Below are 144,179 nucleotides of genomic sequence, written 5' to 3' on the forward strand. Positions count from 1 at the left end.
ATTTGATTATAACAACTATCCAATAATAATAGACAACTTCATAAGATTTGAGGATATGTTTTTTTTTTAAATTAGAAAAGCATGCTATTCATAAATCATGAATAATATTATTCAATTCTGGCCAAAAAATAATATTATTCAATTCTCTAAGATATATCCCATGAATGATTGCATAATAAAGTATCAATAAATTTACTACTCATGAAGCAGTTAAGTTTACTTTGATAGTAAATAGTACATGAATATTTGTGCGAGTTAAAACTTTTGGGTAATTCAGCCCGAAAAGATTTTGCGTGTGTGTGTGAATCCATTAATACAATGAAGATGTTAATTATTTTCCCCTTAATTTGGTTCTCTCTAACTTGATCCTAAATTAACCACAAATGGCCAATCACGGTCTCATCTATCAAACGCCATGAGCGAAACTAAAGCAAAGACCTGAAAAAGCATGAGATTTCTCTATCACCCGCACCACAGACTCTTCCTTATCAGACAAAATTTATGAGATGAATAACAATGATAATAATACAATATATGCAAGTGATATTTTTCATTCATCATTACATTTTTTTTGCGTTGTTTCATTGTGTTATGCAATACTAAACCATGTGTGTCCTTCTTTAGTATATCAGTGACTTACGAAAAAGTGAATGAAACTTGAGGGAAATGAATGCCCTTGCTGTAAATGTTGTGTGGGATTTTCACTTATTCTGCAGAGTCAATTTTGATTGGTTCTTGACTTCTTTCGCTTCAATATCAACTGGGAAAGCTAAGTTTGAGTCACACGAACGTAGAGTAAAAGAGTGGTAGCTAGCAAGCTAGCTAGTTAGCTTTAGAGAGTTTGAGGGAAATGACCCACGGAGAGAGGGAAATACATAGATGGCTGACGCGGCAGCAACATCGAGTTGCTATATAATATTAAGATACCTATGAGAATGACATTACAACAACCTAGCTTGCCCTAAAACAACCAAACTATACTTCTTTAATTTCTTTGCCCCCCATTTTCACTTGTCTTTTTAAACCTTTTTCTCACTTTTGTACTTGTTTTCACTCTAATTTTGTGAAAATACTGTTTGATATTAAACACAGACACTTACTTTTAACAAAAATTCTACCATTAATTTATCATATCATAAGAAATCAATCCCTTCGCTAGATCCACTTTTATTACCAATACTTACCCTTCGTTCCTCTTTTCTTTAAAGCTGCAAACTTAGGCCAAATCTCATTATCACATGCAAGTTGCAGTTGCACAAATTTTCAAACCTGCAATGATATTAGAACTCATATTCTTACTAAAAGATGGGCCAAATCCATTTTAATCTTTTAGGATTAGTTTGAAAGGAGGAAAAAATAAAAAGAAAGTAAAAATGAGAGAGAATTAGGAGGAAAATTTTTTTAACATAATTAAAGGAGTTCTCTCTCCTAATTTTTTTCTATCCATTTTTTTTCTCTATTTAAACAAAGGGTTAATGTTATTTCACTTATATCATGAATCAAAAGAGAGGCAATGCTTGTCATTTTAGATCCTAGGCTCACATTGCATGGGCAATCCAAGGGAAAGAAATTGACAAGTGGAGAATTAATCTTTCAACAATGTCGACTTATTCTATCATTAGAAAGAAGAAAAAAAAGGGAAACAAAATTCACCAGGTATTGGATTTTTTTATCCATTGATTGGGAACATGAATTGGAATTAGACTATCGGGGGAGATAGGTTAGTTTTATCCTATTGAAAACTACCATTTTCCCACCAGTTATTTTTTTTCATGTTATTTTATTGTCTTTTCATTTCTATTAGAATATTTCATTATGAATTTCTCATAAAATTCGAAAAAAATATTGAAAAGAAAAAATTATTATATTCTCTCTATATTTAAATAAACTTCACAATAATTAAACAGATCTGAGAGTAAAATTCTATTTTCAATTATTTTTCTCTTTGTTTTTACTCATATTTGGTTCCGTAAACCCAACCAAACATAAGTTAAGTAAAAAAATATCAGATATTTAATTAAGAAATTGCTTAATGTATGTTTGTGATGCACATATATATACATATATCCAAATCTCTCAACTTTCACTGGCCAAGAAATCAGCTATAACACAGCTGTAATTTCTTTGCCAATCAATACAGACATTTCAAAAATCAAGGTTACATTTAACAGACATCAAACATCGAGTGTTCTCCCAAAAAAAAAAAGTTCAACATTAAACATATAACACAATATTTTTTTAAATTAAAGATGAGTGTTTTAATTCAATATTTCGTGTCAATACTAGCTCTGGCGTCTGTATCAATATATTTATGGTGTCATAGTACTTCTACGTTTATTATCTCAAAGAAGAAAATGAATTGCAGAGCCCAGACAATAAGTTATGTGGATTGATATCGATGTTTAATTTGAAGAACGTACAAAATACGTTAAAGATAATATCATAGAAACTTGCAGTAGTTATTCCTTTTTTTTAAAAAAAAAAAAGGTTTACGCGCTTGATGTTTCTCTTGATTAATTGAGATGTAAAAAAATAACAATAATATTGAACCACTTTTAGGAATAATTCGTTGTCATTTGTGGTTAGGTTTACGTTGAAGGCGAAATTATGGTTGAGTTAAAAAAAAAGTGTGTATAAAAGGAATATATATTCAAATTGTTAGAAGTGAGAAACATAAAAGAGAATAAATGGGCGAGAATAGCAAAATAACGTCACATCTCAATTTAAGATTTTATGACTGAAATTTATGAGTCATCAATTTTTATTATGACTCAATTGAACTTACAATTGAATAAACATAACATAAAGTAATTTTTTTAAAAAAATGTAAATGACAAAGGTTTATAATTTCAAATACATAATTAATTATAGTTAGAACTTAGAATAGCGATTATTTGAATTAGATTAAAGTCTATAACTCTCTATGAGTTTTTAAATTAATCATGTAATTTTATACAGTATCTTTTCAATCTTTTAATTTTAATATCATTAATTTTATTATAAAAATTTATATTAAAATTTTAAATATTGATAAAAAATTCTTAAATATTGATATATTAAGTTTAATTTTTTTAATAACAATGATGGGTATAAAAAAATTATATGAAACAAACAATATTAGAATTAAAAAATTAAAAATATTTTATAAAGTTAAATAATAAAATTAAAATTTTATATAAAATTAGAGAATAAAAATATGCTTTAAATTTTGAATTATTGATAATCAATTAGTTGTTCAATGAAGAATTAATATTTGATGTAGCCATCCCTTGTGATGTGCTACACTAACCAATCAGAATTCGTCAATGGGCCCATGAATGAGGTAGAACTATTGAAAAGTACATAATTTTCATCCCAAATGAGAAAGATATTATTTTGCTTACCAAAGAAAGATATTATTTTAAAAAATAAGTTTGTGTGTGTGGGGTCTTCAATTCTTTGGTGACCTCGTAAGGGAATCTTTTCTGCACAAGAAATAATTAACGGATATTTACATGAGAGATAATATTTATACATGTCATGTAAAGCTATTAATTACTTGGTAAAATTAGTAGCTTTAACTTTTTAAACACTCGAGACGTATCCATTCACAAGTTTAAATAAGTGAAGATTTATGACTCGTAGTTTTACTGTCATCGTCACATTGATGAATCATGAGTTATTATATATATACATATATATTAGTGCAAAAACGAAACGAAATTAATTAATTATACATAAAAAAGCAGAATAAAAAAGGGTGACAATATCATATATATGGTTGAATGAAAGAGTTGGAGAGATGAGATGAGCACATGACACTCTGTGGTGGGTGTCCCAAGTTCTCTTCCCCATCTGAAAATAACAATTCAGAATTGAATAGACAGTGACTGACGATAGTGATATTCACCTTTGTTTCACTTCATCAAATATATTATTCATTGCAACACTTACTCAGTCCATGATTTTAACTTTCGTATTGGTATATAAGTTACAAGGTCTGTACAGAATCCGAGAGAGAAGACGTATTATACAAAGCTTCTAAATGGTAGGACTTGTTAGGATTTTTTATTTGGTCCAATAAAGCTCAGGTAAATTGGACTGGATTCAAATATTCTTCAAAGCCAAAACATGTCTCCAAATTCAAAAAATGTTTACAACGATGCTTATAAATTGTTTATCAATAATTAAGAATTAATTTCACAAGTTATGATTGAAATCCTTACCAACAAAACCCAACATTTGTTGGTTGTTAGAATATATATATATATATATATATATATATATTATTAGGAAAATGACAAATCAATCACACCCACATAGGTAAATGGTAAAAAAAGGACCGCAATATGAGATAATTATTTTAAAGTCCCAAAAAATTTAACTAACATTAATCTTTTAACAAAACAACAGCCATAATATGCTCAAAGGTAAATAACAATTTCAGAATAATAAATTACTTCTTTCATTAAGCCAGTGATTAAAATAATGTAGGAAATAATTGTTTCCATTTCTCACTCACTTAGTTAATGAAAAGTAGTCATTTGCCACTGAGAATGAAATGGAAGTAGCTAATTAGTCTTTTTTTTTTTTTACATTATTTTATTCACATGCTTAATGAAACTATTCATTCACTACTCTAAAAATTAAATTGTAATTTTACCTTCAAGATTTATTTATCATACTCCATAGATTAAGAGTGACGGGAATTTATTTTATGCTGACATGAATGCAGAAATAATGATGGGAACCTGAAATTATAGCTGGAACCACAAATTTTTGTGCTCAGAAAATAGCATTGAATTTGAGTGGGGGGGCTCCATTGATAGGGACTCATAAGAGGATATGTTACGTTAGAAAGATGATGACCTGGCCTATCATAATTAAGAAAAGTGAAAAAAAAAAATTGATATAATCTCAGAAGTTGGAGCTGATGGATGCATGCATGATGGCACCTGATCTGCGGAATCTTGAATGGCTTGTTTGATAGCTAGTTTCAAAATTTAACTCATCGTCAGAATCTGGAATCTCAGATTCAAAGAGGATGCACAGAATAAAGACAACAGGTACATCACTGCATGAGATCAACACTTCAATTCTGAATGCCACAACTGAAAGCATATACAGGTTTTTATATGTTTTTTAATATATACAAGGGATATAAGAACATATATAAGCTTGATGCAAAAATTATTGGGTGAGAATGATATGATGATTAGCTGGCACAGTTATAATAACTTTATTATGATTATAATGTTCAGCATAATATAATCAAAACACTTTTTTTCCATGAATTATGCAGGCTGAAAAATAAGTTAAACTTTGATTATATTTTTTTTAAACAAGTCACCTTGATTATGGTGCTTATAAGATTGTTATGTAAATCATCTTTCTAGAAAAAATTGATATTCCTTTTTTAAGTTTATAAAAAGATGGATCATTAATTATTTTCTTTTAATTTTATTCTTTCACGATTTTTTATTAATAGGCTAAGAGTTTTGTTGAAAATATTTTTAAAGATAATGCTTTAATGGAAATAGAATGATATATTTTTCTTTAAAAAAAATTACTGATCACCTTAAATCTGGTAAAAAAAATGTACAAATAATTTATATATAGGATTATTAGAGTATTTTACGTCGATCGAAACAATCCAATGTGACAACAAAAATGACCACTGTGAAAGTGTCAAACTGAATCATGAAACAATCCAATGTAACAACAAAAAATGTCTCTCTCCCACAACCTCAAAATTCCCTCCCTTTATAGAAATGATATCCCACTTGGGTTAAGTGAATATAATTAAGAAAACTATCAAGCAGGGCGGGTTTAGGGGAAAAGCACCATGTCACAAAATGTTAAAATTAACTGTGGCACCCTTATTATTATGTAATTTTGCATTTTGACCCTCACACAATTGTTTTTGGATCCGTCCTGCTATCAAGTGGGTATGACACGAATTGCTACGATACCTTAAATTAAAAAATAAGAAGAAGAAAACTGTCACATAAAACATGGGTAGACATGAACAAACAAGTTTAGTACTGTATGAATGAAACGCCTTTGTTAATTACTTGTGGGTCAGACAAAATCAAATAAATATATTCAACCCCATTTGGAAACCCAGCCATGATAAGATGACAAAGGCAACTACATATGGTTTCCTCTGTTCTACTTTAATTTAGTCGGGCTGCACCGTCCTTTATTTCAGTAATATAGACATCTAATATTTTAAATATAAAAAACATACAAACAACTGATTGATCAATTTAATTTTTTTTTTTTAAAGGCTTACATATATCGATCATATAAAACTGAAAGGAATACCGAGTAAACAATTTCGTAAGCATGAATAAATGATGCTTAACTAAGATTCCTTGCAAAATATGGACAACTGGCCAAGTTGGCTAAACAAATGTTGGCAAATAATAAATAATAATAATTAATAACTAAGAGGCTAAAACTTGAAATCCTAGCATAGGATGCTTGGTGGCTTCGATGGGTGCAAGTCGAGCCAGAGTTGGGCCCTGACCCGTGGCCCACTTCTGCAATATTCGAACTTATTAAAGTGGGCCCCAGAAGCTCTGGTCAAGGTGAAATCGGTGGCCCACTCCACCATTTCAGGCCCATTAAAATGAAACTAGCTTCCATGACACAGTAAAAGTGGCTGTTGCTTGTAGTATTATTTGGGCAAGTACATTGATGAGCACAGTTAGCTTAGCTATTTGGGTAAAACTTCCAAATTTGTAGTGGGCCCGACTAGGCCTGGCCCAGGGCCGAGCCTGTTAATTGAGATGCTTTGTTTGCTTCTTCTTTTTTTTCTGTGGGTCCCGCGTGGTCCCCACCTTGTTCTGGACCGTTCAATGTGCCTGATCTTAATGCTCCGTCATTACGTCACTTAAGTGGGATTAGTTGTTTGACCTAATTACAAGTTCGTGATTATTACGGAACTACCACTGTTACTTGCATTAGCAATTCCAGGCTATCATCATTGTTTTGATTTTGAACCTCCCCACGCCTTGAGCATTTTTATATAGCCTTTTATTTTTTTTAATAGATTTAAGTTGTCAGTGAAATTTACATTATTCTTTAACTTTGAGATAATTTCAACACAGATAATATGAAATTCACTAGTATATGTGTTTCCCTAATTAATTAAATAATCTTGACTTCATGAGCCAAAAATAAAAAAAGGCTTGACTTCTATTTAAAAAATAGTTGGTTTAATATGTGCAACTCAGTCACTCGCATACCAATGGTTCAAATCCTAGAACTTCACATTTGTAGAGGGGCAATGTTGATAAGAAAACTTGTTATGTTCTTTTAGTAAATCATTTGCTGTTTATAGCCAAAGTCTCAATTGATTCAGATAAAAATGAGTTGGGACCTTTCAGGCAAAAACTCTACGACCAAATATTACTATATTTTTCATACTCAAAATTGAAATATCTGATCAAACTAGTATGGCATACTTATTCGTTGAACTAAGCTCTTGGGGACTGAGAAGAATTGCTGTTGGCAATAAATTTGGCTTCCGTTTCACACGTTTCGTTTGATTTAATATTATGTAATATATTTATTTTCTTTCGATTTTACCATCACCATTTTCATCTATCACGAACAACAGCTCAAAGTGAAACTGGAAAGGAACAATGACAAACCTGTGACAGTTTTTAACTTTTTATGTAAGAAAATAAAACGTGGGCCCCGGATAAGCAGGAATCAAACACGTGGTAGGTGGTGAGAGGTTACGTACACAGATAGCGACACGATAGTATCCACGTGGAGTGTGGGGTCTTGATTTGATGCGTTTTGACGTCATCCAAACTCGATACACACAAGCCCAAGCTCCCCAATCCCATAAAAAATCCACATGGATTTTTGTTTTCTTTTAATGTGATTAATCGAACTGGACATTTTGTTATCCTCACTTGATCTTTTTCATTCGTGTCTGTTTGGCAAATACACTCATTTATTTATTGACACTTATTGTTTATTTATTTATTTATTTTTTATATCTGCACCAAGTGAACAGTTATGCTTCGTTCTCATTCATTATCCCATGCTTCATTTTTTATGAATATAAAATTTATGTATTCTAAATTCAACATAACTTTACTCCATTACATCATTTAGTCAAATGAAACAATCTGTAATTTCGAGGGTTGAATATACTTTTGAAATAATGGAAGGATAATAATGAAACCGCAGATTATATATATATATATATTGTGTTTCTATCCCATATTATGATATTGTGCATATAAGTATACCACATATATATGTATAGAGAAAAACTACTCCGTTCTGATTGTCTCCTTAAACTTAATATTATAAAGATCGAATTTCATTTTAACTCTCTCTAAGACTAACATATTAGTATTGTATATAATATAGCTTCTGCTTCTACTTGCGATTTTCACTTTTCAAAGGAACAATAAACAAAATCGGGAGAAATGCAAAGAAAATGAACCTCAAATTCACATGAAATTCAAAACGTGGGACCGGGCCTCCAAACAAAAGAAAATTCTATATATACACGTCCAATCCTCTCCCTGACGCTTATGTCCAAGCCTCCAATGGCCGTGGATTTCTAATTTCGGCAAGCTCGCCGGCATATCCCCATTCTGCCACCGGCCATGGCCAAGGGTCGCAAATTGACTATAAGCCAAAGCGAACGCTTCTTGGGAAGCTACGCCAACTCTTACGCCCAGGGGTTCAACGCCTCAGACGGATCCGAGCTCGGAGAAGCCGACGTCTGGTCAGCGGCTGATGACGCCGGCGAGAGCGCAGCGAACGCTCCTCCCAGAGACTGGGAACCACGGGTAGCCTCAGAGAATAACGGGAGCAGCTCCATGAGAAGCAGGCGTGGGATCCTATCCCGTCACTTCGGCGGTTTGTCTCTATCGTTTGAAGACTCGACGGAGGAGGATAATGCGACGACGTCGTCGATGATTGTGCATCAATATCGGGGGAATGACAGCGTGGCATCGCAGCACGGCCACCACATGGCGACGTCGGCGCCGGTGAACGTCCCGGATTGGAGTAAGATACTGCGAGTCAATTCGGTGGAGTCCATGCAAGGGGCGGACGACATTTCCGATGATGAGAACGAATCCGAGATGGTCCCACCACACGAGTACTTGGCTCGTGAGTACGCACGGAGCCGGAAGACGGCGGCAAACTCGGTGTTCGAGGGAGTCGGACGAACGTTGAAGGGGCGGGACTTGAGGCGGGTTCGTGATGCAGTGTGGAGTCAAACCGGGTTCGATGGCTAGCGATGGACTGTTCAGACCGTTTGGAGGTAGTTAACTTATGTGTTAGTCAAATTCAGTGATTTGAGTCAGAAATAGTTTTTTTTCCCCCTTCCCTTTTTGGCCTTCTTCTCCTTCTTCTTCCTTTTTTGGCCTTCTGCGTGGGTGAGTTTTGTGGGCAATGATTGAGCTGAGTTGACTCAGTTGAATCAAACTCAGCATCGACTGAGCCTGAATTCATAAACTGGAAATGGCAATTGTATTATTCTCATTAATTAAAAAGTGTATTCCAATTGGCGTGAGTTAAGTTTCTTTTTTATTTATGGTTATTTTTTTATTGTAATATGAAGCAGGAAATAGATATTGGTTTCATGGTTTAGTGTTTGATATTTGTTATTTTCAACTCCTTATTATGTTAAGGTGGTGGATGACTAGAGTAATTTTTATCTATCTACAAATTATTTGTGTATCATCTTGATATACAAACTCTTATTATAAAACCCTTATTATAAAATATAAGAAAAATAATAATAAAATTTATTTAAATTATATAAATGACATTTTGATTCTTTAAAATGTCATAATTCTTTTAAAATTTTTAAGTATTTCTCTGTCATTAAAAAATTTATATAAATAATCAAATTACTCTTAATTCAAATATCAATTATCATTTATAAGTTTTGTTTTAAGATTCATTATTTTTCTTTTTAAAATTATAAAAATTCAATTACAATTTAAAAATTTATATTTGAAATCTTGATATTACTCAAGTGTTGTAAATATTAATTATTATTCATAAATTTTAATTTAAAATTTATAGCTTTCTTTTTATCATCATAAAAATTCAATAACAATTCGCAAATTTAAATTAAAGACAAGTTGGCCATTTATATTTATTTCTTAATAACAAAAAAGTCTCTAGATATTTTAAAAAAATTATAACATTTTAAAATATTAAAATATTATTTATATAATTTAAAAATATTTTATTACTATTTTTTCTTTTTTATAAGTAAAATATTTGTTATTTTTATTTGCATGCGCGCTGTGCCCGAGCATGCGACTGTCTCTTTTGTCAAGGGTAAAATTATTTATATATATATATATATATACGGATCTATTTAGCCGCTTTTCTTTTTGGCCAATAATGCATTGGCTATTAAAATTTATAACATGTCCTATTCACAACTTACAGGTCATTATCCGTACATTTTATTCCGCAAACGCATGCAAGACAATGTATTAAATTCCCCACCCAATTTGTAACTAAACGATTAGATTTTAGATATAATGGTTTTTTTAAAAAAGTAATTGTTTCGTGCTCACTGAGATATTATTAAAATTTTGATATTCTTTGTTTTCTACAGTTTTTTTTAAAATTTTAATACTATCTCATATTATAAGGGGCCCTTTTTTATCACTTATTTTTTTAAAAAAATATTTTGCGATTTTTTACAATTTTTTAAAATAATTATAACTAAAAAACAGATTTTTTGATTATTTGAAAAAGCTACTTAAAGTAGCTTCTGCAAATATCATAAAATAACAAATCAAACATAAAATAGAATAACTAACTAATAAAATAGAATAATAAAATAATAAAATAGATATAAAGGAAGACATTATAAAATTTAAAAATAATTAATTAATAATTATTTTTTATTATTGTAATCAAACATAAAATAATTAATGTCTGCTTTTTATAAAATATCTATAAAATACTCCCTCCATTCAAAAATATAAGGTATTTTTAACCGAATCTCACTCTTAATAAAATAGTTACATACTTTTTAACTAAACCTATCTTTTTATATTTATCCCTATTAAACACCCTATAATAAATATTAAGTCATTATCAATAAGAGTACTTTTCGAAAAAAGGCAATGATTACACTCAGAAAAACTAAAAATATTTTATATTTTTTAACATTTAATTCCTCAAAAAATGCTTTATATTTTTTAAGGAAAGGAGTAAATCTTTCTTTATAAAATATCTAAACTATATAAAAATTACTTATTTTTAAACCTTAAATAAATGAGCTCAAAATTGAACAATTTCAACAAATATTATCAATTTGGGATTTAAAGCATAATATAATCAGATGATATCTGACTTTTCAAAAGTTTATACTTTCTTCTCAACGTAATCATAATAAATCATTTCAAATCACCCCTTCCGAAAAATATATTTATGTGCATGAATTATATGAATAAAAATAGAAAATTATTATGGGAGAAATGAAATCAAAGGGGTGATAAAGATTGATAGAGACAAATATAAAAGAAATAAAGGATTGAAAGCTCTTAGTTTGGGTGGTTGGCATGGAAGTGATGAGAATCGCATCAATTATCCTTGCTTGGTTGCTCATGGCACTGCAGTTACCAATGAATAAAGATACACACAGAGTTCGTGAATTAAAGAAAAATAAAATAATTTAATCATTTATTTTCCGTAATTTTAACTCAATTAGATCTCTATAATTTTGGTTACAATTAACTCCTTATAATTTTAGTTATTTAAAACATTATAATGTAGAGACCAATATTTTAAATTAGTAGAACTATAGGAGTTGAGTTGTAAAAATAAAGATTTACAAATTGAGTTTTAATTGAATCAAAGGTTGGTGATTAAATTATAACATGTTAAAATTATAGAGGTGAAATGACTAATTTTTTTATAATAATTAGTAATAGAGTGGTTGAGTCGTGGAAGTTAAAGATTCCATTGAAATAATGAAAGTATTTTGTTGTAACAAAACTTTTGACTTTGTTGATGAGTGAAGGAATGAATAAATGGAAGATCTGATTTGTTTCTAGTGTGGTTGACATACGGACTCATCCATCTAGTGGACGAGAAGCTCTCTCAGATATACCTTTAACAACAGTTTTAATTTTGATTTCCTTACTTCTATACTTTGACATATAGTTTTAATTTTCTAAGATCTATTGTTTTCATGTTCATCTTAGGAATAAGATTAAAAAATAAGTTATTTTTAAATAATTTAGAGATTTTAATAAAAAAATACTCTTCCATTTAAAAATATAAGGTATTTTTTAAGGAGTTAGATGTTCCAAAATGTGAGGCATTTTTAATCTTTTAAAATGTAATTATTGCTTCTTTTTTTAAAAGTATCCTTATTAATAGTGATTTTATATTTATTATAGAGTGTTTAATAAGAATAAATATAAAAAATATGGTTAGTTTGAAAATAAGTAATTACTTTATTGAGAAATGATATTTAATTAAAAATATTTTATATTTTTAAATGAAGGAAGTAGTATTTATTTTGTAGGTATTTTATTTTTTTGGTCAAATTTTGTAGACATTTATAAGAATCAAACAAGTATACTGATTTATGTACTTTCAGGTATTTGGCAATGATTTTCGAGCCACCGGGGTAGAAATATTATGTATTCTTATATTACCCGAGGCTTTCCGTGGACCATGGCCATGTATTAAAACAATGCAAATATTTATGAAGGCGTCACAAAAATTTAAAATAAATAAATAATAAATCAATTTTATGTTATTTAAAATATTGTCAACAATAATTTAATCTGTGAGTTCACGTTCCTTTTCAGTTTTGAGAGTTCAACTAATTTTTATGAAATTCCACAAGGGTGAGAAAAATCCAATAAACAAGCCAATCCCTTTAATTTCCATTTATCATTATTTTAATAACATGAATGCATAATCTCTTGACAGCAGAATTATATATGAAACCAATTAATATTAAAAATGTTAAGGATTTTTCTATACTTGAAGGACTAGTAGCGATTGCTTAACTTGATGATGATTCTTTGATTCTTCATATTGTCTGGTAAATTGAAAATTTGTGTCCTTAAATTCCAAATTGAGTGGACAAAAACACAGTGAGGTCCACATTCCAGTGAGGGACACAATGCTTTTAATGGAATAACAGAACGCTGGTGGCGTGGAATTGACAATATTATTTCTCTAATTTTCAATATCAATATTAATATAGAATAAAAAATTTTCAGGGATTCCTACTTTTTACAGTTCTTAAATAATACAATTTTCAGAAAATTAATCATTACATCCATATATTTTAAATCGATTATAAGTTTATAATTTAATCATTGAAATTTAACTTGTACAGCTCATTACAAGTTTTGCATGGAAAAAAAAAAATCTATTATTTCAATTTTTCATACAAAGTACATTTCATGGGTTTTTTTTTGTCTAAATTTAAAACCCTATGCATTTTTCATGTGATATTCATATAAAAAATAAGATCAACAGGCATTAGTTCTAATGAAGTGTGCTATGGTTATTTAAGCACAATGTCTTGAGTTTTGGTTTATATAAATATGGAAAATGCCTTTTGAAAGAACTACCCTCAATTGAACTTTATAACGTTTGAATTTAACCCAATCAAATAACCATATTTAAATAACGATCAAATTGTATGGAAGAAATATTTTTTTCTATAAAATCTTAAGTTTGAATTTTTGGTATAATCATATTTTTTATGATAAATTTTGTTCAAATTGAAACAGATAAGTAGGCCAACAACAGGAGTAGGGAAACATTGAAAGGCTTAAAAAATGGGCAATGGGGGAACCTTTTTCATGAAAATGACAATAACTCTTTTATGCGTTGGACTCACATGCCCAAGTTGCCTTCCCTCCATTGATTTCTCTCCTAACAACTTTAGTAGATACACTTGTGCTACACTCGTCACAATCATCTCCTCCAAAACAATTAAATGAAAAATACAGTCAATACATTATTATTATTTTTTAATACGTGCCAACAGATAATCTCGTAGAGAGAAGTTAAGTCAAATATCGACTAATAAGGATTCGACACCCTGGGGATTAGTTATCAAAAATTAAAACATCAAGATTGTTATTTGAAACTTGATGAACAAATCAATTTGCACATTTGTTGGATTATGTAAATATATGGTTGAAAGTGGTCATCTAATCCTTTATGGATAGGCATCTAATATTCTTTATAGTTTTATTGAGAATGGTTAAGGTTAAGGTCATGCAGAATAAACATTAAAGGCTCAAGAGAGTCAGAATAAATATTTACATTGGAGAACTTAAGGTTGAGACCCTTGAGAATGCCTAAAAGTTTAGTGGCAGCATCGGGATGATAACTAAGGTATTTGATCAAAACTTTTATCCAATTACATTGGTCATTGCAAATGAGACTATAGGTCAATTGGTGAAGACTGAGTCATTAATGTCCAACCTAACCTAGCCAAGTTTGAGTGAAATCCATTTAGCTAGAGATATGTTATGATTCAAATGTATGTTTCCAAGTTGAGATTGAAGATTGAGGTCATTAATAATATCTTGGGTGTAAATGAGAATGTCTTTGATGTAATGTCCACCTGACATTATCAATATTCATCCCTTGTCACAACAAATAATGATAGTTAGGAGTTATAGATTACTCATAAGCTCACGATAAAATACAAAAGGTTAAAATTAATAATTCTTTAAAAATAATTTAAAATATTTGAGATTTTATAAAAACCCTTTAAATAAGTAGTTTGAGCTCAAACTTAATAATTTATAAAGATATGAGAAGTATGAAAAAGTTTGGGAAGCAAAATATTTGAAAACAGAGCCAAAAATGTCATTTTTGTGCATTCTGGCACATGTGTCTTGGCTTATGATCTATGCGCCATGGCACGTGGTACAAAGAGGCTAATTCATTCTTGATTCCTTCATCTACATTTTGTGTGACTGCATATGTCAAGGGTTAAGTACTCCAAACTTAACACTTTCTTTCCTCTTTCTTTGCAAGATTGGATACTTTGAAGTATAAAGAATAATGTTGGAGGTCTAAATACTAGAAAAACCTATAGAAGAAACCTTTTGCTCACATATGTTGAAAAATTTTAGAAAGAATGATGCAAACCTATTTATTCAGAAGAACACATCCATGTCAGATGTCATGATAGGGACACATGCATCATGGCTTGTTGTACACAAGAATGATTTGTATCACTACATTAACAAATTTGATATGGAGGTGATCTCATGTTTCTTTTCAAGGAAAGAACTTTGATTTTTTCATAAGTGGGCCATTTCCATATTGTAGTCCAAATTTCAGAATTGATATTTCCACCATGATTTTCAATAACTTTGTAGGCTGATTTAATGGAGAAGTTACCATCAAAAGAAGGTCTCCAAACAAGAACATTATTATCTCCACGAGGGAGGTTGAACAAGTAAAATGAAGCTAACCACATCATAATGAAAATAATGATTTATTTTTCTGTATTCCATCCACTTAAAGCTAAGCAAAAATTTGAGACTCTAGCGTAAAGGATGGAATTAGCTTTAGAGGAGGTGTAAGTAACAACATGCTCAAGCAAAGGTGACCACCCATTGTACTAAAGTGTATTTGATCTCCCTTGCTCACTTTCCAACTAACATGAATTTTAAAGGTATCCCAAACTTTACAAATACTAGTATATGTGTAAGAGGAGAGACTTGTTTTGCAAACCAATGGGATAGTAGGTTTATTACATTTATATTTATCATAAAGGATTTGAATCCAAAGATAATTGGGCTTAGTAATAATAGCCCAACTAAGTTTCATAATGAAAGTAATATTTTGCTTTTTGATTTTTTTTTTTGAAACCAAGGCCTCAACATTTCTTCTCCTTAGTAACACAATCTCAAAAAAGAAAGTTTGGTTTTCTAGATCCATTAGAAGAGTCTCAAAAGAAGTCACTAGAAATTCTCTAATTTAGTGAGGACATTGTTTGAGATGAGCATAGTCTGCGTGGTATAGCTAGGAAGGGTTGAAAGAATAGACTTTATGAGGATAAATTTTTCAACATGTTAAGATAATGGCTCTTTCAAGAAGATAAATGAGATTTTTTTTTTTCAATAAGGGGAGCAAAAAATAACTTAGATGCTCTTTCAAGCAAAATGAGAATCCCAAGATATTTGCCAAAATTTTCAGTGAGAGAAATTCCTAAATCATCACTGATGTGCAAAGCTCTATTTATGTTGACATTTTTGGAGCAATAAAACTTTGATTTAGCATTGTTGCTTTTTTGTCTTGAAGCATTGCAAAAGTCAAACAAACACTTTTGAATGATCCCAACTTGGATGAGAGATGCATATGCAAAAAGTAATAAATCATCAGCAAAGAATAGATAAAAAATATGAGGCCCATTAGTTGTTAGACTAATAAGTTTTTAGTCTTTCATATTAATACTACTAAAATGCATTGACTTAAATGTTCAATGCAAAGGATAAAAAAATAAGAAAAGAAAGGATCCCCTTGTCTAATGTTTCAAGTAGGATTGAATTCCTGCAACGATTCTCCATTCCAAAAAGCTTTTATTTGTGCAATAGAGACGACTACCATGATGATCTTCTTGAAATGGATATTTATACCAATAGCTTGTAGAGTGTCCTCGATAAATTTTTAGAAAAGTTTATCAAAAACCTTTTCAAGATTCACTTTGAGAGTTATGAAACCTTTTATTTCCTATTTTAATTCTTATGAAGTGTATAACTTCTTAAACAATGATGATATTGCCACTGCTCTGCCTACCTTGTATGAAATTACATTTGTTGTCCCCAATTATATGATTCATACACATTCTAAGATTATTTAAAAGAATCTTAATGATAATTTTATAGCTCACATTATAGAGAGATATATATAAAATTATTTTTTAAAATATATGTTATTAATCTATTTTATTTTCTTACTACATGATTCTCAATTTTTAGGTGTAAGTTATTTTAAAGTTTTAAAATTAAAAAAATGGAATGTTCTATTTCTAATCAATTCAAGACATTCCAATCAAATGAGGTTGGCTGTATGTTTTTTCCCCTTAATTTCTAAAATTTTTTATTAGTTAAATATATGTATGTATGTAAAAACTAATCTCTTGCAGGATGTAGAGGCAAAAGAAATACCCGTAATGTCAATAAATATTAATTTAATTTTGTAAGGATTTAATTTATAATTTATAAAGCTAAGAGTTTTGATCATGATATGAGAACATTATTTATAAACAATTTGTGAATAATTTTACAAGTGTTTTTTGACTTTGGAAACATGCTCAACCTTGATGAGCTCCTAATCCAATTTAACCAAATACTTTATAATAAAACATGGCTTGAGCTGCCAAAAAAAAATTACCCAAAAGAAAAGATATGCAATAAAGTTTTCCCCCCTTCTTCTTTTGCCGGCCGAAGTAAGAGTTTTGGTCCATCCATTATGAATGCATGTAGAGGTCAATAGTTAGGCTTCCCCAAGTACTAATCATAAAAGGCAAGTGCTTTAGATTTGGGAATCATTTTTTTTTTATTCCCACTTGCATATGAATTGAGGCCCCTTCCCTAATTCTTTTTGTACTTTTACAAACTGTACTTGATCTAACGCTTTCACATTGGGAAATTAAGTACAATTTCTTTTTCTTTTCCTTTTAACTCCTTTACTCTCTTTTTTTGGCTAAAAACTTCTTTAGTCATAATATTACTTGATAGAAGCTCACTGAAAAATATAAAATATACAGCAAAGTGCTATATTCATAAATTGTGAAATGTGTTGCTTATTCTCCAAAATTTATACAATGTATGAAAGACGTAATTTACTGTATAGTAAAAAATAATTAAAAAAATCAAAATTTTCACCGTAAAAAGTTCCCATGAGTAAAATTTCTAAAATTCATTGCTTCAAAACAGGCCTTGTGGAAATATATTACTCCCTCTGTTCAAAAATGTAAAGTATTTTTTAAAAAATTGAATGTTAAAAAGTATAAGATATTTTTAATTTTTTGAAGTGTAACTATTACCTTTCTTTTTTAAGTACTCTAATTGATGAATGACTTTATGTTTATTGTAGAGTGTGTAATAGAGATAAATATAAAAAGATAAAATTAGTTTAAAAATAAATAACTACTTTATTAAAAAATAAAATTTAATTAAAAATATTTTATATGTTTTAATTGAAGAAGTATTTTTGAAAGATAACATATTATTTATTTAAACTTAGAGATGAAGTAAAATGATGCCTTGCCCGGGCTCATCATGGCCCCCTTTTGTGGGCTAATGTAAAGGCCCAGATGTGGTCGAAATGAAAAGCAATATTATCGCGGCCATCTATGATTAATATTAAATATTTTATGAAAATATATTATAATCAATACAATGTGAATGATGCTCCTATTTTTTTATATTATAAAACAAAATTCAACCAGCATTAGTTAGGTATTACAAGATCTACAAACCTAGGGGAACAAGAACTAGAGTAAAAATATAACGATGCTTCTATTTAATTTAATGAATTTACTCCCTAAAGTGCATCTCTCACTTCTGTTTTTTATTCTCTAAATTGTTTTGGCTTTTGCTTTAACTTCTAATATAGTATACAATGCTGAGTAAGTCTGAACTTTAGAAAGTTTATATATTTTCTCTATGGAAGGAAATCCTCGAAAATTGATATCCACATATTTACGTGAGCAAATTCCCATCTTATTATTTTTTATAAAATATAAACTGTTCTATCTCCTTTTTAAAGAGTAAAATTTACGAAATTTACGGATTTTCAACCATAGAGATCCACTCCCTTCTGTGAAAATATTTTATGAACTAACCTTATAACAAAACTCCAAAGATTCTCACGCAAAATGTCAAAACACTGCAGAGAGAAACAGAGAGAGCACCCACGGACCTCTTTTTCTGTACACCAATCTGTGAACTGCACTATCTTCAATTGTTTAGTCCACGCACACTTGTTTTCTAATACAAGAGATCTTTTCAACTCTTTCACACATGTATTTCACTGTCTTATCCTTAACGGACAGAACAATTCTGCAGAAGGGGAAAAAAGAACAGAACAACCTTCATGTACATGAAGGTTTTCATGTCATCGTCAATCAACCTGGATTGTGGATTTTTGCTGTAAACTATGTACATACCTCCCGGCCATTTCTGAATTATTAGAGATGATACAAGGGCTACAACTTCGCTAGACTAAGGGTGTGGCAAGTTGAGGTCTTTGATAATTGTGCGGAAGCTATAAACATGATCACAAGCCACAAGGGATCACTAGATAATTGGTCTTTCATAGTTGCCATGTTACTATGAATTTTTCATAAAAGAGAAGCAAATCAATGTGCTAATGTGCTAACTTGCTAGTTAAGTTTACTCATGTAACCAATTCTTATTTTTGTATTTTTAATCGTCATGGTGGATGATGAAAAGCAACAGCGAATGCATTACTCTACATCTGCAGGGCATAAATTATATAAAATGTTAAAAAAAAAGAATAATAATGTAATGTATATAGGATTTTTTTTTTTAACTCAAATATGTTTCATGTTTCATTTGATTTAGTGGATTCAAAATTATTAGAGCAACGAGGGCAAATTTGTAAAAATCATACCAACGACTTGTTTCCGAGTTGAGGGGTACACTAGCCTACCCTCAACATTGTGCGTCTGCCACTGATGAAAAGGGAATAAATAACACTCAGTTGAATTCATTTAGTGCATACACCATCATGCCGCTTACATTCATGCATCATGATTAACTTGCATCATTAATACATACACCATCATCACCACCACTATAGCCAGTACAAGGAACAAACCTACAAGTAGACAGGAAGAAATTAGAAACAAACACCTTATCCTGCGAATGAACAACCTGACACCAACATTCGCGCATCATCGTTCACTTGCATTATTAATACATACACCGTTATCACTATGGCTAGTACAAGGAGCAAAGCCAGAGGAAGATCAAATGAAACTAAAAGAAACAGACACTTTATTCTGCATAATTTCTTATGCTTTTCTTCCTCACACACACAGAAGAAGAAAGTAGACTACTAGACTTGGAGGCATATATTAAAAGGTACATCAAGGCTCCTCATGGTGCTTGTTGGCAACATTGCATTGCCTTCTGATCTCACCCTTCGAACCAGTGAGAGGGTTGTTTTCAGATAAGAGAGTGACGGCTCTGGCAAAGTGCTTGAAGAAATAGTCCTGGCTTTTGGCCATCTTCTTCACAAAAGGTCTGGTCCTCTTGTCATAGGCTAGCTGGTGATCCACTATCAACAAACCCTTGTTGTCCAGTATGTTCCTGTAATAGTTGTTGTCCAGAATCATGGGTGTCCCTCGGTCGTTCCTCACATACTGTACTGCCTTCGGGTCAGGAATGGCGTCCGGGCACTTCTTGAGCATGTGAGGGATATGGTCTGGGTTCAGTTCTGGGTCTACCTCTGGGTACAAACGGTGCACCAGCTTCACACAGTGGGTTCTCCCTACACTGTGTGCTCCTGTTCAACACAATCATCACTATCACAAACCTTATTTCTTATGTAAATGTGTATGTACGTGACTTCAATTCTGATAATTTAGATCATAAATATCTGTAAAAGTGACAAAAAGAAGTAAAAGTGTTAGATCTAAATTTACTTCACCCCAGATCCTCAACTCTGACGAAGTCATGTGAAGTTCTGGGTCACCATTTATTAAGAGAAGTTAATGTATACACATCTTAATGTTTGCTTTTTTCTATGATTCTAGAATATATATCTCAAATGCAGGACAGTTTTTAATGTACATATATGCCTTAAAGATTATATCAGAACTTATTGTGAATGTTAAAATAGTTTCTGATATGAGATCACAATGAATGAATGAACTTATGCTTTATGTTGGTCTGTACGTAGAAATCTTCAAAATCAAACCAAACTAAAACAGGTAAAAAACAATTTTTTCACTTGCAACAACATCGATTTAGCTTAGATTACTTGGGTGATAACAAGTCAAGGTTTTTGATTTACCCAGAAGTGCAACAACACCAGGGGTGTCAATTCCCATGGCAGAGAATCTCTCAAGAACAACAGGGATGCTTTCATTGTGGTCTGGGAGGTACTGTTCAACCACATCAGCTCTGCTTCTTCTTCCATCTCTTCTTCCCGTTTTAAGTGGAATATAAGGTCCTCCTAGCTGCAACAAACTCATTTCAGAAACATTTACATGTGTAGAACAAGTAATTAAGTAATGAGTGCTACTACTACACTAGGATCCGAACAAATCTGGACTTAATGTCTCTTATAACTGTTCTGCTATGCAAGAACACAGCAAAAATATCAGATTTTGCAGAGGTAAATCTGGGTTTAAACTCATTTCTTGTTATGAGTGGACTGAGAATTGAGAAATTACCGCAACAATGCCGTCTCTAGCAGAGAGAACAAGAATGTCAGCACAGGAAACAACTCCAGGACACTCTCTCTCCACAGCTTCTTTGACGGTCTCAATGTACCTGAAGTTCCTCAAACCAAAGCTTCGGTCTGTTTCCTTCTCAGACAAGGTCCTTCTTGTGGAATCAAGAAGCAGTGAAGCATCACAGCTCTACTCCACAAAAATACCCAGAAACCACATTACTAAAAGATTTTTTTTTAAATAAAAGACAAGAATCATTCTGGGGTCAAGAGTGAAAACCCTAAATGTCATTGGAGAAGAAGGAGGGATGAGAGATGAACCTGAACAGCACAGTCATGGAAGATGTTTCTGAGCCATGAGAAAGCAGTGTTCTTATGGCGCTTGTAGAGAAGTTTGACCTGTTCTCTGATAATGTCTTCGGCTTGAGGGCAAGTTTCCTTGTAGAAGTTCATAACAAGGCCAGGATCTTGTTCATGTTCCTCAGTCTCAGCAAGAACGGGACTGAGTGACACTGATGAAAAGCAAAGCAGAACCAAAAAGAAGATAGCTTTTGGGGCCATTCTATCCAACAGTATCAGCGACCTCCTTGCTTTGCGCTTCGGAGAGGACAACTCTTAAATAACAAACCAACAAGCTGGCTGTGGCAATTAATTGTCACTGAAACGTGTACCGTTTAGGGACGTTTGGGATTTTTTTTTATTCCCAAGTTGGTGACTTTGACACTTCCGATTTATGATTTTCCGTATTAACATTCATGGTAAGCCCGAAAGATGCAGGTATATTTTTTGGGAAAATTTCACGAGATGGCCCTTGACCAAACTTTTCTATGGTTAACACCTCTAAAATTCTGATTCATCAGTCCAATACTATGGGTCTTATTTGGATAAAATTGAAATTAAATTTGTGAGAAAAATCATATAAATCACCTTAATTCCATCGAATAAAAACAATTGTTATAGAAAAAATAAACAAATAATGTGTAAAAACAAAGAATTCATATAGAAAAAATTTACAACGATCGCTAACAATATAATATCATTTTGAATAAAAATAAATAAAGTTAGGCATATAAATAATTTGTGCAGGAAAAATAAATAATTAATATATAAAAAATAAATAATTAATGTGAGTAAAATTTGTAACTCTCACTAACAATAAAACATCACTGTGAATATAAACATGTGAAATTAGACATATGAACAACTTATATAAAAAAAAAGGATAAATATCATATGAAAAATAAACAACTTACATGGGAGCTTGGGGTTCTTTGTATTATTGTCATCAAAAATCTAATTTCAAATTTTGCCCAAATGGGACTCATAGGGGATTAAATTGATGTTTCATAATTTTAAGGGGGTTGACTGTAAATAAATTTGCTCAAGGGAGTTGCGGTGAAATTCCCCCTTTTTTTCTAGTTGGGTGAAAAATATTTTCCAGTTTATATTTATTTTTTTAAAATGTTCCTATCGATAGCTTTATTTTTTTTTTATACATAAAATCAGGGTCTTTGTTTATTTAGTCCAGAAATGACATTAACTGGACAGCCTTTATCCAAATTTTGAGCTTAAAGTGGAAAACCGTTTCTTTTTCTTTTCTTTTCTTTTCTTTTCAGTGAAAAATTCCGAAACCGTTTCTGATGACTGAATATATATCGCCAAATTCAAATTTTAAAAGTTTATAATTTATTTATTTTTTTCAAACTTGGTATACATTAAGGCAAGAAAATTCACGGAGAGAAAAATTATTTCGTTTATTTAAAATATAAAAATAAAATGGCATAGTTTATGTAATTTTTATAATTTATAATTTTCACTCTTCTAATCTATTACTAATTTACTATGTATAAGATAAAAATGCGAGATTAGCTTAAATTTTTTAATTAAAATCCTCTTACTATTTCCCACGTATTAATTTTTATTTTAACCTGCAACTACCCCGTTTAATTTTATCTAAAATCCTCACTTTCAAGTGGGGTAATCCTTTTTGGTTTATTTAAAATAAATTATCTTTCAGGGCAGACGAGGACTAATATTATTACTTGACTCATTGAGGAGCAATAACGACGTTTAATTTGAATAATAGCACAAAATAGAACAAAGAGTTGGATAACAAGTAATCACTAACGTGGAAGCTAACCCCTCCAAAATAGTTGAAGAACTTGTTTTTATTTCGAAATTAATAAAATATCCAAATTTTGATTCATGTCAGTGTGTTTCTACACTGGTGATTAAGGAGCGATCTACGCAACACTCTTTTGCAAGTTCAAATTCAAAATGCATGGAATCTAACAATTATAGTTAAAAAATCCCAATGATACATAATTGTGTTTAAGATAATTCCAGTTAATGGGATATATTAAAATTATTATTGGTGAAGCTGGCGGCCCATCTAATAGTTAGAGTCAATAGTTTTGGTTAAGCTCATAGTTGTTAATTTAAATAAATCTGAAAAAGGTTAAAATTAGATTTGATAAAAATTATACTTTTTCTTTTAATCAGTTTTTTCAAGCTAGTTCACATAAGTATAAAAAACTTCAGCAAAATTTGTTTGGATTTGAACTACCCGAATGGCTGCACATTTTTTTTTTTTTTTTTAAACGGTGGGGAGACGCAAGTGGAGGGGGAATTGCGAGAGGAAGAAGAAAAAGAAAAAAAAAAAATTAAAGAAAGAAGCGGGGCACGAGAAAAGGAGTAAGTTAATTGACAAGATAAAACCTTATCTTTATTTTTTTTTAAAAATGATAATTTTTTTTAAATTATATAAATGACAATCTAATCCCTTAAAATATTATAATTATATATTAATAAATTTTAAAATAAAAAAATTATTTTACTTGTATTGAAAATAACAAGTCCCAGTCACAATTTTTATTTAAAAAATCATAATTTTTGTTATATAAATCTTAAAAGTTAAATAACAAATCACAACTTACCAAATATAATTTTTGTTATTGAAAAATAAGTCTCAATCATAATTTTTGTTTAAGAGGTAACAACTTTTATTATGTGAATCACAAAAGTTGAATATAAAATTACAATTTGTCAAGCGTGATTTTAATTATTAAAAATAAGTTTTTAAAATAACAAACCTTATTCATAACTTTTATTTAAGAAATAATAAATTTTATTTAAAGAATCCAAAAAATACAACTTGTCAGTAAAATGATCTTTTTAATTTAAAATTTATTAACATAGGGGTCCTTAGAAACTTCAATAAAATTATGACATTTCGAGAGATCAGATTATCATTTATACAATTCAAGAAATTTTATTGTCATTTTTTTTAAATACAAATAGTTTTAGAAAATATATTAATTACTAAAATTGAAACAACTTAAAAATATTTAAGATATAAATTAATTAAAAGTGTATTACTTAATAATTTTATATAAAATGAGCAAACTTGGACTTGACTTTCCATGGATAAAAATTGTGGTAGTCATTTTTTTTATTACATATAAATATTCTCATTTTGAAAACAATCATATTTGAGATACGGTCAACGCTAACTAAACGTGAGTACTTCTTTCAATAAAAATTTAAATATTAGTTCATCATGTTATACGAGACTAATCTTTTTTCACTAGATCTAACCTTATTAATTAAGGTCTTGATGATCCATATTGTGAGGTGGTATTTTAAGAACAAATATAAAGACCTTAAGAATTTGGACTTTTGGATCGTTTTCAGCTGAATTATTAATACTAATGCATTTCTTTATTTTTATTTATAAATAAAATTACAAATTTTAAAAATCATTTATCACATTTTTTAATTATTATTTATAAAATTAATGTTTATTTTCACTAAACAAATTTGTTTCATTAATCACAAGAATAGTTTAGTTTAAATTTTTAATTTCAAACATAATTATTATACTGAACCTATTTTCTTGGTAAATTGTATGAAGTGATTATTTTCTATTATATTTAAAAACAAAGTAATACTCATTGTTTTCAAATATAAGAAAAATTATCATGTCTCCCTTTATTTTTTATAAGCAAAATTATAAATTTTAAGAATCATTTATCACATTTTTTAATTATTATTTATAAAATTAATGTTTATTTTCACTAAACAAATTTGTTTCATTAATCACAAGAATAGTTTAGTTTAAATTTTTAATTTCAAACATAATTATTATACTTAACCTATTTTCTTGGTAAATTGTATGAAGTGATTATTTTCTATTATATTTAAAAACAAAGTAATACTCATTGTTTTCAAATATAAGAAAAATTATCATGTCTCCCTTTATTTTTTTATAAGCAAAATTATAAATTTTAAGAAACATTTATTACATTTTTTAAATTATTTTTTATAAATTTAATATTTACTTTCACTTTTCAAGTTTGTTTCATTAATTACAAAAATATTTTAGTTCAAATTTTTTAATTTTAAGTATATTATTGTACTTAATTAATTTTGTTAAACTACATAAATTGATTAATTTTTTAATATTTAAAAAAAAGAAAGGATATATTCTCTCTGTTCAAAAAATGTAAAATATTTTTTAAAAAGTTAAATGTTAAAAAATATAAGACATTTTTAGTCTTTTGATATATAATCATTATCCTTTTTTTAAAAGTATCTTTGTCAGTAATAATTTTTTATTTATTATAAAATATTTAATAAAAATAAATATAAAAAATAAAATTAATTTAAAAGGATATAATTATTTTATTAAAAATAAAATTTAATTAAAAATATTTTATATTTTTAAACCAAGAAAATATTAACTTATTTGAGACAACTTGAACGCTTTACTTTGAAATTTGTACTTTGAACATTAATGGGCCACGAAAGCCTTCTGCTTCGTTGCGCCATTATTGCCGCTTGGTTTTTGTAAACTACAGGCCACTTGCCACCGGCGCTGCACGATGTCCCTGGATTTTTTTAAATTTTAATATAAACAATCTAGATTAATTGTATTTATTTTATATTTATTAAAATAAATATTTATAATTTTTAATAAATATATTTATTACCAATCAGTACATATTTAGTTTAAACAATCCAATTTAATATTTAAATTTTTATAATTTTTATATATTGACTATCAAAATATACTTTAAATAATTTAAATTTAATATTATTTTTTTATAATTTTTATAAATTTTTGTTTTGGTAAATATATAATTAAAAATTAAAATAATTTACTAACTGACACTATTCAAGAAATATTTTCTTAAAAAAAGTACAAGTTAAAATTTAATTTGAATTTTAAACTACAAGTATAGAAACGATTTATATTTTAAACTTATATTTAATACATTTTATGCTCTAAGCAACTAGATTTCAAACAATTCCACCCCACTATTAACTTAAATTTAACACCATTAGCCCCACTCCACCCCTCTCCATGTTAAGTTAATGAGAGGCATTTTAATTAAAAATTTGAAGCTAGTTCCCCCACTGTCCCTATCCCACTGCTTTTATTTTCTCTTTGCTAATAAAATCTTACAGCTGAAAAAAAAACTGATCAAAGTTTGATTGTTTTTAATTTAATTATATTTTATTTTTTAATTAAAATACCCCTTATTAACTTAACATCAAAAAATATACACTTCAGTTAAATACTTCATGATCTTAATTATATACTCCCTTTATTTAAAAATATAAAAAAAATTTAAGGAGTTAGATATTAAAAAATGTAAGGTATTTTTAATCTTTTGAAGTGTAATTATTATTTTTTTAAAAGTATCCTATTGATAATGAATTTATATTTATTGTAGGATATTTAATAAGTATAAATATAAAAAAATATAGTTATTGAGAAGTGAGATTCAATTAAAAATATTTATATTTTTTAAATGGAGGGAGTATATATTTTAACTGCATCAAGCTTTAAATAGAGAATGTTTTGATAAAAAAAATTAAAAATTGATTAAAACCTAATGTAATTTTTTAAATTCATATACTTAAAAAATTCATGCAATTTTTTATTTTTTCACAAAGTTGAGAATAAATATATAAATGCACTTGAATTTTTTATTAAATAAATAATATACATTTTTAGTAAATGTAAGTATATTTAACAATAGCAAAAGTAAACTTTTGATCACTTAATTTTATATGAGATTTCACTGATGTCTATTGATTTTATGAAGTATTTTTTCTATCATCTAATTCTAATATTATTAGTCTCAAATGATATTTTTTACCAATATTTGTTATTTTAAAAAATTAAACTTAACATATTAACATTTGAGAATGTTTTATAAATATTTAAAAGTTTGATATTTTTTGTTAATAAAATTAATGGTATTAGATTTAGAGAACTAAAAAAATATTTTATAGAATTAAAAAAACTAAAATAAAATTTTATAGAAAGTTAAATTATTAAAGATGTAGTCTTGTTATAGAACAATCCAGTCTTCTCTTTTAATATCCATAACTCATTAAAATTTGTCATTTGCTTATGGAATTCGGAGCGTGCATCGCCATGAAGTTCTCTTCCCTCCTTTTTTCTCGGAGATGATGAGTAATTGAAGGTTGCTTATTGGTTTAATCACTTTGATTATTCAATAGTTGTGTCCATTCTATGGATTGCCACTTGAAAAAAAAAAAAACACACACACACTCCAATATTAAAACATGAGATATTAATAATCACTTCATAACTCTAGAAAAGTTATATCTCTTTAAAAAAATTACATTTTTTAATTATACTCTCAGTAAATATTTTATATAAATACTTTAATAACAATAATTATAATTTAAATACTGACTTTTTTTTGAAAAAGTATTAAGTGAAGTAGGAATTTAGTTAGAAAACAATTATAAACATTACCTAATACATTATATTTTGGATTAAATAAAATTTTTAAAAAATACCTATATTATAGTATCGAGAGAGTAGTTAACAAACATTTTTTTTTTTTCGTTGCTTTGTTTTGTTGTCGTTGTTGCTCTTTTGTCTATTTTTTTAATGTTACTATTTACTTATTATTTCATTTCCTTCCCTCTAGGGAAGGGTAACAACTTTGGATTCACTCCCAAGTCTATAGCCATCATGTGAGCTTTTTATATTATGGGAGAATAACAATGACCATTAAAATGATTTAATATAAGGTAAGGATTTGAATATATTGGATATTTGTTAAAACTTGAATTTTCACTTGCCAATTATTAATATTTGCTTGTTACAAGTACTGGCTTGATACTAAATTATTTTAAAGGTCCTTTATTAATATTCTCTCCTATATTTTTCATGAACAACGTGCTTGCATGCCAAAGTTTTAACACTCTCAGACAATGGCAATCAAAAGATTTAAATTTAATGAATGATTTAAGTCCATTTACTTAACAAGTATCTTAATTATATCCATTACATTTTATTTATGATTAAAATATATCAAAATACATTTACTCCAAAAATTCAAAATAATATTCATAATCAAAGCACTTTTCATATATCTCTGTAAGCATTCATTAAACCTAAAATCATGTTTGGGCTCTAGTGAGTCTTGAGACCCAACTCACATGAACCTTTCTTGAATGAAAAAAAAAAAAAAAACCACTCCTCATAGAGGTTGTCTCCTTAAAAAAATTGAGATTTAAACTTTTTTAAAATTACATAATAAAATCTCTTATAGCTATTTGATTGAATTAAACAGTTATTATCATACAAAGTGAGGTACTTATTGATTGAGAGAACTTATTAGCCCCTCATCATATCCAAATCTATGCCCAGACTTATACCTTTTCAATTTTCAAATATAGAAAATTTTTTATTCATGGAGATTGGTTCAAAATATAATACCACTTGTAAAATATCACTAGCAGTAAATTTTTATTTATCACAAATATTCTCGTTAATTGTATTGTTGACAGATGTTACATAAAAAAAAAAATTAAAGATAATTGCAATTGGTTACTTTTAATTGAAGGGTAATCTTAAAAATTAGTGACAGTTTTTACTATTTTAATGATACAAACTACTTTTAACTATTTTTCTTAATTGTTATAAACTAGTGAAGAACATCATATATTTTGTACATAAATAAACACAGCTAAAAAAATTTAAAATTATTTTTATTAAAAGAAGTATTCACATTTAGTGCTTGATACTTTCTTGCATATGATTATCTTTAAGAGAAAAATACTTGTGAGCAATAAAAAAATTAAAAATTAAAAATTAAAATTTCTTTTTAATAGTTGTAAAAATAAAATAACACTAGCATCCCCTTGTATCATTATTCAAGTTAAAAAAATTATGGGTATAATATTTTTCTTGTCACGCCAAGAAGATTTGAATTCTGAACTTCTATTTACACTCCATTTCATCCTAACTCTTCATAAATGGCTAAGGTTAATCTTTTTAATGCAGAACAGATATGTTAATGTGCAATTAATAAAATTTAAAGAAGAGTAGATCATAATTTTAAAAAGAAATCAAATGCATACTATTAAAAAAAAAAACAACTGTAGCGATATATTTATAAGATGTTTAAAAGTTTTAAAATTTGTAAATTTATAAAAGTTAAATCTTTATGTGAAAAATTTCATGGATCATTAGAAGAAATTCTTAAGTAAATTAGATGTGTCATATCATTTGTGACCTATCCCGTTAAAATATTTTAAATAATCTAAATAAAATTTTATGTAATATTATTTTAGTTAATTTTATTCTTATAATAGAATACATATTTAATTTCTACTCTTTTTTTTATTAACATTAATATTATAATCAATTTATATTTAATATTATTTAAAGGTTATATTTTTATTAAATATACCACAAAATTATGTGACACACCTTGTCTATCAAAAAATTTATTGTTGTTTAGTATAAGTTGATTTTTTATTTTTACACTTTCAATTTTTATTATATTATATGTTTGGATTAAATATAAAACGTTGCTTGTCAAAACATTTGAGTATGCCATAAAGCCATATGAGCTAAATTACTGAAGAGTCAGGCTCAATCATTAATCTAAACAAAAGGACCAGCTCCGAACGTAATGGAAAGTCATGGCCAGATAAGCATGTTGAAATCTCACTAGTTGCAAACTCACTATGTGGATTGTTGGTACATAAAGATATGATCTCAAATGATCCTAAATCTCATGGAAATAGCATTATTATGCCTAAGTATCTTGACAGAACAAGTTTGTTGCTAAAAATAGAAAACATTAATTAAAGACCGTATTATGAGTTTTGCAGAATTCATGATTATTTGTAAAAACATTTCAGATTTAAAAAAAAAAACTAACATCACTTTGTCAGTATAAATAAAGCATCAAATCATAGAAGAGGACATGAACAGCACTTAAAAGACTCATATTTTACACTCATAATTTTTAAATTTATTAATTAATTTTTATCTTCAATTCATACTTGTAATTATTTACGTTTCGTAACATTTCAGTAATAATTAAATATTTATTTTATTAAGTCTTGTATACCTTTCATGCTTGGGTAAATTGTGGCTAGGGGACCCATTGGAATATTATATTAAGATTTTCTGTTCATAATTGAGATACTGTCCCTCCGTTTATTAATCGTCATCGCGATCACGACGTCACGCGTCCCCCGAGCTTTGATTTCAAATATAATTTATTTTGTTATAGCTATTTGAGCCGTTATTACCGACCTAATAGGAAGCATGTCTGCAAGTACAACAATAGCACTCCTTGCTATTTCTTAATACGCTATTCATTGCCTTTTAGGGGAAAATGATAAAATAATTCTTAAATATGCAAATGAGAACTAACTGCAAATGTAATAATTATTATTTAGCTTTTAGTAACTTATTTGACATTTTAATTTTTGATAAAATGACATTTATTCTTAATAACTATTAAACATTGAGAAATGATTACTTTAGCTGGGACATTAAAAATGAAATAGAAAAGAACTAGCTTCTTTTTGCAAACTTGTTTATCAATCAATCGAGTGTTAAAAATTAGTGAATTATCACAATGAAATAGTAATTTTTTATTTCATTTTAATCAATAGCTTAACCAAAATAATCATTTTTCAATATAAAATGACTTAAACAGTCACCGTTAACAACATGAGCAAAATTGATCTGTTTTTAAACAAGTAGAGAGAAAATGATCAAAAATAAAGTTCAAGATACTAGATATCTTGAGCTAATGCTTTGAGAACAAAAGGAACATTTAACCTATTATTTTTGCCAAGTTAGATGTCACTTGAATGTATATGGTTAAATAAGATAACTTAATGGTCGCAGTAAATAGTAAGGGTAAAATTGGCATGTTCTTAAACGTTTTTTGGGAGGGGGGCAAAAATGAAATTCAAGATGCCAAGTGTTTCTCAGCCAATACTTTGATGGCAAAAATAATCTATAATTCTAATAGCTTTTTTTTTTTTTTTGGGTTATTAACAATCTCGATTTAAATTTTAACTATGTTTTCTATTATTTTGCTGAGGGTCATAAACATAATTTTGCAAAAAAGTCAAGTAAATTCTAAAAGATTTCAAAATAATTACCTCATTCCATGTTATTCTTTTGTCATTTGTCTATTTTAATTAAATTTATTTGCCATTCTACCTTGATCCAACTTTCAAAGATCAGGCTCCACCCAATACTTCATATCTATGTCCTGGAGGGATAGTAAAAAGGAAATACATCACCTTTTATTATCAATAATATTCTCCTATTGAAAATAATCTTATTCAAAGTAAATCAAATACTAAATATGGACACCTCACTATTTTTTATCCATGTACAATTTCTTCCTTCATTTGATTGCCTTTTTTTTTTGGGCCTAACATTTGATTACCTGTTTGATTTTAATGGCTATACATTTATTACTACTACTGAAACACTCACGAAGATTAGAACATAATTCTTATTTAGGGCAATGATTAAATAAATAATATACTTGGTTAAATATCATAATTACCTATTTTCCATTGTTAAATTAAATAACAATCAAATAGAAAAAATGGAATTGCATGTGAAGAGAGGCGTAAAGGTTTAAAGAGCAAATTATTATAAATGATATGAGCTGTAAATAATGTCCCGTCCTTTTCCACTCATCATTCCCCATTCTTACCCATCTGCAACACTTATCAGTTCAATTAATTCAACTCATTTACTTGTTCCACAGCATTCTGAGGACTTTCATGATTCAGATTAGGCATTTAAAGTGTGAGCTAGCATCAAAGTAGATCAGCAAAGGCTCTAGGTGAAGATGGTATATCTAAAGACTTCTGAATAAGTTGGCTTCCATATATTAATCATATACTCGAATGATAGTCCATTCGCTATCTCTGGGTCTGTCTGCATCTCACATCTGCAACAAGGTGGCGAATGTGTGGAGCATACCATTTAACCCTCTCCACATGTTCTATAGAAACTTCCCAACAATAACCTGTGGAAATCACAGCAGTAAGGTTTCAACAACAGTTCTGTCAAAAACCAGATCTTCAGCGTCAGAAAGTACTACCTTCAGATCTAGCAATTTCATGTATTGACTTCAACACGTGTTCGGTCCACTGGCCTTCCTCTGAGTCCTTCGCATTTCCATGCACATGTAGTACTCCACCTTCTCTCCTGCAGTGTTGATGACATGACAAGTTCAGTTATACTTTTTCTCTTTTGAGGATTGAAGTCCAGTTCCTACTTTGAACTACATTGCCAAACAACCATGCAACTTTCAAACTATATTGCTGTGGAAATATAAATGCCGCAGTTGACACAGGATTGAAAGATTTTCTAAACCTGACAATAGAGTGATACAGGGATGGATCTAGAGTTCAATGGTTGGGGGGCCAAATTGAAAATAAAATTAAGAATGGGGTCCAAAATTAAAAGTCGGTTTCAATATGTTTCATCAAAACTAAAGAAAATCTTAAAACTCATAGACTCTATTAAAAATTTAACAAGTTCCCTATTTTGCCCCTATTATATATATGTATTTTAATAACGTACAATTTCTTACCAATATTTAATTTAAAAAGGGGAAACTTTTGATAAAAATTTAATGACATGATTGACAAGTCAGACCAAAAAAAAAAAAAAATTAGTCTTTCTCTGACTTATAAATAGAACTGGAGAGAGTACCGTGTAGATCTATAGAAAGAAATTGTGTACATAGGCATCTCAATTACCTCAAGGCCCTCACTGCTGTGACCCAACTACACTCACTAGATGGAAGGAGACCCAGACAAACTCTATCAGCAACACCCTGGATGCAAACGATCAATTTGAGTCATTTCCCTGTCCATATATCAATGTCAAAAAATAGATGGACCTGTTCTTCCTTCACGTGCCAATACTTATTGACAGCATGCAGTGACTAAAGAAAAAGTGAAGAACATATTCATGAGTTCACTCAATGCATGTCTCTCTCTCTCTCTTATATATATGTATACATACATACCAAAGAAGGGTTTAATGTTTCCTTTTTACTTTATTTTTTCATACAAACTAGAGAGAAAATTATTATAGTCAACTCAAATTTTCTACAGTTCACTCTCTTTCTCCCTACTATTTAAATTCATCGGAATAGTAACTTTGATGATAATATGTCAAAAATAATAGTACTTACTCTTCTGTTTTTCATTTCTTAGTATTTTTGCTGTATAGTAAAAAAAATTCCTTCAACTATGTCAGAGAAATGACACAGCAAGTTTTTACCAGCATATTGTGTAGAATCATAGAAGTATACATTTGAGTAAATCTCTGTCTAAAAGGGGTACAAAGCAGATTACCAATGTGTTTGGAAGATTGAATAAAGAAAACCTGCAAACTGTCAATGCAGAAGCAGTACTTGTAACACTACACTTTGCGACCCAAAGAATTCCTTTAAACAAGGGTGCAAATTAACATTGATTCCTCTTAAAAATTAACTGACAAGTTAGATGCTTTAGGAAGTCAATATAGATTGATGATTGGTTCAGTAAGTACTAGGTGTTATTTCTTGGATGACTTATTAAGAAACACTACATTATCAAATGAAAATTTCGAATTATATTGAAAAATGTTTAGGAGATAGAGTTAAAATGACCAACAAAAGAAGAAATAAACTTGAGACTATACTTTGGGAGCCAAACTTCGATTATCTCCTTGAAGAATGAGACATCGGTCAGTCACAGAATTCGCTTTCAGATTATGTTGGAGTGCCTCTATGGCATGGGGATTCCACTCACAAGCATATACAAATTTTGCCTTGGCCCTGCTCAAGATCATGCAAAAAGGGAATAACGGGGGGAAAAAAAATAGATTGTCAATTTTAAAGGAAGCTAGCAAAGCATAAATGAAATGATAGCTATCAGCCAAATTTTTGTTGCAATGGACACAGCAAACATTGCCCTACTAGGTGGAGTCAGCTACATGGTTTACATGATGTAACTGTGCTCTATCAACAGCCCAAATATTAAAATAAAATCTCTCTGGGATAAGCCCCATCCTAGATGCCAATCAGAACATATTGAAGGCAGACAAAGGGCGTTCATGCCAGGCAATACAAAATCTTAACATGGGATTGTAATTTAAGATTCACAAAACTGTACAGCCCAGCTTGAAGGAAAGTTACAGGATACCTGACAAGAAATGGCAGCGCAAAGTATCCAATGCCTGCAAACAGATCTACTATAATCTCATCCTGACAATCTAGTTGGGCCATCCGAAGCTTCTCAGAAAGATTTCCCCATGAGAACATGCACTTGCTAGCATCAAAAGAATAGAGTATTCCATTTTCTCGATGGTCAACCCATCCATTATCTCCGACAAGAATCTGCAGCGTGCTATCTCTAGTACCATTTGCTGCAACTGGGCCCTATAATAGCCATCTTAATGGTCATGAATAAACGAATTCACTATAAAGATATTGAAAGCCTGATGTAACACACACTCACATACACTCACACAGATCTGAATGGAGGGAGAGAGTAGAGAGAAACTAGAAATAGGGGGGGAGAAATGAAGAACGGAACAATGGGGGAGCAAGGGAGAGGGAGACAGAACGCAGAGAGAGGGGGAGAGCTTCTGAATATGCCATCACAATATTTCATTCATCAAGTGTGTCCATTACAAGTGCAATTAAGTCTATTTAACAAAACTCTAATGCCTAAATAAGGAAGCCTTAATCACATCTACATATAAAGCTAACTTTCAGATTTCCTCTTATAAAAGAACACAAAAGGAAACCTTAACACCTTGTCCATATAAAGTTAGGCTTTATATTTTCCTTCTTACAAAATATTAAAATAACATAAAGAGAATTTATTTTTTTCTAGAATGTCTCCCATATTTCCTATCAAAGCCTATTGAAGACAACTTAATTTTCAGGTGTAAAATTAACTAAAAATATTAAAAATAAGTGTTTTGGTGATGAAAATTTACTGACAATTCCAAGATTTCATCCCCCTCAGATACCACTGCAAAGCAGATCCATGCATAGAATGTCTATGCGTATGCTTGACAAATGTGAAGCACCCACAAGTTAATCTTTTTTTCAATGGTTCTAAGCTCTAGCCTTCATGGGTATGCGCTGGCACAGGTTCCTCCTATTCCGCCCTCATAATTTTATCAGGGAAAATTAACTTTCATAGCTGACACGATTTTAGTGGTTCTGTTACACCATACATTTGCAGACATCAGCTGATCTCAGAGAACACGGTCTGTGCTTTGGGGATTATGAAGTCTTTCCGCACTTAGAAGGTGAGTTGTTTAAAAGAGGCAAAACATGCAGATATTGAGCTTTATTCATATATTTGTTGATTTGACTTAATTTCTTCATGAAAAATACTTGGTTGCCCGAGCATTCATCAACTATTGAATTAAAAAGTAGAAGCCTCGGCAGAATAAAAGAAAGCATAAATTTATGAATTACTCATAAATATAGTTACCTGGCGAGCGAGTCGATTAGCCTTAAGTGATTCGCTAACAGTGAGCCAAAGCTCTTCTGTGATGGAGTTCCACATTGGATCTTTGAAAGAAGTAGTTGGAAGTACAACAATATCTCCAAGTCGACCCCACCTAGAAAGCTTAATGAAATAAGATGACTAGACAACATAATATCAAAGGGATGCATTATAAACAAAAATAATAAAATAAGCCATCACAAAAGAAAATTAGCAGAAACATAGTGAAACCTTGCTGGCAATTCCTCTAGCAGCCGTGTAGGTAGGCCGTTATGCTCAATCAAAGTCGTTATTGCTTCAGTCATCACTTCCAAAGGAGTTTTTGCAGCTTTTCTGACTTCAGCAACATCATCTTCCTGTACATTTGCACCATATTCATGTAAAAGACTCAAGGCTTTTGGACCAGATAAGTCATTTAACAGGTATCCATTTCCTTTAGATGGCTTGGAGAAGTCGACTTCATTTTTTCCTTCAGTTGTGTCTCCTGAATGAGTCTTCCTTTCGTGAAATATATGAAAAAAATCATTAACTACAGGAAAACAGATATGTAACCCATCCTCCTGTGAGTATGCTTTCCTGCCAAAGTCTAACCATCCAAATTTCTTCAATATATCCTTTCCTAATTTTGCATATCTCTTGTCTAGCTTCAGAGCATAATGTGATGTAGCCATCTGAAATTGGTCATTCGTGACATGTGATTCACCATCAAGACACATGTCACCATGGTCACCTATATCCGGTACACGCTCAAGTTGTGGTTGTTCAAGATTTTGAATCCTAGTCTTATTTTCCCCATCATTTAGATTACTCATATGCTTTGTTTTATTTTTAACATGTACATGATCATCATAAGAAGGCATTAAATGGAGCAAACTAACTTTTGCTGGCTCACTAAATTTGGTTCCAAATGCATAGCAAGATGCACCACCACCAACCATAACAAGGTCATCACCAATGACACAAGCTGTACTGCGCACAAATAAATCTTTGCCAACAGAATTAAGGATTACATGCTTCCATTGACGAAGCTGCAAATCAAGTAAAGCCAACTCTTGAAAATGTTGTCTAATTGGACAACCACCAATAACTCCAAGATAATTTTTATAGGCAAACATTGAGTGGGAAAACCTAGCATGGGGATTCCTTCCAGCTGTCTTTTCCTTCTTCCATTGACCCTTCCGAATATCAAAGCTATACAGATCATCAAGTGCTTTTGTACCATCGTATCCACCAAACATGAAGATCTGAGAACCATGCGCCACCATTGAATGAGAATGACGAGCACATGGCCAGTCCCCTGAAACTGGCACCTTTTTCCAGATTAAGTTGATTGTGTCAAGAATATAAAAGGAGGAAAAGATATTATCATTATCCAGTCCCCCAAATACATAAATATTTGAGCCCACAGCAGCAGCAGCATGACGATGCCTATCCAATATGGAAATTTAGACTTAGATTTTTGTTGAAATGAGTTTACGTAATCAAACAACACAAAAATATATTAGCACATACGCTTTCCAATGAGTTGTGAGAATCTACGCAAATGAATTAAATTTCTGCCACCAGAAGTGAAGGAAAAGATAAACTCTTCTTATTTTCACTTGTTTCAGTTGTGCTTCTCATTCGAGGTTACAAAAGAAGGATGCTAGAGCATTACCTGGGAAGAAAGTCACTACCTCCACATTGCATTAACTTCCAACAATTCTTAGCTGTGTCAAGGACCCAAACTTCACCAAGAATCTTATCAGGGCCAGTACGACCGCCAATCAAGAACATGTAATCTCCAACTAGGGAAGATGTATGGCCTAGGCGTGAAGATAAATCACCAACAGTTCTGATTGTTTGCAGAGTACCAGAATATGGATCAAGCATCAATAAATCATTTCTTTTTGCATGTCTCCCCATGCCTCCAAAGCCGCCAAACACAAATACTTTGTTGTGGCTAGCATAATCCAATGCGCAAGCAGAATGACCCCAAAGGAAAAGCTTTTCCACTGGTTCACCTACAATTTCAATATGGACAATCCGCAGACTAAAACCAGGAAAATCCACAAGCCCTGTCAACAATTGAAGGATTCAGACTTTTGTTTCATACTAAAAGGAACGCTGTCCTGCAATCAGTTACATGTCAAAATGTATGAGTACAGACATTATTATCATTACTAGATACTCTCAGGACCAAATAGCACTGATGTAAACACCCTCTCATCACAGAATAAAATTTCAAGCCACCAGCATAAGCAAAACAGGAATGAGTTCATTATAATCTAGATTGCCCTCTACAATTTTTTTTGAAGACTAAAATACTGGATAAAGGATTATTCATGCTTTTGGCAGCATATATGACAGTATGTACGTATGATTTGGAAGTTTGTATTTCTCACTCCCTTTCATGAAATTACAACGTAACATCTAAACAATGAGAAGAGATCACCAGCCCTTGACTCATTAAACACCCAACAACAGAGCAATAGCTCTTCCTCTTCTCTCCCAACCAATCTACTAACACACCCTGTGAATACTATTCCATTTCACTCTACTGAAAACTCCCCAGCAGAGGCCCATAGTTCTTCTGATTATCTAGATAAGTTAGGGATCATGCAATACATAGTACTAGATATCAGCAATCTACAGTTCTACTCTAGATCATAAGTTGCTTCATTACAACAACAACAACAACAACAACACGAACGTCTATTGTCTATATCATTTAACAAAGTTTTATGTTGGCTGATAAGGACCTAACACAATCTTCCTCTTTTATCTGGATTTAGGACTGACTATTAAATATAGGTAGAGTTATCATAAGTTGCTTCTTTACAGAACGAAAATCATAAATAGCATGTACATCCCTCAAATGCTGAAAACAGTAAATTATATAGATACCTGAAGAGGTTTCACCATTCCTCTTTTCCAACTCATCATCATCTCCAACTTGAACATTATCACAAGCAAGACCTTCTCCCTGCACGGAAACATCAGAAGGATTCCTTGATTCGTTTATAGATATATTATTACTATTATCGGCAGTCATAGATTCTACAAAGCCGTTGGACTGCAACAATCCAAAAAACCTTTCGGTTCTCTTCCTATTCGCTTCCATTTTCTCGTTTGCGACTTCAACAAGGTACCGAACATACTCGGGCGGCACCATAATCTTCTGAGTATCCCCGAGAGGCACCTCTAATCTTATCGAACACCGAATTGCTATAATCACACGCTTGTTAGCATTAGCAATGCCCGACTCTCTGAACCCGCAAGATATGGCCAAAGAAACAAGCGACTGAGCCGAAGAGAGATCTTTGCACTCGACAGCAATGATGAGGGGCTCGAATCTGAAGACAAGTTCAGACGGCTCAGTCGAAACAGAAGATGGAGTTAGCTTGGAGGGGAAAAGGAGGCTGAGGACTGAATCGGGATCGGCAGGGTCGTGGGAGACGAAGAGCCAAGAACCTCCTCTAGCTTTTTTCTTGGGTTTCTGCGCATCAATGGTGGGCTTCAATAAAGGTTGCGAAAGGATAGAAATTCGGCCAGAGCATGAACTGGTAGTGTAGAAACAAGGGTGTTGATTGATGGTGTTCAGGAGAGGGATGATTGGTGCGTCCAACGAGCCTTTTGGTGATTTGTCAGCTTCCACTGAGCTTAGAGAAGCTAATGTTGCTGCCTTCCTCTTCTCAAAGTCCATTGCTTCTCTGTTTCCGGAACCAATTTGTGTTAGCCCACCCATAGACCTCCGAAAGCGGCAAGGGGTTCCAGTGAGCAAGGCAACGAAGGGAGGAAGGGGCAATTCAGTAATTGTATCTAACTAACGAGTTACTGTACGAGTCTATCATGAGTTTATCTTATACCAAATTAGTTGAACTCAAGAGTGTGAAATAGTGAGTGAGATTAACAAATAGTAAATCCTGTCGGCTGTTCCGTCTTCTTAATCTCGCCGGCGTGGCGGCATCGCTGCCCCCGAACCCCTCCCGCCGCCCGTCACCCTCTCGGCTTCTTCCTCTCTCAGTCTCCCCTGTGCTCTCTGTCTTCTCAACCCGATGATCTCGCCGCCGACGTGAAACTCTGTTCTTGAAGGTCAGTTCGTTGACTTCGTTTTCCTTCTCCATTTATCCCTCTCAGTAGTCAGTAGTCAGCAGTCAATCCTTCACCATCGTCGTGTTGGTTTCCACTCTCCATCATTCTTTCAGTCTCTCACCATTTCTGTTCTCCTCGTCAATCTCCCCTTCTCCATTGTCGTGCTGCTTGGCTAGGTGGATGAAATTTGAAGGAAAAATTTGACAAAAAAAAAAACAAAGAAATAATTCGGGTTTAATAACACTACATCTTGTTCATTGAAATTGGCTTGCTGGATGCTTGGTAGAAGATGATGAAGTTAGTTTAGAATAATTTTTCTGATGTAATATTTTTGTTTTTGTAATGGAATTTCCAGTTTTTCAACCCCAGAAAAAAAAAAGGTACTGAAATTGGTTCCAAAAATCTAGGGGTAAAAAAAAAAAAACTCTAATAATGCGTGATTTCTTTTGGGCAACCTCGAGTAAGCCTAAAATCCTGAGTTTTTCGCTAAATGGGCGTCTTACAGCTCCCGGAGTTAGCGGCTCTACTAAAGAACGGATCATAACGCCGTTGGCTTGGAAGATCCTCGCCGTCCATTTTTGCCCCCTAGTTTGTTGCACTCCCTCTGTTTTCTTCCCTCATTTTGTTCGTCTCTTGTGGTCTGTCATTACCCCAATTCTGTAAGTCTCCGTAGATCGTTGTACCTGTAGGAGACTAGAATTCCTCCTCATTGCTTCGTGCATTTCTTCGCTTTTCTGGTTGTATGCAAGGTGTTTGATGAAAGTCCTGATCGAGGATTTCTTAGATGGACACAGCTGGAACTAGAGCTAGAACTAGGAAATCCCAACAAGAAATACTAAAAAATAAAATACAAGAGCCTCACTACCCAGCGCGATCATGAAGCGAACAGACTCCCAAAAAAAACTAAAAAAAAGACACAAGCAACGGACATTTTTAGAAACAATTGACGAGAAAATAGGGAAAAGACAGAAATGGATTGCTCTGTTTCTGTACCAAGTTCACAACTTCTTCAGCTCTGCTCTCATGGCCTGGTCTTTGTCAGTCACCTCAACAAGAACCAAGCTTACCCTACCACAGCAAAGAAATAAACTTTATATGAATATCAAAAGCACCCACAGAAACTACCCCCAAAAATGAAAAAACATAGGCAGTGCTCTCAGTCTCACTCCATCTATCTTCTTCATCTTTTCGCGCTTACAGATCTCAAAAGGTATTATTATTTAATTGAGACGACGTTGTTTTACAGGAGCAGCACAGGAGATGTAGATAAGCCGAGCGCTCTTCTGCCTCTGTATAGACAGTTACGGCGATTTCATTGCTCAGGACAGCTTCAATAGAGTTTCAGCGGACCAACTTTCTTCTAAGGTAAACCTTCCATTCATTTTACTATTTCCAGTCAAGGTTGCCGTTATATTATATTATACTATATTTAATATTTCATCGTCTGGGCTCTCCTTTTTTGCAATTTCCATGATTCTGTAACAGGGTAGATACCGTATATTCGCCGTTACTCTTCCCCTTTTTCATGAACTTAATATTGCGCAGATATTTGGATTTTTGATTTACTGGGTTTGAGCTTTCTATGTTTTCGACCTTTTTATCTAGAAGAAGTCACCTTTTGAGTCGAGCTATACACGTCGGAAAGCATTTCTCAAACCCAAGTGCTGAAGATATCATTTTTAGGACAGTTTGTCTTCATTTGAAACAAAGGAGATGGAGATGCTTAGGGCAACTATCTTCAAAATTAACGAATTCGTTGGTGAATCGAGTTGTTTGTGAGTTCCAGAACTCGGCCCAGTTAGCTTTAGACTTTTACAATTGGGTTGAAGATAAGTTGTTCTCACACTCGTTAGAATCATGTTGTACCATAATCCATGTATTGGTTAAGTCAAGGAGATTTGATGATGCATTGTGTCTTATGCGAAACTTGATTGGTAAAGAGGGTATTTCTCCTTTGGAGATATTGGAAGGACTGACAGATAGCTACCAAAGATGCAGGTCAAGTCTTGATGTTTTTGATTCATTGGTGAGGGCTTGTACTCAGCTTGGGAACACTGAAGGTGCTTATGGTGTGATCAATAAGCTAAGACTCCGAGGCTGCTGGGTTACAATTCATGCTTGGAATAATTTCCTGAATCATGTGTTGGAAGTGAATGGAATGGATAGGTTCTGGGAATTGTATGAGGAGATGGTTTCTTATGGCTATGTAGAAAACGTGAATACCTATAATTTGCTAATATATGCTTTTTCTAAGGAAGGTAGATTGATGGAAGCTATTTCAGTGCTTTATCGAATGTTGAAGTGTGGAATTTTTCCTAATATTGTTTCTTTCGACATGATGATGGATGGGGCTTGCAAAACTGGTGACTTGGCTCTTTCCCTTAAGCTTCTCACAAAGATGTCAACGATGACAGGAGGTTCTGTTTGCCCCAACGCTGTGACTTACAATTGCATCATTAACGGCTGCTGCAAGAAAGGAAAACTAATACTTGCAGAAAAGATGTACAATGAAATGATCAGGGCAGGGTTTGAGCCAAACGTTAGGACTTATGCTACCTTAGTTGATGGGTATGCCAGATGGGGAAGTTTGGAAGAGGCACTGCTGCTGTGTGATGAAATGGTTGAAAGAGGACTGACTCCTAATACTGTTGTGTTCAATTCAATTTTATACTGGCTTTATCGGGAAGGAGATATTAAGGAAGCATCTTCACTATTATCTGACATGATTGACAAGTGTATACCCCCTGATCAGTACTCCTATTCCATACTCACAAAAGGGCTTTGTAGCAATGGATATGTGACTGAGGCTCTTAAGCTTCATAACAGGATTATAGAAAATGACATGCTTAAGGATGGCTTTTCTCTTAACATACTGCTCTACTATATTTGCAGGAGCAAAAATTTGGCAGGAGCTAAGCAGCTGCTCGGCAGAATGTTTGTACGTGGTCTAACTCCTGATATATATACATTCGGAACTTTAATTGATGGGTATGGCAAGCAAGGCAACATCCAAAATGTGCTTCAAGTTTATGATGGAATGATAAAGATGGAGAAGGAGCCAAACTTGGTAATATACAATTCTGTCATTAATGGTCTATGTAGAGTGGTCTCCATGGATGTTGCAAAATGTCTATTTGAAGAGCTGGAAAGGAGAAAGTCTATTAATGTCACAACTTATAACACTTTGATTAATGGGTATTGCAGTAGTGCACAGATCGATGAGGTGTTCAATTTGGCTTCCAAGATGAAGAGCTCAGGAATATCTGCAAACAGAGTCACATATAATACACTGATTAACCTTCTCTGTAAGTTTGGCTGTGATCAGGAAGCCGAAGAATTGATGAAGGTGATGATCATGCAGGGCATTCGTCCCGACGTTATAACATACACAACAGTTGTTAACTATTTCATCAGGAAATGCAGGCATGAGGAAGCTATTGCGTTGCATGACTACATGGTACTCAAGGGAGTAATTCCTGACCAGAATACCTATAATGCCATTGTAAAGCCACTTATTTTAGGGGAAAGAAGAGAGACGTAAGTCATCTACTTGTACTAACTACCTGTAAAGTTCTTCACATCTTAATAGGTCACATTTTCAGTTTTTCTGTTGAATATTTATCCAAAATCATTTCTCATCTTCAGCAAACACCAATTTCAGACGTTATGCTTACTATTCTCATTCGGCGCTTGCTAGTAGTCTGCCTTCGAGTTCAATGCTTTAATCTCAGATATTTGTCCTCAGGGTTTCCGTTATGATGGTTGTTTGTCTGCATGTTTAGGAATAACTAATATTCAACAAAGTGGGAGTCTGTTTTAATCATCTTTTCAACATTTCGGGCTTGTTCATGCTAAAGTCTACTCCTTCTGGACCAAAATATGAGCAGTTTTTGGGAAAAATTTGCGTACCAATAAAGTTCAAATTCTTATAAAAATATATATTGATTTTTTTTACCTTTAGTCTAAATTACCAATCCATCATATGATGAGCAAGAGACACACTTACACAAATATCTATATTAATAAATAGAAGGGGTAAAATGGATTTTTTTTTAACTTGTAATAGGTTGCTTAGATTTTAAATTAAGATTAATTGAGAGGAAATGTTTATATTTTAAATAGGAGGGAGTGTTTATCCCCTCCCCCCAAGTGGGGGAGCTGGTGTTACTTGATTTTTTTTTTTTTAACCCAAATGAAGCTGTAAAGTAGAAGAAAAATACGAATTTTGATCCTCTACATTGCTTATATCTATGCAAGGGCTAAGTAAAATTTTGAAGTTCAAATATTTATAATTGATTAATTTATTCCTTTTTTTTAATATTTCATTTATTTATTCCTTTATATTGCATTTGGACGCGGCAGAAATTTAGGGAGGGTAAGGAATCCAAATTCCAGAAGTACAGGCCTAGCCCCAATCTTGATTTCTAGAGTTTGACCCATTACTAAGTCCATATCATAAAAAAACTTTCGGATAGAAATACAATAAAATTTTGTTAAGAATTGAGAAGGAAGGGTAAACACACATGAAGAAAATCTCACTACATACACAATCGTTGTCTCTGTACAATGGGTGATAGTATTAAAGATATTGTCAGTTTAATGGGTTAAGTTGGTAAATTGTTGAACCTGTCTTAAATGAAATGCTTTGTTAGTGATCGTTTGATCACATTCAATGTTAACTTGGAAGTTAGAACCCGGCTTGGCTGCAGAAGAGAATAACCCGTCGAACAGCCGCATGTGCCCATGCACTGTGATCCACTCATATGAAACTACATTAGACTCTGGACCCACACAAAGGAACGAGTGATGAATATTAACGTATCATAATTTTGAGCATCGGCTTATCTCTCGTCTCCTACAGTCAAAATCGTTATCCTTAAACCTCATCCCATCCCTCCTCTCCCTCCACTCATTCCTCTCCTCCTTTCCACCTCAAAATATAATCCTCTACTTCTTCTTCAAGATAAGATCATCAAAAACCAGAGACAAAAAAGACACCATCTTTACCACCCGGATACAAAACCCACATTCCCTTTCTTCTTCTTCCTCTTCTTCGGAGAATTCCCATTTCGACAAGCATGTCTTGCTCCAATCTGACAATGTGGGTTTCTTCGAAACCTTCTTTATCCGATGCTTCTTCCCTCTCCTTCCGTGCATCTCTTAGCCCCCTTTTCCACCTTCCTTCTCAGAACCCATCTCCTTCGCGATCCTCTGTGACCCAAATCCAGTGTGGTCTTCGTGAGCTCAGGGACCGAATTGATTCTGTGAAGAACACCCAGAAAATCACGGAGGCCATGAAGCTCGTCGCCGCCGCAAAAGTCAGAAGAGCTCAAGAAGCTGTCGTTAATGGCAGGCCTTTCTCCGAGACCCTTGTCGAAGTCCTTTACAACATCAATGAGCAACTCCAAATCGAAGACGTCGACGTTCCTCTCACAAAAGTTCGACCCGTTAAGAAGGTCGCTTTGGTTGTTTGTACTGGAGATCGAGGTCTCTGTGGGGGTTTCAATAACCAAATCATTAAAAAAGCAGAAGCCAGAATTGCAGAATTGAAGGAACTGGGTCTTGATTATACCATCATTAGCGTTGGGAAAAAGGGTAATTCGTATTTCCTTCGTAGGCCTTATATCCCAGTCGATAGATTTCTCGAACAAGGAACTCTTCCAACTGCAAAAGAAGCTCAGGCCATTGCAGATGATGTTTTCTCGTTATTTGTAAGTGAAGAGGTTGATAAAGTTGAGTTATTATACACAAAGTTTGTGTCTTTAGTGAAATCTGATCCTGTGATTCATACTCTACTGCCTTTGTCACCAAAAGGAGAGATTTGTGATTTGAATGGTAACTGTGTGGATGCTGCTGAAGATGAGTTCTTTAGGTTGACTACAAGGGAAGGGAAGTTGACTGTTGAGAGAGATGTTTTGAGGACTAAAACAGACGATTTCTCCCCTATTTTGCAGTTTGAGCAGGACCCAGTTCAGATTCTTGATGCCTTATTGCCTCTGTACTTGAATTCTCAGATTCTTAGAGCACTGCAGGAATCACTAGCCAGTGAGCTAGCTGCTAGAATGAGTGCTATGAGTAATGCCACTGATAACGCTGTGGAATTGAAGAGGAACTTGTCAAGGGTATACAACAGGGAACGTCAAGCCAAGATCACAGGTGAAATTCTGGAAATTGTTGCTGGTGCCAATGCCCTAACATAGAGGAACAAAGTGGTGAGATGAAGCATTGGTGCATCAGATTCTGCTCGATACTACAGATTTTGTGTTGTTGTGTTCTGTATTCCTGCAAGTATCCATGCTTCTTAAATCATGGCTCTTCTCACATCCACATTTGTGTTCCTATAATTCTACATAGGTATTATAATGGTATTTTTTTTTAAATCCAAATATTGTTGTTTAAGAACAGTTATGCAAGATTTTAGACCTTTTCCCTCCCGTTGTTCTTGCTCATCTGCACAACCCTTTGTGCTTTAAGAGATCTGCAATATAATCTGAAACGGACTGAGCATTCCAACATTCTCTGTAAGCTAAATTCTTCTTCTCTCCCTGCTATATATGTAATAACAGTACGTTTTAAAGATTCACAGATCTGCCAGTTTAGCCTCAACCTCATTTTGATTGTACTTTCAGAGCAATATTTTCCTAAACTCACATCAAATTCATATAATTTCTAGCTATTGTGATGGTTTATGTTGTGAGCTTTGTAGAACTGTTCATACCATGTATCTAAATTGAGTCTTACAATATCTCATGCTGCTGTTTCTTATACTAAACTTCAATTTTTAGAATCTTTTTGATGGCATACCAAATTCATTCAACTTGACCAGGACGGCTATTAAATTAGCTTGTTTGATTGTTAGACCTATGAAATCTCTGTTTGCTAGCTCAACTGTCTTGTCAGCTAGACTTTTGTTGAAGGCTATGATTAAATTACTAGGTTTTCCTTTGTGGCAGTACTCAAAAATATGAATCTAGAGTTTCATACTAATTACTAAAGTGACATGCCCCTCAACATTAGTGCTTTTGGGAAAAGTGGTCAATGACATAGTGTGAAAACTTCAATGACTAAGTGATCAGGAATTCATCCATTATCTTCTTCATTTTTCATAATTGAATAAGATTTCATCACAATATGGGTGATTCAGGTATAGAAAAAACACTCAAGAGCTTCATCTGTGTCTTGCCACTTATACAAAAGATGCAGTTTAGAATGCACAGAGATGTTATCCAAACCAACTTGGCCTCTTTGGTTTTGGCTCATATCTGATATAACGTCCCCAGAGATAATGCATCTTAAGTAGAGATATTTGCATGAGTTGCACTAGTTCTTTCACCAAGTGGGTGCTACTTGACTGATTCTCTCTGTATACAACACTTGTTTTCTTTCAACATGACATTGCTGCTCTGTTTTTTTTTTTTTTTTGGGTTATTTTTGTCAAGTTGTTGCTGTGCAAGTGACATACAACATCCAGCTAAATATTTGCTTGACAACTGGGTCAAAAAAGTATCATTTTCTGTTCTTCATTGTGTGTGTGTGTGTGTGTTTTTTTTTTTTTTTAATTTCTTACAATTATTTTACATTCAGTACTGCTTGATAAGATTTGTGTGGGTAAATCCGAAATTTTTTTTATTCTCATTTACAAGGTTTGAATCCTTGATATTGTTTGGATGCAATGACAAGTTTACATCTATTTTTTAATCAATAAAGGATGAAAATGAGAAATCAGAGGAGTGACAAGAATAATAAAATGAGAGGAGTGTCAAGAATAAAAAAGACAATAATAATGAAAACATTAATAAAATGAGAAGGTTGGAGTTTGTGAAATTTCAAATAATTAAGGTTTAGGTAAAATTTAAAATTACAAAAAAATTATAATAAAATATAAATTTAAATTTGGATTAAATCTAAATCCAAAAGCTTTTATGTATTCAAATTCAAATTGAAATCTCCACATATCTAAACACATCTTAAGGGTTGGTTGATGGATATGGTTTGGTCCTAAATATAAGACCTTGATCCACTTTGTTATCCCCATTAAGTTTTTCCCATATTGCCCTTTGCACACTTTTTCTCGCTCCTTTATACTTTTTTAATAATCTCTCTCCTCCTCTCCGTTTTTTTTTAATACTCATTTAGGTAAAGTTATACATAATTTCTACACCATCATTGCAGTTAACAAATTTAACCATTTTATAAGGAAAAAACAATTTAACCAACTTTTTTAATATTTATGAATTAGTGAAGTAGATCCTATATTTAGGGTTGAACTTTGAATGGAGTACTGTTGGTGGTCATTCATTGTTTCTTTGATTAATCAAATCTTTGTTCAATTTATTATGTTAGTGTTTAGTAATGCTATGATGAGAGTTCTAATACATATGAAGATATAGCACTTTATATATATATATATATATATATTTATATTTTTAACCCTAAATACCAAATTAAAATCCCTTGTATTTAAGGAGTAAATGTATCATAAATTGGGAGAGACAAGAACAATATTCGTGTGTGCTTGAAAACTCGAAAACCAAAACAATGTGAAAGTAACTTCGTCTCAAGAGTTACAAATTTTTGTCTCCAACTACAAATGCATCTATTATAAACGTTTCCTTGGATATACTGATATTATGGAGAACATCAAACAACGATTATTATCAATTATCAATTTCTATCTAAATATTGTGATCTCTCTCTTTGTTTTTTTTTTTAATTACGACAAGTAACATGTGAAATTGAACCTTGATTTGATGCCAACGAAGATGAGCATAATGCATTAATGTTGCTAGATTACAAGGCTATCTGCAACATAATTCATTTTCACACTATCAAGCATCATTCTCATTCGCATTAACACGTGTCAATAATCCCATTACACTTGGTGGGCCAAAAAAATACAATTGCCAAAAAAGATCACTAAAAAGAGGAAATGGTCAGAAGAGAAAATTACTCTCACATGCGAGAAAGAAAATAAAAAGGAGAGGAAGTTACCTATCATGAGGGAAAGGATTTTAAACCTAAAGCACTTTTTTTTTTACTGAAATCTAAAATACTTTATAGTCACATTAATTTTTATTCTTGAAAAATAATATTACAATAAAAATTAATTTATAAATAAATATTTGACAGAAAAATATTAAATATAATTTGATTAATTTAAAAATTTAATATATTTTAATCATTTTATTAAATCCCATCGACCTTATTTCAAGTTGATGTTTAATTTTCTTTGAATTGCCATGAAGGCATGAACATAGCCATAATTTTTGCGTTGAAAATATTTTTCTCTCACTCCGTTATTTTCGGCTACCTTCCTCCCACTCCGTTCGCTAGAGAGATCAAAATTTACTCCACAATCATCATTCTGATTAAAAAAAGAAAAAGAAAAAGAAATAGAAGTCACGTGTCCCCTTGGCCCTGATTTTCTGGTTTTCAGGCTTTAAGTCAATAAATTAACGTTGGAATAAAATAAACCCACCTCGTTGTTTTCCTGACGCGGCATGTTCGTATTGGATGTTGTAGATTTTGGTTAGTTCTCTTTGTTGCACTCAATCATCGCCCACAAACCTCCGAAAATCTTCACAGCTAGTGCATGGATCATATCTCAGACAGAGTCACAATGCTACCTCTACTTACTACACTGTGACCAAGTTCACGAGTCACCATAATCACTTATCATAATCACCGCTCGATCTCACACCTGATCATCTTCACTTAAATCTATCGGTCAACAAACTAGGCGCAGTCTGTAACGTTGCACCGGACGTACGTGTTAAATTTTATACTTATGGCCGAGATTGAAGCTGCTCTTTCCGCTGTTATCAAAGCAGCAGAAGCACAGGCGCGTATTACAAGTAGATTTCATTTTCTCACTTTTTTTTTTTATTCGTTGGAAATGGGAGTGAGAAATTTATTTATTTCTGTTTATGAGCTCGAATTTATTAAGAGATTGATCGTGTGCTGAATCAATCAGAAGCATGTTTTGGTGATCATTAATACAGTGTTGAGGAAGCATAGTCATTGTTGGAGAACGAGCATTCTTGGAAGCAGAAGCCATGGAGATGTCCTTACATTTGCAGAGGCCAATGAACTGTGGAACCTTGTTCGGCGATAGAGGCTGTGTGAAGTTCAAACCATTCACTGGGTCTTTCCCTATTGGAAGAACTTCAGCTGGCTACCAAGTAAGCGCTGTGCTTTCTTGTCGCCGAAATTGTTTGTTGCCTTTGTGTGTCACGTCTCTCTGTCGTTGCTGGTCTGAATTTTCGGAGATCATATTGACCTATTTTCTAATTCTGAGGAGGATTTATTTTGATTTTGTTGTAGACTTCTGGTGATGCTCGAGAATACTCTATTCAATTCACTGATTTTGTGGTAGTAATGGTCTTTGGTGGTGGTGGTGTTGTTTTTTTTTTTTTTAATAATTACTATTTGGGTTTTCAGTCAATCATTCCCTATCTTTCTGATTGTAATTTGGTCATCTTGTACTTTTGCTCTTATTAGTTATACAATTTGCTCTCTTCTAATCATGTTACAACGACATATTTGAACTATAAATGCAATTTTAGTTGTTTAGTTTCCATGCTGAGCATACTGAATTAATCCTTGACGTTACAGTGTTTGATACGGCACAAAGAGTGCATCACAGGTTGGGGTTCTTATTGCATCAATTCTGCTCCAGGTTTGAAAGCAATCTTTTAATTGCACGCTTCTTTCCCGCCTCAGTGTTATCATTTACTTTTCTCCTATAATTGGGCCTTTATGTGTTTGGTAGATTTTTCCCGTAGGAGACTGAGGAGGATTTCAACTGCAAGGTCTAGGGACCCTCCTTCAAAGGGTTTCATGCCAAGATCACCTCTTGGAACAAGAAACCACAAGAGAGGACAAAAGAAGAACGGAGTTAGAGGGGATTCATTTACTCCAACAGCTAGTGAGATCTCAGAGGATGACAAAAAAGCAGTTGACGTTAAGATTGATCCTGAGGAAGAGGGGGCTGTTGTGTTTTCTCAGGAGAAGAAAACTGAGGTAGATAGAACTGATGAAGGTGCTGTGAAAGCTAGTGAATTATCATCGTTGCACAATACATTGGATGTTGCTAAAACTGAAAACGGAACCACTTCCCCAATTGAAGAGGACCTTCTCGAACCACAGAATGAAGAAACCTCTGAAATAAGGGATAATGGTAATGTTCAGGATTCAGAGAGAAAGCTATTAATATATGAGAAAATTGATGAAACCATGAAAGGAACTAATGTTGATACTGATGATAAAATGACTGAGGAAGCCTCCCCACCGTCAAAGTTAGAGGTAGAGGCAAGTTTCCTCAAACTGAAAGAGGATGCTCAACAATCAAAGCTAGAGAAGGAGGCAGTACTCAAACAAGATGAAGCTTCTCAGTCATCAAACTTAGAGATGGAAGAAAATTTACACAAAATAGAGGAAGCTTCCCGACTTTTGCAGTTAGAAATTGAGGAGAATTTACGCAAACAAGAGGAAGCTGCACGACTATTGAAGCTAGAGATGGAGGAAAAGTTGCGCAAACGAGAGGAAGCTTCTCGACAGTTGAAGTTAGAGTTGGAAGCAAAGTTACGCAAGCAAGAAATAGAGAGGATTGCAGAGGAAAATTTTTCTCTAGGGAACAAGCTGTTTGTATATCCTTCTGTGGTTAAAGCTGATCAAGATATTGAAGTATTCTTGAACAGGAGTCTTTCAACTTTAAATAATGAGCCAGATGTTTTAATTATGGGGGCTTTTAATGATTGGAGGTGGAAATCATTTAACCTACGGTTGAATAAAACACATCTAAAGGGTGATTGGTGGTCTTGCCATCTGAATGTTCCAAGAGAAGCTTATAAATTGGATTTTGTGTTCTTCAATGGGCAAAATGTCTATGATAATAATGACGGAAAGGACTTCTCTGTATCTGTTAATGGTGAAATGGATGCATTATCATTTGAAGATTTTCTTCTAGAGAAGAAGCGTAAAGAATTAGAAGATCTTGCCAAAGAGCAAGCAGAAAAGGAAAGGCTAGCAGAAGAGCAGAGAAAAATTGAAGAAGAGAAAGCTGCAAAAGAAGCTGACAGGCTGCAGGCAAGGGTGGAGACTGAAAGATTGCGAGAAACATTTCAACAATTGCTTAAGAAAGCTGTGAGATCCATGGATAATGTTTGGTATATAGAACCAAGTGAATTCAAAGGCAAGGACTTGATCAGGTTATATTATAACAGAAGTTTAGGTCCTCTGTCACATTCTAATGAAGTATGGGTTCATGGGGGACACAATAATTGGAAGGTTGGGATATCATTTGCTGAACAGCTTGTCCGTTCTAGCTCAAAGGATGGTGATTGGTGGCATGCTGATGGTATGTTCATTTAGATTCCCCCCCTCTCCCTATCCTAGGTTCGTATTTGTTCTAATTACTTTGTTACTGGCCTTATAAATGTCTGCATGAATAGAGAAATTAAGAAGCTGAACTGTGGTGTATTGTTCTAGGAGTTTGAGGAAGCTATCTCCTTGTTTTTAAAATGCAAGTCTGCTTACCATTTATTTATTTATCATGGCATCTTCTGATATATGATTGAGTCCATTAATCAAGTGTGCGGATTTCTACAGTAAGGATTATTATTTGGTTCCAAAGTACCCTTTATTCTACAGATCCAAAATAGAGGTAGATTATTTTCCTTAAGCTCTCTTCCGATTTAATCATATAACTTTAAACAATGAAGAAAAATGTTGCACAGTTTTAAGGGAGCATGTAATTTATATCAATGTGATACATCAGGTGAAGGACTATTCCCCTATTCAGACTTAATGTCTCTCATCCATAAAATGTAATATTGCTAGAACTGATTTCAGCTTCTTCTTGCCAACATAATGAGTAGGTCTTGAGCAATGTCAGTATGAATACATAATTATGAACAACAGTTACCATCTTGGAAATCTGTTAAAGATCCTCAGCCATCACTTTTTCTCTTAGAACTTGATTGCAAGTACAGAACATGTTCTTGATTAGTTATATTTTATGCAGTTGTTGTACCCAATCAAGCCTTTCTCCTGGATTGGGTGTTTGCTAATGGTCCACCACAGAAAGCATCTGTTTATGATAACAACAAGAGGCAAGACTTCCATTCTATTGTCCCAAATGCCGTGCCTGATGAACAATATTGGGCTGGGGAAGAGCAGCGGATATACCAGAAACTGCAGGAGGAGAGGAGGCTCAGGGAAGAAGCTATACGTGCCAAGGTTAGTTTATTCTGAGAGTCAAATTTCAGATAACAGCATCAAGGTTCTTCCTCACATAAATATATAAAAACTTGTTAAATCACCTGGTTCCATATTTTTGTCTATGTAAAGCTATATAAATGGTGGCCTAGTAGATTTGTAAAGCTATTGTCTCTCAAAACCTAGGACAAAGCTCTTCTTCTTCTTCTTCTTTCTTTACTTTGATCTGATGGACTATTTAGAGTGTCTTTCACTTTGTTTTTGCTAAAAATATTTCCTATCTTCATTTTGTTAATCTATTTCCATTTTCAGGTTTCCAGTTTCTTAAAATAGTAAGAAGAATTTCTGGAAATGTGAAGTCCGTTGCCTTAGAGGAAAAAAAAAATAGTACAATGAATTCAACCACGCTTTTCATGTCTATTTTCAGATAATGAAATGAAAATGTGAAATGACTCAAAGCAAACATGCCCTTCAATTCTTTTAGTGAGCAAGTACCTGAAACATTGTGTTTATTTTGATTTAAAGTGTTTCAAAATAAAGTAAAAAAATCATGGGTATTAAAGCGACCCTTCTCGTTCACTTGGCCCTGTTCTTGTTGTAGGTTGAAAGAACAGCACGTATGAAAGCTGAAACAAAGGCGAGAACTCTAAAAGGGTTTTTGCTTTCCCAAAAGCATGTTGTCTATACTGAGCCTCTTGATCTTCAAGCAGGCGGCACAGTAACAGTTTATTATAATCCCACCAACACAAATTTGAATGGAAAACCTGTGGTCTGGTTTAGATGTTCATTTAATCGTTGGACACACCGTAAAGGTCCACTTTCACCTGTGAGAATGTTACCTGCGGAGAATGGCACTCATCTCAAAACCTCTGGTGAGTTTTCTCTCTTGATTCATATTTGAAGGATGAATTTAGTGTAGCCGCATGATGGATTTTAATGTTTTTCCGGTTGCTTGGTAAATTTCTCATTTTCTTGTCACTTATTTTTGTACTAAATTCATTGAAGGGTATGAGGCTTGTGAAATATGGTCGAGAGAACTGCCAAATATGTGTATTATGAATTTTGATATGGGATTGCAAATAATAGGGCTAAGAATGGGCCTAGCAGACTGGGTCCAGGAAAAACTAGGACGGGTTAGGCAGCAGCGGGCTGGGCTATCTCTGTTTTTTTTTTCCTTGAAAAGTACCTGTGCTTGATGCAAAACAATGAAAATGAAGTGCTGAACTGACAATAACCGAGAGGGAATCATATATTCAACAATGAAATCATCAATTCAACCATAAGCATCATCAATACAACCCACAATATCATCGATTCATCATTCAGCATAAACATTCCATAATCATGTCTTCCTTTTTATCAAAAGAAAAGGAAAAAAAAAAAAGCATTCCATAATTAACATTCAACTTCAAGTCTACAACAACATACAACTCACTTCAACATTAACCATAAAGTTTCAAGAACATCAAACATTATTAAAACAACATCATCATACATTATATGCTGTGTGATAGAAACAAGCGCACAAAATTTGTAGCATGCATCCTCTCAAAATTACTAAAATAGAATATCATATATCTTCACTTGTTTGACATCTACATAATACCAAAAAATGATGCTGAACATGAGCCAAACTCAGAAACTCAATATAATTTTCGTTCCAGCAAGAAAAAGGGAGGCCCAAACACAACAAGCAAAAGAGCAGCCAAATCATATGCATTACAGAAAAGTTTCAAATAGAGTCAAATATAACAAGCAAAAGAGGAGCCAAATCACTCCGAGAAGTAACAGTGGGTATATAGCTGAGAACAGTTGGAAGGTGGAGTAAGGCAAAAGATATATATGACGTGTCAGTCTGGGTATTTCAAGAACAAGCCTTTAGCTTATGACCAGGATCAGCTTGTTAATGGGCCAAATTCTTCCCTATATTTTTTAACCTGGCCTGATCTTATCAGCTGACCGTGTTAACACTCAGTTTTGGTAATGATGTTCTTTTGGTTAGAGAACTGCCTATCCTTGAATGGCTTGTCACCCTCCTTGTAAATGTTTACTCCCCCATAAGTTGTAGACTGGCCTTTGTCTGAAATTATGCATCCTGGGTAATTGTCATGGCCATGCCATATCAGGAGCTCATATAAATGTATTACTTATGATTGTATCTGGATTGGATTTTCATGGATCTTTGTTGCATCATAATAGCAATAACATGTTATGGCAGACAATTTAAATATAAGATCTTTTTCCGTTCAAATTTGAAGTTTTGCCATCATTGAAATTATGTCTTTCTCAATCGCTTTGCAATCTCCAGCCATTAGGACATAATAGTGAGTTTGTTGTTCATTAACTTGTACATTTTTTGACTGAAGAAGTTTTATGATTTTGTTTTCTGCAGTCAAGGTACCACTGGACGCATACATGATGGACTTTGTTTTCTCTGAGAGGGAAGATGGTGGGGAATTTGACAATAACTATGGAATGGATTATCACATACCTGTTTTTGGAGGAATTGTGAAAGAACCACCTATGCATATTGTACATATTGCTGTTGAGATGGCCCCAATTGCCAAAGTATGTTAGCTACATCAATCTTATGTCAACATCATCTGCATGTTTCGGTGTGGACTTATTTAATTTGTGACTTGCAAAGTTTTTGATGTATAATGAATTCAATTAAAGTAATATCACCACTTATCTTATGGATGTGCTATGGTTGGTACTTTTGCAAAGGTTATGGTTTTCAGTGATCTCTCTAGCATGGAATTTAATATGCTAGTTGTATTTCCTGTTATTTTAAATTTCCTTTTTGTGAAAATTACATTACACTTATGGCTGAATGTTTTAGTGTGATCATGGGTGGGCATCAATAGAGTTTACATGTGCTAATATTTGATGGGAAAGGAAAAAATGGTTTAAAATTTCTGGATTCTGGATGGTGTTGTAAGAATGTTGACATTTAGTATTGTGAGGTAAGGATGTTAGATTCAGTAAGACCTTTAATATATGAGAAAACAAACAATATCCTTGTGGATGAACTGAATAAAGAATATGCTATTGAACTGTTGACTTTCTCTGTCTCTCTCTTTTTCTCTTTTTCCTGCCTCAACCTCAAGGTATTGGGCTATTGGCATACATTAATCATATACTGTATACTGGAAATTATTATTTTTCTGCCCAGTCTTTGTGCTTTCTCTATCTGATTTAAATTAAGAGTATAATTACATTGAGCTGTGTCATTTGCTCGATGCAAGACTGATTGTTTGACTTATCATTCTTTCTTTTCCTTTTATTATTAGGACAGGAAGGTTGTTGCACTATTATTGTATTATGTACAATTTCACATACTTTTCAAACATAGATTGGATAAAATAACCTAAAATTTAAGAGTAATATACATGACCATGATATTCATGAAATTGGATGAGTAGTAGTCAGGCAATTACTACTACTACTACTACTACATAAGTGACAGGAAGGTCTCAAGGAAAAGAATTTGTGAGGTTTCAGTTCAATTATGTGCTGAGTGTTAGTTATAGTCATTCAGAATTTCTCCTGATATAGCCATGCTGGGATGAATTTGCAATTATCATGGTTTTTCAATTCTTATTTTCTGCATATTTTACAGGTTGGAGGCCTTGGTGATGTTGTTACCAGTCTTTCTCGTGCTGTTCAGGATTTAAATCATAATGTGGATATCATTCTTCCAAAGTATGACTGTTTGAACCTTAGCCATGTAAGTTCTTTTCCTCTGCTTTTGTCCTTGTATTGCTTCTTGGTTGTTTGTCTATTCCTTAAAATATTATTTCCCAACTTGTCCTATTGAGAAAAGCTTGTTTTTTTTAAACCTCTTGATCAGAGACTGTGGTTATATAAATATTGTTTGGAGTGTTGTGTGGAGATGAAAGAAAATATTTATTTTCTCTCGATCTGCAAGGTCTATCTGCAAGGAAATTTGAGGAATTATTCATTAAATTTGGAATCATCATTTGTTAAAATTTCCATGGTTGCCAAAACCATCACTTTATAAAATTGAGATTATATACATCTCTTTTCCTTGTGGTTCCTCTGGAACTGAAAGACTTACAAGGTTATTGTTTCACGTTTGTTTGCATTTGGTTGAAAATTTATTTAGTTTACTTTTGATCTGTTTACACGCTGATACTTGTTTTTGAAATAGCTGTTTTCATATATGCCTTCTGGTGCAGGTAAAGGACTTGCAATATCGGAAAAGCTACTCCTGGAGTGGAACTGAAATAAAAGTATGGCATGGAAAGGTTGAAGGCCTCTCTGTTTACTTTTTGGAGCCTCAAAATGGGTAAGAGTTATTTGGATTTTTGCATCCTTTTATTTCTTCTTGTTCCTTTCTTATGTTTCTTATCGCCCATTACTGAGTTTAATAAATAATTACATTTTTAATTTTAATTGGTCACTCACAAGCTAACATTTTTGAAGTGATTATCATTGACAACCTTCTGTTTAGTGCATTTATCCCGTTCATGGTCATTTCATAATTTTTGTTGCAGATTCTTTGGGGTTGGCTGTGTATATGGCCGTGGGAACGATGGCGAGAGATTTGGTTTCTTTTGCCATGCTGCTCTTGAGTTTCTTCTCCAGGATGGATTTCATCCCGTAAGATATATTTGACTTTTAATTGAGTTGTTACTTCAAAACTTTGATGAAACATTTACTACCCTGATAAAATATTATATGTGCACGATGTTGTTTCTGTCAATAGTTAGGTATCCACAATCAGGTTTGGCCTTCCTTTCTTATTACATTTTTAGTGAATAGTGGTAGATTCTTATGTTGCTTATTCCAGGCATCACTGGTGGCCACACATATCCATAATTGTATCCGAAATTTCTTATGCATGAACATAAAAATAAGAATACGTCATATGAAACAGTGGCATTCCAAACTATCATTTTAAAATTGCATTTACCAGAAACTGCCTTTACAAGAGCGCAGCTTTTCTCTGCCACTAGGCTGTTTCTTGTTAGTATTTCTAGCTGCATCTATGACTATATTTTGGGAGTGTAAACCTGTAATAAATCCTTTTTTTAAAAGAAAAAATTTGTCTTGGAATTGATTTTTGTCTCCTAGAATCTATGGTAATTGATGCTCTTCTAACAATGGGCAGGATATCATCCACTGCCATGATTGGTCAAGTGCACCAGTTGCATGGCTATATAAAGATCATTATATGCAATATGGTCTTAGTAAAGCACGAGTTATCTTTACAATTCATAATCTTGAATTTGGAGCTGCCTTGATTGGAAAAGCCATGACGTATGCTGACAAGGCTACAACTGTAAGTGTTCAACATGCTCAAAACTTGTGAATTTTCATAATTTCTATGCAGTATTCAATTTATCACTGCAATTTTTTTTCTTGCCGTTAGTCAGTCGTATTAATCACCATTAATATTTTAATTTATTTTCTCTCAAGCTCATGTTTCATTTTGGTTGACAGCGGAGGTTTAAGAGCTTTTAAAGTACAAAACCAGAGAGAGAGTAGGTTTCTGAAATTTGTGCAACCGTGGTGGGGTTAGGGTGGTAGGAAAGGAAATCAAAAGATAACGTGAGGAAGACTCAAAAGTATTTTCTGTTATTCAGCCGTAGGGTTTAGAAAATAAATAGACTTTGGTAACCTTGTATCACACCAAATCTCATGTTACAATCAGAATTATATCAGCAACGTTATCATGAGTAGTATCCTATCATATCTGGAAAATAAATGACAGAAAAGTAAACCTACTTAGAAACTAATTAGCACAAGTTGCCACTGTTGATAAGTGGGCCCAACTCGTATTCAACATATAGAGAACTTTGTAATGACAATTTGTCAAAAAGAATCATCTAATATTTTCTATTTCATCATAGGCAGCCAATGATACGGTCCTCCAGAATCAGATTATTGGTTCAAACATTTTAACCCCGTCTTTCTGCTCCAGTCACTCATGGTCATATCTCAACCAATGGCAAAACCACCATATCTGAGATCTCATTCTACTGTGTATTTGTGAGACCTGAGGCAATATGGTTATAGAGAACACCTCCAAACTTTTGTGCTATTCAGTTAAATATTCCAGTACTTCACCCAACAGCTCAAACTTTTGTGATGTTTCTTTATGGGCCAAAAGCTTTAGTAGATTTGGTTCATTCTAATGCCCTCACATTGAGCTGATGGTTTATTGCTTTTTGATATTCATGTGTCAGATGATTGGTTTATCGTGGCTACAAAGGAAACTTTTAAACAGACTCCTCCCATGTTATGGCAGACATGATTATATTATTTATATTATGATTATAAAGGCTACATTAATAGTTCCCAAAGTGCAGGAATCTAATTGAAAATGTTGTAAAAGTTTAGTGACAAACCTGTGTAACGCCTGAGTTCTTGTTTGGATAACCTCTATAATCAATTTTAGAGGTCAAAAGCATGATTTTGTGAAAATATATCCGAACACCCCTATTACATGTTAAAATTAATTATGAACATAAAACTATGTTTTCCTAAAAACATCAAAACACTCGTTGTACTTGCCAAAATTAATTTTAAATCCAAAACCATGTTTTTCTTTAAGATATCCAAACATTTCTATACATGTCAAAATCAATTATAAACCCAAAAATATGATTTGTAAAATAATTTATATGATTTTTGGATAAATTTTTAGAAAAGTATGGTTGAAAATATGAATTAAAAAGTAGGTAATAGTAGTTTATGAGATAACAGTGGTTTTGGTTCATAATTGATTTTGGCATGAAGGAGGGTGTTTAGATATTTTTAAGAAAATCATGGTTTTGGGTTCATAATTGATTTTGGCATGTATGATAGGTATTTGAATATTTTTTGGAAAATATGATTTTAGATTTATAATTAATTTTGACATGTAACAGGAGTGTTGGATATACTTCCACAAAACCATAGTTTTATCTTATTTTCAATTTTGCTTTTCAATTCTAATGAAAATTAATCTCATTAATCAATTTGATAAATCAATTATATACCACATAGCATAATCAATTTTTTTTCTGTAATTAGCTATGCCCAACTGAAATCCAAACACACCCTAGAGTTCTATTGAAAATATGTTGTCAAAATTAATTTGACAATTAAGCATTTGGCAATCTTGAAGGGAACAAGAAAATGATTGTGGTTTTCTATTTTTTTCCCCCCTTCATGGCATGTTCATGATTCCTGTTTATGTTGGCAGGTCTCCCCAACTTATTCAAGGGAGGTTGCTGGAAACCCTGCAGTTGCTCCTCATCTTCACAAGTTCCATGGAATATTAAATGGAATTGACCCAGATATATGGGACCCATATAATGATAAGTTCATACCTGTGAGTTAACATATGCTCTCTTTTTTAGCTTCTAAATTTAAAGACTGACATTTAGTTCTCAAACTGATGTCCTGAGATTTTAACCACTTCATAAATTTGTAACCTATGTCTGCTTTATAGAGTTGGACAGTTCCTATTACATTTCTGAATGGCCATTTTGGCCTAAATTATTTCCCTTGTGTAAGAAGCAGTAATGACTTGCTCATCCTTTATGAGATTTTACTATCTTATGAACAACCCAATTATATTGCTCTACAAATTATATTGAAGTTTATTGCCTTATTATTATTATCATTTGACTACTTTGGGAATGGTTGTTATAGATTGATGAGATGAAGAATATATCTGTGGAATCTGAAATAATATGTATTGTGAAAAGACTTGATTTTGTTTCATCAGGATCTGTTATGCCTGCTAATGGAATTATGATTAGTTCTGATATAACATTATTTCAGGTATCATACACAGCGGATAATGTTGTTGAAGGCAAAAGAGCTGCCAAGGAAGCCTTGCAACAAAGGCTTGGTCTAAGACGGGCTGATATTCCTTTAGTAGGAATTATTACTCGATTGACTCATCAGAAAGGAATCCATCTCATCAAACATGCTATATGGCGCACTCTAGATCGTGGTGGACAGGTCTTCCTTTATTTTTCTTTAAAATCAAACTCTGCACTGTCAATATTTTATAATTGTGCATTTCCTGCATAATGGTTTCAGAACATAGACATTATTAGAGCCGATTGTGAGACTTTGAGCAAAATTTAGGTTTTAGAATTACAATACTATTTTGATCCTTGCCAGTCAGATCCCATTTATGCATCTTGAAACCGCAAGTCCCTGGTTGAATATCACGTTGAATCAGAGAACAATTTGTCTCTGTCCTTCATTCTTCCATATCTTTATTCAATCCCTTCCGTGACATTTTACGGATTAAGCCAAGTGGTATATGACAAGGGACTACGAAAATCTCCTTGACTATGCCTTCTTGAGTTCAATCCCTGTTTCTATCATTCTTATAGTCAAATAAAAATTCAAAACAAGGGAGCCTGAACTTGTATCTTATCCACTTTGTTATTCCAAGTGATTTTCGCATTTGAAGTGAAAGCATGCATGGTTGAGATTAGAAACATTTGAGCCTTCACTTATTGTCTAAGGCTTCAAGTCAATTGGTTTAGGGGTAATCATGGTATTGGATAATTAGTATGTTATTTTCACCCCACAATCTTTCTATGCCCTTCTCAAAAGCAGATTTTATGCTTCATGTTTACGTAATATTCATCACAAGCCCAGAGCCCATGTCAATGCAAGGCCGCATAATTTCTTTCTTTTGGCCAATGCATAAATTATTTATTAGGTTTTATTTTCTGATTTGAAATTTGTTTACATTTATTATAAAATGCATGAATTACCAGAATGGCTGCAAATGCAGGTTGTGTTACTTGGTTCAGCTCCAGATCCTCGTATCCAGAATGATTTCATTAATTTGTCCAACGAGTTGCATTCTGCTCATCATGACCGTGCGAGACTACGTCTTACATATGACGAACCGCTTTCACACTTGGTAACCTCCTATTGAAAACAAGATTCCTAGTAATTTATCATTTTTAAAGCTAATGCGCTGGTTATTGCTGACTCATTTCTCTCTCTCTCTCTTTCCTAGATATATGCTGGTGCTGATTTTATTCTAGTTCCTTCAATTTTTGAGCCATGTGGACTAACTCAACTCACAGCAATGAGATATGGTTCAATACCTATTGTTAGAAAAACTGGAGGTTCATACACTTATTTTTTCCCCCTTTCTTTTTTCGGTTGTTTTCGGTAAATATTTCTTTCTTCAGTGGCTCCCATGTTTTTTTCTTTTTCTAATACATTGGAATGCGAAAGCCTTAATTTAGTTATGTGTCCTGCTCATTCAAGCAAGCAGGGCCAACCTAATTAAATTAGTACAGCCCACCTTTTTTCTTTTCTTTTCTTTTCTTTTTGGTTTTGAAGGAATTTATGGCCAAGTTTCATGTTCATTCCATTGCTATGTATTTGTGGTACCTTTTATCATGCATCATCTTATACTTATGCAGGACTATATGATACTGTGTTTGATGTTGATAACGATAAGGAAAGAGCACAAGCGCAAGGTCTTGAACCAAATGGATTCAGTTTTGATGGAGCTGATGCTGGAGGTGTTGATTATGCTCTTAATAGGTGAGTCATATTGGTAATATTAGGCAGCTAAATCTCAGCACGATGAATTTTGACTTGCTAACTTCAGGACTTCAAAACCACTTGACAGTTATCTTAAATGGCTAAGAATAAAACCACCTACATCAATTTATTTTGGATTCTGAATACAGACTGTACAGTAGGACTAGTGGATTTTCCCTGTTCCTAGTGCTGCACTTACACTTAAAATGCCAGTTTTTTTCCTCTTACTGAGAGTTATATATGTGTGGATAGAAAAAGGAGCTCCTTGCCCTGTAGCACTGACTTATATCCTGGTCATATATAATACTTTCTGATGATGAAGGAGTTGAAAGTAAATTTTTTGCAATTTTAAACATGACATCACTGAACGTTTTATCACATTGCTTGCCCATTCATGCTAATTGCTGTTGCAGTAGCGATTGTTGACACCCTTCACACATCGGCATTTCTGAAAATGTTTCACCATGTAATATCTAAATCTCAAGTGAAATTTTCTCTACAGGGCAATATCAGCATGGTATGATGGCCGTGATTGGTTTAATACATTATGCAAGACTGTAATGGAGCAAGACTGGTCCTGGAACCGACCTGCTCTTGACTATCTGGAACTTTACCACGCTGCACGCAAGTCAACATGAGAATTCAATGGGTAGAAAATGAGCCATCTGCAAGTTCAAGTCTCTCTTTTCCTTTCCTGTACAGGATTAGGCATAAGCTTCAATTTAAGCATTAAATTAAATGATTGTACATAGTGAACCCTTTTTTTTGGTAGCATGCAATAATAGGGTAGGTTATGGCATAGATTAGTTTGCCATTTTATTGTGGGAGACGAGTCAATTTGTCGGTACATACCCTTGAATTGATGAATCATTGAAATAAAAGCAATGCAGAATAAAAAGATGTGCAAGTTGTTTCTACTGCTAATAGAATTTAATTGAAAATGAAATAAGAAGCTAATTTTGAAGCTCTACTAGTGTTGATGTCTATATTTGCCTTAGACAAAATGGAATCGAGCATTGGTCGGAATTCTTTCATTGGGGGGAAAAAAAAGACTGCATGAATGACTGCAAATATCGTATTGTTAAATGAATGCTAAGACCAACAGAGTTTTGTCAAAATGGTAAGGATTTGGCCGATACAATCTGTAAATACTTTTATAAGTACTCTAAAAGTGTGCTTAGATACCCTTTGCATAATTAATTATGATTCTTTAAACTCCATTTTGGTAAAAAATCACCCAAATATCCCGTTTTATAAAACCTAGTTTGATAATCAATTATGGCTCTGAAACTCCATGGTGGGAGAAGCAGTTTGGAGTTTCAACTAATAATTAATTATTTTGAAGTTCTTTTTAATAATCAATTTTTTTACAATTATTTTATCTAACTGAAATTCAAAAACACCCTAAACCTAGAAATATTAATGCTAATAAACTTTTGAAATTTAACTCACTGAAACTTAACACACACCCACACGCACGCGCGTGCACATACTCACTCTCTCTCTCTGATAACTTTTGGAATTTAACTCACTGAAACTTAACACACATGCGCGCGTGCGCGCAAGAATAAAAAACCATTGCTAAACTCACTAAAACTTAACATATATATATATACATAGGAATGAAAAAAAATATTGTTAAATGACACTAAAGAATTGATTGGGCTCTTTTGAAGTGTAAACATTTATGCTGAGCATAATATGCTAAAATTACATGTAGATAAGTGAAAATGAAATTGGATCTAGAAATTATATGTGATGGCCTATGTGGTAATTGAAGTGGTTTGAGGCACCTGCAATCTCATGCGGACCAGCATGGCCACCTTATGTTATGACACTTGAGAGTGAAATTCAACATGAAATCATTAGCTTTGACCTCATATATGTTGAACAATAAAATGGCAACTCGTAGGCTAACTCTTTGAAATTTGGTTGAGTGAATATTTAGTGTAAGCTATTATTTTCAGAGTAAAATACAATGATATTCTTTCTATTTTATCTTAATTATAGACACATCCTTTCTATTTTTAAAATATATATGAATCTCTTTTAAAATCAATATTTTTAAAACACAAATCTCCCTTCTATATTTTAAAAATTTATTTTCATTCACCTAACAATTAGTTTACCATTAAGTCATATATATTAGACCAAAATGCCTTTTTGAAGTATTATTTAAAAATCATTTAAAATAAAAAAAAGCTAATGCACATGTTTTTTAAAATTTTATTCATATTTTAAACATTTTTTATTATTTTAGAAAATTTTATTTAGTAATTTTTTAAAAAAATATAAATACAAAAGTTTTCCAAAAAAATTTCAAACATGTATATAAAAAAACATATTGAAATATGATGAAATATATAATAAAAAATAAATTATTCATTATAATTTATATTTATTTTCTTTAAATTTATTTAATTTAAACAAAATATTTTTTAATTATTTATTTAACTATTTTCAAAATTATTTAAAGTTCATTAAATTGAGGAGTAGAGAATATAAAATTAGATTATAAGAGAAAATTAATAATTTTAAGTTTTTTAAAATTAAAAAAAATTTAAAGTATCTTGTAATATTTAACAGAATATTTTTAATGGTGTTAGAAATTAGACTAAAGTGTGGGTTTTAAAAATAAAGGAGGATCTCTGTAACTTTAGCAAAACAAAAAGGATGTCATTGTAATTTATTTTTATTTTATCGGCAAACCTTTTTTGCGTAGAATGATTTTTTTCATCAAAATAAGATTATCCGATTTGGGAGGCAGATAAAAAATGACAAACAATTACTGTTTATAGAAAAATAATCGAGGATCCCAGAAAATAATGGATTAGAATAATTAAATGATGGTGGCCAAAAATAATTGAAAGGATATAGAAAATAATTGAGCTCCTTCCATTCAAAAAATCTAATAATGTTTAAAAATATAAAGTATTTTTAATTTTTTAAGGTGTAATCATTACATTTTTTTTAAAGTATTTCTATTAATAATGACCTTATATTTATTATAGGGTGTTTAATAGAGATAAATATAAAAAGATAAGGTTAGTTAAAAAATAGGTAACTATTTTATTGAAGGTGGGTTTGATTAAAAGTATTTTATACTTTTAAATGAATGGAGTATATTTTTTTTAACAAGAGAATATCTATAAGTAATAAAAAAATAAAATTAATTAACTTTTCTTGCTTTGATAATAAAAGTAAATTAAATTGCTGGCCAAAAAAGGGTAAAAAATAAAATAAAATATAAATCTTTTCATTCCTCGTAAAATATATTTTATTGACTTCTTGACGCCGTTCAAGTTTTTAAATAATCCAACGGCTCCAATCATTCAACGGCTCTAAACTTTTCCAACGGTCAAATCTCCCTCGTGAATTAAATCCTTCGTTCTGCTCTCTTTCTCTCTCTCTCCTCAAATTATAGCCGTTACTTCCAACGCTTCACGATTTTCTGAATCAAATTTCTCTCAGATCGCTTCTTGATTGTCCTTCCTTTCTCGTCAATACTCTCACTCCTCTCTCTATTCTGTATCTCATTCAATTCGTTCATCAATGGCTATGCCTTCAAACAGGTCTTCATCTTCCTCTTTAGCGGCAGCATCAAGCAGATCAAACCCTAATCTGAGAAACTCTGAAATCAGTAACGCTGTCAGAAGGAGTTTCAGTGGAAACCCTTTCCACAAACCTTCTATCATCTCAAATCCTAGGAGTTTCAACCCCAACACTCCAGCCAATAGTCCTTCGGGTTTTACTTTTCTACTTTTTCAGATTTTTCATTTCTCGTAATTTCATTGTTTTTATATTTTTATGAATGTCAATATTAGTACTGGTTGTTCGATGGGAAAATCTTGGAAAATGAATCTACAGGTTGTTCTTTCTCTATGACTAATCTAGTAGCTCTTGGTGTTGATATGTATTTTCTTTCTTTATATTTGTCGTTTGGTCAGTGAGAAATTGTAGGAAAGTTTATAAAATTATTCTCTTTTCGATTCAAAATTTACATGTGATGATGTTAGTTTCTGGGTTTCTTTCTTCATTGCCAAGACTGTTCTGAACTTTTTTTTTTCTTTTTTGCAGATTTCCCACGAAGAAACTCTATTGGTGGTAAAGAAAGCATAGAGTCCCTTGGCAACCTTGATGACAAAGAAAATGGGAAAGAACATATTCTTAAATCGTCGAAGGTTCGATCTCCAGCTGCTTCGATGAAGGGCATGAAAAATTTCATGTCTCCAACTATATCTGCTTCCTCTAAGATTACAGAGTCTCCAAGAAAGAAAGTGCTCACGGACAGGAATGAGCCAGCAAGAACTTCATTTTCCTCGACTGAAGTTAAAAGCCCCAATCGAAAGGTTACTTTCGCAGATTCTCTTGATGAAAACAAGTTTCAAACTTTTTCTGATGGGATCATCAAGGAAGAGGTAGACAAGCATAAAAGCCCCACTCGTAAGGTAACATTCGCAGATTCTGTTGAAGAGAAAACGTTTCAACCTTGGTTTGATGAGCTCGTTGAAGAAGACAGTGAAGAACATGCAGCTTACATGGTTTCTGAAGATTTAAAAGCTGAAGCAAGAAGCCCCAGTCGAAAGCTTCATCCTTTTACTGATGGGATCATCAAAGACGACATGGAGGAACATATGTCTTCCATGGTTTCTGAAGATTTGGAAGCTGAAGGTTTGAATTCGATGAATGAAACAGAATCAGCATTTGAACCTGTGACTAGTGCGCCTGATTTTGTTAATCTTGATCCATCTTTTAGGCTTAGTCCTACCCCTCCTCCATTTTCATCAACCTCGACCATCATAGCTCCTCTTGATGCTGATCCTTTGATTCCACCATATGATCCTAAAGATGATCCTTTGATTCTTCCATATGATCCTAAAGTGAATTACCTTTCTCCAAGACCCCAGTTTCTTCGCTATAAACCAAACCCAAGACTTCAACTTTACAGAGAAAGGAAATCTACCAAGTTAGATGACGGCTTGTCAGATACAGAGCTAACAGAGGAGGCATCGTCTGGTGGGTCAGAGAAGGAATCAGAAGTTTCTTCGGATGAAATACTCAGTGAAGATCAGAATCATGTTTCTGAAGCAAGTACACTCATGTCGGAGGAAGAGATTGCTGAAGCAAAAGGAGTTGCTAAACCGGGCTTCTCCATGAGATCAAAAGCCATTGCTCTGCTTTTGCTTCTCTCAATTGCTTGTTTTTCATTCTCAAATACAAATCCTCAGGTCTTTGATCCATTCTTTAAAGAACTCGCCACTTGGTCTCAGACTTGTGATTCCTCTGAGTTTTACCAGTTTGCAACAGCCAATTTTGATCGTTTTTCGGAGTTAGCCAAAGAAAATTTGGACATCTTGACTGGAAATTTTCATATCTGGTTTACCAAGTTGATGTCCTCAACTTCAAAATTGGAACCATCATTTATAGGAGTCCAGAATTCTGGCCACTTGCATCATTGGAACCTGACTGAGTTGACAGAAAATATTGAGGTTTATCAGTTTCCTATATTTGGTCATGATGGAAATCTAATACGAGAAGCTCTACAACTGGATATGCCAGTATTGAACGTTGAAGATGCTGATGATTTCACAGACACTTCTACTCAAGATGATATTGGAGATATTATTATGGCAGATCATTATGCTTCAGCATATGAAGAACAAGAAGTAGCAGTTCAGGAATTGGAACCAGTCCCACCAATCACAGATGACAATGATGCTGCCAAAGAGATTGATACTGATGGGGTAGTTATTGCTGAAGTTGAAATTGCTTCATCTGCTTCAAAAATTGGGGAGTTTGCTCAGGTTGGTGAACCCAATAAGTCAGAAAGTAACACCGATTTTTCAGATTCAGAGACTCATGAAATTCATGCTGAAGTTGAAAGTGCTTCATCTGCTTCAAACATTGAGGTGAGTGAACCAAATCAATCAGAAGGTAACACTGAAGTTGAAAGTGCTTCATCTGATGAGGTTAGTGAATCCAGTCAGTCAGAAAGTAACGCTGAGACTCAGGAAATTCATACTGAAAAATTTGAAGCAAATAATTTACAAGCAAAGCAGGCTCCAAATAAGGATGCTACTGGCATTGTGGACCTTCAGGATCAGTCAGATTTGAACTCTGAAGTTGCTGAGACCACTGAAATTCATAGTGACAGTGAACCTAGTTCCGAGATTCATACCAAAGTGCATCATGATGTACAACTGAAATCAGAGGAAAAATCTCTAGGAACAGTTATTGCTGCATCTATACTTCTCTTTCTATCCATAATTTCTGGTGCAGCGTTCAAGTTCTTGAAGAAGGAAGATGTAGGAAGAAGAACAAGGGCTGATACTACTACTACAGCTAGTTCAATGGAGCAACCTCCCTCGACTAAGCCATTGCACAAAGAGGAGGCCTCTTCACTGGAAAAGCCATTTCTGAGGAATAACCCAATAGAAATGGACGTTCTTGGTGAGTCATGCCCTTCAGAAATGAGCAGTTTTGAGAAGAGCTCATCATACTATTGTAGCCAAAGAGTAGAGAAGGAGCAGAATGAAGCTCAAAGCATGGAGAAGAAGAAGCCAAAGAGGAACTATAGGAGGGAATCTCTCGCTTCTTCTTCAGACTCCATGGGTGGTGGTTCTGCCTCCTATGGAAGCTTCACCACTTATGAGAAAATCTCAAACAAGCATGTGAGTTCTCTTTCTTCATTTGTTGACTTCTATACTATACACTATATTTGGTGTGTATGAGAAAAAATGTTTGATTTTTATTGTCTTGTCTCAGGGACATGGTGATGGAGGGACTGTGACAACTGTGACTCCTGTGAGGCGTTCAAGCAGGATTAGGAGCTTGGCCGGTTCACCATCGTGAAGATGATGATGCCGCGTCAATTTAACACTGTTAATGATGTTAATTAGCGTAGCGTGCTGCTAGGTTATGATTTGTTTATGCTGGTGTGCTGCTAGATTATGATTTGTTTAAGCAGAAGAAGCTCTATCTTCTGAGCCTAATCATTTTATGTGAATGACTGATGGATTATTATTATCATCATTATTAATCTATCTTGACTTTCTTTGGCATTTCCTGTTTTCTGCTCGGTTGGGAAAACAGAAGAACAAGGAGGAAACTGCTCTCCCTCTCCCTCTTTTTCAGTTCCTTAGCTTAAGGATTTTTTTTTTTTTAATTACAGTAATGTACTCCCTCCGGTACTATTTAGGTAGCCATTTATGACTAACTCACGCGCATTACGAAAAATTAGTTACATCATTAAAAATTATCTAAAAATTGCTTTGATTTTTATCTTTAACCCAAATGATACCGTAAACATTTTATCTTTAACCCAAATAATGCCACAATTTTTTTTTTAAAAAAAGCATACTGTATCTCCTCATTGGAAATTAAGAAGAATGGTGTTTTTTTTTTGGGGGGCGGGATACTACACAACTCTTGCAAAATGATTTATATTTAGAACTACACAATTTTTCTAGGATATATATATATATATAAAAGAGAAGCTATACATAAGAAATTAAGAAGGGGGGTATATTTGAGGTGGTTTTTTTTTTTTTTGTGGGGGGGAGCAATGGGCAACTTTATTATGGTCTAGTGAGAGATTCTTGGATTAAATCCCATAAGGTTAAGAGCAAAAAATTTGTGTGTCGTAGGTTGTTGTGCGATAACTTGGGTGTAGAATTTCGAGGGAACATGTAAGTTACTTAACTAGTTGATAAAATGATGTGATTCAGTTAAAAATATCTTATAATAATGAAGGGAAAGGATACAGCAAACCAGAATGCGAATTTCAAGCTGCTTGTTGCCAAATCAGTAGATAATAGTGGAGACACGGCTCGAGTGGAGAATGAGTGATGATGGTTTTTAAAAAAAAAAAATATCAGCAGATGATGATGGGTTAGTGCTATGATTAGGTTTTGAGAATCAACAACCCACTGTAAAGGAAATTAATGCTTCGTTTAAATATAGGAGAAAAATAAAAAATAGAGAAATTTATGCGATAAAAAATAATAGTGCTCTGGTCTTTTCCCAAATTTTTCATAGAGAATAATAAAAAAAAAGTTTTCTAGCATAGTTGGTGTATTTATTTTTAATCAAGCCATAATTGATGGATATAGGAAAAATTTATGTACTTAACATACTTGTTTTTAATTAAATTAAAACATATGAATCATTTATAAATTATTAAAAAACTTTAATTACTAATATTGTTAATTTATTGAAATTTTTATCTTATTTTAATTGAATAAAAACATATTAAATACATAAGTCTTTTAATATTATATCTAGATATAATTCCTAACGAATAGTAAATGTAAAATTTTAGAAGATTGTGATCTTAAAATTAGTTTATATAATCTGTAAGCGAGAATAATGTAAAATAGAAAAAAATAATAATAAACGCTGGCGTTTTGGAGTAACAGCAAAGATCTCTTCAGGAAGGGGCGATCTTTCCGGGATGCGTTAATTAGGAAACTATATATATCGATGTGGATTTTATTTCCCGTCTCCCAACAAAATCCAAAACCCTGATAGGCTTCTTTTTCGTCTGTGAAGCCTTCCTTTCTTTCCTTTCGTCTTTTAGTCCTTCGAAAAGTTTCGGTAAATTCCCTTTTTCTCTCTTTGACTCACTCTCATCTCTTCCTTGTCTCTTATGTTTGTCGAAATCCCTGATCATTGGGCTTTTTCTTGTTCGGTATGTTAATTTAGTTTTTGTTTCCCGGTTTTGCTCGTCTTTCTCAATCACGTTTTTTTTTCTTGGTTGAGAAGAGAGTGATGTTATATGCAGTCTGTGATGTTTCTTTGTTTGAAATTTGCAGGGAGTTGTCGCTGTGCGGATTTCATCATGGCTAAGAGTTCCTTCAAGCTTGACAATCCATTGGGTACAACATCTTTGCAATTTGATTACTGAATTTGCACTAGTTCTGGTGCTGTTTGTGGGTTATTCTTAGTTTTGTTGAATTACACGATTCCAATGTTGCATTAAGTGGAGAAGTACTGGACTGATCTGCGATATGGTGAGGCTAAACCTCCATTTGAACGTCTAAGTTAGTGAGCGTTGATAAGAAAGTTTAAAGCTTTTTGTTGGAACTTGGAACCTTTTGAGCTTTTGGATTTTCTTATTCTTGCAAGAGAGATAAAAGGAAGCCATTATTTGTTTCCCTATCTTTTTGCGCAGTTTAACTTTCATGATATCTGATCTCTCTTCTAAGGCCCGGTTGGTATGGTGGAATGATTTTTGATAGTATGGGAATCGGAATAAAAATGGGAATGAGAATAGGAAAGGGAATGGGAGTGAGCTTGAAAAATGTTTGGTATGGAGATGGAATGATTATCTAATTTTTATTTTATTTAGGTAATTATAATAGTAAAATAATAAAATACTCCTGAATACCCACCATTATCTTCTTCCTCCTGCTTCTTCCTCATCGGAATACAACAAATCATAGCAAATCCAGCAAATAGAACTCAAACCAGATTTAAATTCTATGGCAAAAAATTCCACAATAATTGAACCCACAAATTCCATATTTAAATTCTAAAGAAAAAAAAATCAAATACAATAGGCTGAGAATTCCAAAAACCAAAAGCGTTGAGGTTGTCAATCTCGAACCAGATCCAGATGATTCGTGTAAACTGAACATAAACCCATATGATTCAAAAACTGAACATAAACCCAGATTTACAACTTCAATAAAAAAAAAATCTCAATAGATCAACAAATAACAGATATCCAAAACCAGATCCCATGAAAGAGGAAGCTGAACAAATAAGTTCAATGGCAAAGTAGAGGGTTAGATAACGAAGGTTGATGGTGAGATGGCGGAGTGTGAGCAAAAGAAGGTCCAATGATGGGGAGGTGAAGGTCTTTGGTGAGCTATTGAACAATTTTGAGGTCGTCAAAATTCTGAACCCAGATTTGATAGCAACATAGGAAGGGATAGAGACTTTGGTTTATGGTAAAATATGAGTTTGTGAAACATCACAGGGACAGTTCGGTCTCTCAAAAATTCATTCTCATGGAATGAACCTATTTCCATGGTCTGGTGATGGAATGGGGATTACCTCAAATGAGATAATGAGTCATCCCATTGGAATGGCCACTCCCATACCCCAAATAAGGTAATAAGTCATTCCTACTCTTATTCCCAGTCCATTACCCCATCTTGCATTTACCTAACATAGCCTAAGATTATTGTATTAATCATTCTTTAAGTGATTATTTTCTTTCCACCATTAATGTATGATCATTACATTCATGTTTTTACCCCAAGTATTTTCCTTCGGCTATTTTAAAATTTTTATTTTTGATACTCAGTGTTTGAATATCTGTACCGAATGAATGAGAATGTCAATGATTTTCATGAGAATCAGATCTGAAGATTCTAAGTTCTAATATCTCCTTGTAAATTTTTGACCTGGGTGTGCGTTAGAAGTTATTTGATCTCATCTAATAGTATTCTGCTTAAAAGAATACTATTAGATGAGATCGAAAAGAATTACTTGGTTCTTCCTATATGTATATTGGATAAATGATATATGACTTTATCAACAGCATAGTATGTGGAAATAAGGGGAATGAGCAAATATATTTCAATCATTAAGTTGACAAGTTTGTGAATTTATTGGGCTATTTCTTTGGAATCGTCCTCATTCTTTTGGCTTTAGGGTATATAAAGAGCACTTGGTGTTGTCTAAGTTCAATGCTGCCCATCTTATTCTTATCTGATTTAGCATTGGGTTTAATTGGAGTTATTTGCATGAAGATTTCAACGTCAAGCTTCGAGGCCATATATTGTGTTGCGATATTCTTTTAATTCCTTTGCTTAGCGTATTCCTTGATTTTTCATTTTGTCTTGAATATTTCAGAAAAAAGGTTGGAGGAATCTGCTCGCATCAGAGAGAAGTATCCTGATAGAATTCCTGTAAGATTACCATCAATTATAAATTCTTTGCTTGTTTGTATTTCTCAAAAGTGCTCTAGTTGAAGCCCAGGTTTTTGGTGCAGGTGATTGTGGAGAGAGCTGACAGAAGTGACATTGCAGATGTTGATAAGAAGAAGTAAATGCCTTTGTGCCATCTATACTTCTCTGTTTTCAATAATTACATTGAACTTTTCAAGTTACTGTTTTAATTCCCATTCTGAGTTTCCCATGAGATTGTTCTTATTTGACTGAATGAATACGATGAAAGCTGATCTAGCTTTTAACTGCAACACTCCATACGAGTCAGACATGAGATTTGAATTTTGGAATATCGAAGCTTACTTGATTTTATGTTCTTGACTATCAAGAATGAGATTGTTAGATGTTCGTTTGATCAATGCAAATTGGTGAGCTGGTTCTGGTTGCATTAGTGGATTCTCACATAATTCTGTTCTCTTTTGGTTATGATTGTAGGTACCTTGTTCCAGGTGACTTGTCTGTCGGTCAGTTTGTTTATGTTATACGTAAGAGGATTAAACTCAGTGCAGAGAAGGCTATATTTGTTTTCATCAATAACATTCTACCTCCAACTGGTAAGTTATGGTGTTTCATACCGAGTATTCTAAAGCTCATCGTTTGAGCTCATGAACTTAACCTCTTGTTATTGCAGCTGCGTTGATGTCTGCTATTTATGAGGAACACAAGGATGAAGATGGCTTTCTATACATGACTTACAGCGGAGAAAACACCTTCGGATCCCATTAGGCTCAACTTATGACCTTCTCTGTAAATAGCATTTGCTAGTTTATTACTTTGCTGTTTTTACCCTACCGTATATTATTCTGCATTTTGACTATTTCTTAAGTACTGGTTTTTAATATCAACAATATTGCTATTCAGTTATTCGGTGCCGTTTATTTAGGGCCATGTTACTATATTATCATTATTGTGACATGGTGTTCTTTTGCTTTCAATAGTAAACAAGCTAGTTTTGTATGCCATCTATGGCAAATTAATTTGTACTAGTAGTTGGCACGTAGAGAGAAGCTTCTGACCATGATCTAAAAGAAAAACAAATAATGATATTCTGTCTTGGACCGTTGAAATCTCAAAAATGCTTTCCTTCGGTAATTAGAGGGATTGTTTTAAAATTTTATCTAAAATCCTAAGGGAAAAAAATTAATAAAATCGAAATATCTTGTTGAGTTGTTGCTTGTGGATAACGTAGATGGGGAAGGAAGAGTCTTGTTCTTGTCTGTGAGGCTGGCAGGCTGCCGTAGCTAAACTTAAAGAAGGTGATTAAGTGATCGATTTCATTTTTACATGGTTAGTTTTTCCAGCAAGATAATAGGAACAAAGAAAAGAACAAGGAAGTGAAACAAAGTGCCTTAAGGACCAATTCATCTGCAGCAGCAGCAACCAAAAAAAAAAAAAAAGTGACCCACTTTTAACACGAGATCTTTGGCAGCATCAGACAGATCAGTCATGTAATTACAATCAGTTACAAACATACCACACAAAAACAGTCCTGTTTGTGTTTATGATTCACTGGAATTGAATCTACCTTGTTCTCTGGCATTTGTGTTTGATCCATTGGACAGAAGAACAAGTCCCTCTTCTGATCTTTTGCGCACAAACCACTGCAGCTGTTTTGGCTTTGGAAGCAAAACTAGACTTGGCTTTCTTGTTCTTGGCTGTGTTGTTTTGGGATTTCATGGCATCATCTTCCATAGCACCAATACCACCTGCCCCCCATTGATCAGCCCAACTTGGTGCTTCACTCCCCATGTTTCTTATTGCTGCCACGAAAGAACCAAGATTAGGTTAAGCAGCACCACAACCCCTCAGAATTGTACTTAAACGTTTGAATCTGATCAAATATTTCCGACGATTTAACTTGTACTAGATAGATTCAGAGAAGATAATGTAGAAAAAGATTACCTGTGAAGACAGAACTGGAGGGAGGTTGATTTGATGCAGTAGAGAAGTGAGGAGTGAGAAGGTCGAAAGAAGGTGAAGCTAATCAGAAAAAAGGACGTGTTGTTGTTGTTGTTGTTGTTGTTAGATGGCCAGTCTTTGAGACACTGTTTAATTGCTTTAAGAACTTGGTGTAATACAACTTTAACTAATTTTCGGCAACAGGACGTGCTAACTCACTGGTTTGCGTATTTACTTTCTGGTTAAGCAAGCTCTGGCTTTTTGTTGCATGGTATTGTATGGTGGGAACTGTGTGGGTCAGCTGTCCCACTCCTAAGGCTGAATTTCACAAGAAGTATATCTATTGACTTTTGTTTGTGTGTGTGTGTGTGTTTGGGTTTTTTTAAAAAAAAAAAAATTATATACTTTAATTTTATAAAATTAAGACAGATTTTGCAATTTTTTTTAATGGAAAAATTGAACAAACTTATTGGATATTTTTGATGCAATAATATAAATATAGATATATATGTTTTTTCTAATTTTAAAAAATATTTGAACCTCCTTTAAATAAGTTGTAGGCATGCGTAATTTCAATAAAACTAAGGTAGGGTATATAATTTATTTTGTATTTTCTTTCCCGACCATCATTTCCTTTTTATTTTCAAGAAAGGTTGGAATAAATACTGAAAATAAAATAAAATGAAGAACCATATAATTTAAAGAAAAGTGGCTACGTGCTTTTATTTTAGATTATTCTTTTTTGAAAGACCAAAGACCTAAAGGAAACTTTAAAGCCTGTTTAGTATGCATGTTTGAGTTTGAAGGGATTGGGATTGACATTGGTATTATTGAGATTGAGAATGAGAATGAAAATAAAACTTTAAAATTATATTTGATATGGAGTAATAATTGTAGGGAATACTTTCATTTATTTTATTTTAAAATTAAGTATAAATTATGAAAAGACCATAATACCTTGTATAATTAATAAAAAAAGTTGTAACCCCAAAAACCCATATTCTCTATTGTGCGTAATCGAACCTATCCCTCCCTCCCTCTCGCTCACTCTCACTCTCTGCCTGCCTACCACGATCACTCTTTGCTCTAAAGATGAAGGCTTTCGACGTTGTGTAGGAGATCGATTGATGGAGATGAGCACCTAAGATGAGATCAATAAGAAAATGGAGAAGAGCGCTTCACATCGCAATGATGATCAATAGAGGAAGTGTCATTGACAAAGGAGAAGCAAGTTAGTAGAGCTCTGGAGATCATCGATGGTGGAGAAGGAAGGTAAAGCGCTAGAGTTCTTCAAGGGAGGAGCAAAATGTAGGCATTTTTACAAGGGCATTTCAATTAAGAAAATTTTAATCCTAGGATAGATTTTGCAATACCAAGAGGTCATAGATTTGAGTATTCCTATTTAAGTGGGACTGAGCAAGCCTAAGGATTGTTGAATGCTTCATACTAAATATGTTAAAAGTGGTATTACTCAAACCCAGTCCCAACCCTCCAATGCCACGTACCAAACAGGGCCTAAAGTTATACATATCCTATGTAGTAGATACATAAATGACCTATTATTTGACTCATTCCTTCATATTCAAATTACATCAGATTTCTTTGTGTGAAGAAAAATTTGCAGCAGATTTCCACATTAAAATAAAAAGAAAGGAAAGAAAACTCTCCCAAACCAAAACAAAAATAATCAAACTTATCACTTTGCATATAAAGCTTATCAATTTGCACTCACAACCTATGACCTTGCATCCCAAGCCTATATTACATGTTAGACTTCAAAAATTTCATGTATTACATGCTTATGATCTAAACAATCAATTGTTTGTGTTATTATTTTCTTGTAGACCATCACTTTTAGAATAATAGGTTATATTTTAATGAAATTTGCACCTTTATGGTGTGTAAGGTCATAGGTTTAGTATACAAGGTAGGCTTAGGGTGCAAGGTCATGGATGTTCACTGTCAAGCATTACCACAAGCGTACGGGTCGTCACAAATATAGAATATTTTAAAGTTATTATTTCCATGAGGACTTAGGCAAATAAGGCTTATTTGAGTTAGGTTAAGCAAAATTAAGAGTATGTTTGTGTAATAAAAATTGAATTAAAATTGTTTTAAAGCAATTAAAACTTGTTGAAACTTTGACTTCAAGAGATAAGAATTTAGGATTATCTCTCCCTTTTGTATTTCATAAAACTTAAATTAATTTATCTTAAATATATTTTTAATAAAAATAAGAGTTAGTCTAAGATTTCAATTCACTTAAAAAAGCTTTCTCAAGTCAAAGTCAAGTATATTTGCAAAAACTTAAATTACACAATCTCTTAGAAATAACTAGTGAAAACAATTTTTAGGCTCCAATCTTAATGAGACTATGAAGGGTTAATAAAATATCTCTATTTTACCAACAAAATCATCTATTTATCTTTGTAAATTTCAAGTCCCATATTATTTTATCTAAATTCTATACCTAAAAAGCATAACTCAAATAAACAAAACAATCTAAATAGTGATCAAGCGTTTAGATGCATTAAGCATAGGATAAAATAAACATATATATATATATATATATATATCAATAACTACAAAAAAAAGAGGAATATTCAAGTCTTAATCTATACAAAAGTTTGAAATAATCCTAGAACAAGAGAACTAGCTAATCATGTTCAAAAAAGAGCTATAAATATCACAATATACAGCATCCATATCAAAAACAAATAGGGAAAAGAGAAGAGAAGAAGAAAAACTAAAGGAGATTCACTTGAATCTCTTCAAATCTTCAATCCTTGGCCAAATATCCTTTAAAAACCTTAAACCCGAGCAGATCAAGCCTCTAAGAACCTCAAAAAATCACAACTCTCTATCTGGAGGCATGTTTATGGCTTATCGAGACCTAATTTTTCATTCTACGACTTAAAACTTGTAGCAAAATTTAAGTCATGTGCTGCGGTGTACATGAAAAAATGCAGATGTGTGCCACGGTGTATTGTCAATGAGCCGCAATGCCTTTGTATCTTCAAGAACTCCGTCTCTATGCCACATACCGCAATGCACTCCGCACGCACCGTGGCACATGACACAAAGCCTTCAATTATCATTATTGGCCCAAATTTTACTGCTTTTATGTTTCCATATACATCATCAAACATCATTTGGCTTTCAATCTTCATAATTCCCTAAAAGATGTCACCTAAAACAATAGACACAATTATGAGATCTTTTGAAGTTTAAAATCAAGGCAAGATTCTATGAAAAAATTGTCGATAAATTTTATTTTCAAAGCCAACTTGAACTAAAGCTTATTTTCCTATATTTAAACCTAAAATATTCACAATTAAACCAATTTATCAAAGAAAGTATAGAAAAATGCACTAGATTGACATCAATTTCAATAGGTTATCAATAGGCTTGGTGTGTAAGATGTAAGATAATAGGCTTGGGGTAAAAGATGAGAATTTGTGTGCAAAGTGATAGGCTTGGGTGCAAGGTATAAGGTGATAGGCTTAGATTACAAGTTTATATGCTTAGTGTGTAAATTAATAGGCTTGGTATGCATTTAATCCTTAAATTGGTCTTAATCCCTCTAAACAATTTCCCTCTCAAAGAATAAATTTTATAGTAATTTTTCCTATTAACGTTTATATTAGTATAATTAAGAAGCTAAGATAATATATATGAAACAAGTGTGTTCAGTTAATCTGATAGTTCGATAGGCCTGGTCTTACCTGGAAGACCAAGTTGGTTTCAATGACCCAATTGAGCTAGACCTTGAGTTTAGTCTAAGCCCAATCTTGCCCAACTTGGTGTGTGTGTGTATATGTTATTTATTAGTATTGGTTGATTTTATGAGATTTTGTTTCTTCATAAATCATATATAATAAATTACCTTATTGTTATTGTGAAATCATTTAAGAAATCAATATATTATTTTTATTTAAAATTTTAATTTGATTTCCTAATCCCTAACTTAATATTATGTAAGAGCAATGGATGTTATAGAGTTTTTAGAATTTTTAAAAATATTACTTTTGATCAAAATATTTTTGCAAGGGAAAATTTAGATGGATATAATTTAATATATAAAATTTATTTGTTATTTTATTTTTTAATTTGTTTTTTTTTTCAATACAAGACCAAAACCTGATCATTTCATACCAAATTGGCCGGATCTTGGTCTTAATATATGAGAACCATGTCCAAGGTTGATAGCTAACCTAGTCTTACTCAATCTTTGTGCACCTTGCTATGAAATTCTAAAGCCTTCATATTTTTGCTATTTTTTAAATGAGATCTAGATCATCCAGAGTTTGATTCGGATTGTTCAAATTTAAATTATAATTATACATTATATTTATTAAAATAAAATTTATAAAAATTATAAAATAATTTTAATAATTTTTTTATTTTTAATCTAGTCTAAATTTAACTTAGAAGATCCAATTTAATATTAAATTTTTTATAATTAATATATATTAACTATTCAAGTGTACTCTGCACAATTCAAATTTGATGTTAATTTGGACTGTGCATAGTACATATGATGATCTGAATAATCAACATACATCAATTATAAAAATTTTAATATTAAATTAGACCCTTTAAATTAAATCTAAATCAAATTAAAAATAAAAAAAATTAATTTTTTAATCCTTTAACTTTTAACTCACTTGTAACTTAGTCCCTCAATTATGACTCGTTGCGACTCAATCCTTCAACTATAACTCGCTGTGACTTAATCTCTCAACTTTTGATTCACCTATAACTCGATCCTTATTTTTTAAAAAAATTCTTATCAAATAAGAGGGATAAAAAAATGCTCATATATTATTTTAAAATATCCTCATCTTGCTTATTGATGTGAGATATAAGCTAACATAAAAAAAATTAACAAAAGTTAAGGGACTAATTTGTTAATGATTCAAAAGTTGAGAGACTAAATCACAGTGAGTCATAGTTAAGAGACTGAGTTACAAGTAACTTAAAAGTTGGAGGACTGAAGGATTAATTTTTCCAAAATAAAATAAATATAAAATAAAAATATATGATTATACTTTAAATTCTAAACCATCCAGATTTTTCAGATCTTATCACAAGATGAGCACCATCATTATAGGGAAATCGGGTCCAACTGATCGTCTCTCTCTGTCTTTATCTCCACATCATATACCAAAAACTCCATCATCATCGCCTTACATAAATCTACTAGTTCATGGCACCCTTGCATCTAACTACATCTACCATCCCGTCGAACACCGGCAACCATTAATGTAGCTGCACGTATAAAAGCACCAACTCCCTCAACACCACCTCCTTACTATATAGCACAACCACATTTATAGTCCTCATCCCACCCTTTGCCTTGATTCAACCATCCTTTTAATTTCCTTCCTCCACTCAATCTTTTGTTATCTAAACATGTTTCCATGAAGAAAGCCCATAAGTAACCAGAACAACATGGTCATAGCTCAAGCCAAGCTCCATGACAACTTGTGTGAGCCTGGCCTCTCCCACCTCCCTACCATCCACCTACGTTGCATAGATATGGGTATGATATTGAATACAATAAGGCATGATATGACAATATAACAAATTTTAAAAATTTTAGAATACAGGTATGGGGATATATGTATTAAAAATTTTAATATTATATATGTATATATGATTAAAAAAGAAATAAATTAATTAAATAAATAAAACTAACCCCAAACAATAAAAATATCCAATAGCCAATACAAAAAAACACCAATAGCCCACAAAAAATGCCTAAATCCATATAGCCTTACACATCAATTCATTGCCCAATCAATAACCTAACTTTTGGCCCAAAAAAAGCAATAAACTAACCACTAACCAACCTAGAAATAACAAAAGGAGAGGGGCAAGCAAGCATAAGGGAGAAGTGGAGCATAAGTAGGAATATAGAGGGAGAGGGAAGGAGAGAACTTATCAATCAATCGTTGACAAAAGGTCTCTAAAAACAAGCAAGTTGCTAGAGATGGTGAAAGTAAACAAGCAAGTCATCGAAGTTGGTGAAAGCAAAGCAGAAGCAAGAGCAACAAAAGGAGGCAATGACTCATATTTGGACATATATCCTCATATAGGACGTGTATCCGCGTCTAATGTGTATCGAATACGAATACACTAGGTTTAAATGACATATCCATGCTTCCTAGCCCTCCACCCTCTCCTCACTCATCAGGTCAACCAAGGACATCATCACTACCCTCGACATGGCACCATCGCCTTCCACAAGCTCCCTAATGAGTTGTTCAAGCCCATTCTTTGAAGGAACACTAAACTAGACCCCTCATCCTTATCCTCAACATCCTTTGTCTTGCAAGACTTTTAGCGCTTCTCTACATGCTTCTTATATCTCTCCTTAAACATACTCCTATTGTTATTTAGCTCGTTATTAGTTACTACTCCCTCCGGTCTTATTTATAACTCACTCATATCAACCTCATCAATATCAATACAATAAAAGTATAAAAAATAAAAATTAATAAAATTTCAAACATAACCCTCAAGTAAAAGCAAAAAGTAAATAAACATATAATATTATTTCTCTCTCTCTTTCTCTTACTTTTTAAGAATAATTTAGACATTTCATTTGAAACAAAACATCACTGTCATTCTAGTGACTTATAAACTAGACTATTACATCCTTTCAAAAAGCGACCAATAAAGTGAACTGGAAGAAGTGTTTCTTTTAAGCAGAACACAAACTTATAGCCGTTGAAGAGTAAATAATATTATTCGGCTACACATGTAATAGGACTATCAATTTAACATCCTCATATTGATCATGCACAACCAAGATTTGCTAGAGCAAATTTAATTAATATTCTTCAACTAATTAAATTCTAAGCACCGCATGGTGTAATATCCTAATTTTTATATAATAAAAAAATTGTGGAATTTAGGTTTTGAGAAAAAAATAATAATAATAGGAATTTATATTATTTGAGATTATTCAAAAATAATAATATGGTTAGAAATTTAATTATGAATTAAAAACTTACATTTAAAATTATATAAGAAATATTTTGTTAAGATATAATTTTAAGATTTAAAATAAAAAAAATTTATGTGTGTGTGTGAGTTTAAAAAAAAGTAAAAAAAAAATGGTTGAAGTATTAAAAAAATAGAGAGAGAAAGGCACTGTTGAAGTCCCACATCGATTAGATGTGAGAATGTGAGGTACCTCCTCACATATAAAAGGAGAGGCACAAGCGAGGAGGAGCAGAAGGAAGAAAAAGAAAAGTTTATGTAATTTGTAAAAATTACAACTAAGGGCCCAAGATGCAATTTGTAAAAATTTACAAGTAATGGCCCAAAGGTTTAAATAATTAAATTCAAACCTATAGTTTTTTTTAATATAATTTTAGGACCCACAATCTCATTTTTATATTATTTTTCTCTCTTCCTCTCACATTGCTCGGCGTTTTCTCGTAAGTGAATTATTTTCTTTTCTTAAGATATGTTCTAACTTTCCTGTTTAGATTAGCATTTAAAAATTTATTTAATTATAAAATTAATTTTATATTTATTTTCTAAATAATATTAGTTTTCTAGTGATATGATTATTTTGTAGGATAGAATAAATATTTTGATTAGAATTTTTCTATAGGATAGTTAATCTGATGATATGATGGATTAAAAATATAGATTAAAACTCTTAGGGATATAATAAATATTATAAAATATTTTTTTGAGGTTGAAACTATGTTTAAGAATTTTTGAATTAAAATCTAGATCTATATAGTTGAATTTATGTAGAATCTGAGATGTAGGGATGAACCTCTGATTATTAAATATTTATTTAAGTATGAATAGATATTTTTGAGGTTATAAAAGGTGATTTGAGGCTTAAATATGATTTATTAAGGTATAAAAATTTTAGAAAAGAATTTGAGAAGTTAAATGAGGCATAAATCTTAAATTAGTGTTAATATGGATTATAAATCTAAGACTTTCTAACTCTTAATTTAGAGTTATTTATTAATTTCAATGTAAAATTAATATATAGTATTGTGAAATAATTATGTAGATTATATTGACAAAGATAGTAGTGAAAGAGGAGTTGTGAAGGGAAACTTGTTATTCAAGATACAAGGTAACCATTATTAATGTGTTGTGATGGGTGTGTTTGTGAATGGTTATGTGTTGTTTTATTGTTTGAAAAATTATGAATTATTGAAAATAAATATTGTATATACTTGTTTGAAATTATTGCCAAGTAGGTTAAAAATTTATTTTTGTTTATCATGATGAGATATTATTATTCGGATATATTTTTGTTTGGATATTTGAATGATGCATGACTTGTCAGAGTATTTTAATGTATGGTGTTAATGAAAATTTTTGCTTGATTAATTATTACCACGTGATAAGCCCTCATTAGACCCATGAGTGGCGTGTCACTTGGTCCAATTCACCTTTAGCCGGGTGATTTGGCGTCCGAGCATGGCGAAAGGAGGATATAAAATGTAGTCATGTAATTAAATACTTGTTCAATTTGTTTAGAAATATTGTTTGATTAAATGTTTTTGTGCCCACTTAACAATCGTATGATTAGTTACATCCGCATGCATCATTACATATTAATTTTTGGTTACTGAGACTTTTAAATCTCATTCCCCGTAGTTAATATTTTTACAGGAGCAAGTCCGGCCAAGAAAGCACCAGAGGTGTAACTATGGTGTATGAGACACCATCTTTTATGTTGCCTCTTATTTAGATTATACAATGTATCTTGTGCCAAGTTAGGACATATCTTCTTTGTGAAGCATGTAAACTCTAATCCTTTTTATTAAAAGTATTTATATGACCAAGAGGATTATATCTGTCCCTCTTGATTTATGATCTGATTTGAATATCATGCCATGAGGATTATGTCTGTCCCTCATGGTTTTAATTACCTTTTTAGATATTTTAAGACTTGTGTTATGTCTTGAATGTATCATGGTAAGAAAATTTTCTACTATGATAATAGTTTTAATAATTTACGAAAAATTAGTTTGTATTTTTAAAGGGTGTTACACATGGCCATACCTTGTATATACTCAAGGATTTTACTCTGTTTTGCTCTTCTTATTTCGGTGGGAGGGGAGAGGGCAAGACAGAGGGCAAGAGAGTAAAGAAGGAGGGAAGGGATTTGATATGGGTGCTCATCATGTGATGAGCAATGTGGACTGTAATCTAGACAATCAAATTTCAAGTTTTATTTTTTATACAAAAAAATAATAACTATCCAACTTAATAATATATTTTTTTAAATTTTTACAAAATTTATTGCCCAGATGCATGCCAAATAGTTTAATTCGACATTAAATTTTTTATTTTTTATTTTAGTGATAATAATATTAAAAATAAAGATAATACCTAAACTGACACTTAAAAAAAATAAAAAAAGTAAAAAAAGTTTCAAATTAAAAATTTTAAAATTGAATTATTTAAAGCAGTTCTAGATAGTTAATTTATATCAATTCTAAAAATTTATAATATTAAATTGAATCATAAAATTAAATCTATATTGTTCAAATTGATAATAAAATAAATTTATTATTTTTTAAATTTTTTATTTTAATAATTATAAAATAAAAGATAAAATAAAAACTTGTTAATCTGAACCATTCAAATCATTGCTTATCACATGATAAGCACCTAAACAGAATCGAAAGGAAAGTGAGGATGATAGGTGATGGTGAGTCCCACTTTTTGAAAAGTAAACAACATTTATTTCATTTTAATGACATGAGAGAAATTACTTTAAATTGAATTATTTAAAATTTAAAATATATTAAATATGAATTCAGATTTTAAATCACTCTTGAATCTATAATTCAGAATTCAAATGGTCATTTAAATTTTTTTTTTTGGCCAACGTGTGTGTGTGTGTTTTTTGGCCAACGTGTCTGTGTGTGTGTGAAGATTGAATGCCTTGACGGAAAGTCAATTCAATTTATTATGTATCCCCAGCAACCATATGATACTATTAGTCATCTCTATTCGTGTTTGGGTCTGTCATGACCCACGATTCCTATGATTTAATGAGGGACATAATAAATAAATAAAAATAGTATTAAATATATATTGTATATAAGAAATAAATTCATGATATATCTAATTACTAATTAAATAACACAATATCATAAATTATCAATATTATGAATTATAATTTTATAACTTATTAAATATATGTGGATTTTGATTAAGTTATGCATAAGTAAACTTAAAATATATAGATTTGTACATGCACCTATAGTTGTAAAAATATTTTTTAAAAAAATTATCTCAAATAATATTATATGTGAAGGGGTTCAAAATAAAGTTGACTTTTATTATTTTTTTGATTTTTTTAAACAAGTTTTAACTCTCTTTTTTTATCAGTTTTGATTCGTTCAGTTTTATGAAAGATTGTTCTAATTTCTTAACTCAATTCCAGGATCCGACTCAATGAGGGCTCAACTCTTATTCAACTTAACCCAACTATGAAAGCAGTTCCGAGCCATTAGTGAGTCTGATCAACGATCTGATCATTAGGTTCAATACGGTTCTTAAAATAATTAATGGCTTGCATTTGGCACAATACATTTGTTTATTTTAATCCCGCTCATGAATAATCATCAACAAAAACCACCTTCAGCAGGTGAAAATGGATCTAACTGGTAGTGATATTGGCGCAAAAGAAAAGGACTGGGATGAATGTATTAAATATCAAAATATCTTTCCAATTTTTGAGTGATGAAAGTAATCTATTTAGTTCCATTTCCATATGACCAAATATCTAGTATCTTTGGTGATGTTAGCTAAGGATGATTCATTGATTTGAGGAATGACTCTAGCGAATGAAACTAGTTTTCAGATTTGAGTCTACGTAAATGGGAGGGGGAAAAAAAAGAGCTCAAAGGGTGCCAAGTCAGATGGGCTTCCCTATGGGTTATGTTTCCTGGTGTTTAAGGGAAGTAACTTCTTGTTTTGGGCTTTAATTCTTCACAAATTTGACTATCTCTGTCCCAGAAAGCCCATTACAAGCCTCTTTTTTGTTTTGGATTTTTTTCGTATGTTTTCTTTATGGGAGATCACAATATTACAAGTGCAAATTTTTGAAGTTATACAGCATCGTCATAATATAATATTCCACTTATACGCAAATTCATAGGAAATGAAATTTATATTTCATACGATTACTCAGAAAACAGTTCAAACGAGTAATTCTAAAAATTATATTGCAGTTGTTAAGACTTAATTCAACAAAATTTCCAACTAAAATTCAAAGGTTGAATCATATCATACAAAAAGCTTTCCTGAAACAAATCTAATTTGACACCAAATTGATCTTATGTCATACTCCCTTTGGCCTTATTTATGAGACAAAGATAGAATAATTTTTTTATCACAAATTTTTCTCTTTTACATTTAATAAATGTTAGAAAAAGAAAATATAATATTAAAGTACTTATTCCAATCCCAATTACAGGATGCTTTTTAGAAGAAGACATTGAGCTTTAATACAAGTCACACAAAGGGTTATTGATTAACATTCTTCAATTTTACACCTGTTGCAAATTACTGAGAGAATGAATCAATTATAATTTAATGAGTTAAATTAGAATGTTGTGTTTATTAGTGTTTCTAAGGTTATTAGTGTTTCTATATTACTTCTCGAATGTTGTGTTTCTCATTTTATTAGGGGCAAAGTTAAAACGTTTTTAAATTTTTTAAGAAAATTAATGAGTTAACTTGTCTTCCTTAATTCTAATGAGATTGTTGAAATTAAGTGACTTATAATAAGAACTATAGGGAGTATGTATATTTAATTGAAATAAAGTTACAAATTTTTAAGTTTTTAGACATGGTTAATAAATTTTAAATTTTTTGTTCATTTTGGTAAAAAAAATATAGGAAGTAATTTATAAATAACGTTAAAAGAAAAGTCCTTTTAAGTCTTTATCATAAGGCATCTCTAATTATCTTATCAAAATAAAAAAGAGGCAGCTAAATCATTAACTTTATTTAAAAAAGAATAAACTTCTAATTTGATCTATATTTAAATGAAAAAAATTTTAAATCCACATTACCTTATCTCTCATAGTTAAGGAATTCAAATGAAATAATATAAAAACTGTAATTAATATACCAAGTATCTTGTATTAAAGATCACCAAAGTCTTTAAAAAAAAAAATACTCTCTCTAATCTTATTTATAAGTTACTTTCAATATATTTTATTGAAATTAAGAAGAACTTTAAATTTTATTAATTTTTTTTTAAAATTTAATATATTTTTACCTTTACTTCTAATAAAAATTCTTAAATTTCATTACTAATATTTTTATTTAAAATATTTAATTAAAACAAAAATATTTAAAAAAATTGAAAAATTAACAAATACTTTATAAATAGAATTTTTTTTTTTTTTTTCCTACGCCCATCACAGTAGCATTTTATAATAATGACTGGATGGAAGACGTGTAACATGAGGAAAGCACTTTGAGCTAAAGATTGAGAGGGGCATTATGTGATCATGATGCTACCATATATGGTCAAAACGTCATTAAGATGAGCTTACGAAGGAGGAGTGAGGACCATATATATGGTGTGTTTATCAAAGTGACAGCTTAGGTTGGAAAAAATGAGGCATAATTAATGCTGGCCCTGAAAAAGCATTCAAGACTAAAGACTCAATATTAGAAAAACTGAAGCTTTATGAGCTCAACATTAATTAAAGGAATTCAATTGAAGTGGGTAACCCAACCAACACCTAAAATGTTACTCTTTTTAATATTTATTATAAGATACTTTTGAGTGTTTTAAATATATTAAAAAATTAATATTCTTAAATGATTCAAAGTGTTCTATTTATTTTTTTTAAATTTTGATATAATAAAAAATTAAGATGTATTTTTATTTTTATTTTTATTTTAAATAATAATGCAACTATATTTAATACTTTCACGCTAATCAAAAGTGATAAAATTAAAAAAATAATTTAATTACTACAATGTGTCTTATATTTTAAATTAAAAATTACTTTTAAAATGTGTTTTATAAATAAAATAAGAGGGAGTATGTTTTCTATTATTATTATTGAGAGAATGATAAAATAAATAAAATAAACTGGAAGTATGCAAATGAGAATTGAGCGTGGTGAAATGTAATAATTATTATTTACTTTTTAAAATTTGTCTAATATCTTGATTTTTAATTAAATAATATATCTGCCATTATAACTATAATGTGTTGAGAAATGACTACTTTATTTGAGCTATTGATTAAAATAGAATAGAAATTAATTATTTTTTATAAATTTATTTATCAATCAAATGCAAATTCTAAGGATCGCATGAAGATTTCAAGGAGGGTCCACAATATCGTATAAAGCTTGCATAGGGATTGAACATGCACGGAGAATATGAGATTTTTTTAAAAATAAAAACAGGACAAAGTCCAAAAAAAATTTAATATGTAAAATCAAACGAATCAACCTAAAATGGTGACCATGCACAGGATATTGGACTTTTTAAGATCTATATGATAATTAGATAATTAAAATAATCAACGAAGTCATAAAGATGAAATCACCTTTTGTGTATACGTGCATTGTAAGTGGTAATTAGGTGTGACTTGCACCGCCGTATAATCAAAACGATGGCTTTACCAGACTGATTACACAAAAGGTCCCACTAATCCACGTTAATTCTATCATACATACATGCATGCATGCATGCATGCATATATATATATATATATATATAGCTTCCTTGTTTTTTTTTTTTTTTTTCCATGAACAAGCTTCTTCCGTCACCTGTCACCTACCACCACAACAAGCAACGCAATATAAAATATAATTAACAGCCATTTTATTTTTAATAATAATAATAATAATAAAGTTAAGGCTTGTTTACAAATTAATTCAATTGAGTAGAGATATAGAACCTGTTTAAATTTCAGGGTATAATTAATTATAAAAATAATTAATTAAATAATTAATTTTAATTACAATTGATTATATACTAACACAATTTGTTTCTATGCTATTTTTTAAAATTAATTTTAATAAAATTAAAGATATTTAAATAATTTAATTAGAATCAATTTTAACTATACAAATTATCATAAAAGGTATTATTTTTTAAAATTAAATTATTAATAAATTTATACATAATATTATTAAATTTGTTAAATTTTATTTAATAAATAAAATATATTATTTAAATTATATATCTGATTAATTTTATTTTTATATATTGTAAATTTGAATGAAAATAATTAAATATTTTATTATTATTTGTAAATTGATATTTTTAATTTTGTCATAATTTATTGGCCGGTGGTAGGGCTGTGCAAAAGTCTTCCAGTCCTGTCTGGTCCAGTCCAACTCGAGATGGTCTCAGTCTTATTCGGCCTGTATAGTCACTGGTCCTTCAGGACCAAAAGGACTAAAAAGACCAGACTATTTTTTCGGGTTGGACTGGACAAGAGACCAGGCATCCGGACCACTTGGTCCAGTCCAATCCTATTAATTTTTTTATTATAATTATAATTAATTTATTTTTGACAAATGTTTAAAGCGTAATTAATGCTAAGGAGATGATTGCATAAAGATTTATTAAGTTTGTTTTTAAATTGTTATTGTAATATAGTGTTGTTGAATTTTGTTGAGTACTGTTTTTATTAAAGTTATAAATTTAAATAATTTAAACTATAATAGAAATATATTTTTTCTTATTGTTAGCAATTATTATGGATTTATTATTATTATAAGTGTTTTTACTATCTTAATTGAGTTTATTATGTTGGAATGGATTATTGCCTCTCATAGAATAAAAAGAGGGAAAAAAAAGCTAAGTGAGTACTGGACTGACAGAACCAGTATTCTAGTCCTATGGATCAAGTCCGGTCCTGTTGATCTTTGAGTTATCATTGGATAAGACTGGACTACGGGTTGCCTAATCCAGTCTTTTTCATAAAAAAACCGGACTTCAGGTTAGGGTGAAGTCCAGTGCTATCCTGTCTTTTGTGCAGCAGTAGCCGGTGGTACCTCAAAAGTAATTTCAACAACAAAAAAGTAAGTTGATTTTTTTTCCCATCCAATGAATCAAGAAAGACGGTTGACAGATGCGAAAAAGAAGAGACAGTCATAGTCACGTCAAGTTGAAAAGTTCAAAGAGACAGTTGAAGAAGATGGAATTTTCAGGTGATGCCAAAACGCAATTACTGGCTTCTTAAACGATAAATCAGAAATCTGGTGTTTGCGTAATTTTCATTTCAAAATCAATTGTCACCTAAAAAATCAATCTTTTGCCTTATCCAAACAGGCACGTAATCTTAAAACGAAGTGGAAGTGAGGTGGAAAAAGAATCTATAAATTTATTGTTTCGTGTATGTTTTGAAAGTTGGGTTCTGAAATTTTATATAGGGAATAAATGTTCTGGAAAAATACGACTTTCATTTTCCGAAGTTTTTTAAAATTATTGATATAGTCTTTAAATTTCACTCTCTCAATTTAAAAATATAAAATATTTTTAATTAAATTTTATCTAATAAAATAATTACTAATCTTTAAATTAATAACATTTTTTTATATTTATTTAGGGTGTTTCACTTCAAAATAAATATGAATTTATTTATTTGTTATGGAAATTTTTAGAAAAAGCACGTTAAGTATACCTTAAAATATTAAAAATAAATTATATATTTTAACATCTAACTCTTTAAAAAATATTTTATATTTTTTTAATATTTTTTTCTTGTAATTTTTAATTTATTAAATGTTAAAGGACAAAAATATCCAACAATTTTTTTCTCCAACGAGCAAGAGCACCCAATATTTTTAATTGAAGAAAGATGCAAAAATATTTATAAATTTATTATAATAAGTACAACGATCTCTTTTCATAAGTTGCAAAAAAAAAGGCAAGAAATTTTTTTTTCCTAAAAACTTATTGTATCTTTAAATAAACAATGATATATAAATGTCCATTAACTTTATAAAAAAGGTTATATAGCTAAGCTTGATCCCAACAATTTGGGCTTTTAGGTTGGCGTGAATGCCTGGATGCTTAAATATTTTTTTTCACTTTTTGCTCAATGTCATTTTTTATATTAAAAAAATAATATTTTTAATTTTTATCTAATTTTATTTTATTTTATTAATAATAAAAATAATTTGGGTATTTGGCCTAAGCCTATCTAGGTTTGGGTTTAGCCTAAATTTCATCAAGCCTCCGTAATAAGTCCAAAATAAAGAAAATTGTTCTAAACTATTAAGTTTAGTTTTAAGATTTTTCAAACTTATTTGAACTAACTCGTAAAATTTGACTCAAATTATCTTTTTTAAGTTTTTCCAATCCGTTAAAATAACTTAACATTGACCATGTGGTTCTAAGAACAAAACTTAATGAATTGGGGAATATTAGCCTATTTTATAAAATTATTGAGTATCCATTCATCATCTTTGACTTTAAAATACCAAAAGTTCCTAAAGAAAAAATTTATGAATATCTTTGTTTTTAATATTTGCTTCCTTTTTTTAACGGTCAATGTTAATAAACACTAATTAAATTAATTGAATGAAAATTATTGCACTCATTGTAACAAGTTTATAGGTATTTTTACACTTTTGTTTACTTAAAAATATTGAGTGCTTTTAAAGAAAAAGTTGCAAGATATTTTTACCCTTTAATCCTTTATTATATTGAGAAGTTACAAGGATTAAATTGTCTTGATTTTAAGTAAAAAAAATTATTAGGACTAACTTATTCTTAGTTGAAAAATTAAGAAAATATAGAGTTGTTTCCAGTTAAAAGTTCAAAAGTTAAATCAATCGTAAAAAATATTTCAGGGATAAAAATTGTGTTTGTCCTTTTTTTTCCCCCCCCTCAAAACAAGTGGATCAAAAAACTCTTTTTTTTCTCGGGACAAAGTGTAGAGCAATTCGGTTATTGAAAATTAATCCTCTCATCTGTTAATATGCTAGATGAATAAATACTGTAGTGATTTTGGCATGGTCTATCTAAATTCAATCAATCTTAATCTTGGTGACATACAGAAATAAAAGCAAACGAGAAAACAAATTTCAAAGTTCAAACAACTATTTATCACTTTCTTTGGTAAACAACTACTTATCACTTTAATTAGGCTGCATTTAGACTTTTCAGTGTAGTTTTAGCACCAAAAAAAATCCATACTCTTGATTGTTAGTTTTACTCCCCCCGGTCTTATCCTTAAGTTAGGGAGAGCAATTTTATTTATCATATTTATAAGTTAAAATATATTATTAAAATATGTATATTTAATAGAGATAAATTAAAAAAAATTTAAATTTTTAAATAAAGTTAATAACTCTTAAGATTTTCTTGTTTCAATTTCCAAAAAAATATATTAAAAATTATTTATAAATAAAATAAGAGAAGTATTTTATAGTTTTATTGCACAATGAAATATTTCTCCAACTTTGTCCTCAACAAGCAATTAATGTGAGGTTTAATCATATAATAGTTATATATAAATTAAGACATAAAATACAATAGTGAAATTGCATCACTAATTAAGTTATTATTTATTACTCTGTTTTTTAATCCTCATAATCAACACCTTAAATAACACTTAGATGAGACGTTAGAGTTCATAAACCATCATTTCCTTGTTCCTTCTTTTGTTAAAAAAAAAAAAATCTCGATTGAGAATTGAGATACTAATTTTTTGACTGTGTCTATATTCCCTATTGTAGGGATAGAAAATGACGTTTGTGAGATTGAACGTTCTTATTTTCTTTATACTTTTTTTTTTTCATTGAAAATTTGGCCCCCAAATCATACTCCATTTCTCGATTTGATCGCTTATCATATTTTTTTACAGGATAAATTGGTCCATTGATTGGAAAAAAAAATATATCCAAAAACTATGAATCAAGTTTTTAAAAATCTAGGAGTATAACTAATTTACATTGATGCACAAGAAATTTTTTATTAAAAATTTAAAAATTTATAAAGATTTTATTAATAATATACAACAGTATATCATTATAATAAATTGTTATAATGTAAAATATAATAAATATTAAATTATTTAATTAATTTAATCCATGGACTATATTTATAAAAGCTCATATTTTATATTTATTGTCAATTTCACCTACCCTTTAACTTAATATTTTATGTTAATTAATTGGACCATAATATTCGTTCTTTGAACCTTTGGTAGGTGATGTCTGTATCCTCACCTGACCTTCTTGATTCCACAGTCTTATAATAATTAACTATGGGATTAATTACATAGCAAAGCATATTTATATCAACGACAATTCGTTCAATCCTTGAGATTTTATGTTCCAGTCATGTAAATAAAAAAAATATTGCGCAAAAAGTCTTTTACCCATCTAATATTCTATAGATGTAAAAAAATTAATTGTATGTGTATCATTCAAATTAATATTAAAGTCAATGATATGGCATTGACTTTTTTTTAATATTTTGTTGAGCATTATTTATATTAAAAAATGCATTAAATATTTTCTTTCCGACCGATTCATTAAGTAATGTTCAAACAAAATTTTTAAAATATCAATTAATGATAGGGTGTAACAAGAATTTAGTTTTTTTTTTTTTAACAAGAAGACAATGGAAAACCATGCAAGGGTCAACAATCAATTCGTGTAGGAGCTTGTAAAACTTTTACACCCTATTCTTATAGTTGGATTGACAAAAATTAGAGTCTAAATTATTAGAGTTAATAAGCATTTTGAACTTTGAAGTATTACACAAAAAATGCCATGAACCTTATACTTTTAAAATGTATAAAATAGACCCTAATTTTTTAAATTCATAACAATTTACTCCCCACCGTTATCTTTTGTTAGTGTCATTACTGTTTACCATACTGTTCACCATGGAACCCAATCAAATGATAACATGGCAATTCCTTATTGATGTGTCATTTGTTAATTAGTGATATAGACTCTAAACTATTGCCTGAGTAGCGTCTTAGACCTTGAACTTTAAAATTTTAATCAAATTACCTCCACTGTTTATGTATAGAAAGTTGACTATTATATAGAACAAATGAGTCTTAGTGTGATCCGCGACGATAAACACATAATTGGCCGCTGTGAACAACTCATAATTTTATGAAATAACTTTTTTGCCCCTTTTTTGTAACGTTTTCCAAGCAATTGGTATCTCATACTTCTATATATTCTATAACTCTAATTTAGTCTTATTTCAAATAATATTTATTTATTTAACGATGAAAATTTGAGATCCTATTTGAAAAGAATTTTAAACATAAGAGGATTTTAATTAATCGATTAAGTTGGGTTTAAAATTCATTGATAAAATCATCGACTTTTACATCCATCGTCTGTAAAAATTTTTAATACTTAAACCTCTTTTCAAATAAAATCTCAAGTTTTCACCATTGAGTAAATACATATTATTTAAAATAAGACTAAATTAAAGTTATAGAGTATACAGAAGTATGAAATATTAATTGTTTGAAAAATATTGCAAAAAAAAGGGGTAAAAAATGTCATTTTATAAAATTATGGGTTATTCACTATGACCAACGATACATTCACTATGACAGATCATGCTGAGGATAATTTTGTTTACATAATAGTCAATGTTTTGTACATAAATGGTGGGGGTAATTTACTCAAAATTTTAAAGTTTATGATACAAGACGCTACTTATACAATGACTTAAGGTCTACAGTGCTAATTAACAAATGACATATCAACAAAGGGCTGCTACGTTAGCAATTGACTAGGCCCCAAACAGCATTAACAAAAAGATAACAGTGGGGAATAATTTGATAAGAATGTAAAAGTTTAAAGTTTATTTTACACATTTTAAAAATTCAAGATCTAAGGTGCTTTTTATGTAACATTTCATGGTCTAAAATGCTCATTAATCCAAATTATTAATAGAAGCCCAACGTGCAAACCAATTGGTGCATTTATTCACTTTTATAAAAGGTATGATGGAAAGTTATTATCAATCTCTCGTGACAAGTCCATAATCTTGTTGATAGTATTAGAGAGAGGGGGGTAGTTCTCCATAAAATCACATCAAATAAGTGTGAGAACTTCAATAGATGTTTGAGTGGATATTAACTTTAGTGAATTTACTATCTGAACAAAAAATTAGGCATACTAGGAAAGCCAAAAATTCAATAATAGTGCTAGGGTAATACCATAGTATTTAGTGGAACCCTTATCAAATTTTTATCATCATCACACTAAGAGACTCCAAAGGCAGTGGCTCTGTTAATGTCAATTGAGTCGTCAATATCAATCCTAATCCAAACATGCCATTTTGCTTGAGATCTATAATGTTCCAGAGACATGCAACTAAGTATATTTTGAAGATTGAGGTCATTGATTATGTATTAGGTATAAGGGAAAGCAGCATCTCTGGTAGAAAAATCTTTTTTTTAGAATGGATTGTTTTGCATCTTTTCATCTAGATGTTTAAAATAAAATGAGCAAAAAAAAAAAATCTCTACCAAGAAGTTCTTCCAGTATTTGGGTCTCGCACATCATTTTTTTTTTTCATTCTAGAGAACCCAATCTTGCAAACAAATATGAACAAAACATTTAGCTTAGAGTCATCGAATAATTTCATCCATACTTTCATAGATTCTGTATAATCATGTAGCATGTAACAAGAATTCATTCGAGTAAAATAATAAATTTTCATGTCCAGACATTAATATTTTGTCATGAGTGTCTTATAAGTCTGATATATTTATAGATCCAAAATATGGCATTTCATGAAGGTTAAAATACTAATCAAACTCTAGTTATTCTAAAATTGTCGGCAATGATATCTAAATATATAAAAAAAAATTAAGGCAAAAATTTGGTGATATCTAATTATTATATCCCAAATAACAACTCTACGGCCTATTTGGTACACATGCTTAAATTTAAAGGGATTGGGATTGGGTTGGATTTGGGAGTGGGATTGAGGTTTTAAAATTATATTTGATACAAAGTAATAATTATAGAGAATACTTTCATTTATTTATTTTACAATCACACATAAATATGAAAATACTACAATATCCCTTATAATTAATTAAAAATATTGCCCTAAAACCGATCATCATTGTTGCAATAGGTCCCCTTTCCCCAGCTGCCTCGAGATGGAGGGAGAAGGAAGCTGACTCGAGCTTTAAGGATGACTCCTCCTGCCCTTGGCTAAATTCCATTCTGTACCTCTTTCTCCCACCCGGGCTCTCCTTATCCAGCTTTATCGTTGAGGAGTTGCTCCGATGCTGCTCATCGGACGAACCAGAATAAGTATTGCCAAGTAAGATTAGCATGTGCGGTGCCGATGTGTGGTAAGGAGGGGGATTTGACACTAGTGGCGGCAACGAGCTTGACAACGGAGTGAAGAAGCTCTTGGGGGTCATGGCGGTGGAAATTGCAGTGGCAGCCGCACGTGATGCATTTGAGGGAGCGTAGGTCACTGGGGTTGAAGAAAACCGATGGGGGGGAAGACAGAGGGGAAGGAGGACTTTGCTTTAGGGATGATGGCACTGACGAAGTGGGGCGCCATGGGGAGAGAGAACAAGCACAAGGTGGAAGGTCAGGGGCGAGAGACAATAGGGTGGATGGGAAGGGCAATTTGGTCAAAAATAATCACTCTTAGGATTGACTTTTTCAATACCATGAAAGTGATGGTATTGGATAATCTCATATAGATGAAATTGGATTGAAATTAAATTTTTCATCACGTCATACCAAACATAAAAAGATAATATTAGTTAATATCAATCCCAATTTCTTCTTACTAATCTTGCATACCAAACAAAACCTACGTTTCTCGCTGCTATTTTTCTCCCCATTGCTTTTAGTATTTCAAGAAAGATATTTTTACTATCAAAGCTTGCTCCTTGTACTTATAAAAAAAATAATATATCTAAAAAAATTGTTATAAAGAAATATCTTAGTTGTTATAAAAAAAAAACAAGTTTTTCTTCTTACTAGACTAAATTATGTGTATTTTGCTGTATACATGTTAAGTAATAAGATAAAAACTTTAGCTTATTAACTAAGGGACAATAATAGTTCTTTGAGGACGCCAATAAATGTGATTATTTACAATGCAAGTATTAATATAATTTATTTTTGCAATATTGTACTCATTCAGTTTTAAATTATAATACACTTTTAAAAAATATTTATTATCTTAAAATATAAGAGATTTTGATAAAAATAATATTTCATTAATGATAATTTTTAATATTATCGTTCTCATATATTCTTTCTCTTCAATATTCTTTTATCCATAGAGTATTAAATGAGGAATATTTTTAAAATTTTATATTTATATTTAAAAAATAAGATTATAAAACATATTTTATAAACTTTATTAATATATAAAATTTTATTTAAAAATATTTTATAATTTAAAACAGAAGGAGTATCACGTGGCTGTTCAGAGAATAACGTACCTAGCCGTTCGAATGTGAATCCATAGTCCATTCGACGTTTTCGCACACCCAGTTAATTTGGTTTCGGAATCTCTCTTTTTTATTAGTTTTACTGAATATAATAAAGTAGTTAGGAAATATAAAAATTTAAATTTAATTGACAGATCTTTTAATAATAATTTTTTCAACCATGTACTATAAAAAATGGAAAAAAAAAAACATATATACTTGACCTTATTTCATATATATATATGGTACTTATTTCTACCAATTCTCCAGTGGACACTCTCGTGATCACTCATTGAGTATGCCAGCGCGCTATTGGTTCGAATCCTAGTAGTGCGTTTCTCGGACATTATGTACTTCTAATTAAATTAAAACATATAAATAGTTTATATATTATTTGTTTTATAATAAACCCTTATTATTAATATTTTTGACACTATAGAATTTGTTTTTATCAAACAAAAGTATATTAAATAAATAGTATTAAATATTCAATTCTTCCCAAAAAATTATTTTTAAAGACTCACACATTAAATTTTAATTTGAAAATCTTGAAAGTTATAATGATTCTAAATAAGTGAATTTATTCTAAAATATCGTAATACTTCACCCTTCACACATGTTTAATAGATTTTTTAAAAGATTTTTTTAAAATTATTTTTATTTATATATTTCAATACAAATTCATTCATCCTATTATCTTTTAAACCGATCACAAAATTTTTTAAAAATTAAAAAACCATATTGTCTTGTCCTAATCGTACACTGACTCTGTCATAGTTTTTATTCGTAGTTTGACTGATTTGGATTGTCTTCCTTGACGTTCCCGAGGAAAATGTGAAAGCCGTCAGAAAATGGGAAACGGGAGAACTATAATAAAAATAATTAGAAAAAAAAAAGTTTTATTGGCATAAAGACTAAAGAGTCGGTTCTACTCATAAAGTATATCTCCTTGAATTTTACCAACAAAAATAAAAAATCTCGCCCAAGCTAACGAGGGCAAAAGATAAATATATCTTTTAACTAGATTATTATATATTCTCTTTATTTAAAAATATAAAATATTTTTTAAAATAATTAAATATTTAAAAATATAAAATATTTTATATTTTTTAAAATATAATAATTATTTTTTTAAAAGTATTTTTATTGATGAATGATTTTATATTTATTATAAAATATTTAATAAAAATAAATATAAAAAAATAGGGTTTGTTTAAAAATAGATAACTATTTTATTAGAGGGTAAAATTTAATTAAAAATACTTTATATTTTTAAATGTAATGAGTATATAAAAAATTAACATTTGAATCTCTAATCATTCGTTTAAAACTTAATTGATGAGAACATCTACCATTCACGTTGCTTTAGTTGATAGAAAAGTCTACCATTATTATTTGATTTTATGTAAGATTTCATTTAGGTTACTTAATTTTATAAATATTCAATCTTCTAATTTTAATATTGTTGATTTCATAAATAAAAAATGTTGACATTGAATTTTTTTATGTGACGTAGACCTTAAACTTTTAAATGTTAGCAAAATATTCTCAAATAATTAGTAAAATATTAAATTTAATTTTTTTTAAAATAATAATAATTGATATAAAAAATATCATTTAATACTTACTATGTTAATTTTGGTCATTGATTTCAGAAATTACAAGTAAATAATTCAAAATATTAAAAAAGTACAAATGAGTAATCCTCCTTCTAGACCACAACATTGCATATTAGTAATTACTTCACGATTGTAAAAAAAATTAGTTAAAATCTTAATTTTTTTAAAAAATTTATATCTTTTCAATTATATCCTCATCAAATAACCTATATAAATATTTTGATAATGATAATTAAAATTTCAATCATCATAATTTTAAAAAGAATAATAAATGAAATATAAGTATAGTTAAAAAATAATTATAAAAGTTACTTAATGTTATATATATTTTGAAATAAATAAAGCCTATAGAAGATATCCTATATCACGATTGGGGGGGAGTACTCTATAGAAAATTAATAATAATTAAGTTCTCTAAATTATAAATAAATATTAAGAGACAAATGTTAATTATTACCCATATAAAAAGCAAAAATATCATTTTGATCAATTACATTGACTGGCTACCTAAGTGATTATTGGATCATCATTAATAGCAACAATACTGATAAATAACCAACAAATATTATTCATTTCAATAATGTCTTATTTAGATATGAATACTTAAATATATAATTTAAGATTCCCTCTAATCCTATTAAATAAAAATACCTTATATTTAAAAGAAAAAAATAATCTACACGTTCTTGTAATATCTATGGATTTTAAATTAAGTCAATGTAATATATTTTGTTTGAGTTGAACCTTTATAATTTGATTTGTTGGATTTGTTAATCTTTAAAAGTCAAGATCTTTAAATTTTTATTTTAAAAAATGAAATTAAGTATCCTTACATTTTTTTAAAAGTATATGTATCTTTGGAATTAATTCTATAATTTTTATAATTCAAGATTATATAATTTATTATGTCTTTCAAATAATTTTTTTCACATAAAATATTTATAAAAATTTAGCATAAACAGAAACATTACATTAAACAATTTTTTTAAAGGCATTAAATCAATTTTTTTATAAACTCTTCAAGCGATTTTCTTTAGCAAGAAAAAAATAATAACTCATTAATAATTCGAACATCATGGATTAACATCTCTAATTATAAGGATCTGATTTAAAATTGGTACAAACTATATGAAAAAAATACTTAAGTAGATCGGGTGTACCATGTCATTTATGATCTGTCTAATAAAAATATGACATTTAGATTATATTAAATATAAATTAATTCTGATATCAATGATAAAAGAGAAAGAAAAGGTAAGAAATCAAATGGGTATTCTGTTATAAAAATAAAATTAATTAAAAAATATCACACAATATTTTATTTAGATTATTTAAAGTATTTTAATCAGATAAAATATAAATAATATAATGCACCCAGTCTATCTAAATATTTATCACCTAAATGGACATGCACATTAATTTTTTATTTATAATAAGAATAAAATATATTGACTTTCTTTTCGCTTTGCTAAACTTTTAGAGATTTTCATTCTATTTTGCAAATTTACATTTTAGTCTAATTTTAATACCATTAAAAATATTTCATTAAAATTTTTATAATACTTAATTTTTGAAAAAATTATGTTGAACTCCTACACGAAAAAATTAATTATTATAAGATTTAGTAATAATTAAACTAAAGCTATTAATAATTATTGACAACTGACTGTGTTGATAAATTAATTATTCATTCCTTAAAAAATATGAATATTTTTTAGTTGAAAGTAGTATTTGTTAAAGTCGAACAATTCAATTCACAGGCGGTGAATGAGGAAAATAATCATTATTTTAGTTCCTCCTTCCTTTTAAAAATATAAAATATTTTTAATAAAATTTCATGCTTCAATAAAATTTAAAATAATATTTTTATATTTATTTTCAGTTAATAAAATATTTTATTTTAAAATAAATATAAAAATAATTTATTTATTATGGATACTTTAAAAAATATATAAATTACAAATTTAAAAATTAATTTTTTTATATTTTTAATACCTAACTTTAAAAAATACTCCCTACAATCCTATTTATAAAACAAATTTTAAAAAATTTATTTATTCTCTTTTATAACTTATAGTGCAGCTTTTTTAAATAATATTTAAAAATATTTTTAAAATTATATTTAATGAGAGAAAAAATAAAATAATATTACTTTTTAAATTTATTATATATATAAATATATTTAAAATTTTATATTTTTTATATATTAATATTAATAATATTGATAGAAATGATTTATAAAAAAAGTTGAATGAATATTACTTTATATTTTCTCAACGGAGGAAGTATTAATGACTCCATTATCATTAAAGAAAAAAACCGAATGTTCAATGGAGAGTAACTTTATTATCTTTCTCCGGTCAGTATCCATATCCATTTTTTCCTTCCCCTTCCACTTCGCTTCTTTCTTTCCTCTCTGCCTCTCTCTTCAATGCATACTTCAGTTACATGTTAATATTCTCTACTGTCTAAGAAAACGTGTATATAGCTAGCCTCTCTCCTCCCCTCTGCCCACCTACTTGCTCCTTTTTTACCGCAAAGCTCTCGTTTCTCTCTCTCGCGAATCTAACATCAACCTCGTTGCTTTAGCTCCCTTAACCTCCATTCTCCATTTGGGTGCTTACTATACCTTCGTCTTCCTCCTTCTCCTCGACAATGTCGTTCTGGGTATCACTGAGACTCGCTTTCTGACTCTTCACCTATCACAAGCACGTTCATGTGTGTGGACTTTTTCTCACTTATCCGAGACTCTGTTTTGTTTGCGACTGTACAAGTTGAATTTTCTAATGGCTCTGAGGTGTGTATATATCGGCGGATGTTCGAAAACTCCTCAATTAGGTGCTGCAAATCTGCAGCCTGGAAATTCTGGGCTAATTATGAATCTGAGATATGATCTTGCTGAGAAATGCCGGAAATGGGAGTGTTGTTGTTTGGGTGTTTTGGCTCGGAAAGCTGTGACTCCCATTGAAGACCAGAAGAAGCCATTTTGTGACTCCCATTGAAGACCAGAATTTCCTGATCTTGCTTAGTTCATATTATGACGGTATCTAATGGGGCGATGACGGAAGAAAGTCTTGCTAGCAAAGGAGACATAGCGAGTCATTTTCTGAACTTTGCATCAGTTATCTCTCAGCCTTACCTGATTTTTATCTCTATCTAATCCTTTACTCCCTTCCTGAAAATGAAATAGAATAGAGAAAACTGATCATGATGCGATTAGTCCTGTTTGTATAGGACATATAAGGAGAGAAGAAACAATGAGATGGTTCAGTACAAATTGCATACTGTAAATGTGCATAGAACATGAATTATTCTTCATGTAATCTAGCGTGTTGCGTATGGAGTCATATCGGTGAAGAAATTCAAATGATGGATTCAGAGTGTGCCATCTAAACTCTTGACTCGGTAAGATGGCCCGGATGAAACATGGATTTCAGTGCTGGTATGCACACCACGCTCCTAACCTTAGATATCTTAGATTCCAACTTAGAAACATGTGGTTACTAAGCTAATTATAGTTGGTTCTTCACGTAATGTATGATTTCATGAATGATGATTTGATTCAGCTTGATTTTCAAAATATAATAATCATGTTTTGCTGTTGATGATTTTGGTTATGAGTTGTAGTCTAATTGTTGAAAGGACACCCCAAACCATGCAACTATGCACGCATTATGTAGGCGTGTGCACGTAGACAAACAGAATCTTCATATCATAATGAAAGCAACCTACAAGTTTCATGCTACCGATAAGATCTTAAAACATTCCTTTTTTTTCCTTTTTTTATTTCTCATATAAGTTTCTTAATTGCAGAGCCATTAAGTGCAGTTGACTTGTCATCTTCTCCTGGTGATGGGTCAAAAGTACAGGTTGCTTATCAGGTATATGTATACTTCTTATTAATTTCTTTTAAAAATATTTGCATTCATGGCATTAGGGTCATTCTGAATTAGTCAGTTACCTGATACAGGGCCAGCCTGGAGCATATAGTGAGGAAGCAGCCTTAAAAGCTTTCCCAAATTGTGAACCTGTGCCATTTGATGAGTTTGAAGCTGTATTCAGGGTTTCAATACATGATTCCTTATATATTCTTTCTTTGCGTCAACTGATTGATGTAAGGGTGATGTGATTGTATTCTTTGATGCAGGCAGTTGAATTGTGGATAGTTGAGAAAGCCATTCTACCCGTTGAAAATTCTGTTCAAGGTAGCATCCACCGTAATTATGATTTGCTTCTTCGTCATACTCTGCACATTGTTGGGGAGGTGCAGTTGCAAGTTGACCACTGCCTCTTAGGATTGCCTGGTGTGCGAAAGGAGGAGCTCAACTATGTCATGAGCCATCCTCAGGTTGGCCTCTGACTCCTAAGTTTGCACCATAAGATGATGCATTGTCTTTCCTGTTCTGATCACAATGAATATTGCCCATGAACACCCACCTCCAATGATCCCAGCAACTTTGCCCCACTACAATACATGCAATTATTTCTCAATTAAAATTTCTTATCTGTTTTATCACATAATAATTAAATCTCAGAAGAAAAATACTTGCGCAACTCAACTTGCCTCTTTGAACTGGATCAATGCCAGCTGCTGCACGGATTTCTAGTACACTGATGGCATCATTGAGATGAACATGCCTATTGAAAGAAATATATCTAGCTAAGGTTATTTCAATTTTTAAGACAACAATTTTACATACAGGCTCTTTCTCAATGTGAAGAGATGCTTAATGATTTAGGTGTTACCAGAATTGGTTCACCAGATACTGCTGGTGCTGCTAAGGTATAGTAATATTTTCTTTGGTCCGGTGAAAGAAAAGATTGTTATATTGTAGCATGGTATGCCCTAACAATTTGGAAGTTATGCACAGAAAGTGTCCTTAGATGGTCTAAGAGATACTGGAGCTATTGCAAGTTCCAGAGCAGCAAAGTTTTATGGCCTTGACGTTCTTGATGAAAGAATCCAGGTACGACGTTCATTTCTAGCTTTGAAAATCAGAGTTTCAACAAAATATGATCTTAGCTTATGCTGTTTTTCTTCTTGCAATACGCTTGATTTTTTTTTTTTTTGGTTTTGCAATGGAAAGACATATATCATTGCACATGAGATCCACAAATGTCTAAGGGTGATGTTCCTCATCCTCTCTCTTTCCAGCACCCCAGGCATAGGATTGGAAGATTAGCTATTATTTTCTAAATGTTTATGGAGATCTTTTAAATTGGATTTGATCATCATTATCGAATCTGGGAATATAGTTATGGACTATGTTAAGTATATGGTTTTAATGCAACTAACTACCATTAATGTTTTCTGATGCTTTGCTGATTTAAGACTGGAAATGAGCCCTATATCTTTCTTGTGTAGATCAATCATGCTTTTGACTTTTTTCTCTTTCAAAATAATTTTCAGAACCGTCTTTGTATGAAAGTGATATTCTTGCACTTTATCATACTATGGAAGTTCGTTAATGAAACAGGGATCTAAGTATCTAACACATCCATTTTTTTAAAATATATTTTTCTACAGAAACAACGTTGGTCATTTATCATTTACTGAGGAATATGTTGAGCTTATCAAACTTCTTACATCCTCATTTATCATTTACTGAGGAATATGTTGAGCTTATCAAACTTCTTACATCCCATTCTTTCTATCTTTTTTCAGCATTTACTAATAACATATTAGTAGTTGCTGGTATGTTAGAATGGAGTTGAGCTGATTTATTTTCATCTTGTTAGGATAATGATGAGAATATCACTCGTTTCTTGATTCTTGCAAGGGAGCCAATAATTCCAGGAACTGACAGGCTCTATAAGGTATATCAAATTTAGTTCTTCATTTCTATATTTATTTGAATGTTCTGACAAATTCATGACATTTCTCCCAGACTAGCATTGTTTTCAGTCTTGAAGAAGGTCCTGGTTTACTTTTTAAAGCCCTGGCAGTGTTTTCTCTGAGGAACATTAGTTTGGCAAAGGTGAGGAATAATGAAGATCTTCATTTAGATGTGGAATTTTAAGGTACTCATTTATTATGATTTCTTTTTTTTTTTTTATGTGATTTCAGATAGATAGTCGTCCGCTGAAACAATGTCCAATAAGGATTGTTGATGACTCTAATGAAGGAAGTTACAAGTGAGTATGGATTCTCCCCCGTTTGTGAGATCTGCAATCATAGAACTCAGTATTTAAATCATTCAAGTTTAGATGGATATTGACTGTTATGCATATTTGATCCGGTCAACATACGTGTAGATGAAATGAAAATATGGACATGAGAGCTAACTCGAAGGTGTTAAAAGAGTAATGGGTGGGATGTGAAAGAATTTATTGTGTATAGATGATTAAATAACTTGAAGTTGTATAAATTGCTAGTTCATCAATTATAACATCTGTTTATCATGAAAAAGTTGATTTTCACCACTTCCTTTCATGATACCACAGAAAAAGCCGAGGGACAGGGCTTTGGTGTTATTTCATGAGTGGGATGAAATGACTCTGGTATTCTAAATGAAAGTTTGTTGTGAAAATTATGATTTTGACTCAAGTTCTGGTGGCAGGTATTTTGACTACCTCTTCTACATTGACTTTGAAGCTTCCATGGCGGAGCCTCGTGCGCAATGTGCTTTAGGACATTTGCAGGTAAGCCAATCATATTTCATGGACTCAAGTTCAATACTTTCGTTTAATTCAATATTTCTCTCATCACTCTTGTCTACGATTTTCTTAGCCTGACATTTATGGTTATCAACGGAATTGATTTTCTCTAATTTTTCATATTGTAACTGTCAGTAACAATCAATGACAGTTTAGTTTCTCATTATTCATGCCTGAAACATCAGTTCGAACTCTTAACACTATATGATCTTAGGTAAAACTGGTTTATCCTTCAAATAACAGTGGAGAGCAAATATATAAAATTGCTGTCATCCCATTCCCATGTTGTGGTGTTTCCTTTCCAATACAGCTTTTCAGTGGAATTGTGGATCGACAAATTGCAGGAATGTTTATGAATTTAGATCCTCTGAAGTCACTAACTTTATTAATTAGTTCTGCTTCTGCTTTATCTGAAACTATTCCTAAGAAAGCAGCCTCACATATAGACAAAATTAACTTTGACAAAATTAGATTCTGGCTTGCAAGTCATTTCATGTTACATTCATAAAATCCTATGTTTTATATATTATATCCAAGGACACCCATTCATGTCCTCAACATGGTATTGCCAGAGGTATAGTTATGATATTGCTTGGAGAACAAGCAACGATATTGGTATCTCATGTGGTGGCTCTAGCCATCATTAGTCAAATGAAATTACTACCTTACATTGTCAAGGCAGTTAAGGTTTGTTTTCGGTTTCAGGAATATGCCCGGTTTCTTCGTGTTCTTGGTTGTTATCCAATTCACACAGGCCAAAGTTAAACACCTTAAATAGGAGGAATCTGTCAGCTCTTAATGCTGTAGCTGTGTACAGTTTACTGAGGTTTATATAAAAACAAGAGGGAAGAGTAAAAAAAACAAAAAAAACAAAAACATCCTATGAAAGCATTCTTGGCATCTCCTAAGGAGGCATTCTGGAATGTAATATCATGTAGTCTTAAGTTTTTACTGTGCTGTAAATCCCAGCAAAGGGATTGGTTATTACCAAAAAGTATATCTGATAGAAAGATTTTCCTTTTGTTATGATATATGAACAATATGGTTTAACCATAGAAGTTTATCACCTTCAAACAGCAAAGTTTCTGGGCTTTTAGCTCTCTCTCTCTCTCTCTATATATATATATAGATGCTTCCTTTTTTGTGTGTTCACTTTTCTTACAGAAGAAGCAAGCAACTTTGTTGCTTTGATTTTAAATCACATACCTCTTTCTCTTTGTGGCCAAGTATATACTTTAATAATTCAAGATGCTATTAATCTTTGATTGGTCATCAATCATAAACAGTAAATACCAAATCATGCAACCCTTCATGTTGATTAAAATGAGAAAATATACATACTTGATTGGTTACACTTCTTATTTAGAATATCACCTTTTACACTTTATTATGATCAATGTCCTGTGCATCCATAATTTTTGAAATGAACACACTTTATGTGAATACCCCTTAATCCGTAATGATGCACACAACACACGTACATACATACGTATTAGAGTCAAAGCATCAAACTTCACCGTTTAAGTGTTGATATGAAATTATTTAAAAATGAGGTGATCATTGTTAAAAACAAATAGTATGAAAACTCTCAACTTTGATTTCATTAAACAGAACCCCATAAATTCTATCATCATTAAGATGAAATTCGCTTATAACATCATTTTAATTAAAATGTTTTACATTTATTAAAAGATATACTTAAAAACTAAAATATGTGCGCACGCGCACAAACTATTTTATAGAATTAAATAATTAATTTGTTCTTAAACTATAAGTCTAGAAGCATTTAAATTTTAAATTCATTTTCAATGCAATGTTTCCTTTCAAAATTTCAAAACAGTGTAATATGATTTATATCATTAATAAATGTTAACTTTGACCATTATGAAATCAAAAAATTATAGAAAATGATATCAAAAATTGCGCAAAAAGACCAACAAAACTTTCTTAGTCTTTTTCTGTGATTTTTTGGGTCCTTATCTGTAATTTTTACACTATTTTCCATAATTTATTAGCCATTTTGTAATTTTTGATATATTTTTTATATAATTTTCTAGTCAGCCGAGAATAAAAGTTAATTTTATTAATAGTAGAAGTGACATATATTATTTTCAAATGTTGAAAAAAAAAACATTATACTAAAAATGAGATAGAATTTAAGAGTAAAACTACTTTTTAAACCTATATTATATATAGAATTGATAAGTGTATATGACATATAGTTACATTCTTTTGTTTTTTTCTGCTAGCACATTCTTTATGAGTGTGTATATACACAGAGACACACACATATTTGAAGCCTTGGTTGATGTGGGGTGTGTGTGGTGGGGTTGTCATGAAAAAGGAAGGTGATGGTGATCCACAACTTTGTGAGTAGTACAGAGTGGTCCCATAACTAGCAGCATTTTAAGGAAATGCAACAAATGTGCTCTTATTCTTCTCCTTGCTTTTGTTTTTTTTTTTAGAAATGCAATCCAAAACTGAATGAGGAAAAACATAAATTTATTTTTTTAAGAATAAAGGTGTATTTTTATTCTTAAAGTATTTTTTAAAAAACAACCAATACCCTAACATTTTTTTTTGAGTAATTTTATCTTTAACTTTATCAAAACAGAGCATTTTTACTCTTTTCATCAAAATTCTAACATTAACATCAAATATTAACCGTTAAAAAATTTGATGGAAAGGGTAAGAATACTCCATTTTAATAACGTTAAGGAAAAAATTGCTCCAACAAAAATATTAAGGTATTGGGTACTTCTCAAAAAATACTTGAAAAACAAAAATGCACCTTTATCCTCTCTTTAAAAAAAGCAAAAAAGTCAAGTAAAAAATCGAAGATTCATACACCCATGTTGAAGGTGTGGGTCATTAATAATCTTAATATCAATCTCAAAATTTTTAGGAACAAGCCAATTGACTTAAGTATTTGTTTTTTTTTTTTCCGCTAAAAATACATTATCAAAACGTGTTTTTATTTTATTTTATTAAGATACTTATTTTCGTTCCCGTATTTTTTTAAATCGCGGAATCTCCTTTTCATTTATGTGCAATCCTTTTCAGAGTGTCCTATCAATCTTTTCTTTTTATCAATAAAATTTAAACCAATTAAAATGAATCAATAATTTTTTTATTTTTAAATATGTGTATACATATATTCTTTAGTGAAATATGCACTCACTTCATTAAAAAATATATGATATTTTCTCTAATATGAGGTGCCAACATTAAATATAAAGCATTTTGAATCTTTTAATATTGATTGATTAGATTTTTTCAAAAATACTCTAAAGTAGGGAGTATAATTAATAAGATTTTCTATTTAAAAAACTACATTAAATAAGAGTAAGCATAAAAAGAGTATAATTTTAAAAATAATTAACCAACTTATTGTGATATAATTCAATTAAAAATGCTCTATAATATTGAAGGGGGAATAATAATTTCTTTCTTATGGAGAAGGATAGGTTAGCAGTATTTTTTTAATTACTCACATGTATTCTTTTATTAGAGACAATTATGTTTGAAGTATAATCAGACATTAAATGTGAATATTTTTTTAATATAAATTTAAATCTTAATGTGTTACATTATGAATGATTAACTTTTTGCTAGATCCAACAGCATTGGTTAGGAATACTTTTTTTTTAAATGTAATAATTTATTCTCTCATAATTTTATTTTTGACGATAAAAGTTTACGTATGCACCCTCACCCTCTCTCTCTCTCTCTCTCTCTCTCTCTCTCTCTCTCTCTCTCTCTCTTGCATCCATGATAAGTCACCATCTTTGATCATATTTTTTTCGTGAGAGAATATCAATGAAGAATTCATGAAATATAAAGTTGATATCTGATAAGGACTTGGATGCTGTATATACTTGTTAAAACCTAAACTTTATTTATTAATTATTAATGTTTATTGTTGGAAGTCCATGTAAGATATTAACTTCTTTCAAAAATGACTTAATAATATTCTTTCTTCTTTTTTTTCCCTGCAAAGCAAAGGTAACAACCACTACTCGATAAGGAAAAAAAATGATACACTATGACTTTGATAGAGACATAATAGCAATTAAAAAACCACCTTGAAGCTGTAAAACAAGTAATAACACTGAGCCATGTTAAGGAGGAGAGGAAAAATTTTAATGGTTTAATAAATAAATAAATAAATGAGATTGAAAGTGTTTAATAAAAAAGTAAGAAAAATGATAATAAAAAATAATTAAAAATTTTTATCCCTACTTCTCTATTTTTTTTTTTCAAATGAGCTTATTAAAATTTTTCCCATCCTCCCTTCCAACCACATCTGCGGTTAACATACCAAAGTCAAGCTTTTTTCCCCCCAGAAAATGCTAAAGTCAAGCTTAGTTGTACTTGAATACATTCATTTGTAAATAATAAAAACTCAATGATAGATTTTCTAAAATTGCATCTTTAAATTTATGTTCTATTTGAGTTATAAAATATAAAAACTTCACAAAAAAATTCTTATTTTTGTAACTAAACTTCCGATTTTTAAAAATTGACAGAGTATGGGTTTTTTTTTTTTTTTGGGTATGTATAAAGAGTAACTATGCCAATAATAGAAAATATCTCTCCTAAGATATTGAGAACAATGGATAGACTTTTCTTAATTAAATTACATGTACAAAGAATGACATTTGAAGTACTTCTTGCCACTTACTTAAATGATAAGATCATCTATAATTTACGGTGACTTTAATTGGTAGGGTATGGGTATTTTATCTTATGGCATTTAAGAAAAAAATTTGAAGGTCCTTAGTGTCATTATATTCTGTCGAGTCATTATTTGTGATTGTCCTAGCTTAGTCTTAGATTAATGTTTAATCTATTTATATATTATTTTTGAAATCTAAGTCTCTTTTCAATTTTTCTTAATAAAACCGGAAAATATAAATCATAAGAGATTACATCAAATAGGAATTCTCTAATTGATCGCTTTCATCATTAGTCACCTCTTAAATAAGAGGTGAGAGATTATTAAAGAAATTGAAATTGACATCTAACCTATAAGATAATTTAGTTAAGAAGTCAGTATATCGCTTTCATCATTAGTCACCTCTTGGATAAGAGGTGAGAGATAATTAAAGAAATTGAAATTGACATCTAACTTATAAGATAATTTAATTAAGAAGTCAGCATAGGAATTAGACTTTTTCTATATGTGCTTAATAGATAAGCTCCAATTCTCTTTTCAATTTTCACTCATGGTTTTTTATATCCAAAAAATTCAAGCTCTACGCTAGCCTAACTATGTCCATCCTCATTAAACCCAACAAAGCATAAAATCTTGAGCTTGAATTCATGTAAATACAAAAAACACGTTTATGTGAGCTATGCTCATTTAGACTTAATAATTAGAAGCAATAAGTAAATTTAAAGTTTGAGTCGTGTCAAGAACATTATTCTTAATAGCTATTATGCTACAATAGAATGATCGCACCATAGCTCTCTATGATTAAAAAACTCATGCTGCAAAATTAACAAGAACACAAAATAATAAATACTAGCAAAATAATACTTAGACAGCGCAACAAAATATAAAGGTAGAGAAGAAAATTGACTCAAAATCTCAAAAATCTAACAATAAATTGACAGCACTTCCTGCTATTTATAGACATGGATCAGACAACCTTTGGGCAGCCTCAAAGCATAATTTAATTACTAATTTCATAAGTAATATAACTCATTATGCTAATTCATTTTGGCGATTTCTGAGCGTTGTAGTGGAAGACATTTAAAGAAATCAATTTTTAGCTTTAAATGAAAATAAACTCTAGTTAATGCACGTTAAGTCTACGTTACTAGAAGATGAGGAATTCCAAAACTAGTTAATTAAAGGATTTCCGAGAAAGCATATTTTACAAAATTAATTTAATAATTTTGTAAAAAACAAAATTCAATTAAAAAAATCTAATGTTTCTTTAACTCGTGCATAGGGGAGCAAATCAGTTATTGCCTTATGTTAGCATGTCTCTTGCTTACAAGCTCACTTTTCTTCCAAACTTATTTATTAGTTCACTTTCACTCCTTAACATATATATACTTATAGCTCTTCTCACGTGAGCAATGTGACTTTTCTGTTTAACACACTCACATAATAATTACAACAGACAATGTTTAAATTTGACCCAGTTAAATAGCCGTATAAAAAACTCCAATTGACCCAAAAAAACTCCAAACACAATGACTTCAGCTTGATCATTCGAAGGGAAAATGGAAAAACAGGTTTATAAAAAAATAAATAAATAAGGAGAGCTCATGTATACAAACTGTGTCATCCTTTCTTCACTTTAAAAGTATTTCATTTTTTTTTAACTCAGTTTAGATATCAAAATTCGTTTAAGATGTTAATACAAATCATGTTCGAAGGGATTATACAGTTCAATGAAAGGAGCTATCAAACATACTCCACCAAAAGATAATTGTTTTAGGTAGGTAATTTTTATTGTTACACACATGTATTTTCTTGGAAACAATCTTATCCACCTTTTAACATTAAATATAAGTACGTCTCCCAAAAAAATTCAAACATTAATTCACTATATTATAACAAGCTAACCGCGTCTACTAAACTAAAATAATTCGGAGTACAATTTTACGTTGAAAACTATTACAATCATAATGTTAGTCATTCCAAACATGAGGCAACACTCTCTCTAAGGCCCAAATTATATGAGGTACTGTTTTGGACCATTTCCTTTGCATAATCTTTTGTTATTTTAGTGATACTCCACAAACTTGTCATTTTAGAATATCTCAATAAAAAATGGAACCCAACTTCTACAAAAAATCCTAGTTTCTCTGCTGTTTTATCTTTTAATTTTGTTTAATTTGAATATAAAAAAACACCTTTCATTTTTTATTGAAAACAGAGAACGTATACTGGCACAATATGAGTGCACCTCAAACCAATTTAGTGACCACAGATTTCCCAGATGTCAGTTCATTTGATAGCCCTCCTCCCTCACTGTGAAGAATATTCATTCTCCTCAATGAAAGCCTAATTTGAAAAACGTCCCTCATTTCACAAAACAACTTCAAAATATATTTTTAAAAGAAATGAAAACAGAATAAAGATTAAAAATTCATCTCACAAATTACACTCATACAGTCTCATTTCTAAATTTTTTGGTTCAAAAGTCCTCAGAAAACTCACCAAAGATGGCATGCGTTCTCCAATTCACAAAAGCTTGACTTGGATAGAAAGAAAAGAGTGAAGAAAATATGATAAAGGAAAAGGCACGAGGAAAAATTTCTTTAAATAGTACTTTTTTAAAAAACTATTCTTAGCAGTTTTCTCCTTCAATTTACCGTCCTCATTTTTCACCCCCATCCAAACAAAGGGTGTGTGAATCTTCATCCTTATCAACTACGCAATCTTCATTAGCCAACAAGACTCTCCAATTCAACGGGTCCTCAGCATGGATGGATTTGAAGACTGATTATGGATAAACATACATTGATCAAGATACAAGTGCATTCTGAAACAACCAAAGAGAGATTTCTAAAGATAAATTTATCATATTTAGGTAATAGATGACACCATCAACCACGTTTCGAGACAACTGCACAACCACATCGCCACAAGCAAATACTAGAGAAGTAGACACAGACGTTTAATGACCACCGATGATAGCAACTTTATTTATTACAAAAGCACTAGCAAAGCCGTCACTCTTCACTTCAATTCCTTCAGGAAATCTTCATTGTCAACTAGCACCTAAAAATTCACATGACAATGGCAGCAGATTAACACAAGACAGCGCTTGCTCAAATTTATTACCAATTAAAATTCACATTTTGGCAGCAATTATGGAATCATTCATAAATGAAGACCAGAAAAGGGGGATTTTAAAATATGCCTGGCATGTGATGCAATGTCATTGTGAAGGTAAGGGCAAAGCAAAAATACTAAATCTTAAGCCCAACAAAAATAATTAAACATCAAAGATGAGGTCAAAACAAAGTGTTGGGAGCTCATAATTAGCCATGAGGCATTCAATTATATAACAAGACCTATTTATACATCCACTTTAAGATAGCAGAGAATGAGACGACGAAAAATAGTTTTTATGACGTGGATTACACCAAAAAAAAAGGACCTATTAACCCATGCACTTTAAGAAAGACCTATTTAAAGCAGAGAATGAGAAGATGAGAGATGCGAGTTTTAATTACGGAGAGAGTTTTTATGACGCGGACTACATGCATGATAAATGTTGAATTCTACAATTAAGGGAGTTCTATTTCTTTGGGTCATTAAGATGTAATCAACAACTTCGCACTACATTATGAGGATAATCATTGACCTTCTAACAGCTTTCAAAGATGGATTTGGTGAAATCAGAGAAAAAAAATGTGATGAAACCCTCTACGCTAATAAACTTAAAACAAGCAAAAATACAGAAAAATACACAGAAATTGGGACTAAAAGAATAATGGAGTTGTATTACCAGCAAAATAAGGAACTAAAAGTACAGAGCACATGAAACAACACAAAAAACAACCCAGTACAGCAACAAAAACATAAGTTACACATGAACAAATGATGAAGAAAGATATCTTCCTCCACCCCAATCTGGCATTCGAGAGGCCAGAGCTCTCCTCACCACTCACAATTTCCAAAATGCTCCACCCCCTCCCCCTGGACGAAAGGAAAGATTTAAAGATTCAAAAAGTTACAAAAAGTTGATTATAATCCTAGCTGAACCTAATCCCTATTCATACATCACTTTGTCCCCCTATGGCCAGGAACCTTTCAGTAATTCTCTTATACACTGGAAGATAATTCTTTGTCTCTTTCCTACACATGTCCCTTCATATAGACTATGTTATAGGCCCTAGGAAATGATATATAAATCTGTTCTAATTCTTCAGCTCTATCAAAATGCCATCAAATCACAGCACTGGCAACCCTTACTGCAAATAGATATGCATGTAAATAACATCATAATTCACCGGTCATTCAGCAAATTAATCTTATGTTAAGGCCATACTCTATGAAAAAGTTTTAGAACTCACAGTTTTCCAACCATCTGGATCCAAGAAAGAAGTGATTTTCGTGTTAAGGCCAGGAATTGGCCCTGGTTGCCGAGTAATCTTCCCTCCTAACTCTTGTATGACATGGTTGACTACCTCAGCGCTCTTGTATACATCATCAGTGCCAATAGCAACCTGAAAGATACCACAATTTCAATCAGAAGGTGGGCATAGATGAACAGATAAACCAATTTGGCACGAAAAAGGTGATATTAAACCTATGATGTATCATCAACTAACCTGCGCATATGCATTTCCCTTAGTGTATTCAGAGACACCATAGTTATATGTCAACTCCAAGACAGTTGTCTCATGCTCCTCTGCATACCCAAGCATGGCTATTGTGTACTACAAATGGAAGCAACATAATTCAGAAAAATGGAGCAGTTCGTGGTTAAAGTATGTACGCTGCTTTCAAGGTGAGCTTATGAAAATTTACCTTGTATTCAGGCCTATCGACCTTCTTTACCACCTTCATACCCAAAGCCTGCAGAGATAGTACACCATTAGAGCATGGCATCAGATTACAAAACTATATTATTTGATGTGGATCATAATACAAGTGCAGCTTCGATGCCCTAAAGTGTGCATGACAAGCAAAAGCTGGCAGTTCCTAATCCAGGTTCTCAAATTGACATAAAATATAAGGTCAATGTCTTGTCTCTTGTGCATTTCATTGAACAAATAATAAACCACATAAAATATAGTTAGTTGATCATCTAGCTTTGAAACCCATGGCTGAAAGATTAGCCTAATGAGAAAGATTTAACTATAGATGTGAAATCAAATGATAACAGAAACAGAACGGACCCTTCAAATTACTGCTTTAGCCTAGAGGCCCACAACTACATTGCTATTTTACTAAACATGTCAGCAGGTGAACGTTCCCCCTTGGTGTTTAACCTAGTGAGGTTTTACAAAGTAACATCTTCAAGAATCAAAAAGGCTTGTACATGCAGAAGCAAAAACTATGAAAGTCAATTTATAAAAATTCATCAAATTCAAGTTTGAAGACACTAAATGCTTGAAAACTTGCACTACAAGCAGTACCACTAAAGCAGTTTCAGTTGAAATTAAAATGGGGAAATAAATTGAACATGGACTGCTACCTTTTCATAGAACTTAATTGAGCGCTCTAAATCACCAACACGAAGCATCACTTGACACAGTGGCTCAGGGGTTGACTCTCTTTGGATGATCTCAAATATGTAACCATCAGGGTCCTTCACAAATGCAATGACAGTGGTCCCACCCTTAACTGGACCAGGCTCCCTAGTGATGATTCCACCCTTGGCCCGTATGTCTTCAACCATTTTGTAAACCTAGAAAACAACATATTCAATTAATTTTCAGCACAGGCAAATTGATACTATAGCATTTCTGAAGTTAGTATCAGGCTTACATCTGGGGTTGCAATTGCGAAATGTCCAAAGCCAGTTCCAATATCATATGAGGTCACCCCATAATCTGACAAAAAATATAACATATTTAAAATTAAAAGAATATAAAATTCATTGTTGTGCCAAAGAAATTATTTCATGTGCAATTCAATGAAATACAGTTCATGCAATAAGCTATTCCCAAGTAAATTAAAACAAAACAAACAAATTATATGCAAGGGACAAACTCAAGTGCAATAATTTAACTGTTTCCTTTGAAGTTCTCAGGTGAATATTCTCTTCAACTCAAAGTCACGCAGCTGCCATTTCAAAAAATGGCTTCCCACCATATGATAACAAACACCTAATGAACTTAAGGAATTATAGCCATGAACCACTCACTGCATGGATAAAACCCAACACAATATGCAAAAGGCTGAGCAACGTACTATATGTTAATTCCACTACAAAATGGTTTTCTTCGGGGCCAAATCCAAGAAAAGCATTGGAGTATTTTTCCTCAGGAACATCTCTTTTCCTCAAAAGCTTCATTCCAAAACATTCAGTATAAAACCTAAAAGAAGTGGAGAAAAGTTGAGCATCTAAAGGCACATATTATAATAACAAAAATCAATGTAATGTCGCACAATCCTACTCGATGGTGCGATCAAGATCACCAACACGGTAGACAGCATGAAGGAGGCGGCGCTTGTCTTTCTTTGGCCATTCCAACAGTTCAGGACTAGGAGCAACTGGTGCAGTCTCAGCCATATTGTTAGAGCTGTAACACAAGCCAGTGAAGGCATTCAACTTGATGAGAAAATAACAGAATTGATGACCAGAAAGAGACTGATCCAGTAAACAAACTGCAAAAACTCTTTTTAGAAAAGTTATATCAGCGAAGATTTTAAAGATGGTTTAGGGCATTGACATCTTATGTTTTAAGCTTGAATAAATAGTTTGGCATGACAAAAAAAGAGACAGGGAAGATGCTCGTCGTGGACATTGTTCTAAGTTTCATCTCCATTTTATCTCAAACATAATTAATTCAGGGTGAAATTAAGTAATAATATTATATCTTGACGCAAAATAGTAAAGTGTCGAGTCTAAAGCTCTTCTTACGACGAACACCAAGTATAAAATGAAAATCACAGCAGCCAGGTTAAAAATGTACGAACAGAACCTCAAATAGCCCACCAATAATCACCGATGACAGAGTATAAGAACAAAATCAGACTTCACATCACACCAAACGAAAACGAACTCGTACTGAAAAATCAAAATTGCTCATCTGAGCTCGCAAACAAATCATGATAAAGAATCTCAAGCCAACACTATCAGTGAATGTGAGTTCCCTACAACAATATACAAGCAGAGAAAGGAGACTGACCAGCGAGAGTGACGATCGAGTGGAAGAGGCAGAGGAGACACCCTAGAATGATCTCAAACACTGACACTGTGCGTTACTAAAGATTATCCTGCGACTGTGACGGAGTTATTGCAAGCGTAACGGCCTGTCACGTGGATTGTCCACCTGGCAACGGACGATTGGCTATTCTCAAAATATCAAAGGAAATAGAAACTCTCATGAATATAGACCAGATTTTTGCGTTTAGTGAGAGAGGATCGCGGCTGATGTTAAGTGATTCTGCGTTGTCAAGTCAGCATTTCTCCTAAGTAAGTAAGGCAATGTTTGGAAAGTTTTTTTAGATGGAATGAATGAGATGGATAGAAATTTGGGAGATTTTTTAAAAAGAGAAGGAAGTGATTTGGGTGACCTTTCAGACCATTTTTGCCATTTTAAATCTATTTTTTTGACCTTACAATTTAAAGAGACTAAAATAAAATAAGATAATATAAATAATATTATTATAAAAATCACTTTCATCACTCTCAATCTCTCTCATTCTTCACTCTAGCAAAACTTAAAAAATAATTTTATTTAATTCAAATATATTAATTTTATAATTATTTTTTTAAAAATAGTTAAATAAATTTATTATTTAGTTTAATAAAAATTTTAAATTGAAATATTCCATTTTCATTCCAATCTATCTCATTTGATTTCATTAATGATTATAGATCTTTATTACATCCTTTAAAAGTATAAATTAAAAAAATACAAATAACTAGAAATTAAATTTTTAGTATTATAGATCAAAATTATATTATTTAAAATATTTATTATATTTTTAAATATTTTAAATATATTATATTTATATAATAAAAATTATAAATCATTATAAAATTAATTTTTTTTTTTTTGTAATTGTACATTCAAAAGCACATTTTACTATCATAAATCAAACAACTTTCAATGTATCAAATTGATTTTTAAAAAAATATATTTAAACATAAATTTTATTATAATAATTAACTTTTACTAAATAAAACTTTTATTAAATAAATTTTTAATAAATTAAAAATCAAACGCAAACTAAAAATGAAAAGTTAATCATATTACTTTCGGGTTAAAAAAAAACAACAAATTGGTGAGTGTATTTACTTTTACTGATGTTGACTTGGCAGTGTCACGTGTAACGGAGTGACAAATTGAAAGGTTTATTTCGGTCGTGAACGATTGATATTTTTTTTGGGCCGTAAATATATTGGGAGAATCACTAGAGGACCAACAAAAACAAAACAAAAGGCAGAGAGGGAGAGGGGATATTGGTTTTGTTATATGAATATAAATTATAAGTGACTAAAATTAAAAAATAAAAGGAAATAGACAAAAATCCCAAGCTCATGCATATCCCTGAAATTTAAGTACTTTAAAGATTAGTTTTGTTATAAATTTCAAAAGTTTTATAAAATTTATAAGTTATGTTGGCCAAAAAATAAATAAATTTTATAAGTTCAATTAAAATTTTTGAAAGTTCAAGACAAAAAAAAATTAGAACTTTCGAAAGTTGTGATGTTTATTTGCAAACAGAATTAACTTCTGAAATTGATAATTGGTTGTCTGAAAATTATTTTCAAAATTTAAAAAAAGTTGTAATCCTCTAGTCCTATTTGTAAATTATTTCCAACATATTTCATCATAATAAAAAAACTCTTAAAACTTATTAACTTGTCTAAAAATTTATAAATTTTAACTTTATCCCTATTAAATATACATATTTTAATAACATATTTTTTCTTTCCAACATTTAATAGAGGTTAGAAGGAAAAAATTGTGATAAAAATTTAAAGATGCCACTAATAAATATAATAAAAAAATATTCTCTTTCTACCCTATAAATAGGAGAGAGTAATTTTTAATCAATTTTTTATGACTTAAAACTGAAATATACACTAATTTAAACTTTCTCTGTTAAAAAATATAAGGTATTTTTAATCGAATCTCACTTCTCAATAAAATTATTATCTATTTTCAAACTAACCTCATCTTTTCATATTTACCTCTATTAACATCCTACAATAAATATGAAGTCATTATCAATAGAGGTACTTGAAAAAAGACAACAATTACACTTTAAAAGATTAAAAATACCTTATATTTTTTAATATCAAACTTCTTAAAAAATACCTTACATGTTTAGATAGAGGGAATATACATGTAATTAAACTATATTATCAATGGCATAAACTAAGTTTTATACATTTTTTTGTGTATATAAAAATTAAAGTATAATTTTTAATCCTCTAATTTATATAAAATTTAGTTTGGCCTTTTAATTTAATAAAATATATTTTCAGTCCTTTAACTCTAATACCATTAATTTTACATTATATTTTTTAAACCAATTATTGTTATTTTTAAAAAAAATAAATTTATTAATTTAGTATGACAACATTTAAAAATATTTTATCATAATTAAAAATTCATTTGTATGAACTTTTTGTCGATTAAATGGATGGTATTAAAGTTAAATAATTGAAAAAATATTTTATAAAATTAAAAAACTGAAATATATAAATAAATGTAGGAGGAATGGTATTAAGGACCCTAAAAATAAAATTTATTACAATTTAGACCTAAATAAATTTAATATTGCTCTGCAGGCCTTAGGACTTTTATTGCAATATTTTTTCACACCAAAAATACAATTTACTTTTTGTTTAATTTGAATTTAGAGCTTGTGCGAACCCTCAAAGCAACGGAATAGATCATGCACGACACAACATTCACTATGCACAAGATGATATTCATGCATGTTTAATAAAAACTTTATACATTTTGAATATTTCACTACCCTAGGCTCTAACAAAAATGACTAGGCAGACCATGCATGACATAACATTCACTATGCACCAGATTATATCCATGCATGCTCAATATAAAGTCTAAGCAATTTGAATATTTCACCAACCTAGGCTCAACAAAATGACAGTTAAGCAGACCATGCACAACATAACATCCACTATGTACAAAATGATATCTACACATACTCAACAAAAAATCTATGCATTTTCAATATTTCACAAGTCAAGGCTCAACAAAAATGACTAGTTAGACAGACCATACATGACACAATATCTACTATGCATAAGATTATATCCACGCATGCTTAACAGAAAGTCCATGCATTTTTAATATAAAAAGCACAATTACATCAGATATGAAAAATTTCATGTTGGTACTAGCCTAGGTACTAAAACAAGTATCCACATAAAATTGACATGATATTTCAAGTCTGATATATACAAAAAGCTAACCACTATATTTAAAACATCTAACAGTTGTTTCTCTATATATAAACAAAAATAGCTGTGATTCTTAATTACCCAACTGAGAATGCTTTCATATACATAATTATAATTGCCTATGTATACTAAAAAGGAATAATATGATTACTTCTTAAGCTAGGTTAGGATTCTTGCATGTCTTGTGACTATATCCAGCCTTCTCACATCTTGAATAATGATAAATCTTCTTTTATTTTAATCTACAATGAACAAATTAATTTAGGTAAATGTCCACATATAGAAACCCAACTTTTATTTTACATAACTCAAAGTTTAACATAAACAACTTAAAATTTATTTTTGCACAACAGATACTCTAACATCTTTGATAACAAATTTTCTGGGAATCATATTTTATTTAATTCACATGTCAAAGTTCAATATGAACAAGTCAACCGTCACTATTGTACAATGATTAAAACTTTTACAACCAATTTAATAGTTTAGCAACTTTTAGCTTATACCAGTAGGTTAGACTTAACAAAATGCACAAGTAGACAAATAATGTATAAACACAATATTCACTATGCACAATACAAGATTCATATATTCTCAACTGAAAATTCATATGATTATACTTTATCGATAGGCTGGGCTTAATAAAATGCTCAAGTTAAGCAAATAGTACACAACACAATATTCACTATGCACAACACAGGGTTCATATATTTTCACCTGAAAGTCATGTGATTTCAATTTATCATTAGGCTAAACTTAATAAAATACACAACTCATTGTTCAACAATAACTCCAAGTTCATTTTTGCATAACAAATATTCCAACATTTTTAATAGCAAATTTTCTTCATATTAGATCATATTTTATTTAGTTCACATATAAAATTTCAATATGAATAAGTCAATCATTGTTATTATACAACAACTAATCCACTCTAAAACTTTCGTGGCCAAAATGGTTCAACAACTTTTAGCTCATATCAACAATAGAATCATAAATAAACAAGTAAACTTGCAAGCTTAAACATATGTGCTTCACATGAGAGACCTATTGCAATTTTAACAATTAAATGACACACATGCACTGAATCAACAAGGAAGAAACAAAATTGAAGATCCTTACCTCTGAACAATAATGATAGAAGTTTTAAGAAACAAATGATGTTTCTCGAATAAGGAAGACAAAGAAGATCACCAATGGCTAGCGATGTGTAATGCAGGGGAAAATGAGGTAGAGAATCGACTATAATGCACAATATGAGAGGAACAAGGAAGAAGAGTGAACATATAAGAAGATCCCTACTACCATAGTCCTCCTTCAACAGCAACAAAGGGCTGAGTTCCATAGGTCATCCCCCACAACTACAACCAATAACAACTCAATGCAAAGAAAGAGAGGAAAAATCATGAACTGTGCTTCATCTATCAACACCCATGACTTCTATACTCATCCACGCTGGCGACGATCAACAATGGCAGAGTGACGACTGGTGAAATGAGAAAAAAGACAAGAAAAACTGTGAATTGTGCTTCATCTATTTCGTTTCTTGGAGGCTTCACGCAGCTTTTCTGATTCAAATCAAACAAAAGACAACATTATATTTTTTATGTGTAAAGAAATATTGCAATTAGGGCCTCAAAGCCTACAGAGTAATATCAAATTTGTTTAGGCCCTAAGTGCAATAAAATCTATTTTAAAACCCTCAATGCATATAAACTTTAGTCCTTTTGATTCACCAAAAAAAAAAGAGGGGGAAATTCTTAGGTCCTGTTTGGTTAAATGAAAGGAAAGATGACAATGTTTTGAGCTATAAGACATTCGATCTACAACAATGGAAGTAACAAAAGTCTCATAGTATGTTTGATTTACCTCCCAATTGAGGTTGAGATGGCCCAAACCTTAATTAGAAGGTAAAAAGTTCATTAAAAACATCAAAATTTTGTTTGGATAAAAAAGAAATTGAATGGGTGGTGAGATTAGAACGAGTATTTTGGTTAAAGTTAGGAAGGATAACTTTTTAATGAGTATTGGAGGTGGAGCGTTGGGGTTCTCCTCTCTCCCTGTATCTTGTTTAGTCTCTTATCTTTACAAGCTATGCTAGACTACGACAACAAGGTTCACGGCACCAGCCTCTCGATGACAAAGCACACTAGGGTCCTTCTCTATCATACCTAATAGTCTTTCACTCCTTGGAAAAGCTTGTGGTACCAAGCTCACATTGAATTACTTTCTACCACTATTATGCCATCGATTCACACAAGCATCAACAAGGTGAATAACAATCAGCATGATCATCATCATGATCTCCGTGATAGCCTTAATTGTCACCAAGAGGAGGAGGAGGATATTGGAGATTCTTGTTTGAATGCTAACTCTGGTTATGAAGATCACGACAATGAAGAGGAAGAGGAAGAGGAGGAAGGAGAGAACTAGGTGGTCCTTTAGTCGATGATGAGGTCTAATGAGAAGTTGCTTGTCGCCTTTTCAATCTCCTCCGTGGAGAACCATACATCTCAGCAGAAAAGACTAGGTGGAAAGGAGGTCAAAGTAGGGTGACAATGAGGTCCTTTCTTTGTGCACAGTCACAAAAGTAGACTTACTCGTGTGAGAGGGAGAGCATTTTTTTCTTATGAACAAAAGTAAGGGAGAGGTTGAAGAAGACTCTCTAATTAATTCACATGTTTAATGTATATTCATTTATTTTAGATTTTTAACTCTATTTTTAAATAAAATTTTATTTTTATTTTTATTTTTCTTAAAGAAAATGTTAGGTTAATCGCAAGGTTCAATTTTAAATAAAAAACTAAATTAGTCACAAAAAATATGGTAAGTTTCTAGCCTTTTTTTAGTCATTATACATGTAAACTGGCTTTCGAATCAAATTATTAAACAAATTTTAATTTATTCAATTGACTTTTAAAAAAAATATATTCAAACATAAATCACATTAAAATCACACTAACCTTTGTTAAATTTTAATCTCAATAAAAGTTTTTTTTTTAAATTTAAACACATACTTAGGCTCCCTTGGGAGAACATTATTAGGAATGAAGGAGAGATGATTCAAGGGGTGGGAGAGATCAGGGTCTTAGCGAGGTGAGGAAAGACCTTTGTTCCCATGATATTCAATTGAACCTTATTTTCTTTCCCTTCCTTCAATTTGGTTTTGGCCTACCAAACGGGGCCTTAGTCCTTCTAAATCATCTTCTGCGGGGTCCACACGAGTCATGAGCCATAGACTTGGGCCAGCCCTTGGTATCATTTATAGGGCACGTGTAAAATATATAGGAGATCAATCAATTTTTTTAAATAAAAAGGCCGAGGTATGATTCACAGGGGACGGGAAAGGGCAAGCATTTCTGAAAAAGCTAGAAGCAGCAGCACAAGGTAAAGTTGCCTTCAGCATATCAGAATATCATCTCGTGGTCCCGTGACGATATAAATAAGAAGAATTTCAACGAAGAACCATATATTTGACTTAATTGCTAGTGAATCTTAAAAACAATTAAAACTTCCAATCAGTCCAATAAAATTAAAATGAAACTAATTTCAGCAGTAAAAAAAATAAAACAAACTTGTGGTTCCATAACAATACACACACTTGACACTCCCCATTGAGTGTTATATTATAATAAATTTTATACATCATGTTAAATTTTTTCATAATCAGTTCAACTCATGAGTTTGTGATAATTTTGGACTGTTTGAATATTCTACTAGAATTAGTTGTAGGATGAAAAATGATTTTATAAAAAGTCATTCAAATATTTTTCTTTTTCTCAAATTCCATTTAATTTTGGTTCAACTATTTGAGCAATTCTTGCAATTGACCCAGGTTGATTTGCTTTAAACTATTTAGTTCTTGAAGACCTAAAGAAAAATTTGAGATCCAAAATGGTTGGATCATTTTGACCCATTTTTAACATATATGTATATAAATATATTTTATTTAATTATTTTATTACTAGTTCAACCACTGTGTACTAGATTAAATCATAAGAATTGTAACCACTGACCTTTTGACTCATCGTCTAACTCAACTTTTAAAACATTGCCATTACATAAAAAGTGTAATTAATAAAGTTTTTAAAATACTATTAATTAAAAAGTACAATTAATAAGGTTTTTAATTAAAAATCTTATTAAATATAGATAAATATTAAAAGAATATATAGTTTTAAATATAATCAACCAACTTGTTCAAATATGCAAGTAGTTAATACTGTGTTATAACTAAATAGATGGAGTACACTTCATTTTATCTCTGTGGAAAAACTATTTTATGTCACATGTTTTTCAAGATTTTAAAATAATATTCAATAAGAAAAATATCATCTAAGAACCCTATAATATTTTAATATCAAATAAAGACTTATCTAAAAATAAGATTTTGGGAAAAAATAATTACCTTTATAATATTTTACAAGTCTTGTTTCGATACAAACAACAAAATATTTGACTATTGACAAATTACTATACACAATTAACAAGCAAACATTTGTTCATGAATTAGTTAAGAAACTAATAGGTCTAGTTTGATTTTACAAGTCTTAATTTGATATAAATAGCAAAACATTTAATTATTGACAAGTTACTATACATATTTAATAAGCAAATGTTTGTTCATGAATAAGTTATAAAAATTAATAGGCCTAATTTAACCTCACAAATCTTTCTCCAGTGGAAATAATAAAGCATTCGTAGATTGATAAGTTATCGTTCGACTATAAACAATAAAACCATGCCTGTAAGTTTTTATAACTTATTTATAAACGAATCTTCATTTGTTGATTATGTATAGTAACTTGTTAATAGTCAAATATTTTATCATTTATATAGGAATAAAACTTATAATATGCTGTAGGGATAACTAAATTTTTTTTTTTGTAAAATTTTATTTTCAGATGTATCATAGATGTGTCAGAGTTGTAGAGATATTTTAGATTTCTAGCGTTCTTCTTTGATATTAAAATGCTATGGGGTCCTTAGGTTATATTTTCCCCATTTAATAACACTTTTCCCAAAGAAATTTACTATTTAATATTATAGCAACATTTTTAAAGACCTTAAATGAGGATATATTTATTCATTATATCATATTTTTACATATTTATCGTATTTTTAATCTATATATAATAAATTTAAAAGGAAAATATAACGAAAAGGTTTATTTCACTGTCATGATACTAGATATAACAATAATTAATTAAGCCTGATTAGCATGGTTTGGAGACACATAAAATATTTTTATTTTTGAATTTATTTTTCTATTCCAGTTCATTTTACACGGTGGATAATTCACTACCAAAAGCTACATGTGCATTTCATGCTTGGAAGCATAGTAACCTTTTCTTAAAATTGCTTAAAATTATATTCACCTCTCTTGATCAATATCTACATTCTGCTTTTTAGCAGGATAAAGTCTTTTTGCCCCCTCTAATTTTTGTACAACACTACAATTGTCTTGCTTATCTTTAAAATACATTGAAACATCCTTTACATGTGAAATGATATATCCCTTCTGGTAAAAAATATAAAATATTTTTAATTAAATTATATTTTAATGAATTAATTTATTATCTTCAAACTAATATCATTCTTTATGTCTACCTCTATTTGATAAAATGCCTCATTTAAAGATAAATAGTTGAGTGATTTATTATTAAGAGTATTTTTGAAAAAAAACTTATTAATTATACATTGAAAAAATAAAAATGCCTTTTATTTGTAGACATCCAACCTCAAAAAATACTCATATGTTTTAATGGAGGGGATATGCAATTCAAGAAAATCCCATGTGATTTATTTTGTTCTGCTGAGAGGTTTAAAGTGGTTTCTAAAATAGAAATGAAATTTGTGTAACTCTAGCTCTTATCTTTAAAATATAGCTGCATTATCCAATTTAATAATCACAGAATAAGAAGGTAAATTCTTAACTATTAAAAGAGCTCCCCTTGTATCAATAGTTTCAGACATCAAAAGTGAATGAGAATGGCAAATGGGGACCCAATTTAAAAGATAATATTAAATAAGGACTTTTCAGCTGTGAAGAAGCTGTTAAAAATGATAGTTGAGATGGTACTGATTTTTTTTTTTTTTGGTGAAAAGTTTAGTAATTAAGTCCTTGTGTGACGTAAATTATCGAAGCTTTGAATTGTCATTTTCCCGTGAATACGACCCCTGGACATACCAAATGAGTAACATAACCATGTGGCCCACACACAAAAAAAAAAAAAAAGGAACAACATTACCACGATTATCCCTTCTCACAAGAACAATTGAGGCCCATTACTATGCCAAGAGACTCAACTGGCCCATGTTAACGACACAACCCAGGTCCATATCTCTTGGGCCTATAGCATGCACTACTCCTTTAGCTCTACCTGAATACCTTTGCCTTCATTAATGGTTTTTTTTTTTTGATACAGTTATTTGGGTGTTATCATGTTTAATTAAATATAACTTTTTCAAAAGGCATCTTTTACATTTACACGATCTCGAATTAATTCTTGTTAGGAATTAGAACTAAAAAAAAAAAATTGATGTCAGTGAATGAAAATGGGCTAAAATATATTTTTCTCTCATAGAAATTTATTTTCATTTTGTATCGATCTCATCTTCAATATTTATTTAAGTAAAAATGTAACACTCGATGCAACTCAGTTAAAATTTGACTAAAATATTTACTTGCATTTCAACTCCATATTTATTTTTCTTAGTTAAAACCCAATTGTTGAATTTTGATTCAATGCAATTTAATCCTTATAGTTTTTAATTAATTAAAATTTAAATCTGAATTTTGATTCAATGCAATTTAGTTCAAATAATTTTAAATATTTAAAATATTGGTCTTTATATTTCAACACATAAAACCATAAGGATTGAAGTTATTTCTTGATTGGGACTAATAATTAAAGCGATTAAAATTATATAGACCCACTTGCATTGGATGAAAGTTTAGAGACTGGTTTTTAACTAAGTTAAGATTATAAAAATTGGATTGCATTGAGTTGAAATTTAAAGTTTGAGTTTTGACCAAAACAAAGTTATAAAGATTAAATGATTAATTTTTTCAAATAATATTTATGCATAGAACATTAAAAACCTTTTCTTTGATTTTTTTTATAATAAACAAGGATGAATCTACATATAGCTAAAACCAGAAACAAATACATTCAAGAGAATACAAAAAAGAAAGGGCCACATTTCAAGCAAATCTAGTCATACTTTCATTATTCACCACCTTATAACAAGAAGGCAAGGGTTCTTTGAAATTTCAAATCGCACTTTATTGCATGTCTTAATCTTTCACAAATAGCTAAACAAAAAAAATTTAAAAAAAATGATGATAAAATCTCTTTGAATTATATAAATAATATTCTAATCCTTCAAAATTTTATAATTTTTTTTGAAGTTTATATGACCTTTTCTATCATTAAAGAATCAATATAAATAATTAAATTGTTCTTAATGCAAACATTAATTTTCATTAATAAGTTTTGTTTTAAAATTTATAATTTTTTTTAAAATTACAAAAATTCAATAATAATTTACAAGTTTGAATTAAGAACAATTTAGTCATTTATAATAATTTTTTAACGATTAAAAAGTTCACAGAGAGTTCAAGAAAATAATAACATTTTGAGAAATGAAAATATTATTTATATAATTCAAAAAAATGTATTGTTATTTTTTAAAAAAATTAAACTCTAAGTGATTTGATTAATATATATGACATAAAATATCCTAAAAATAGCTACTGTGCTCATGACGGTGAACTTAAAATAAAAGGGTTTTTTCAAACAGAAACACACAACAATTTTTGGTGGAAAAAATCACGCACACATTAAATTGGATTTGGCCTGTGTGAACATTTATGTCGATGTCAAGTCCAAGATTCAATTATATTATATGTACAATATTTTGAAAGGTCAAGGGTTCAAGATAAGTGTACTATCATTATCGAAACATGGAAAATGGGGAATGAATCCAATGCACTGCTTCCCCCCGACTCCTTTCATTGTGCATGTTTTATTGGTGGAGTTGCATTGCAGGTCCCATGATTAATATATTTGTATTAAATATTTAATAGAATTTGAAATGATTTTGCAGACTCAAAAGCCTCTCTTATGATTAAGTTTTTTAATAAAAAAATAAAATTGTACCTTTGTAAAATAAATGAACATTTTGTTAAAAATAGATGAATTTTGATGGTTATTTACAGACTTTCTATTATAAATTTTATTTAGATAACTTGTCAATTTTTTCTCTAACAAGTGTAAATCATAATTTGAATGTTATTTATGAAATATAATTTGGGTAACTTGTAAATTTTGTTCTCCTTCAACAAGTGTAAATCACGTGGATGGCATAAAATGAATGGGCATTTTGTTACTAATAAATAGATTTTAAATATTATTTTTAGAGTTTCTATTGTAAATATTATCTAAATAATTTGTAATTTTTTTTCAAGTATAAACTCTGTATACTATATGAAATAAACGGACGTGTTATTGTTCATAAAGCAACTTTAAATATTATTTATTGATATTTTGTTGTGTATTTCATGCAGGGACAATTTTGTCATTTCACTAAAAACTTAATTGCAAAGGAGATATTTGGGCCTTCAATGCAAATATGTTGGTTCTGAGGGTCCCCAGTGTAATTCTTCTTATTTTATTTTATTGTTAATGAATATATGACACACATGTTTTATTATTTTTTACATTTTTTTCATTAATAAAATAAACATATACAGGGAAAATACACAAAAACCAGTGCACCAAGCCAAACTAGGTGGGGACCAAAAAAAAAAAGCATCATATACAAAGCAGAAGAGACAAAAATACTTTTAGTGCAATTTGACATTTAGAATTTGGACGGTGAGTGGGGCAAAGCAAGTGGCTTCTTCGCGGCCTTTTGCGGACCCTTTGGCAGAATTATTTTATGGGGAGAATTGCGTCTGTTAACCAATGCGAAAAATTTATTTAATCAAGTCCTTTAAAAGAGAAGTGTAATGAATGAAATCCTCATCAAATAAATAATTTATTTCGTTTAACAGTTACACAAAAGAAATTTTGGCCAAAAAAAAAAGTTAAACATAAGAAATTTAAAAGTCAAAGAGAATTCACTAGTCACACATAAAGAATTTAATATGATGAAAATTTTCAATGTTTCCATTATATTATTTTTGTTTAATACTAAATTCTCTTTGTGTAAATATTAAATTCATGTATACAATACATAAATTATTTGTATCATACAACAATTAATACTAAACAAAGTAAATTGTTTGATCAAATTACTTCCTTTGCCTTTTCAGAGTTAGCACTTAGTTTTGCAAAATAATTTTTATTAAATAACTTATCATGTTGGTCCTTAAGGAGTATAATTCTCTCGTTTTTGTATGTAGCATTTGCGTAAGCAATTTTGTGAATATTATTTAATAATTATTGCCGAAAATTTTATATATAATATAAAATTTTAACAAATTATACTATTATATTATTCATAAGTCACAGATAAAATTATATTTTAAGTTCATGTTATTACCAATGAAAGTGGGTGCAAAAAGCATGAAAACCCCGCAGGACATGGTATGTGTTTCTTTATTGTAATAATTGTCACTTATAAAATTATCTTTATATGTGTTATAGTAAATTTTTATTGAATTAAATGATAAATTTACCCTAAAACTATAGGTCTAGAAAATTTTAAGATTATAAATTTATTTTTAATATAATATTTTCATTTAATATTTTAAAATAATATAATATTAGTCTACTGTTAACAGATGTTGACGGCTACCCGCAATCAGAATCGATCAGAATTTTCCTATGGCCAGAGTTCCAATGGCAGGAAGAACGGTAACACGTTTTAAGTGCAAGAAACAAGCGAGCAATGTTTTAAAAATTAGACCACATAATAAATGAAAAAGATCAGTGAATCATGTGTCCCATGGTTCAACCATCAATAATTAAATATATATATATATATATATTTAAAAATGAGTTAAAATAATTCAATCACTCTGAATTTTAAATTTTTGTTTTGAGTTTTCAAGAAAAGCGTTGGTCAAAGAAACTAACCCAGCTCAACTGTTAAAATCAATCAAATGGTTAAATCAGGCCGTTTTTTACTTGGAGAAATGATTCAATTAGTCCAATCGATACCGGATTTTAAAGCACAATCTTCAAAAAGAAAAAGGTGTTTTTTTTTTTTGGGGTAACAACTAACAAATATAAAACAATTGACCCCTTTATTAGGTTCCATGCTTTTGGCCTTTTGGAATCTCTTCATCTTTTCTCACGCCATTTCCCACGTAATCATCACGTCATTTTTCAATGAACCCAAACACTTTTACTTAATATTTCAATAGTCAATATTAATTCATTTGGTCAGGAAGGATATTCATATTCTTTTCTAAGCCATGAAACAAGGAGGTTTAGGAATCATATATGCTCGTCAGCAAGGTACTAAAAATCAGACCGGTTATTGAATCGGCTAAACTCAGAAGTCAGGGATCATGGTTCAACCGGAGGTCAAATCGAAGTCAGACCGGTTATAATAAAATAATATAATTTAAATAAAAAATATATTAATTCTCAATACGTTCATACATATTCAAGTCTTAATATCTCATATAACATATAACAATAATTCTAACAATAATAAAGTATAACAACATTTCTATATTTTTTTAAAATAAGGTTAACTAAATGATAAAAAAATTTCAATGAGTTAAAATAATAAAAATAAAAATTTATTTTAAAATAAAAGATAATAAATGAAAGTGATATATTTTAAAAATTATTTAATTAAATAATTCAAATTAAAAAATAATATAATATAATATATATTTATACTTTTTAATTTCTTTTTGCTTCTTTCATCCCCTTATCTGACATAAGTATATTTTTTTTACCCTATAACTCCTATTGACCTATCATTAATCATTATCATGTCAAAAATAAATATATATCTTAGTTAATCATTATCAATTTTTTTTAATTTCAACCCGCCCAACCCGCCTGAACCGAGGGGTTGGGCGGGTTAATCCGGGTTAATCCCGGGTCACCCGGGTTAACTTAAAATAAAATAAAAAAAAACTGGACCGGACACATGGCCGGGTCACCGGTTCACCGGTCGGACCGGCCGGTCCGGTCCGGTTTTAAAAATAATGCTCGTCAGCTATCACATAAAGCTAGCCCTCCTTGGAAAGCAAATGTTGAGGATTATTGCTACAGAACCCCTCACTCCTTACTTGAAAATACTTCCAAACTTAAATATGTGGATACTAGCTCAGGCTGCCAACTAAAGAAGCCTCACAAATTACAATGCTTTTTGGTTTTAGAAAGGAACACTTGTTGCCTCTGATCTCGTTCTTATAAGTCTCATATGGCAAATTGCTTTTGCAAATTCTAATATTTCACTTGACCATTACAAGTGGTGGCCTACAGAATTTTTAGTGGATTTTTCTACTTTACATCTAAGCAAAGCCTAGACTTAATAATAGTGGCAATTATTCCAAGAAATCACGGCGTCAAGAGTTGGAATGAAGAACTCGTCCATTCTTTATGTGATTCCAACATTGCAAATGAAATTATCAAACTTTCTCATTTTGACCTAATTAGATGGACATCATTGGTTCTTTCGAGGGAGCATTGATCTAATTAAGGGCATTATGACCTTGTTAAATCTAATTTACACAAAGAAATTTGGTTCATTACTAATCTCAGAATTTCATCAACAATTTTTCTTCATAATTGGAATGATTACACAATTTGTAAAAGCACTCATACAGAACAATCCCAAAGAAGTCAGAATAATTTGATGGTTTGGACAAAACTCAAATTATTCTGGCAGGAATCATCAAAATTTTCTGGAATGGAAAATATATTTTAAAAAAACAAAATCTAATTAAGGCATTTTCTTTACATATATCATCTATCTAGATCAGAAGTAAATTCATATGCTGAAGTGGAGAAGATCCACTCAAACTCTCAGAAACAATTTTCTCCCTAGAGTGTTTGTGCTACACTCTTCTTTGAATCTCTTTGGGACCTTTTCACCATTTGATAGCAAAGTCAAACTTCAATTCGGTTTGTTAATGGAAACAATACTTCAAAAACTTCCTGCTTGGATTTAGTAGATCAACGTTGGTTTTTAACATTCACGTGATCTTGTTAAGATATTTTCCTTCTTACTGCTTTTCAGTCATAATGTTAAACCAACTTCTTCTTTCCATTTTTTTTACTTTTGGATTATATACTTCAACTTTCTTTTCTATTTAATATATTGATGCTTTTTATATAAAAAAAGATAGTCAATATTTGGAGGGAAAAAAAGAGATGTTATTTTTATCATATTTATAAATCACTTTCAATTTTAACATATTTTATCAAAATCAAAAAAATTTTAAAATTTATTAATACTATCTAAAATTTTAATGTATAATATATAATGAAATTTTCACAAGTTATCTTTAATAACTTTGTCGTTATTAAATATATAAATTTTAATAATATATCCCCTCCAACTTTTATTATAAGGTACCTTTTAAAAAAATTTGATAACTCTTGATATAATGTATTAGATGGGATATTAATGTATTTTTCTAAGATCACCTTTATTTAAACTCATTAATTATAAGAGAGAATGTAATTTAAATTTAATTTTTTTCCATTTAAATATAGGTAAATTTAGAACAAAATTATTAAAAAAATAAAAACAAAGTTTCTGGTGAGTTAAAAATTCAGATGCTACGTTATATACAGTTATAGTCCACTAATTGAGTTTAAGTGAATTAAAATTTAAAAGATTAATTTTCCTTTGATTTTAAAAGTTAAAATGACATCAGAATCAAATCGTCACTCGCCATAGCCTCAACTAAGGTTAAAAACGGCCAAAAAAAGAAAAAAAAAAAAAAACGAATCTTAATAACTCATATATTACTCTCATCACTTGAAGAAATGGCTAGGCGTTAGAATCCCTAACCGTGCACATGTAAGATGTTATTGGCTTTCAGTTAAGCTTCCTCGTTATACTTTTCAGAGCAGTGGCATTTTAGTCTTTCTATATATCTATAAGGGCATTTTGTTAATCTTGAATATTCTTGTGTCCGTTGCTAATTGTCTCCCTCAGTCTCTGTTTGTGGCAGTGGCGTGACACTACTTACAATGGCTATGCGAGCAGTGAATAGATAGAAATTTCCTTATATCTCTCTATTTTGTTTTATTGTCTCCCTCTCTTCCCTTTCTCTCCTTCATTCTACTGTACACTCCACTGCCATGGTGCTCCTTGTCTCCTCTTCTTCTTCAACTGCGATTGCAAGTGCTGGCTCTTCTCGTTTGGTTTCCTAAGCCGAGAGCGAAGGTGAAATTAGTTTCCTGCTTCATTATTGGTCGGGGCGGCTAAGAATATATGCGGGATTGGGCAAATATAACGATGATTCGAATTCAATTCATGTGTTGGACTAGTTTTAGCTCCGCAAATTCGTTTGTTTCGGGTTTCTGAGAAGTCTTATGTCTCATCCCGAGCTTTTAGCTTGTCTCAGACGGTGCTCGGTCAATTCCGTAAACGCTGAATTCAGTTGTTCCTCTTGCAGCAACCATTGCTGCTCCTGGTATGCGTCATTTTTTTCTTTTTTTGAATTGACACTCTTTGTTTTTCAAGTTTGTTGTTTGATTTCCCATAAATTGGACCATCTTGTTTTGGCTGCCTCATGAGGATATGAGTATAATGAGCTGAATTTTGGTAACCTAAAAGCAAATGAAATGGTACTATTACCATAGGCAACTTTTTCCTACATGTTGCTGTCTGTCAGTCTGCGCATGGGACAGCTTTTCCACTTTGGAATGTTGTCATAACTTTTAATAACTACCATTCATTCCGATATCCATCATCTCCCTCCACCTTCTGCACCCGATAGACCCCAAAAAAAAAAAAAAAAGGTTAAAATTAATCTAAATTATTAAACATCCCAATCAAATTCGCTGCCATTGACTTTGTCTTCCAACCCATTAACTCCGTGCAAATGAAGTCATCATTAGAGAGAATGCATTGCAGTCCCAACCCCATTGTGGTGGTGGTGGTCCTCTTTCCTCACTTTCCTTGTCTAAATCTATCTATCTTGTATTAAACACATGTAAGAGGAAAATACTTATATCCTTAGTTTTATATGCTTAAGCTGCTTGTTTTTAATTAAATCAAGATAAGTGTATCATTTATTAATTATTTATTCTATAATAAATTCTTGTTATTAATATTATTAACACTTAAAATTAATTTGTTTTGATTTGATTGGATAAAAGTACGTTTAAGTATATAAGATTAAGTATCTAAATCTTGCCCAAAATCAAAATAGGTATTATTTGTCCCCTCAAATATGTCTCCTCGAGTCATTTTATCTGGCGACCAACCATCCATTGTCACGCTTCAATTTTCTCCTCAGTCCTCAGATAATCCTCATAGTCATAGTGACAAGTCCCCTCCCCCCATCTGCAAAGGGTTCTTTCATTTCTCTAGTGAATCTCGCTATTTCTGTCAGTGCTCTGCCTCTAATCTCCCAAGTCCTTATTTCTTCTTCTCACCATTGTAAAATCTCTTCAAAAAATATCTTGTGTTACATGATTTCCGTTTTTTATGGGGATTCATTCCTTTTCATCCCCTCATCCTCACCAATTTTCCTGATATGAAATAGTTTTCAACTTTTTGTGTTGTTACTTTATGCTGATTCTGTGTTTGTTCATTTGTTCCTTTTGATTCAAGTGTTTCATCATCTGAACCGTGCTTGTTTACATTTACAGAGTTGAATACCAGTTTATTCTGTTATTTGTTCTTCAGTTTTCAATTATTAAGTTTCATTCACCTGTAGGAATTTCACTTATGAGTTCAGCATTCATCATAGTTATATGTTTACTATGGCTTGCATCGACATTGACACTCACACATGGAGCATCAAGGGAAGTAGTAAATATTGGAGCTATTTTCACATTTAAAACTATAAATGGACGAGTTTCTAAAATTGCCATCAAAGCTGCAGAAAAAGATGTGAATTCTGATCCACGCATCCTTGGTGGACGCAAATTGTCCATAACCCTGCACGATTCGAACTTCAGTGGTTTTCTTGGCTTCATTGGAGGTACTTCTATCATCTCTTCTGTGGTTTATTACTTAATAATTACATCCCTCCCCCCCCTGGTCCCTTGTAGATTTGATACATTTTGCATCAGAGAAGTAATATTTCACCTCAAAGTTATCATGTTGTTAGTTGGTTAACTTGTTATGATTCAGACTTTTTAAGTGCTAACAGCGCTCAAGTTCTTGGAGAGGGACTCGGTTGCTATTATTGGTCCACAGAGTTCAGTAATGGCCCCTGTGCTCTCACATTTGGCAAATGAACTCCATGTTCCTCTTCTGTCATTTACAGCTCTGGATCCTACTCTGTCACCGCTGCAGTACCCTTATTTTTTGCAAACAGCACCCAATGATCAATTCCAGATGACTGCAGTGGCAGACATGATTAGCTATTTTGGTTGGAAAGAGATTATTTCTATTTATAGTGATGATGATCAAAGTCGAAATGGTGTCACTGTATTGGGAGATAAACTTGCTGAAAGGCGCTGTAAGATATCCTATAAAGCAACACTGCCCCCTGATCCAACTGCTCGTCGAAATGATATCACTATTCTGTTGACCAGGGTTCAAAGTATGGAGTCCAGAGTGATTGTTCTTCACACCTTCTCCCAGACAGGTCTCCTGGTTTTTGATGTGGCTCAGGAATTAGGAATGATGACTGAAGGTTATGTCTGGATAGCCTCTTCTTGGTTATCAACTGTTTTAGACTCGACTTCACCACTTCCTTTGAATACTTCTTACTCAATCCAAGGAGTTCTTACGCTTCGCCCTCACACCCCACAATCTAAAAGAAAACAGGTCTTTATGTCCAGGTGGAACCAGATGAGTAATGGTTCAATTAGGTTGAATCCGTATGGACTCTATGCTTATGATTCTGTTTGGATCATTGCCCTTGCATTGAAATCATTTTTTGATCAGAATGGCAATCTTTCATTCTCTAATAATACAAATTTAAACCATATGAGAGGGGAGGCTCTGGATCTTGGTTTTTTGAGCGTTTTCAATGGAGGGAAACAATTGCTTGATAACATACTGCGCATTAATATGACTGGATTGACAGGACCTATTCAATTTCGTTCAGATAGATCCCCCTTAAATCCATCATATGACATCCTTAATGTAATCAATAGTAGTTATAGGCGAATTGGGTACTGGTCCAATTATTCGGGGCTATCTGTTATTCCTCCTGAGAAGCTTCACACTAAGCAAGCCAACCGATCAATTTTAAACCAGCACCTCTCCAGTATAAGTTGGCCTGGTGGTACAACAGAAAAGCCTCGGGGGTGGGTTTTTCCAAATAATGGAAGACAGCTAAGAATTGGTGTCCCTAATCGAGTTAGTTATCAGAACATGGTCTCACAAATAAATGGTACCAATGAAGTTCAAGGATACTGCATAGATGTATTCCTCGCTGCCATAAAATTACTACCATATGCAGTTCCATACAAGTTTGTTCTGTTTGGAGATGGACATAAGAACCCCAACTATTTGACCTTGTGAATATGATTAATTCTGATGTAAGACTCACAGAATCCGTGATTCTTTTGCTACACATGACAAAAACTTTGCTATATTGATCATGTTGCAGTTGCATTTTACAGGTGTTTGATGGTGCTGTAGGTGATATTGCCATTGTCACTGACCGAACAAAGATTGTGGATTTTACCCAACCATATGTAGAGTCAGGACTTGTGGTGGTTACAAAAGTAAAACAATTGAAGTCAAGTGCCTGGGCTTTCTTGCGACCTTTTACTCCATTAATGTGGGGTGTTACTGCTGTTTTCTTCCTCATTGTTGGAGCAGTTGTGTGGATTCTTGAACATAGGACAAATGATGAGTTCCGGGGGCCTCCTAAGAAACAAATTGTCACAATTCTCTGGTGAGAACTTTTCTTCTTTTTGCTAAAGATTTTTGCTTCCTAACCCACAGACCTAGAAAAACCACATAGCTCAGGTTTAATGTATTGTCTTTAGCATGTCCAAAACTATGGAATCATTGAACATTAGTCTGGTCCTTCATAAATCTACATGCACAATTCATTTTTGGTTTGGTCAAGCATGTTTGTTTTTCCAAAGCTTTCCCTTGCTGGTCACATATTTCTAGTCCTTTCTTACTTTTTCCTTTTCTATTCATAAGGTATTTGATTGATTTCTCTACTATATGTGACTAGTTTTCTTGTAGTAATACAAACTACTTGTTTCAGAATTTAGTCGTCTCATCTAATGATTATGTGGTCCTAGTTTAAGAGTTGGGTTCATGATAACAACCAGGCAGAGTATCCTACTTATGATAGACCCTGCCTCAAATTCAGCATCGCATCTATCCAGATGCTCTCAAATCAATTTAAAACATCCTATCTGATTGGATTGGCAGCTTGCATACACCACATAGCATATTTGTAATCTTCCAACATAGCATGTTGGTAACCTTCCATTGTGTTGGTTTTCAGGTTTAGCCTCTCCACCATGTTCTTTGCACACAGTAAGTCTGCCTTTTGTTTGAATTCATAATATTTCATATCATGAAATGCCCTAGGTATTTTCGACAGTAGAAACAAATTAACCTTGATTTTTGCTGCTTGTTCCAGGAGAGAATACAGTTAGTGCACTCGGTCGTATTATATTAATCATCTGGCTTTTTGTGGTTTTGGTAATCAATTCAAGCTATACTGCAAGCCTAACATCAATTCTCACTGTGCGACAACTTTCCTCACCAATAACTGGGATCGATACCTTGATAACCAGTAATGAACGTATAGGATTTCAAGTAGGATCATTTGCTGAAAACTATCTAACTCAGGAACTCAACGTCCCAAAACATCGACTTATTCCTCTTGGTTCACCAGAAGAATATGCTATCGCTCTCGAGAGGGGAACCGTTGCAGCTGTTGTTGATGAACGACCATATGTAGAACTCTTCATGTCAAATCACTGCAAATTCTCCATTAGAGGCCAGGAGTTCACCAAAAGTGGATGGGGATTTGTGAGTATCCCTATCTCTTGTGTAAACTGCTCTGGAAGATACTTAAAAAGATGTCAATCAGTGGAACAGCCAAACCCTAAATTTTATAAAAGAAGGTGAAAAGAATCAAAAGTTAAAATTGTAATATTTGCTTCCACATTTGACGCTAGTTTGGAAGTAGTTCAGCGCCACTAATGCTCAAAACTAATACCTCCTCTGCCACTGCTTGAGGACAAAGCACTTCTGTTTTTACTTTACTAGTCTTCATCAGTTTATGAAATCCATAAGTGTTATCAGTGTGAGTTTCATTGGATGTATTTAGGAAGGCCACTCAATCTCTTATGTGTTGTTGCAGGCCTTCTCAAAGGACTCTCCTTTATCCATTGATATGTCAACTGCCATTCTGACTCTGTCTGAAAATGGCGAACTCCAGAAGATTCATGAGAAGTGGCTCTCAACAAAGGCTTGTGCGTTCAAGATTACAGAGGAGGGATCCGAGCAACTTCAGCTAGAAAGCTTTTGGGGCCTGTTTTTGTTATGTGGGATAGTAAGTTTCCTGGCGCTTCTTGTCTATTTGGTCTTGATGATTCTCCAGTTCTGCCGTGACTTCCCCCAAAATGGTGGTCCTTCTAATGGTGGCGGCTCGCGCTCTGCACGCATCCAGACATTTCTAAGTTTTGCTGATGAAAAAAAAGACATGTCACTGTCACAAAGAAAGCTTAAAAGAAAACGCAAGGATTTTTCATAGAATGCTTGTTAGAAAGAGTAGTTATCAACCTAAGCTATTCAGGTCATGTGGGTCAAATATAGGTCTGTTTTAGCTTGATTTTAGCTATTCTGCTTGTCTGATATTTATCTTTTGTTTTCAGAATCTAGAGAGTTAACATGTCGATAAAAGTTTAAATTTGGATTGCATAATTGAGCTTTACAGCTCCTTGACTACTGCAAAGCATCTCTGAGAGACTATAAATGTATATTTAAATACATTGCAGCTGGTTGTGGTGTAAGAGTCATCCCTGCGTATCTATGTCTTCTTCCAGAAATAAATAGTATCTATGTCTAATTAAGAACGTGTTTGGATTAGATACGGCTTTTGCTGCTGCTGCTGCGGCTGCCTTCTTTTAAATTGCACTTTCTTTTAAACAATTCTTAACGTTTGTGGTTAAACAAACAAAAAATTAACTCGAAATTATTTGATCAATCTATATAATATTAAAATCTCCTAAAAGTAGCCTACTATATTCCTTGAAATAATTATGAATATTTACAGAAATAATTATTTTAAAAGTTTAATAAACAATAGAAGCAAAGAGTTAGAAATTTAAAACCCAATTAGAAGTGGTTTTTTGCCAACAATTAGCATTGGTTATGTATAGAGATTTTGTATGTAGCATTAATGAAAGCACTTCAGTAAATATTATTAAATTAATTAAATGATTATAGCATACAAATTAACAATAAAAATTTGTTACTTTCATTTTATAAATCGTAACCATCAAAAATTTTCAAGTAAATTTTGCTAATTTATTAAAAAAAAACTTGCTAAATATATCGTTACTCCGAAATACTTGGGAGCCAATTTGCTTGCGCACAGGATTTAAATTAGCACTTTACGTGGTTCGGGCAACAAGAAACAATCCAGGTTCCTTGTTTGGTAAATTGGGAAATTGTTTCTTCACCTATCGCACCACAAATAAATAAATAAATACTCCATAAATAGATAAATAGAATTATTTCTGCCATCAATTAACTAAATAGATATAAATTATATAATATAACTATTAATAGCATCCTCAGATTGAATACTTGGTTGTCTCGAAACTTGTCCCCTTCTCCAGGCCAAAAAAAACTTGGCCCCTTCTCATTCGCAACCTACCTTTTTTTTTTTTTTTGGGACTTCGTTTCATCCCTATACAAGTAAGGAATGGATTTAGGAAGAATTACAATTAGGTACAAAAAAATTAATGACAGATGGGTTATTAATAAATTTTTTTGAAAAATCAGTTACAAATATTAATATGAATTGTTGTAAATAAAAATTTTAATTACAAACTGAAATTTATATTTAGAATTTAAATATTTTATGCATATATTTGAATTGATATTTGCAATTTATCTTTTAAAAATTTTTATTAAGAATTTAATTGTTATTAATTTCCTCATTGAAATTTATATTTATATATATTCATATTAACTCTCCTCTATATGTATATATTCTCTCTCTCTCTTTTATTAATAAAAAAATGCATGCATCTACATTTATTGTAATTTCTTTTGTTATAATTCTAGTGTTAACAACCAAGTAAAATTATTATGAGTGGTCAGATTCTCATTACTTAAACAAGAAGTTAGAAGTTTGAATTTTAATTTTGTGTACATAGTAATTTAGTCAAAAAGATTTTTTTTTTTCTGTAATACCTATGATAGTGAAAAATGCTTTGATCGCATTGTTAATTAGAGTGAATAAAATAACCAGAATAATAAGAATCCTTGTGCATGTCACAATGTAATTAGGAAGAGTATATATTTTCACTTAGTATTTAGAGGACATAATATTTATAGATTTACTCCCAGCACAATCTAATCCTTGTGCTCATAAAAAAAAAAAGGAAAATCATAACATTTTACTAATACTTTTTTTTGTGGAAGCGATTTGCGATTTATTTAATGAGTTACAGAAAATGGAAGTGGTATTTTATTAATTTCCTTATTGAAATATATATTTATATATATATTCATATTAACTCTCTCTCTCTCTCTCTCTTTTATTAATTAAAAAAATGCATGTATCTACATTCATTGTAATTTCTTTTGTTATAATTCAAGTGCTTAACAACTAACAAAAATCAATATGAGTGGTAAGATTCTTGTCACTTAAACAAGAGGTTAGAGGTTTGAATTTTAATTTTTGTGTACATAGTAATTTAGTCAAAAAGAGTTTACCTTTTATCTATAATATCTATGATAGTGAAAAATACTCTGATCACATTGTTAATCAGAGTGATTTTTTTTTTGGCATAAGTTAATTAGAGTGAATAAAATAACCAGAATAATAGGAATCCTTCTGCATGTCACAATCTAATTAGGAAGTGTATATATTTTCACTTCGTATTTGGAAGAGATAATATTTACTCCCAGCACAATCTACTCCTTGTGCTCATAAAAAAAAAAAAGGAAAATCATGACATTTTACCAGTACTTTTTATTTTTGGTGGAAGCGATTTACGATTTTTTTTTAATGAGTTACAGAAAATGGAAGTAGTATTTTTATTAATAGCAATAGAAATCTAGGCAACAGGCCAACGTTAATGGCTTTGAATTGGCAATAGAGTTAATAGTAAAGAGAAAATTACTCTCAAATCCCTACATCACAGTTAATAAAGTTGAAAATTTCTCAGAAGGATTAAAAGGGCAATTTTATTTTGAAAGTTTTTTAAGAAATAATTAGTATTTTAAATTTTTAATTAGTGCAATGGTTTTACATTAAAATTGTTCAAATCAAATAAAAATATCACAACTTGTTATTAGATTTCAAAAATAGTTCATTTTTTCAGATTTCAACTAAAAACCTTACATCAAGTTGCTTGAATGCAAAACCAACTCTTCTTGAGCGCTTAATAGATTTTCCTTTTAAGCAAAGGCCAGACTTGCTCCTATCTTGACTATAAACAAGTCTATATATGTGTCCATGAGTAGATTTTGGCTTACATAGGCTTAGCCATGAGTAAATACAAATTTATTTGGACATGCATGAAGGTAACAAAGACTAGTTGAAATTCTAACTTAAAATAGAGGCATTTAATATAATTCAACCCAACATCTTTATCTAATTTTTGATTATAACATATTGTTGGATCTCTCTTTTAATTTGAAACTAGATAATCCAAAAGCATTGTATCAATAAAAAATTTATGATACCAATTACTCATTTAAATAAATTTTTAAGATAAAATTGTCCTTTTAACTTTCAAATATTACTATAAGTGACATTGCACAGTCTTTGAAACCTCCAAAATAATATTGCTTTAATAGAAAATTAAGGATATTAAGGTACCAAGTAAAACCTTACAGGATAAATTTGCTCTTTAAAATCTTTTTTATGGTAAACGTTTATTAATATGCAATATATTGATTTTTTGTCTGCAAAGTTAAAAAATGCATCATATCAATATCTAATGATTAGAAAAAAATCTAATCTTTATCATAGATTAGACTTTTGATACTGTCACCTTTTGTTTTTATAGGCGTAGAAATTTTCTTCATGGTTGGTGCCATTCCTCCCTTACGATTAGCGAAT

At 31.2% G+C, this 144,179-nt stretch overlaps 11 protein-coding genes across 18 annotated transcripts; 8 read left to right on the top strand and 3 right to left on the bottom strand.

Annotated features, from left to right (window-relative positions):
- The first annotated feature begins 8,529 nt into the window (after positions 1-8,529).
- LOC129293571 (protein S40-5) lies at positions 8,530-9,526 on the top strand. Its single transcript, XM_054931603.1, has one exon. The coding sequence runs from the start codon at positions 8,619-8,621 to the stop codon at positions 9,255-9,257; it is 639 nt and encodes a 212-aa protein (XP_054787578.1). The 5' UTR covers positions 8,530-8,618; the 3' UTR covers positions 9,258-9,526.
- Positions 9,527-19,708: 10,182 nt separating this feature from the next.
- LOC129292591 (peroxidase 42-like) lies at positions 19,709-22,023 on the bottom strand. Its single transcript, XM_054930168.1, has 4 exons — positions 21,742-22,023; positions 21,422-21,610; positions 21,040-21,205; positions 19,709-20,529 (listed from the first exon to the last, which is right to left on the bottom strand). Exons 1-4 carry the CDS (start codon positions 21,979-21,981, stop codon positions 20,111-20,113), a joined length of 1,014 nt encoding a protein of 337 aa, XP_054786143.1. The 5' UTR covers positions 21,982-22,023; the 3' UTR covers positions 19,709-20,110.
- Positions 22,024-32,367: 10,344 nt separating this feature from the next.
- On the bottom strand, positions 32,368-40,007 carry LOC129292137 (tRNA wybutosine-synthesizing protein 2/3/4). 3 transcript variants are annotated; one of them, XM_054929663.1, is made up of 9 exons: positions 39,154-40,007; positions 37,925-38,324; positions 36,499-37,695; positions 36,253-36,382; positions 34,945-35,180; positions 34,442-34,577; positions 33,511-33,587; positions 32,847-32,953; positions 32,368-32,771 (listed from the first exon to the last, which is right to left on the bottom strand). In XM_054929663.1, exons 1-9 carry the CDS (start codon positions 39,992-39,994, stop codon positions 32,665-32,667), a joined length of 3,231 nt encoding a protein of 1,076 aa, XP_054785638.1. In that variant the 5' UTR covers positions 39,995-40,007; the 3' UTR covers positions 32,368-32,664. The 3 variants fall into 3 exon arrangements, 2 of the variants coding, with proteins under 2 accessions (XP_054785638.1, XP_054785640.1); XR_008588869.1 differs by lacking the exon at positions 32,368-32,771 and having other exon boundaries at positions 32,881-32,953; positions 33,511-33,619; XM_054929665.1 differs by lacking the exons at positions 32,368-32,771; positions 32,847-32,953; positions 33,511-33,587; positions 34,442-34,577 and having other exon boundaries at positions 35,005-35,193.
- A 193-nt stretch (positions 40,008-40,200) lies between these two features.
- On the top strand, positions 40,201-43,990 carry LOC129292138 (pentatricopeptide repeat-containing protein At1g11710, mitochondrial). Of its 4 annotated transcripts, none has more exons than XM_054929666.1 (3): positions 40,201-40,341; positions 41,588-41,706; positions 41,827-43,990. In XM_054929666.1, the coding sequence occupies exon 3, from the start codon at positions 41,924-41,926 to the stop codon at positions 43,880-43,882; it is 1,959 nt and encodes a 652-aa protein (XP_054785641.1). In that variant the 5' UTR covers positions 40,201-40,341; positions 41,588-41,706; positions 41,827-41,923; the 3' UTR covers positions 43,883-43,990. The 4 variants fall into 4 exon arrangements, with proteins under 4 accessions (XP_054785641.1, XP_054785642.1, XP_054785643.1 ...); XM_054929667.1 differs by having other exon boundaries at positions 41,887-43,990; XM_054929668.1 differs by lacking the exon at positions 40,201-40,341 and adding an exon at positions 40,820-41,491 and having other exon boundaries at positions 41,591-41,706.
- A 1,257-nt stretch (positions 43,991-45,247) lies between these two features.
- On the top strand, positions 45,248-46,947 carry LOC129293751 (ATP synthase gamma chain, chloroplastic). Its single transcript, XM_054931849.1, has one exon. It carries the CDS (start codon positions 45,420-45,422, stop codon positions 46,539-46,541), a length of 1,122 nt encoding a protein of 373 aa, XP_054787824.1. The 5' UTR covers positions 45,248-45,419; the 3' UTR covers positions 46,542-46,947.
- A 3,262-nt stretch (positions 46,948-50,209) lies between these two features.
- Positions 50,210-64,005, top strand: LOC129292794 (starch synthase 3, chloroplastic/amyloplastic). Its single transcript, XM_054930440.1, has 16 exons — positions 50,210-50,522; positions 50,956-51,019; positions 51,113-52,699; positions 53,366-53,580; positions 54,161-54,431; positions 55,952-56,127; positions 57,182-57,289; positions 57,762-57,871; positions 58,080-58,185; positions 58,697-58,867; positions 60,776-60,904; positions 61,360-61,542; positions 62,336-62,467; positions 62,567-62,678; positions 62,982-63,105; positions 63,608-64,005. The coding sequence occupies exons 1-16, from the start codon at positions 50,397-50,399 to the stop codon at positions 63,741-63,743; spliced, it is 3,750 nt and encodes a 1,249-aa protein (XP_054786415.1). The 5' UTR covers positions 50,210-50,396; the 3' UTR covers positions 63,744-64,005.
- Positions 64,006-66,534: 2,529 nt separating this feature from the next.
- On the top strand, positions 66,535-70,166 carry LOC129293988 (uncharacterized). Its single transcript, XM_054932157.1, has 3 exons — positions 66,535-66,850; positions 67,183-69,776; positions 69,871-70,166. Exons 1-3 carry the CDS (start codon positions 66,658-66,660, stop codon positions 69,955-69,957), a joined length of 2,874 nt encoding a protein of 957 aa, XP_054788132.1. The 5' UTR covers positions 66,535-66,657; the 3' UTR covers positions 69,958-70,166.
- A 1,426-nt stretch (positions 70,167-71,592) lies between these two features.
- On the top strand, positions 71,593-74,927 carry LOC129293550 (autophagy-related protein 8C-like). 3 transcript variants are annotated; one of them, XM_054931566.1, is made up of 6 exons: positions 71,593-71,700; positions 71,919-71,981; positions 73,969-74,024; positions 74,108-74,160; positions 74,499-74,617; positions 74,695-74,927. In XM_054931566.1, the coding sequence occupies exons 2-6, from the start codon at positions 71,945-71,947 to the stop codon at positions 74,787-74,789; spliced, it is 360 nt and encodes a 119-aa protein (XP_054787541.1). In that variant the 5' UTR covers positions 71,593-71,700; positions 71,919-71,944; the 3' UTR covers positions 74,790-74,927. The 3 variants fall into 3 exon arrangements, with proteins under 3 accessions (XP_054787541.1, XP_054787542.1, XP_054787540.1); XM_054931567.1 differs by having other exon boundaries at positions 71,651-71,794; XM_054931565.1 differs by lacking the exon at positions 71,593-71,700 and having other exon boundaries at positions 71,894-71,981.
- Positions 74,928-103,460: 28,533 nt separating this feature from the next.
- Positions 103,461-107,841, top strand: LOC129293136 (arogenate dehydratase/prephenate dehydratase 1, chloroplastic). Its single transcript, XM_054930939.1, has 11 exons — positions 103,461-103,476; positions 103,848-103,915; positions 104,005-104,088; positions 104,182-104,382; positions 104,737-104,817; positions 104,906-105,001; positions 105,774-105,851; positions 105,923-106,012; positions 106,102-106,169; positions 106,595-106,676; positions 107,397-107,841. Exons 1-11 carry the CDS (start codon positions 103,461-103,463, stop codon positions 107,454-107,456), a joined length of 924 nt encoding a protein of 307 aa, XP_054786914.1. The 3' UTR covers positions 107,457-107,841.
- A 6,373-nt stretch (positions 107,842-114,214) lies between these two features.
- On the bottom strand, positions 114,215-118,675 carry LOC129292579 (lactoylglutathione lyase GLX1-like). Its single transcript, XM_054930151.1, has 9 exons — positions 118,524-118,675; positions 117,789-117,914; positions 117,583-117,707; positions 117,157-117,221; positions 116,864-117,076; positions 116,194-116,241; positions 115,995-116,102; positions 115,737-115,889; positions 114,215-114,435 (listed from the first exon to the last, which is right to left on the bottom strand). The coding sequence occupies exons 2-9, from the start codon at positions 117,902-117,904 to the stop codon at positions 114,394-114,396; spliced, it is 870 nt and encodes a 289-aa protein (XP_054786126.1). The 5' UTR covers positions 117,905-117,914; positions 118,524-118,675; the 3' UTR covers positions 114,215-114,393.
- Positions 118,676-134,944: 16,269 nt separating this feature from the next.
- Positions 134,945-140,889, top strand: LOC129293025 (glutamate receptor 3.2-like). Its single transcript, XM_054930823.1, is given in 8 exon segments — positions 134,945-135,407; positions 136,659-136,925; positions 137,097-138,407; positions 138,410-138,438; positions 138,523-138,800; positions 139,371-139,402; positions 139,509-139,903; positions 140,238-140,889. Coding segments are annotated over 7 exon segments (2,694 nt in total). The 5' UTR covers positions 134,945-135,407; positions 136,659-136,669; the 3' UTR covers positions 140,631-140,889.
- Positions 140,890-144,179: the final 3,290 nt, after the last annotated feature.

This window comes from Prosopis cineraria, unplaced genomic scaffold (assembly GCF_029017545.1).
Source record: "Prosopis cineraria cultivar Desert tree isolate PC_DT_omini unplaced genomic scaffold, ASM2901754v1 PC14, whole genome shotgun sequence".
Taxonomy (NCBI): domain Eukaryota; kingdom Viridiplantae; phylum Streptophyta; class Magnoliopsida; order Fabales; family Fabaceae; genus Prosopis; species Prosopis cineraria.

Coding starts and splice junctions, on each gene's coding strand:
- LOC129293571 (XM_054931603.1), top strand. CDS start 8,619: ATGGCCAAGGGTCGCAAATTGACTATAAGCCAAAGCGAACGCTTCTTG.
- LOC129292591 (XM_054930168.1), bottom strand. CDS start 21,981: ATGGCCCCAAAAGCTATCTTCTTTTTGGTTCTGCTTTGCTTTTCATCA. Junction 21,611..21,741: donor TCCATGACTGTGCTGTTCAG/GTTCATCTCTCA, acceptor TTTGTGGAGTAG/AGCTGTGATGCTTCACTGCT. Junction 20,530..21,039: donor TGGTGTTGTTGCACTTCTGG/GTAAATCAAAAA, acceptor TGTGTTGAACAG/GAGCACACAGTGTAGGGAGA.
- LOC129292137 (XM_054929663.1), bottom strand. CDS start 39,994: ATGGGTGGGCTAACACAAATTGGTTCCGGAAACAGAGAAGCAATGGAC. Junction 34,578..34,944: donor GCGCTGCCATTTCTTGTCAG/GTATCCTGTAAC, acceptor GATCTTGAGCAG/GGCCAAGGCAAAATTTGTAT. Junction 32,772..32,846: donor TGAAATTGCTAGATCTGAAG/GTAGTACTTTCT, acceptor TGATTTCCACAG/GTTATTGTTGGGAAGTTTCT.
- LOC129292138 (XM_054929666.1), top strand. CDS start 41,924: ATGTTTTCGACCTTTTTATCTAGAAGAAGTCACCTTTTGAGTCGAGCT.
- LOC129293751 (XM_054931849.1), top strand. CDS start 45,420: ATGTCTTGCTCCAATCTGACAATGTGGGTTTCTTCGAAACCTTCTTTA.
- LOC129292794 (XM_054930440.1), top strand. CDS start 50,397: ATGGAGATGTCCTTACATTTGCAGAGGCCAATGAACTGTGGAACCTTG. Junction 53,581..54,160: donor AAGAAGCTATACGTGCCAAG/GTTAGTTTATTC, acceptor TTCTTGTTGTAG/GTTGAAAGAACAGCACGTAT. Junction 57,290..57,761: donor ACTGTTTGAACCTTAGCCAT/GTAAGTTCTTTT, acceptor CTTCTGGTGCAG/GTAAAGGACTTGCAATATCG.
- LOC129293988 (XM_054932157.1), top strand. CDS start 66,658: ATGGCTATGCCTTCAAACAGGTCTTCATCTTCCTCTTTAGCGGCAGCA. Junction 66,851..67,182: donor TCCAGCCAATAGTCCTTCGG/GTTTTACTTTTC, acceptor TCTTTTTTGCAG/ATTTCCCACGAAGAAACTCT. Junction 69,777..69,870: donor AGAAAATCTCAAACAAGCAT/GTGAGTTCTCTT, acceptor GTCTTGTCTCAG/GGACATGGTGATGGAGGGAC.
- LOC129293550 (XM_054931565.1), top strand. CDS start 71,894: ATGTTTCTTTGTTTGAAATTTGCAGGGAGTTGTCGCTGTGCGGATTTC. Junction 74,161..74,498: donor GCAGATGTTGATAAGAAGAA/GTAAATGCCTTT, acceptor TTATGATTGTAG/GTACCTTGTTCCAGGTGACT. Junction 74,618..74,694: donor TAACATTCTACCTCCAACTG/GTAAGTTATGGT, acceptor TTGTTATTGCAG/CTGCGTTGATGTCTGCTATT.
- LOC129293136 (XM_054930939.1), top strand. Junction 105,852..105,922: donor GAACTGACAGGCTCTATAAG/GTATATCAAATT, acceptor CATTTCTCCCAG/ACTAGCATTGTTTTCAGTCT. Junction 106,170..106,594: donor TCTAATGAAGGAAGTTACAA/GTGAGTATGGAT, acceptor TTCTGGTGGCAG/GTATTTTGACTACCTCTTCT.
- LOC129292579 (XM_054930151.1), bottom strand. CDS start 117,904: ATGGCTGAGACTGCACCAGTTGCTCCTAGTCCTGAACTGTTGGAATGG. Junction 117,708..117,788: donor GATCTTGATCGCACCATCGA/GTAGGATTGTGC, acceptor CACTTCTTTTAG/GTTTTATACTGAATGTTTTG. Junction 114,436..115,736: donor ATCCAGATGGTTGGAAAACT/GTGAGTTCTAAA, acceptor GTGAATTTTTAG/GTGCTAGTTGACAATGAAGA.